Below are 138608 nucleotides of genomic sequence, written 5' to 3' on the forward strand. Positions count from 1 at the left end.
TTATAAATTGTCTGAAGGGTTGGTGCTTCATTGCCAAAGGCCAAATGAAGTCGATCGAAACACTGTTGTTGAGATAATTTACTTCGAAAATCGTAGTAAATCATTTTACGAAAATCTTCACGTGTAAAATTCATTTTTTTGTTGAGTCGCAGTTTACCAGTCACTGTAAACAATACAAATAGCGTTCGTACGACAAAAGGTTCAGGGCACGAATACATACCAAAACATCAAACTTTACGAATATGACAATGGTTTACATCGGGCAACACTATAAGTACCATTTTTAAAAAAATTATGGAGCAACCTACGTATGAGACAGATATAGTAATTTGTCGTTTCGCGCACAGGGATATAAAATCACATTCATAAAGTTGTCTGCTTTTAAAAGTCGACACCAAAATATTCACTCGGGTGTATTCATTTCTCTCGTTCATTTTTCATGATACACTCGAAATGAATCATTCGACATTTCATCGTTCAACATCATCATAATAATCATTGGGCCAATTTTGAATGCAACAGCCGGATATCTCTCCCGCCAGTTCACAACAATTACGTGAAAAAATGTACAAATTCATACGTGATTTTATCTCAATTGGCATCGCTTCATCAAACAATTTATTATTGAAGATTTTTGCGCTACGGCACGGCATGTGAATTGCGCGTGTTGGCATCTACATGAATCACAAAAAATTAGCATAATATTAATGATTCGCAGAAGTTGTAGGGGTGACATTCATTTCTTTAGCATCGGTTTTTGTGCGAGACACGATTATTACGTATCTAAAAATAGGAGAATATTCACGAATAGAATTATGTTGTAGATAAATATGTAACCGAGATTGGAACTAAAAAGAAAGTTCGTGTCAAAAGTTTCACATCTGTTCAAAATCCGAGAGAGTTTGTCCACGTCGTGTTCATTTTAGTTTGTGTTATAGTTAATAAAGGAACTGTTTGCACATGCACTACACACAGTGGTACACAATATCGTACACAATAGATGCTAAAATTGGATAAATATGTTGTCTATCTATTGTTATGCACGCACCATGCAATGAAAGATGGCACAAAACGAACAAATGAAGATAATATTCGAAGGCATTCTATATCCACAATAACAATGCGAAATATGTGGAAAATGCGTTGTATGACTGGATATGTTTTAGATGACATGGTCATCGTAAAAGAAAATGTCGTACGGTGATGTAAGGGATGGGACCATGACAACTGAATGGAAATCATGCTGTGACACAAATGAGCTAATGAATAATGAAAATTGTATGATTGCTGTAGAGGAATAGACAGAACGAATGCTTTCGTTCACTCATCATTTCATACACTGCAATTCCAAATTCAAATCAATTCATTAAAATGGAGCAAAATGACTCTATTTTACAGATGGCCGAATGTTTTGCGGTGATCAAACAAATTATTCCTATTCATTTTAGAATTATTCATGAACGAATTTTCCACCACATTTTGCCTATATGCCACACACTTATCGATTCGAGACATGTCCAATGCAAAATATATGCGAAAACCAAGACGAAATTGACAGGTTAAATCAAGCCACGTTTGAGGCGAGAACAGGAGGAATTGAGAGAAGAAAATGGGCTTCCATGCATGCCGAATATGTGAAAATGCTATTATCAATGAAAATAGCTGCACTTTTTCACATCAACGTTCGTCCAAACCGTTTTATTCTTCGCTTAACAATAGACATTCTTTTCTTACAATTCTAATCGGTACAATCATGAAGAGGAAGCGAAAGAAATTTATAGAAAACTGCTCATTCTCAGCACTTTTGAGACGTTTCATATTTACGATTTTTGATTCACTATATTATTCATGCAAAATGGATTACATTGTGTTCGGCTGCACATGCTTAATTTTCACATGCATCGCACACAATACCACTTGAAGAAAGTCTTGTGTAAAAATTACTCACATTACACATCACAATCGGGCACAACCAGCTTCCCATCTAATAAACTATGCAAATAGTTGTAAAATGCAAAGAGCAAAAGAATGCTTTGTTCGGATGATCCATTTTATGCAAGTTTCAAAAGAAATTGTTCGCATTTTTTTCTTACACCGAATGAAGTGAAAAAAATTTATTTCACCAGAGACCAGATATTCATTTCAATTCTAAAATCGTCTATGAAATGAAATTCTCTATGAAATTTAAATCGAGTCAAGTCATTTCAATCAGTTTCATTCCATACTAGATTCCATATCAAGTGGCGTCTGTGACTTTGTCGTGCAGTCTGACCCTTTGATTCAAATAGATCTATCAATTACTTTGGTTTCAACTCTTCAAATCGAATGTGCAAAGTCTGAACGAAAGACGTTCAACTGAAATTCACGTAAACTAAGCCATAAAAAAAGTTCCGGAGAAAAATTCACCGTGGTAGCCATCGACATTGAACTCAAGGTTACAAATAGCAAAAAGTTCATTAATTAAACTTTGACAAAAGTGTGTTTCTTTTTTTTTTCACGGCATGGACACCAGTGACACTGTTCCATCATATCAAAGTTGATTTAAATGAGTAAATCGAATTAATATTCCAGATGGAAAAATATTGCGCACATAAGAAATCAAAATTTAATTTCAATTTTTAATTAAAACTTAGATATCGTGATTTTAATTGCGAAATGAATATTGCGGGCAATTTGCGGCTAGAGTATAGCTTATTCAACGATGGTGTTTTGTCAATTTGCTGGCGCCGTGTTTTATTTTCTCTCAATCACTTTTTTTTTCACGCGGTATGTAATATTCATCGTTTTGCCGTGGTTTGGCACCAGTTCAAATGTGGTAGCTTCAACACTAGAATCTTCAATTGATCGAAAAACAAAGCTGTTGACAAGTCAATAGAATGAATTGCATATCAAAAACTGGACACAAAAAACACATAAATACTTGAAATCGAAAATAATAATAGAGTTAGGTTTCGAAGTGGGAACGTGCGTTTTACGAACGCTCAAGTGTTCATGTATGGCAACCACTCTTGGTGTGTATAAAGTGTTTAGAAATTGTTCATTTACCGTATATACATGTGTATGTCATTTACAACAATACCAACAACACAACCTGTCAACTGAATTTTACGGCATTTTTCGGTTTGAAATTTTCGAAAACTATGGAAAGTGTGTGACATTAAGTTTGATGATTTGACATATGAACAAGCGAAAGAGTGTACTCTTGTGTGTTAAGAATGTTTGGTGACAAAACAATTTTCATTAAATACACACATCGCTCGTGTATGAATTCATTTTGTGATAATGAGGGTTAAGTGAAAGAAAAGCTCTTGACAAACAACGATGTGCTAAACCACACTATTTAGGGTAATGTTTTTTTTTTTATCTGAACCAAACAAAAAATGGCATGAAATTTCGGAAAAAAACATTGGAAAAATCCACAAAACAAATGGGTACTTCAGGTAAAGTGATTTGTTGACACAAATGAGTATTAAATTCAAAATGCTGTTCCACGTCAGTAGCGAACAATGTGAAGACACACAGAAAAACAACAATATATTGTGTAATATGTTTTGCATCTCTTCAACTTTTTGAAGTACATCGAAGCACACCGAACAAAGTCTTTTGTGTGTGTTTTTCTCGCTCTATATCTCTCTGGCTGTGCTGTTTACACAACCACAACCAATGCAAAAAAAGTCTGCACAAGAACTGAGCGTAAGAGTAAATAACTCGTTTTTTTTCTCCACTCACTTTCTTTACCAAATGAATATGTATTAGAAGCCCTTCAGTTCAGTTAGTTTTGTCTCTATTGGAATATTTAAAGACTGTTTCCACATCATCACATAACATAAATATAAATACGGTAAATGTAAAACCGCACATTTGCAACCACTTTATTTTCCATTCATCAAACGTTGGTAGCAAAACGATTTTTTGAAGCCGACTCGTTTTTGCGCACGCCGTTGGTTTCGTTCATTTTTTTTGTTGTTCCTCTTTCTCCATTCATTTCTATTTCTTCCTTTTCCACGTGTTTCGTTCTCACAAAAATCAATCTATCTTCATTGTCTTTTGAATATTGTACATTTGTTCGTTTCTTTGGACTGTTTCCCCTCCCCCTCGTTCAATGCTTCAATGTTCGTTTCAGTTCGCATGTAAACAAGTTCATTCGTCTTCCTATTTCATTATTGTTTAAATTTAGTTTTCGTGGAAAATAAGTACGGAACGGAGCATGCTACAACGTTTTGCCATTATTATTTTGTAAAATGCCGGTATACGATGGCTTGACTGTTTATATTTGTTAAATGCTCCACCGCAGACGAACACAACTTGAAAATAGTGGCAGTAAAAATGCAACAACATGAAGAGAGCAAAAGTGAAAAAGTCAACGGGTTTTGTTTTTCCAAATGCTCCCCGTTCTCCGTTGACGTCCGTCGCTCTCAGCAGTGGTAGTTTTTGGTTTGTGTGGTGTTGTTCTATTTGGTTGCGGTTCTTGTTAGTTTTCAGTTTTCTGCGCCGTCAATGTCTCAGCATTGTTTTAGCCAACTTATCGTGTGACCACCATCACCAACATTACCACCGTATGCACTAGGCACCACTATTGTTGGCACTTTTGATCCATTCGTTTATGCCCGTTTATGGATTTGCTACCGCGGGCAATGACTATTTTTTTGGTATTTTTCAATCGAGATATTTTCATTTCAGTAAATTTTCACATTTTCAAGTCTATCTAGAGAGCTTCGATAAAAATGTGTTTATTACTGCTAAATGTTCTTGGTCGCCGATTGACAGAAAATGAAACTACATTCAAAGTTGAAAGAGCTACACGCGCAATCATACTTCAATCGTTATCAGCACATCGTTTAGCATTTAGCATGCACGTAATGCATTCTATTTAAATGTAAATGAATAGGTAGGTATATAAAGCGAATGGATTTTTTAAAAAGCTTTGTTCCGTGTACACACACACATGCTTGCATGGTGTGGTCAACGATAATCATATCATCAGCCATAAATATAGTCAAACAAGACGCGATTTTCTGCGGAACATTTGTATTCTGAAGTGCAAAGCAAATTTATCGATATTTTCCACTTTGGCTGAAACATGTGAAGTGATTTTTTTTTTGCACGCGTCTACACTTCAAAACATGAACAATTGTAATTCGAATGCATGCAATTTGTCTGTGGCAAGTTAGAATTTCATTTTGGATCGCGTGCGTTGGCCCTTCGGATTTCAAATTGATGTTTGCCAACGGTGAAATAAATTGTGTTGAATAAATCGTTCAGCAATTGCGGCTAAAGGCTTGTCAACAACATCATTACATTGTCTTTTAATTTTAAAAGCAAAAATGACTTCGATAAATCGATTCTGGCTGTATGAATGGCTCACTTTCATCAAAGTTTGATTTCCGGCAGAAAATGCAACAAACAAAAAAAACCAAACGTTTTGTTTTGAATTCGTTTATTTCGTGCATAAATCCACTTTACCGTTTCCATTTTCGATCAGGTTGTGCCAATTCGCCTGTTGAAAATTTTAATTGAAAATTAAATGTAAACAAACTTAATAAAACAACAATTCAATTCAGATGGGTATTGTTGATGTGTGGTCTCTGTCTCTCTCTTCCTCACACACACACACACACACACTTTCATTCCGTTCCACTCCTCTTGACAACGGCGAAATACGGTTGCAGGGATGCCGCACTGAATACGGCAGAGAGATGAAATGCACTTAATTTATCTGATATTATCGCGGTCGTCGCATATTGCCGCAATGTGTATAGACCTTTTTCCCATCACAGCATTCGAATCGACGGCCACTGTCTGCATCTATTTGCACTACATTGTGGATGTTTCAGTTTTTAACACAGAAAATATGTCTGTGTGCATGTGATGATTCACATTGCGATTTCGGCAAAACTATTTATTAATGTTGCTATGAATCCACTTTATTTCAGAATAATTGACTCGTTTTGCTGGTGTTGTTGCTGCTGTTCAGTTAATTTGTAGTTTCGAATCTACTATATGCCGTCTATCTCTATATCATTCAGTTCATTGTTTTACATTCCATCCTTCGCCCCACAGATTGCACACAATATGCCGGGAGAAAAAGTTTTTTTTTGCCAATTTCAAATTACATTAACATGTGCCGCGCTGTTATATGCACAGCTTACAACATCAATCATCTCGAATATATTCATGCATATGTACATTTCCGGGCTTCACATGCTTACAAAACACAGAATATTAGAGGCAGACCCGATTTATGACAATATCACTTAGCTTATGAATGTAAACAATGTGAAACACACATCATACCAGTTTAAGTTTGACTCTGTGAACAACAGCAGCTAATTTGAGTGAAATTTTTAGAAATCATAATTTACATGTATGTGCTCAACATACGGGCCTTTGTTTTTTAGGCGATGGGTATGATTTTATGTTGACTTATTCGCATTACAAATTTCTATCTCGATTTTTTTTTTGTCAATGAAAGGTTTGAATTTTGTATAACCAAATTTTGTTTGTTATTGTGCGTAAAGCATTCCATAAAAACCTCTCCAAATTATCTGTTTTGGATGCATTTTATGCAGAGATTAGATTGAAGAATCAAATTATTTCCATGGAATGCATGAGTTGTTTTCACAATAGTCAATTTTGTGACAATTGCAATGAATATGCTGGAACATTTTTTACAATACTTTGACTGCAGTTTGCTTACAGGTAACTAAATCCTCTTTGTTGTACTGCATAATCAGAACAGATCGATTTTGCTCAAAATAAATCAACTATTTGCTGCATAGGTCCTAAGAGGCTTACACTAGATAGAATCGATTTTAGCCACAATATCCTCCGGATTTTTGCCACTTAAAATCTTTGGCGTTCCTGCCTATGAGCTGGTATTCAATGATCGTGAACATACTTTTTATTGGGCTTTAAACTAGGGGGTAGACACAAACTAGAAAATTAATTTTTTTTAAAAAAATTAGGGCTTATTAGGTTCGGTCAAATGTACACGTTATATGCATATCGCATGCGATTTACTAAATAAAAATAAAAAAAACTAGCAATATTTGAGCCCAGAGGGTAGACACGAATTATAAAACTTTGAATCATGTGAATCACAGTGAATCAAATGAATCATTCAAATGTCAAATAAGCATCACTTTTGGTTTTACTAACATGATCGTTCAACAAATTGTAAATATTATCGTTGATTTTATTTGGAATTTACTAGAAAAACACGAAATAGATAAAAAAATAATGAGTTAATACATTTAAAAAAAAAACGTCAAGAAATCATTTTTTCGAAGACAAATTTTTTTAATTGTTCAATAAATATTTCTTGTATGACACATAAATGACATTTCAAATGTCATCTAAACAATGTGAATCTTTTGAATCACAGTGAATCAAATGAATCATGTCTACCCCCTAGATTTGAGCTCGTGTCTCCCCCAGGCTTTAAATAAATTGAACATGATCATATTGAACATGCCGAACTTGTTCATCTTTTTTTGTTAATGAATTTTATATAAATAAAATAAATCTTTATTTTGCTTTATTTTCCATATTCTGTGAACAAGTGAAGATATTGCAAGAATTGCAATGCAATCAATTTTTGATGTGCTTCCATCGAAAAAAATATTCGATTCAGTACAACATTCAATTTGAAATACTCAGCATATAATCTTAATTTCAAAGTATGTGCACTAAATTAACTGATTTGATTGACAGAACCGCATTTCTGTAGACACCTGAGATCGCGGACATAAATGGTTGTCACAAACATACTAGTTGATCGGGCCGACTCAAATTTTGCATAAATATATGACGATGATAGTACCAAGGAATTTTCCTTCATATCAAAATAAAACTGTCTAATAAACCATCTAATATCCCGGTTTAAATGAAATTTGCATCAAAATTATGGTCATAAATATATGTTACCTCCAAGCACTTCACAGCCCAAATGTGTTGGGATTGAATAGAAAAATGTGAAATAAAACAATTCCTCGTTAGACTAAAAACAATAAAAACAATCTATTTGCGTGAACTAATGCCAAATCCATGCGATATAAACGGCTATTAAAATGATGAATGTACATTCGTGTCGAGAGCCATCGCCATATCACGTACTACACTTATTGACGGATAGACAGACATTTATATTATTATTATTAAAAACGTAACACCATTCATTTTAATAGCATATGACATATATCTTCAATTTATGCGCGCACCCACTTTTTAGATTTATGTTGCTGCTTCCTCTCTCCCCCTCTCTCTCTCACTCGGTCATCAGCCCATAGATTAATATGATACAATGATGCGGTTTGCCATTTAAATTAACGTTTATTCTAAATAACAGCGGTGCAAAAAAGGTTGGATAACGAGACGATCGAAATATCCATAGCAGACAGACGTGCGTTTGCATATGTGACGAATTCGATAAATAAATTCGACATATGCGTTTTTTTAATGTGACAAGTATAATATGTGTCCGTTTTCACTTCAATTTACCACATTGTGTGATTGCATAATGTTGGTTTTTATTAGTAAATTGATTAAAATTTTAATTGATGCGACATTTTGATTTCTTTTTTTCATCGTTGTTTGTTGAATCTTTCAACTAAAATGTATATTTCAAATCCATCTTCATCAATACGGATTACGATGTTGCTATTTTTCATGTCTAAGTTTTTGCTTAACGAAAACACCTTAAAAAACAGCGTCCGATTCGATTATAAAAATAAATTGTATGAAACTGATGCTCACCGCTGATTTCAAGGTCAGCGGTTAGTTAAATCGATGGAACATTTCATATCGGAAATTCAAACAACCAAAGCGATGGCATTTGCATATTTTATAACATTATCAGTTTTTTTCTGTGGAAAAATCGCGGAAAGACAAAAAAAAAAATTCAAAATTACTAAATGGGTAAAAAAAGATCTGCTATTAAATGCAAATGCATTGGCACAATACACAACAGCATCTGAACATAACAACAGAAACCTCTATTCAAAATTAATACATTTTTAATGAAAAAATCCATGTGCACATTTGAAAAAGTCGAGCGCGCGTTTCACCAGGAAAAAAGGGAAAATTGCATTACGCACCCACACATACACGCCAAGTGGATGACGTTTTACACCCGAACTGCTGAATGGGGGCTGTGAGTACTCATGGCTTATGTAGCATGTTGTATGCTCATTTCATCTCATGAAAATCAAATAAATGTTCATTGTTCATGTGGAGCGGGTAAAAACAAATTGGTACGATGAACACGGCGAATGAAAACAATAAAAAGTGAACAAGTGAAAAACACCGGTAACAACAACAACAACAATAATGCAACATTCAAAGCACGGGAGAGTGCGAAATGGCAGAGAGAGGAGATGAGTGTTAGAGAGAGTGCATATGAGAGTGAAAAAAAGAGTATAAAACAGCAGATAAAATCTCATGTGCATGTTTATGGTTGCAGGAAATTGAAATTGATAAAATTGAAATAGGCGCACACACGACGGGCAATGCTCCATTGATACAAGCACATACATTCACAATCGCAATGGACGAACGAACGAACTGAAGCGATAGCAATTATGTATGAAACCGAACGTACATCGGTTTAATATGCCACCAGTTAAGCTCTGGTAGCTCGTATATTATAGCCCAATGGTAGACAAAAAGAGTGGTAACAGTGGTTGTGTGTGCGTGTGTGTGTGAATTCGTTATTTAATGAAATTATTAAATTTATAAGTTTGTTTGCACAATATGCTGGATGAATTTCATGTTTCGTTATATGTATACACTGTACACATAACGGAAAACGTATGGTTATGCACATTGCACAAGCAGTCTTTCAACAGCACAGCGGCGCATACTGTATGAGCGAATTCAGTGTGAGTGAAAATGGAACTACTCTCTCTCTCTCTCTCTCTCTCTCTCTCTCTCTCTCTCTCTCAATGACAGAGTAGTCGAATCGAGTTGGTTGCTGTACTTGAACTTCAGCAATCCGACTGCAAAAACGCAAAACAAGCAGTTATTTAATGTGAAATGCAAACAATAATCATTTATTTTTCAGTGAGAAAGACAGAAAAATTCAGACACTGACATGCAAAAATCTGCTTATCTTTCGATTGAGAGAACTGTGTATATGTTATGTGCATAAAATCCATAAATACGCAATAAGAGATTGAGAAAATGAGCGGCAAACGATAGTAACTTTATGGCTATTCGCCGCATATAGTGATAGCTACATTCGAGCAAATCGAATACTGAAATGTAATTTCGTGGCGCAATTTTCCGGCCCAAGTATTCACTTTACACAAAATGCAAACCATTTGCAATTTGCATTTTACGGCTTCACTCTTACAAATTATTTAGAAAATTCGGGCACTATTTAGCAATTGATAACAAGGGAAAGAGAAAGGCAGAGAGGTGTCTATGTGTGGATCGTATTTTTGAATGGTTGCCTGAGGGAAAGATTAAGTCAGAGATAAAGTTTCGCCAGTGAATAAACATTCGCTCTCTCTTTCTATCGTTTGTTCATTCGATGAACGAAGCCGCTCTTCTCTTTTTAATTCACTTATTCCTGCCGATGCATCTTTTTTGCTCTTCCTCTCTCTCTCTATCTATTTGCACTTAATCTCTTCTTTTCATTTTGCTCTGTAAATATAACTGTATCATCGGATTTGCCGCTTCATTCTGAACCTTTACATTTATTCAAGTCTGATAAACTTTGATACTTTTACAGTTCATAAATTATGGAATAAGTGGTTGCTTCTGTATTCTGTCACTGTATCTAATGTGTCATTGTGTGTAGAACTTGATGATTTCCGATTTTGTTGTCGACATTCAATTTCTCTGTTTCCAATTCTCGGCCAATAAAGATTTGATTACTAGATTTTAACAGGCATGATGTGGCAACATTTTCCGACGATATGTTTTTCAGTTAAAAATTATAGTAATAGTTGCACTTGAGCTGCAAATTTCTTCTTAAATGCAGTGCTCAATAATTGACCGGCATTATTGTTAATTGACCGGCATCGAAAGTTTTTGTTAAATTCTCTGTAGCATATGCATGATTGATTGAAAAGCTCCAATAACTAAAAGGTCTTGGAAGTCTCCGTGGCAATCTCTCTTCGGCAATTGGTTAAAATCAATTTTCTGTGCGTCTTCCTACCTCCTATACAGCCGCTGTTTCAGTTTCATATTATATTTCATTTTTCATATTACTTTTTCATGCAAAAAGTGTCGTCAATCATAATAAATGCAATTCCATGAATCTTGTATGCATTGAGATCGAAATATTTTAAAAAGTTTACAAATATTCGATTTTTATCGGATTGTATTTCAACAATGCTGAAAACACCGATAATCTGACAAGAAATTCGACAGCTAATGTGCTTTCTCTGTGATTAATATGCTGTAGATACTCTTGAAAAGTTATTTTTTTTCTATTTATTGAACCAAAGTGGAAAACGTCTTTTAAACTGATATTCGAATGTTTATGTGTATTTGAAAGATTAGAGCGATATGAAAAGAGAAAAAAAATTAAATAGAGTGGAAAAATATTTTGCTCATTCTACCGATTGACCAAAAAATACGTAAAATTCCTGATGCGAATGCGATACGAACAGGTTGTGCGTGTTGTTGTTTGTGGCAACTTCGACCAGCGACTAAAGTTCCTCTGTTCAATGCGAATATTTTATTCGTTCCACATCGTGAAACGTGCGGACTAAAAAAGGGGTACAGTTTGGCACATGCGCCGATTGTGTTTCGAAAATGTGAGGAAGTTCGAAGATGTGTTTTAAGGGGGTTTTCACCACTGGCGTGACTTCGCATTATGATTTAGTGATTTTTGATAAATTGATATTGCCACAATAAGAAGTTCTTAAGAACTTAAGGAAGAACTGTTGAGTCACTTGATCACACCATTATCGAAACGTCTGTATGAAATTCGAGGGGATTTGAAGTATTTTCAATATAGGTAATAGCAACAAATTGATCGAAATCAGTGCCAGTGTTACTTAAGATGTATTGTTCGAAGATTTTTATGTAGTATTTTTGCTTATACATTCAAATTTCATGGACTTTGTTTGTTGTTATTTTTTCAAATGCATATTGAGTCGAAAGCTGTCGTCCCTTATGCATGGAATGCACTTTGGTTTGCAATAATCGATGTCAATTTAATCAATTTCCAATGGAATTCGAAAAGGAGTTGAATTAGTTTAAAAGAAATGCTTTTCAATGTATTTAATTTGCCTAGCTTCCTCGTTTTGTCCATTATATGGTATACTCATGAGAAAAAATGAGAGTTGTCAAAGAAATCACCAAAGGCCCATAACAATGATGCAGAAATCAATTGAATGCGTTGAATCGTCCAGCTTACATTCACCATAATTCAATGTTGTTTATCTGCTCGAATCAATTAAACTCATTTGAAGTAAACAGAAAAAGAGTTGTTTTCATCAGATTTCAAATTAATTTGATTGAAATCCTTTTGGATGCTTTAGCTATGAAATCGTTTGCTATTCCAAATGAAACACAATGAAAACCAATAAATGGAAAGTTTCAGATTACAAAAGGAAATGCGCATTGACTAAACAAAACCGTGTTCAACGATGATTGTAGTTTGAAAAGTGTGAATTACGTGAACGATGGATGTCACTATTGATAAAAATGCAAAACAACAAGACTTTCTGTTTTAGTTCATCTGAAAAAAGGTGCAACACTTGGAAACGGTTCAATTAAATTCTCTTTGGTTATTTATCTTTTTTTCTGCAAAAGAGACTAAGTACATAAATCCAATTCACTTCTTCCGCATTTATATCGCATTTTTCTCTGGTTGAAACGAGATCGACGGCAGATTCATATTGAAAAATGTCACTGTACATTCCACCCTTAGTCTGAGTGAAGTGAATGAATAATGATGTCTCGGGGCCCTATTGAAACGAGATAATTGAGTCGAGTGTTGGTTCCATTAATGTTATGCTCATCGTCGTCACATCAATCTTGAATGCATCAATGCCTCGGCATTTGCATAGATTTCCCGTTACCATTCAGTTCTTATCGAACAATTCGACTGGCAAATGGAAAATGGATTAAAACCAATCAAAAACTTATCTCACGTTGGTCGACTTAATTTCAATTTTCAATTTATAATTGTCGCGATACGCTGAAGCTGATATAGATATTGGATGAAGAAACTTTTTTTATTTCGTCACTGCTACTTGGTAGTGTCGGCAGTGGTTTAATTAAGAAAACAAAAGTAACTGAAGAAATGGATGAGATGACACCGATATCAATATTTGACGCTGAAATCAATCAAATGGAAAATTAGTCTAGACGATTTCAATCAAACGAATTTTAATGCATTATTGGTAACAAAGAGAAAAAATTACAATTCTACAATATTGTATTTTGTAAAAAAAACAGACTTTATTTTAATACAAAATCAATTTTTCATTTTTCAATCATTTTCAAGAAATTTCAAGAAAAATGGAAACAACCCGGACCGTGAAATAATATCCCAACAATGGGATGTAAAATATAAATTTAGCCACACTTTTCGATTAAAAGTCATAAACGGTTTTTTTTAAATGATATGAAGTCTAAATTGTGGTGTGTGGTCCACTTGGCTTTCGACATATAAATAATTGCTTCAAGTGTATTCAGTGTCTAACAATAGTAAAAGGCAACACGTCCTTTTTTAACATGATTGTGTTACAATTTATCATTAGTTTTGAGTCATTCGCTAAAAGCAAGTCTCAAGTACAATTAAGGCAAAAGTTTTCTAATTGATCGATTGTTCCGCACCAAATTTCGCAAAGATTCTGAAGAAAACGTTGAGTTATTTTTGAGAAGTGTTATGCTTGTTTCATTTACTTTTGTCATCAAAATATTGATATGGATTTATACACGATTTTGTAGTCAAGTTTTACATTATTAAGTATTATTGTTCAATGTGTATTCAAGTTGGATTATGCGCTCAACATAGCTTCAAGTGTTGTTGTTTGTATATTTGCTGCGAAATCTAATGAAATTAGTAAATGAATGGATATTCGAATAAACGCATCGAATTCTGAAACATATTTATGGGAATTTACATGATATCAACATGGCATTTGAAACTTACTTGCTGATAATTGTCACAATTAAAATTTGTTGATTTTACAACAAATTGCTATTTCGCAGTGCAAATACATCAAAAAACTTTTTCATCGGCCACTTTTTCAAATGTCACTTAAGATGTTCAAATTCTTGTCTATTCAGATGAATTTAATGCAGTTATTTATATACTCCAAAACTTTTGCTATTGAGTTGCTAAAAATAAAATCAAGTACTTACATTTTATTGACTTCTAACAGTTTAAATTGCAAATGTGTGTCAATGCCTAGGGGGTGACACCAAAGAATAAATTCCGAATTCACTATATAAATAATAATAATAATAATACTAATCCAGCTATTCCACTAATCCAAAAACACAAATGTGAAATCGAAACTATATTTGCTATTCCATGCACTGTTTCCATCAAAAATTCTGATTCTACTATTCCGCACTATTCCACTAATCCATCAATAAACGTCAAAAGAAATGTCAAATGGATTTGAAGTGAAACAATTTCAATGCTATTCCATGCACTGTTTCGCTATTCCACGCGAATCCATTCACAGACGTTGCTATTTTATTGCAATTTCCCGAATCTTTACACTAAAAGTCGAATCCTATTCCACGTGTCTGCCCCCTAGGTCAATGCAGAAGTGAATGTGTCGGTACATATATATCTCACTTCACAGACAGAATAACTATGAGATAATTGAGCTGTAATATAAATAGTGTTATTATAAATTGGTATTAAGATTTTATCCACGTCTATACTGAGTATGTATAAAACCATTCGACTGTCAACGACAAAGTGGATAAGACTAACCGAAAATCTTGTTCACTTTTAATTATAAATATATTTATAGATATAGATCGGATCGACACTTCCTAATGAAACTGTCCGTAAATTTTCATTAGTCCGTATGATGCAAATAGCATGGTTGGCACAATTTTCGTTTGCAGCTCAGCTGAAAGTATAAACGTTTTTTTTTAATAATTTGAAAAAGAGCTTCCTCATTTAATTTCATTTAATTGGTACTGATATTCATAGCAATGGTTACGGATAACTATGGTTAACTAAATTATTCGTATTATTGTTAAATTAATGATTTGTTATTTATTTTTCTCATTGATTTTTTATTGAAACACCAAAAACTGGTAATTAAAGAATTACAAATGGTCACTTTGGAAATTACATGGAAATGTGGCGTAGTCCATTAAAACTCTATTGTTTGTTTAAAATGATTAAAACACATAGCGGAAAAACTTTTTAATTGGTTCCGAAATGGCTAACATTTTCCATCGTATATTGTTTCGTACACCTTTCATTGCGCGTAGCATGCGTGCTTTTTTATTCCGATCTTTGCCGCGAGGACCGTATAAATTTTGAATCCCCTTTCGATCATCTTCGTGGAGTCCTTTGAACACAATCTTGTAAGCTGGGTACATTATTGCATCTTCTACGTTGGAGTGATCAAGACCCAGCGCGTGCCCCAGCTGAAAATGTGTAAACACATATTCATTCATTAAGTTTATAAGCAATTTTCTGTTGAGGCACTCACTTCATGTACGGCCGTATACATTAAATCCGCTGTTGAATAATCGTTATCATCTGAAGATGATGCCCAATTTTGATCTGCATCAAATCTAAGAAGAACTTTTATTGGGTTTGGAGGATTGGCATATCCCAATATGCGTTGCGTTGTATTGAACAGGGCTTGCAGGTCTCTGAAAACAATTCCAAACAATCAACAAATTCTCAATAAATAAACGATTAATTTGGTTTACCGTGAAAATCCAATTTCAATATCAACACGTTTCGCATCAACTTCACGAAAATTCAACGGAGTTTCATGTGACCATACTTCTAAGGCTTGCTGCAATATTTCCCTCGCCCAATTTTCATCCAAGTTTGTCATATTTTCATTGATTAATCTGAAAGAAAAAATACCGTAGAAAATCTATGGTGAAAACTTAAAATGAATGAAAATATCTTACCGCCATGTGAGATTTGTTCGGGGCCACTTTAATTCAAAAGATGCAAATCGTCGACTTCGGTGTTTGTAATCGCTTAATGCATTTGGCAAAATCATGCCACCACATTGCGGTCGATTTAACAATTTGCATGAGTTATCATCAATGACACCCGTCACTGGTATTCGATTCGATTGCTGAAATGACTTGATCGCATCTTTTAATTGTTGCTTTGACACCGAATTTTGTTCGTTACTATGCGTTTTCGACAAATACCCCAATTCGACTAAATAATTCGCCTTTTTTAGAAACGAGAGTTAGATTGAGAAGTTGTTGAATGGAATAAGATAAGGAAAATACTTGCAACTTTGTCTGTGTTAAAATCAATGCAATTTGAAATTGATGCCGCTCGAAATTCTTGTATGCACAAAAAATACGCCAATAATGACACTTTTGAAATAAAAAATCCCATTTGGAAACTCATGTTGGAATGAGTTCTTTTTTATGGAAATAAATCAGACAAAAAACGCTGCGTAGGGTGCAGTAGGCGTGCTACAAGCGTACTAAATTCTCAACTGAATGCGTGAGCACATCTTCATATAGATAATCTCTGTGACCACAAACAAAAATAATATCGTCGACTTCCTATACTGAGCCAGTCGATTGTGTAAGAAAATATTCATTCAAAGTTTCGACATATTCAATGTTTTCCGCTTAAAGTCATTATCATCTTTGAGTAAACATCATTTGATTTCATGTGAACAGGAAACATTGATATGCACAGAAAGTGTGCGTTTCAAAACATAATCAGTTTTAATACAATTTCAAGATAGAATCGATTCCGCTCAGTAGAACTTATCTTGTTCGCTTTGTTTTTGATGTTTGATGTCATGTCTCAAACTATATTGCAAGCATGAATACATTCTTTGTGGGATCTTTCAAAGTAATATTCGAATCAGTTTTATTAAAAACATCAAAAGATTACATTTAAATTTAATAAGAAGAATATATTTCGTATAATTCTCTTGCAACTCTTGCTTTTTAGATGCTGTTTAAGTCTCTTTCCAATTAGGCCAGCAGCGAATTCAAAGACGTTCGACCAAAGTGATGTAAGAATAGCCGTTTGGAATGGCTTTTTGCAATTTGTAATACATACGATGAAATTGCTCTTGTATTTGATTTGAATTTTTCATAAGTAGATCCATCGTCATAAATAGATCTTCTCGTATTTGGACGTTGTTTTGCATTTAACAGGTGCTGTCATAGGCGAGCACCAAATTTCCGAGGGTCCCCTTTAATATCCTCCTAAAAATTGAAAATTGATGAAAAAGATTCTTTCGATTTACTAGGGTTTTCGACCCAAATTCGCTCCCCTAACCATTTTTGATTCGAGCAGAGGGTGTATTGAGCCAAAACCCCTGATTTCTAACATAGCGGTTTACATTAGATATGTTCGACTTTTGCCACGACCCCCTCCTTTTACATACTCCCCTCCCTCTAAAATCGTTGGCGTGTCCTATGGATGCTGTATTTGGCCTTGAGTTTCTAAGAAGGTTCGTCGAATGGACCAAATTTATGTCATTTGTCAACAAAATCATTGATATGTAAATTGTTTCTGGTGTGCAGAATTCACATTTCATTTCAACGCGATGTCATGATAACACGATGCATGTTTAATTACATTTACATATTTCTTCAACTCAAAAGACTTGACCCGAAAATGTACCGTGCACAAAACATAAGTTTGTGCCGTAGAATTCGGCGTGTATACAATTTCTTATACTGTTTTCCCATGAATATAAATTTAATTTCAATATGCGAGTTTGTTCGCACACCGCTGTGCCAATCAGTTTGCTGTCGCAACGAAAACATTCAACACAGAATATTGAATGTTAAAAATGTGTTATTAACATTGGACTGTCCTCTTTTGAGGCTTTGAGTTGTATGAAAAATTGCATTTCAAAGGTATCGTTTTTTTTTATTTTACACAATGGTGTGGCTCGGTGACATCGGATCTGATAGCAAATTGAAAAATCATGCAGAAAATGTTACTTTGATTGAAATGTAAATCTACATTGGAAACTAACTCTCTATTTAAATGAGAGCATATTTCAGTTTGTGTCAATGTGCACAAATATTCAGTCGGCTGCATAAAATGAAGTGTAAAAAAAGCCGAAAAATGTTGAGAGCAAAACCCAAACAGCAGAAGCATTCAGTTGTCAAACGAATTTCGTGCTTCGTCGTATTTTTCTTGCTATTTTGGGGGGTTACTTCGAACGACTTATGCCAAAGTGGTGAAAATGAATATATATTACATGGTGCGAATCGTGAAGATGGCAAAAATTTAAGCACAACGTCGAAAGCACATTTTATCTCTTAGTCGTTGTGTTCCGGGGAGTGGGTGAAAAAAGTGTCGAACAAAAAAAGGTGGAGTTTGTCACAATGTGTCGCGTTATAATTTATAGCTAAACGCGATGGTAATGCCACTAACGATTGAACAATAATAACATGGTGTGCTGTTGAGAAGATATAGATAGAAACGGCGACAACATACTGAACAACATCATCGTTTGTAAAATGCTTGGTGTTCACGACAGGCGGAAACCTTCTTCGCACACACACACACACAAATGGCGAAAGGAAAGAGCGTAAAAGAAAGAAATGTGTGTGTGTTCGCTGAACTTTTCGTTCCAGTGCTCAAATTGCAGTGTCAACAAACGGATGAGATAGACACACACACACACAACCGAACGCAAACAGCAGATTATGAAGCGTACAAAAGATTTATGATTTTGATGCACATAAACCGTTGTACGCATAAATCATTAGCACGCTTAACACACACACATACTCACACTGCTGTGTGACAGCGTGTCGAGCCTCAGTCACTTTGGATGAATTGCATGCTATTGAAATGCCATCGAATTTTTTTTTAACGCTGAAATAATGCTTTTACGAACACACATTTTCTATATAAAACTGGGGATACATTTGCTCAAACAACATCATCATTATGCCAAATATTTTGCGCTGGTTTTGCGTCTCATCGCTCATTTTATTTGGTTTTGATAATAAATCGCATGATGTGTTCCAATGAACATGTTTTCCTAATGCGCTAATAGACCATATTACCGCCATCACTTTATCCTGCCGCAAAATTGGTTTAGTTTTTCCACGCGTGCCAAAGATTGTGTGAAATAATTGTTGTACGCTTTTGGAATTACAATATATATTTTCAAGCGACATCAGGAATCGGTGTCTCTCAGCTTCTTTGTTTAAAGCAACCGCAGCAACAACAATGATTGATTGATGAAATGCAGCAAAATGACATAATGCCAACAAATATTTGCCAGTTTTCGATCATAAAATTGCCTAAAATGTTATTTGTCACAGCCGTTTGTTATGCTTTCCTCATGCCTTTTGGCAACTTGGTGTGAAGTAATTAAAAGTTTTATTAAGTCATCGTAACAATTTGCAGTTGGCATTATAAAAAGAAATGAGAAAAGATGATGCACGGTTTCGGGCCAACCATTCCTAAACGATGTCGCACAATTCAAAACTTTTGTGTCAAATATAATTTCTCGATTTTCGCGCTTTCATTAATTAAAATTATTGTTAATATGTTAATGGCATGTATTTTCTTAGATGAAAAAAAAAACAGACTGTGTGTGAATATCTTATTACGAGTGAAGCCTCTTTCGTGTTTTCCAAATGACATAAACCAAATTACAAGTATGGCGAATGAAATGAACACAGTTTATTTTTGGCTTTTGACACGCTCTCTTCCGTTTTGCCACTATGAATGGTAATTTATTATTTTTGTACAAAGAACAACCAAATTTATCAACACAATCAACTCATAATTGAATTATGAATTTCCGCCACAATAAAAAAAACCGAACTGTCATACCAACTAAAGTTTATATTCAAACACCAACATTGGATGGATTTTTCATAAACCTATTGATTGAAATGGAAAACTTTGTTTTCATTGGAAAGGGTCTCTTCTATAGATTTTTTCCTTTCCTCTTTAATTTTTTTCGTCTTTTTTTCTTCAATTTTTTGTGATTATACATTGCTTTTCGCCGTCAATCCTTGGAATTCTTCTATTTATTGCAATCGTGAGTTTATATAATCCTTGCTGTTGTGTGTTATGAATCAGATTCAAATGAGTATACTTTATATACGTCTTTTTTTCTCAAACAAAAAAATCTAAAATATCGAGGAATGCTTCTGTACTAAAATTTATTGTCGTATTTTTTGAAGTTTCGGCCATATTTTTCGAAATTGCCAACAGGATTTATGCTCATGTCAACATTTTCCGCAATTCAGCCACATCGATTCGTTCACTTGCCATTCGGTGTTTGTAAAATGTGGGCTAGACAGCTGGCATAAAACACATTTGATTCGCAAGACGGACTCACAATTCAACAATAAATTTTTTAGAGTTTATGAGGTGAATCGAATGAATTTATACAAGAGATTCAATGAGATATGACGATTTTCAAGGGAAAGTTATAAATTTTGAAATAAGATGCATAGTGAATAATTGGTTGATTTTTGCTGGACAATGTAACTTTTAAACATTTATTTGTTCAAATGGCTTGAGAAAATTGTTCGTTGTGGTTCGTTCATCGGCAGAGAAAGTAAAGTAAATTCAATTAAAATATGAAGAGTAATATCTAATTGACATTCTAAACTTACTATTATACGAGTATAACTTGTTCAATTGATCTGTGAATATTTCATGAGCGTGGTAATAGACTTCCATCAAGTGCAAAAATACGATTCTATTTATTTATGTACAATAATTATTCAAGTTACTAGAATGTTTGATACAAGAAAGAAAAAAAACTATGCACGAAATCTATCGACGAATAATTTTATTCGAAAAGCTTGTCATTGTTTTTTTTTAATGTAAAAAAACTCGGTAATTCCTAGGATTAAAAGTCGTTCCTTTTGTTCATCTGAAGTATTTGCATTTTATTCGAATTTAGTTCTTATATGCTCATAATATGACTCTGAATGCTTAAGTGAATGTTAAATCAAATATATATAATCGTACAAATGCATTTGCAATGTGTATTCGGAACATTTCGTTCGACTCTGTTGATACTTAGTAACTGATTGCATCGATCCGACTTCCATGCAATTTACATTGTACTTTGGTTTCAATTCTGTCATTCCATGGATGTGAAATAATGGAAGCATTTACGTTGCTTAGAGAAAAAGAGAAACGTCAAGCATTTGATCATTGATTTGGCTAATGGTTTTTATTTTATGACATCTGATATACAAACTTGAGTTTATATTTTAAAGTCATTATCCGTTTGCTGCGTTTGTTGCGACTTGGAATTTACAGTTGAGAAACTGCATAGAATCGATATTATATCGTCGAATGTTCCGTTTAATGTTATTTTCGTTCTTCCAACCGCCATTCGACGTTATTTTCACATAATGTAACTTTTCGATTTCAATTGAATGAATGCGAATTTTAGAAAGAGTTTTCTCAACATTTTAATACCTTCATTCAACGTTGAGGGATTTTTCTTTGTAATTTATCAAGGAAATGTACTGAATTCGGATACAATTTACGAGATTAAAAGACCACAATAGTTTTGCAATTTTTATTTCTTCCGCCATCATCGACCAGTGTCAAGGATCAATTCCACTCGAAAAGTTTTAATTGATTTATTACACTTCAGGAAGAGAAAACTTTATCAACTTTTCAATCGCTCAAACATATAGATCATTTCTCATTTATAAATAAAACGAAGCGGACTTTTTTATTTCTAGAACCAAAAACGTATTTTAAAATACAATTTTCTTCTTTTTTATGTTATAATCGATGCTCAATATTGCAATCGCACATTTTTGTTATTTTAATAAAGAAGAATGTGACGATGCAGCAATTTTAAAAATGAAATTCTCATTCAATAGAAAAATGTGCATTGAAATTACAGTTTGGCCGAATTCGAATAACCTGGAAACCTTTATTAAATTATTTTATATTCAATGAAAAAATTAAATGATGTTAAATTTGAGTTGATTTGGTATAAAATGGTGAAAAATTATCATTTATTTTAATTTAATGGAATAGTACTTTCTCACAAACAAATGTTTGAAATATGACGCAAGTACTACGAACTGTTTATTTTTCTATAAAGTTCATATTTTTTAGAAAACACACGTTTTATTAAAGAGGGTAAACACATTCCAAAAAAGGTGTTACGTACGCTAGAACCTACGTGAACTATATCTATTGAAAATATCGAGAGGAGAGTATGTTTTTATTCAGACATTACTCAGCCATAAGCGCTGAATAACATACTCTCTTCTCGATATATTTAATAGATATTTTAATCAAATGAAAACAATTGAAATATGCCACATGCCTACTAAGCTTATTTGAATAAGATAAATGGAAAATAGTATAAATTGCGAACATCAGCTTCACACAAGGCTATTATCATTTTAAACGTTGAACACTTTGAAAGTAATTATTTATTCAAGATAACCATGGAATTATTCAATATTTTGAGTTTAACTGTTTTGTCTTTGGTAAGTCCAAGTACTTTTTTCAACCACAGTCAAAGATATTTTTCTTAATACTTCAATTTTCTGAAAAAAAAGACTATTTTGTATTATTTTGATGAAAATATAGTTCTAATTTTGTTCTATTCTGACCAACAACAAACAGTTATTTGATTGAATTTTCTTTTATTCCAGAGTGGAGTGCTTTCCGTGAACCAATATACAATGTTGGACGATCATTCCGTTAGTAATCGAATTCAATTAATTCAGGCAACAGTCTTTGTACCACATCTTTTTGAAGCAGCCTTTAAAAACAATGGTGCTGACTGGATGGACAAGTAAAATCAGCAATATTCATAGCAATTAAATATAAAAATCATTTGAAAATAATTTTCTTGCAGGTGCTGTGGTGAAATAAATGGCGAGGCTGGAAGTTCATCAAATTCAAAGTAAATAGCGATATAATTACTATAATTTAATTTGGCTAAATAGTTTCTATCTTTTACAGTAGTGATAATACAACATTGCAAAATGTTGTCACAGCATTAAATCAAATATTCACACATTTCAATAGGGCATATGCTGATCAAGTCACATATACGCAAACACATTATAGAATGTAACTATTTAGATTTGATTACCAAAAATACTTCTTCAATGTTGTTTGACAAATTTATGATTTTCAGTGATACCAATGCAATCCTAGCACAAACAGCGAATCTAAAACGTCTGGCTCAAAATCGGTAAGATTTGTTAAGGCATTTATGAAATTGTGTGCCAAAAATTGTTTCAGATCAACTTCGCCAGGAAACAAATTTGCGATCTTTGCCATATGCGCAGATATACGAATTAATATGTGCTGGATGAAAACACAGGTCAAGGAAGCGGTCTGGGAACATAAATGGAATAGTCCAGATGTGTATATTACTAGAAATGGCAATAATGTATACACTCATCAAACAATGTTTCACTGAGATTTTTTGGTTGAATCGATATGAGAAATATTAATTTATATATTTGTTATCTTGTAACACAAACTCATGAAAATTAACAAAATATTAAGTTTTTTTTTTCATTTCTGTTCTGGACAAAAATGTGTCACAAATTATCTTTTTTCCTAGAAAATATAAAGTATTTTACGATGGAACGAAAAACAAGTTAAATACAGCGTTTTAATTTGAAAATGTCTCATGATGTCTGAAACGGTCTTCTTTTGCTAGCTCAGAATTTTCTCTTGTAAAGATACTAAAGTAATATTCAACTATTTATTTTTCTCGCAGTTGACTTTTTGCCGAGAATTTAATTATGCGATTTCTACTTTTCTTATAATGATCGATTCCTTACAAACTAATGCCCTGGCCTCTTGGATGATCTCACTTAAAACTAAATGTGCACTTAAATACCTTGATGGGGCCCGTTACGGATGACCTCAATTTGCGATAACGGTAGAACACGTTGCATCGATTTCGCACCGATGATGGAAGGCTTGGTGGATAATTCATTCACTTTTTGCGTGTGAATAAAAGTAGCGAATATCCTCTTCTTTTGACGAATAAACGCGGCAATCTCCTGTTTTTAAGCATAATGTGCACAGTCAGTGATTTTATGAGTTAATACCATGTTACTTGGCTATTACTCGTTCCAAATGAACTCCAATAATCTGTATCGTGTGACGATTTAACCAAGAAGAACGCTCTGTGCTCAACTCCAACAGCTTGTTGGTTGATAGACTAACTGAACGAAAGAATCGCCCAAAAATAAGAGCATGTTCACTCTTTTACATTTGACATATGTGAAATTACTTAACTGCTAACAATTCAGCAAAATAACAATAGTACTTATAAATTGAACGGAATCAACTATACAAACATTAAATAATAACCAAAATAATATGGCATTTTATATCAATTAATGCATGCATCATTCAATCTACATCATAAATGTATGTATTCCTGAACGGTTGCTTGAAATTTAAAAAAAATTGAAATATAGATTGCCAAATTTTGACTTAAGACCATTTGTCGTAAATGCCGATAGAATAGAAAACTCAATTATCAAAAACTCAACTTTCAGTGTGGTCAATCTGGGAAGTTACGGTCCTCATTAGTTGATGACCAGGAATAGAACCAGAATACACACGCAATTAACATTTTCAATACAATGTATATTCATTCTTACACATTTCAATCTAGGAAAATATTTACAAAGAAATGTGTCAATTTACGTCATTCGTGTAATCTCAAAAACCAAACTTTTTTTTTATCAATATACTCTTTTGTAGTTGTAAGGCACAACAACACGCATTTTGAATTTAATCCTTTACGTAAGACAATATGTTTTGAAATGTGTCAGAACGAATATTTTGAAAAAATAATACACAAATGATTGAATTGGCGTCTTAAAATAATAAGCAAACATCAAATAAATTCATTTTAATTTGTTTTTCAGAATATTTAACATAGTTAAAGAAATTTGATAATAAATAGTTGCCTTGAGTTTCATTGAGTTTCAGTAATATTTAATACTGAGTGCTGATTAGTCAATTTATTTTGGTTTATTAAAAAAATGAAAAGTTTGAAAATATAGCTAATATATAAATCTAACATTAATATTGAGACTTTTCAACACAAATTTAAGTTGAAAATATATTTACAATAGATGGCGTTTGTGTCTGCTCTAAGCTCATCATTGAAATTGATTGTAAATATATCTAGATCTATTGTAAATATATTTTCAACTTAAAGTTGTGTTGAAAAGTCTCAATATTAATGTTAGATTTTTGACATTAGCGGCAGCGTTGAGTAACACATTATTATCGTAACGAAGCATTGCCAGTAAGGTTATAAAAATAGCAAATCTAACATTACAATTGTAATAGCATTACAGCAATGCTTCGTTACAATTGTAATGTGTTACTGCAAAATGTAAATCTGTAGTGTGACGAACGAGGTCTACTTTTTCGATTCTTCGGCCAGTTTCAGATCGAGTGCGGTGAAGTATTTATGCAGAAGTAGACGGGCATTTAAGATTAGAATTTCTGAAAATTGGATAGTGTTACAATTCAATTTTCTTAACCATTTACAACGACACAGTAAACTTCGTCGCATTGAAGGAAATAGAAATCAGCACATGTCATGAACGTGATTTACATGTGATGTTATCACAAATAACATTTGGCAGTATTGAAAACTTCACATTGCACACGTATGTGGAAGAAATACCGGACACATCCCAATGGTCAACGATTTTCAAAAAACATCCAACGATAAAAAACCTTGCGCTTTCATCGTTTCATGATAATATAAGCGGAGTGATCACAACAGCCATTCTAAAAGAGGTGCCCTTGATGAATTGGTGCATTATTGTCAGTATTTTTCAAGCGATGATTTTTCCACATTTCATTAATTATCGTAAGTTAAATTAAGTTAATTTTTTTTTGAGCTCAAATAGTTAGAAATAAATACCAAAAAATTCTTCGTACTTTCGTAAGTCAATATAAGGTCGAATTCAAAATTGCTATAAACATATATTTATATTTTCTACGGTTTTACGTAGGCTGCTCCATATATTTCTAGAAAAGCATATACAACGCAATCGTTTTAGTGATTGATTTCGCTGTATACAGCTCATCAGTGCAGCTTTGTAGGCCAGTACCATCTGCATATCAAATAACAACTCTTGTGACCCAGTCAGATGGATAGGAGGACTGCCGGAAATAACCGGATAAGAAAATTCTCCAAAAAATTGAGAAAATAATTGTTTGCCCTTCAAAACATGTCACTACCAAGTGATATCAAGTGTTTTGAAAAATATGGATTGTACTCCATATTTATTAAGGAAAGAAAACAAAATTAATTTGTTATTATTTACGACAGATCGAATAAGATAAATTATTGGAACATTTTCAAGGAAATGAACAGCCTATACTTTTACTGACGCAATTTTTTAGCATTACCAAATGCCAAATCACAAACATTATGAAAACGCAATTGCATGTTGCAGTCAAATCCACGAAATGATTAATTTTGTTTTCTTTCCTTAATAGAATTAGTTATAATTTCTTAATGAAAAAATACAGAAAAAGAACAGAAAATGCAGATATTTTAATGCAGATTTCTTTTTGCCAGAAAATATACATTTTTTCGTGTTTTGAAAACACACACACATGACGATTCCCGTCGTGTCAATGCCAGTAGATTTGATAAGCTATAAAATGATTATTATCTCTAGTATTTGTAAGCCAATTTGAAATTGTATGTGAACATCAATTTGTTATGGGATTTTAATCCAGTCAAATGAAAACTAATATAATAATCACTCATGCTTGCAAAATGACACTGCGCGAATTGTAAACACAATTGTCTATTAGAATTAAGGTCAGTCTAGATAGCGATAATTGTCAAACATTCCAGTCAACAATCTCACCACGCCACTTGTGACCAACGTCACAACCGTTCCTGACGGGAAAGTATTCTGTTAACGCAGAAAAAAAGAAGGGAGACGTTCTTCTTCGTCGGACGGTCCGACTCGGACCGTCGCCCAAGTATGACCTATTAGAGAGTTGGTGCGCATTTTCGATAACGCAATCGATTTACCGCAAAACTAAGTCATTTAATTAGCGGGAGATTGCTTATGTATTTTCGCTGATCAAAAGAAGCGAAATACATTTATCCGACGAATTTCTTCTATCATCGGCGTGAAGTCGATGCACCATGTGAAACATCGAGACATAACCAAAGATTTGGAGCGAAATCCTCGCGGAAAATGAATTGCATTGCCGCGTGTGTTTTACATTCATTTGTTTTCTGGGCAACAACAACTTTATAAAAATTAGCGAGCTAGCAAAGTAAGTCCGTTTCAAATTATTAAATCTTTATATACATACACAGCGATTGTTTTTCATCACATTTGACAATATGACTCTTTTGATTAGCGGTGGAAGAAAAATGCCGATGGCAAATTGGCAATCGAAAATCAATGATATACATAAAATTCTTGGTCAGAATGAATTCCAACCAACTGAAATTTGACAAAAGTTATCGATGGATTTGAGGACAGTAAATAGCGGATGAGAGACTATACACACTATTTTAATCAAAAAAAATTGTGCCGGAAAATAATTCTATTCGAAAGTAGGAGGAAAACTAAGATACATGTCTCTTTAAATTTTTAAATTTTGTTGCCTAAGTGCCTAAGGTATGGATTCAAAAATAGCCTACTTTCTGAGCATATGAAAGGCACTCATGAATTTATCACTCATGAAGAGATGCGATTTCATACTCTGATGAAAGGTGCGGCAATGATTTATATATCGTTGGAAAGCTGCGAACTTCAGTTTTGGTCTATGTGTCATGTCTGGGAAAAAAATCGATGAAAATCGTAATTTTGTTTAAAAAAATGTGTGAATAACGATTAACGGCATTATCACAATGAAATTTTCATTTTTAATTTTCCAAAAATGAGAGAGGCAACGCAATATAAAAATTGTTTGTGTATTTGATTGCAAGCGTCACTGAAAATTTATATCGGATCATTTTCGGATCTGATGTGCAGCATTGCGTCACAGTGAGAACTTCCAAAGAAGTGTTTTTTACTTATAAATTTGATTTGTGAGATTTGGTTTTATAATCAACGAACAAACCGAGAGCTCCTTTCACAGAGTGTAACAATGAGTATAATTCCTTGTTTTCCGCCATACACCACAGCAAAATATGGAAACGTAATAAAATATTTATTAACAGGCAAAAATGTATAATATTTACATAATTATCATGTTTTTCTATCATTTATCCAATTGAAAAAGGTGCTAATGGAAATTTTCAAAACATTCTCGTTAAATTTCAATAACAAACATATTTTTCCTTTAAAAAATAATGAATTCCATCGTAAAATTGAAAATGTAGACGTTAGAAAAAGTCTGTTTTGTGAAGAATATTTTCATGCATTCAAAAAATATTGATAATAATTACCCTAGCAATTGGGTTTAAAGCATGACCTGTGATGACGTTACGATGTAAATATCGTGAAGAATAATATTATTATTCTGATTAAATATTTATATTTTGGTCGAGTCACCGTGATGGAAAGACTCGTTGTGAGTGGATGTCCTGTCATTCATTGGAGATATAGAGAATATTAAATAAACACGAAAATATTATCCCGTGTTTGTCGTCGTCCTCGTCGTCACCGGATGTCTTTATTCTTATCGCATTGCTGAGGTGGCGTGTGCAATATGGAAAATAATCGTGTCGTTGGAAGGGGAAAAAATTCAGCGCATTATGATAGGAATAAATTCCGATATTCGTTCATGATGATGAGGTCTGCAAGTAATTTTCTTTTATCGCTTGAAAGCGATTTCACCTCGTCTTAAGTTGAAAATATTTATTCAGACAAAATACCGTATCTGTCGCAATTTATTTAATAATTTAGGGAAAAAACATGAAACGAAATATGAATTTGAACATCGGAAGACTTAAAAAAACCAAATGATGAAAAGCGTGTTTGAAGAATGCTATCGTATTTTTTTTGAATTGTTTCTTTTTCATACCTCTGGGCAATAATAAATTCACGTTTTTCTTTCAATAAATTATGAGGTGTAAAACGTAACATATTTTGCGAGAGGGAAAAAACTCCATTGTACCCCAAAGATAATACGAACGGTATGAAATCGTTGAAGCTGTCAAATTAATTTGCACATAAACACATAAAACTGTCCAGAAACGACGGATATTATTTTGATTTATCATTATTCGGCTCGAAAGACAGCGGTTGGGTAAACCACTCCAAAAAAAACATCACGATCTAGTTCACGAAAATATAATGGTATTTTCTTTTCATGTCTGGCTTTTATCCTGCTTTTCATTTGTCGAATAAGTCGTTTTGACACGGGCACAAACAATTCGGTGTAAATTTGACCGAGTTCATGTGAGTGCATAATTGCATTTAGTTAATTTGCTTTGTTTTTCTTATTCTTATGATTTCTTCCTCTTTTGTCCGTGCATCGTGGCTCAAAGGTAGATGAAATACCTACGTTTCACCTCAATGATTTGGCGTTCCACCACTGGTTACATAAAAACAACAAAGGTATCATTTTAGAGCTGATGAATTTTCCAGTATTGACAAAGACATTTTATACTCTATTTCAATAAGATCTAGTATTACTTTACAGTTTGCTTCCACTCACTGTAATTTACAAACACTGCCAAAAATCGTGTACAGAGCTTGGTTTCTCTGAACAGATTAATAGATAAAATGCAATTGAAAGGGAGTATACAACACTTTTGTCTTTTTGTTCTCGTTAGAAAAAGCGTCCACATCACTGACGACGACATATCCTTGGATTGCTTTTTACGTGCGCTATACTTTCTTATTCAGTAAATAAGTACCCATTCCTTTTTGAAGTCCATTATCTAAATTGATTTGGATTGTAGTGCATTTTAAAACCACCACAAAACCAAAACCAAATTCTATAGCGAGGCATTCAAACCGCTTCAACAACAATGTCAATTCTTTGGTTGAAAATAGCAAAAACCAAACAGCCAAATAGTATAATTCCATATGCATTTAGTGACGTTTCATCTTCGTCGAGCCGTACCACCAGAGTTGAGTGATTAAAAGTTTTCTTTTTCGCCTTAAAAATTATTATAAGTCTCAGGAAAATGTATTTATTATTAAGTTTTTTTACGAATTTGACGTAATGTGTAGAAGGATGTTTGAGATTTTGTAAATTGAACGATGACAAATTAAAGCGACGGTTGACAAGATCCACAAAAGCAATTCCAAAAATGGTATAACGATGTCTACGCGAAATTTGTGTCTGGTTACGATTTGGCTATGAAAATACTGGATGAGCATTATCGATCTTTACAACTGATTTTTTTTTTTTGTAATTTAACGTCTGACCCAAAAAATTTCAATCAAATTCCCATTAGCCTGATGTGTCATAAAAATATATTGTTCTATATAAATGTGAGAGAGAAAAATAAATGTCAATGCGAAACAATTTGTTCTAATTTTAATGGATTCCGGTGCTCTCCGCACAATTCAATTGTTAGCAAATACACAATAAAGCATACTCTTTGTTGTGGCTTTGTGGCAAATCACAGCCAAATTACAATTAATGTTTGGGTGCATATTTTTTTGTGTGTCTATACGTTGGCTTATGTCGAAAATAATTAAAGTCAGTGAGGTAAATAGAGTTCAGCTGATGTTATCTCTGTGTTGCTGACAACATACTAATTTGATTATTTTTTACCGTCATTGTCGAGAGAATGGAAAAAAGCAATTTATTACACGAATTCCCATTAAAATTATATTCGGCATTTCGACCTGGAATCGTCGGAATCTCTTCAAGAGTCCTTCAATGAATTGATTTTTCTCTTTTCTGTCGGATGAAGAACAAACAATTTTTTCAGTCACAATCCAAAATCCACAGAAGGAATAAAAGCACCGTAAAGTGAATGTGTACTTGAGAAAAAAATTGAATTTTGCCAAAAGAAAATTCAAAAAATCCCATTTTCATTCGACAAACACAAACTTTAGATCACAACGTTTTTTTTTCTGCTAAAAAAAGAACCAAATTCACTTAAAACTCACATGTTCGAAAAATGCATTTCGTTTATTATTTAAAGAGAAAAAAGAGGAAGAAAAAAAATGAACGAATGAGAAAAAACATTTCTTTGGTGGATTTTTCAACTGCATCGAGAAAACCAATTGATGTACCATTCGCTCAAAGGTATATTGAGTGCAAACGGAACGTGAAAACGGTTGTGTGAATGATCCAATTCCTTTGGGCCATATCCAATTTATTTCATCTAACAGTCGAGATCTAAAGACTTCAACGAAACTACTTGTACTTTTGCTCATTTCCGTCGCTCGTCCTTCTCCACCGCCCGTCGTAAGCGCGTGTTCCACTTTGTCGTTCTTTATTGGTAAAATAATTCTTCTCTCTTTTTTTCTGCTTTAAATTTCGTGAAGCTATAACATCATCGTTTAGTGTCTGCGGTTACAAGGATAACAAACACCTTTAAATACACTCTCTTTTTTTTCATCTTGGAACATTTTCAATTTGTAAACCACATTTCAAGCGCGCGCACACACAACAAAATTAACTGCTGCCTTTGTTCACGCTGTAAAGAAGCATGTATTCGAAAGGAAAATTGAACAGATCACAAAAAGGATGGAACAAATCGCATGTCAGCTATGTACAGTGAAAATTGGGATTTTTTTTGTTTTTTTTTTTTTCAGTTTGAAACTTATTAATTAAATTACTGCAGCTGCAAATTAACTACTCTGAAATTGGTGTGATTTATTGATTTTGAATCGCGTGCTTGCTTTTAATTACACAACGATATGTATTGGTTGTTACACTAATTTTACCAAAAGTATCGGAAGTAATTTAATTACTTCGCTACGTTCTCATTTAACCTTTTTTTCCAGTTCGCAATTCCATTTGGCACACAATCAAAACGGCACAGATTTTCAAGATACACACAGAGAGTAATAGAAGTGGAAACAAGGTATAAATTAGATGGAATTGTTGTATCACGGTAAAAGTCACACCCAACATACATCGTCGAACGAAAACGATAATGGCAAAATTTATTGCTTTTTTCTGCCGATAGAAAGCCAATTAGTATGAGCAATACATGTATGTGTATTTTTGAATGCTTCGAGCATGAAAAGTAAGCCAAAAAAGTAAATCTGTCCTTCTGCTTTCCATTTCATTGTTCAATGAATCAAAGGGACAACCAAATTCTAAATGTATCCAATAAAAAACGAAAAAATTTAAATTAAAGAATATTTTAGTAATTGCATCGACAAACAGCCTGTTCTCTAAATAGATAGAACACGTGCATCGTTCATATTTCACTGTTTTTTCCTTCTTCTCTCATCTCTATTTACAAGGTCAATCGCAATCATCACTTTAAATGCTTACATTGGAGTGCATCGATCGTTGTCATAATATTGACAGCTGTTTTTATCTTTGTTAATTTGTTTACCATATTGAACTCGGCAAAGTCGCTTGGATTACCCATGCAACACAGGATCTTCTTTCCTCTCTCTGGAATAATTTTTCAAAATTGAACGTCATTAAAACAAATTGAGATAACAGTGCAGCAATGAAAATAGACAAAGAGCCGCTTGTCATTCGATGCCGAACGAATTGCCGTTTAATATTTTATTCTCGCTTCATTTGCCACTTGCTTCAATGCGTTCGCATTCATCCCGCTCGCACAACTTTTCAATAATGAATTTTGCCAAATGAATGATGAGCGCGGCGAGCGCGCATCAGCAATTAAACCGACAATCAGATAAATTACCACATCAGTTCAGAGATCAAAAGGAAGCTGATAAATTATTGCTATTACAATTTATGCTTTCAGCGTGTCATCAATGAGGCAAAAAGCTAATTTGTTTTCATTGGAATCATTTTTGATGTTGTTGTTTTTTTTTCTCGAACTATAAAAACGGCTTCCAACTTCATTGCAATCGACTGTGGGATTTAGTTGCATTTGTTAAGTCGTCGATGAAAGTTGCCTTTTTTTTTCTTTCTTAAGTGCGATTTTAATTTGTAGAGCAATGAAACCGGGACCAATTAAAAGAAACACAAACTCCGAATATGCTGTTCAAACGCCAGTGATTCGACATCAGGCCAATGCGCGGGAAAGACATCGCACACATAGGTTTGTTTGGACTTTTTTTCTGCCTCAACACTTTTCAAACTATGTTTTTTTTTAGTGTAAATTCCGCATTTTTAACATTGAGAGAATTAATTCCAACCGAACCAAAAACACGAAAACTATCGAAAATTGAAACACTTCGATTGGCCAAAAGTTACATCGAACATTTATTTGCAACGCTGATAACAGGTATAATCATGCAAAATTGTCTGTAATTTTACCGAATAAACAACTGTTCCTTCAAATTCACAGGCCAATCCACCAAACCATGTTTATATGCAGCACAAATGAATATGAACAATTCATATAATCATATACCACGAACGAGGAACATTTGCACATTTTGTGTTGCCACAAAACATCAACTCGAAAATCCTTGAATGTGAAGCAATAATTTATAAATCAGTGCCTCATTATCCAAAAATAGTATTAATTAGAAGAAAAAAAATACAAATCACATTATTCTCGTTAAACAAGTGCACTTCAACTATTTTGGTATACAAAGTGTGAAAATAATGAGAAAATACTCGATTTATCCGATCCAATTGAGTGGTGAAAATGTGCTCTTTAATGAAACGATTAGACTCAAAGTAGCTTGGGCTGTACATGCTCTCTGAATAATTCTATGAATTATTGCAAAAACTGTTGGTATTTGAAGTTTTAAAATAGTACAGTAGATCAAATGTGTACTATGTACCCAAATGTGTAGCGAATGCAAAAGTGGACATGAAAGAGGTTAAAGCCGAAATTAGATTTACATTACACTGAAAGAGAACTATAAACACTTGAAAATTGCCACTTTAACGAATAGAATGTCAGATCAAACACGAGCAAGTAAATTAATTTAAATCGTTCTGGTTCCGATTTTAAAATAAATATCGTCGATTAAAAACTAACAGATCAAAATGGTTAAATTTTATTTTTAAAATAAATTTATGGTGAGCAAAATTTAATAAAAAAAAATTGAATGCCACTTTTAATCGTTTTCAACCGAAAACAGCTTCGATTGGGAAAAATAGATACATAAACACTTGCTGACTTCGTATTTGCAATCAAAAATGTTTATTATATGAAAAGTCTATATTAGTATTTCGTGTACAATAAACTGTGCCATTTCACTTTGTATATATTCATAAAATGAGAAAATAAAAAGTCAACACCATTAAAAAATCAACTTTCATCAATTTAAATTGACATAACAACGATATTGCTGAAATATTAATTAGATGATATTAAGAATGTTTTATACTACGATATATTGTGGTAATAAATGAGGTTTCTTTCATTACTGCTATCGCATATGTGATCGTTTTTTTTACTACGCGTACAATTTTCCAGAGACCTCCCTCCGCTCAAATTTGTGTGTTATAAATAGAAAGCATGAATCACATTTTAGAATGAATTCGGCCAAAAACGTAAAATTGCCTTATATTTTAACACGTCTGTATGATGCACAAATGAGAAAAAGAAAAAAAACGTAAGAATTTGTAGTTCAATGTGACGATTCATGTATTTCATAAACATCCGCTGTGGAACGGTAAACATATTGAGTCTCATTTGTGCACATGTATGCAACAGCGACAAGGGATAGATGTCAATGAACACCGATTTATTCAAAACTGAGGATCGTTCAGAACTTATCTAAAAATAAATAATCAAGAGACGGACGAAAACATCTTGACTTACTCAGCTCGTTTTGGAGCGCTCTGTATAAGGTTATGGTTTTGTGATGCGATGACGTTTACCGCTATTCAATATCTTACAGAGACCATCGCGTGTATGCACACAGCAGCCAATGCATTGGTATTTGCGTGTGCGTTATTTGAATCAGTTCATTGCGTTTTAGTCACGGGCGTCTCACTCACAAGCCGGTATTGTGCGTGCATCAACAAAACATATTTTTGTGTGACTAAATTGTGTGTTTTTGTTCTTTGTTGTGGTCAGATTCGATTTTAGTCGAAAAAATCATAGTGAAATAAGTTTAAAAAAAAAAAATCAAGAAAGAAATTGACGACCGTCTGTACTTCGAGGCAATTTCATTGTGCAACAAAACCGATTTCATCATTCACAAAAATCAAACAAAAATAGTGAAAATCACAGCGATAAAATGCCAACAATAATTGGAATGCCAACACAACGATCGGCAAGAATTGCACGACAAAACATCATGGAAGATGGTGGTGGTGGAATCAAAATTTGCTGTTGTCGCTTGTTCACTTGTGTCAATTTGAACTTTTTGTCAACGAATCATGGCCTGATGAAAATTAGCGAAGTGATTTTGGGATCGTGTTGTCAAACATTGTTGGTTCGATTTGGATTGGAATCGGCTGCGGATATTGGACAAGGTAACTTCCAAATTTCATTTCAGACCCATTTTAAATTATTTTTCTGGTTTTGGTCGCTGTAAAGAAAACAGAAGTGTACATACACAGAGTGTCTAATTTAAAATTTGTTCTTTTCATTTGTAAAGCGTTCAACACATTCCTGACCACGGTTTCATCGTGCCTGCTGACCTCATCACTTTTGCTATTCTGCTACCTTATTTCCACTCGCACATTCAATCTGGTTCGACAGTCACTGTTTGTAAGTATTTTTTTTCGTAATTTGACTACAGAGCTGTTATTGGCACCGGAGAATGTTGTTGTGGGCATTCACTAGTATCCACATTTATTCCATACAATTTTTCAAGTACAGCATCTGATTACAAGAAATTGCATGCAAGAAAAGTACCCACACTTCAGCGGTACCTATAACAGCTCCATTTCGATGTAAAAGTGCCAATTAATTGATTTTTTGCTGTGTCATTTATAGGAAATCTTCTACAATCTCTGTGCCTGCTTCATGTACTTCAGGTTTGTTTATTAATTTGGTTTAATTATTATTTATTATTTAATAAATTTTATCTATTTTATTATTTTTAGTGCTTCGTTTTACATGGGATTCACCACTTCGTTTTGGCTATACCCCAAATTCGAGTTGCAACGTGCCTACATGGCATATCCGGCGATGACAGCAGTATATGTGAGTTAAAGACGACATTTAAAATTGAGTGTAAGCAAAACTAACCCATTCGTTTTCATCCATTTTCAGTACATTGGTTTCATGCTGGGTATAATCCATGGCATCGACTGCTATTTGGCGTATAAATTTTACAAAGGCTGTTTGTAAATCAATCGCTCTGCTCACTTACCAGACAGATGACAAAACGTCCGCAGACGCTCAAAGCAAAAACTTTATTTAGATTTATGTCGAAAAGAAAAATCTTTCATTTTAATCGGTTTCATTTTCGTATAATTTATTTACGATTGTTTTTAAGTTTTATCAATTTTTATGTATTTTTTTTTTAAATAGTTAAGTATGATTTCAAAAATAAATAGCAAAAAGTCCAATTTTCCAAACGGGATACTTTGAAACAAAAAAAAAATTCTATGTTTAATTGAATCATCAAAATTCAACTGAATTTAACTTCTGATACATTTTGATTTTGTTTTGCTCTTAATCTTAACCTTAGAAATTCATTGTCTGTGACATTATTAAAACTTAAACATTTTGCATCGATTCTTTTTTTCTCGATATTTTCAGATTTAAATATAAATTATTCAGTTTCAGTCGATTATTGTTGTCTTTCCAGTTCTAATTACGTTTAGAAATAAATTGAGTGTAATACGATGAGTCAACTTAAACTATATCAATGTTTTCGCCGTTGGCGTTGTTTTTCTTCCCATTTCTTACGCAATTCGGGAACATCATCTTTTAGTATAGGATTCAAATGTGACAATGGTTCCCACGAATCGTAATCCGACGAATAACCGGTCCAATGAACCAATACCTCCTCTTTGCCCCATCTCTTTCTATATTCAAGCAGATCCTCGACTTCGTATTCTTCCGAAGAATCACTTGACGTTGTACTTTGTGATGAATTGTTTTTCGATGCTTCTTTTTTCACATGTGTCTTGTCAACCTCCTTCGAATTGTCTTTTATCGGCTTTTCGATTGTCTCCGATGTTTGTACTTTGACATTCGATTCCAAATCATTGCGAGGTTGCTTTGCCATATTGCCTGAATCCGAACCTTTTCGCTTAAGCGGGTTCTGCCAATAAATAAGAATTTATTCACCAAAAATATATAAAATTTATTTTTACGCAAAAAAAAAAGCTCACCTCTTTTGGTTCTTCTGTTTTCATGGTATTTTTATCGGTGACATTGGCGAAATGTAGATTATTGTTGTTGACAGTGGTATTGCTATCGTTGGTTGGCCAATAATTATAATCGATATCGTGGATGGTTTCACTTTCCTTCAAATACTCTAATAATTCGGTGAGATTCAAGCATGGAATTTTAAAACTGGACATTGGTATCTCGTGCTCCAAAACGTCCAACAAAAATCGCAAATACATAGCATCCATGTTTTTGAGGATGGTTACGGGCAATTTTTTTGGTAGGATATTTTTGTCAAACAATACATGCGACGGAACATACCGATTGTTTTCCGTTGTTACATACGGCAATACATAACTTTTTGTTATGAGCAGTTCAGATTCGGACGACAGTATTTCGATTTTGGCCATGTTACCTTTCATTTGATATTGCGTGCCCAACTTTGATTTCTCTGTGCAATCGCGTACATATTGGAAAATGTTGAGAACGTCTTGAATGTTTATCAAATTATTTGGTTGTTTCTTCGTTTTGAATTGGTACGGGTATTTTCGATCATTGTGGATCAAGTTTATTTCTTCCATCAAATTTTCTTCTTCAGTGTTCATTTTGTAGCCTTTTAAAAAGCCAAAATCATGAAGATACGGACGCAATTCTATGTATGTGCCTTTCATAAACTGTACAAAATGCCATATATGGATTGACGTTGGACTCCATTTGTCGTTATTTCGATAGATATACGGAATGTATACTTTTGCCGGTTCATCAATTACCTCGTAACCAAAGTGGCCGCGAAGTGTTCGTTCATTGGTCGATTGGTCCATTTTTTCAACTACAAATTCATTTAGATGAATATGCGTACCAATAACGTAACAAAATTTTAAAAGAACGCCATCTTACCTTTTAATTATATGTGTATCCTGCGATTTAACCGGAATACTGTCTTCTGATGTGATGCACAACTCACTCTCAATGCGAATGTCATTCTTTTTAGTTATTTTGACAGATCATCGAACATTTCGCGCGTAAAACAAGAACCGAACACACAATGGACACAATACGGGTCTCTCTTTCTGTATGCTACAATCATACGCAGCACACAATACTGATAAACGACATGTATTTCGTACAGTAAGAAAGAGAGAACAAATGCAATAGCTTTATAGTTCGAAAGATAAGCAAATAGTTTTTCAAGCATGTTGATATTTTTCATGTTTCAACTGTTTGCTTTGATGTTATGTCCTCGTCAACGTAAAATATTTTAAAATTTTAAAATGACAAAGAACACTAATTTGAAATATGTATTCGATTTATACATGAAAATATGTTCTTTAAATGAAGATTTCTTCGAACAGAATTGATGCAAAATTTTGATTCTCAATTATTCATATCTTCTTTTGTTGTTTTCCATTCGATTCATTTGTTTAAAAAAAATCGTTTCTAAAAGGTTTCTCTTAAAAATGCTGTTTATTTATCATGAGTCAAGTACTGTATGTATCAAAGTTCACCATGAAAACGTGTCTATACATCTTTGTCTTGGGCTATTCAATGTGAAAAAAAATTAAACTTTCTTATTCAAACAATGTTTGACAAACATGAATATGCTCGTCGCTTTATTAGAAATTATCTAAAATCGTACAAAGTTACAAAAAAATTGCACTTGAACCAATTAATTGACTGCATTAGCTACTAATTGATTGTAATTGTGTCATTAGTTTCTTCTCATTCGATCCCATTTGCAAAGCGGCGAGTTGATTGGAACACATGTTCCACCAAATATTCGAGTTTCAGCGTGACCCGGTGAGCATAAACATCCGCGATAACATTCCGGCTCACATAAATAATTCCATGTACTGCACGTTGTGTTACACAAATTTCCACAATACGTATACTGACGATTATATCCACATCGATCACCTTCCGCATAGTGTATAGTTATGTCTTTGGTTTTATGCACCTCTGAAAAAAATGGCACCAAACCATGTATATTTTTGCAATCGACAAAATAATAATAATCATACCGTACCCATTGACCGTGACTAAAAATAAAACGATTGAAATGCACAACGTTCGAAACATTTTGCAATTTATGGCTCGATCAACTGTATGCGATCAACTAACCTGAGCGGAACAGATTAAACTGCGATAAGATGACGGTGATAGAAATAAATGGACTGGTGGGCAGTGAATCTATTATACAAATACACTTGTTATCTCATTGAAGTAATTGACGCAACAATAAATAGCTGTTTGTATTGTCCAAAATGAATTGCACTCCATCAAATCGAATGAAGCAGCAATGAGCTCATTGTATTCAAATATAAATGTGTGTAGATTGCAAACATCCTGAAAATACAAAGCGCCTAATAAATATTTCTTATTAAATGGATTAGTGTAAAGTCGTGGACGGACATGGTATGACGTTGACTCGAACGGATCTAATTATGGAACTTTTTTGTTGTACAAACTCAAACATATACAAATCTTCATCATCAAATTTTGACAGTTGAAACTGAATAGTAATTCCGTCTTCTGAATGATTCTATCAAAAATAATTATTCACAGATTCAGTGGTATATAGTGCATTACACAAAAAAATAATGTGTTTTTTTTATTTTTCTACAAATCAAAAAAATAATTCAAAAATATTCACTTAACATTAATAATATACATAAACTTAATACTTATATGAAACATGTATCTTAATGTTAGTAAATCTTCAAAACGATATTAACATTTATCCACTTAATAAATTAATTCAATCGGTTGAAACGGTGGTGGTGCGAAACGTTTGCATGAGCTTATAGCAATCGTTTAGTTTTTTTCGATTGCCGATTTTCTTCAGTGTTTTCGCCGCTTCGGCTAACATGCCCACCCGTTCGCCAGGTAAACAAAGTAAAGGGGTCGGCAAGTATTTGCATGCAACGTACGTGGCCAAGGCCCTTTCACGTTCACCATCTACTGCGACCGCCGAATTTTGACCACATCGTCTTCTATTCAAATTTTCATTGGAGTTATTGTTCTGGGTGTCTTTGTTGCCACTGCCACAATGGAAAGTGGATCGGTTATTACGACGATATTGCTCGTGAAAACTTCGATCTAGCAATTCTTGCGTGTATCCGGGTGCGGCACCGGCCATCAATCGTGACACAGCCTCATAGAGGTAGACTCGGGATTTTGCCGTCTGCAATTTATTATTGAAAATTTAATTGAAAATTATTATTATTATTATTTTTAGGTTCATAAAATGTGAAATATGAAATGAACTACTAACCGGTATATAATCAATGATGCAATTCAAATTATTCAAATCGGCCTGAAATTGCTCCAATAGTTTGCCTTGGAGAGATGGATTGCAAAATACTAGATTGTTATTTTCGTCATCGGAACAGGTCTTTGAATTTTGCTCCATTTCCCAACATGTTGTACGAGTCTCTAGCAGCCAATCGCAGATCAGCAACTGAACGAACTGTAATGAATTTAAAAAGATACATTTTCATTTTTTTTTTGAACAAAAATGAGAAAAGAGAGGTTTTTTTTCTATTTTGAAAATATCACCTACCAGAATTTTGTCATTTTTAGTAGCTTTGTTATAAACCAATGATTCGGTAAACATTTTGCTCGTACAATTACACAAACTCCAAATTTTTGGTACGCTCGCCTTTTGCTTCATTCTGTCAATTATAAAGAGATATATTGGAAATCATGAATAAATAACATTTCATTTCGATACAAGATTTGAATTGGTTTTCTAGTGTGAAATACATGCCACTTACGCCAATAATTTCTTTGCACAAAAAATGGTAACAGCTGCACGAGCCAATGGATCCTTTGATTCACGCAGGGCCTTTGGAATTCTGACCACATCTTCAAACATTTTATCAGCCAATGCATCGTCACCCAGAAGCCAGCATGCATCAATACTAAACAGATTTGACCACCAGAGAGTCAACGGATCTTTACAATCTAATGAAAAGATAAAAAAAACGTTGATCGAATAAATGCAAAAAAATCGTATTTATAGAAAAATCGTGAAAACTTACTTTCTTTGAGCAGCTCAGAATAATTCAAGACATCTCTGACTATAGTTTCATCATTGCATTCCATTGCAATACACGATTTTATGTCATTGTTTGATGTATAACTGACTCCAACCAAGCATTGCAGAGCACATTTCAGTAAATGTTCATTGTAGCACTTTAAAGGCAAACAGATTTTTTTTTTTTAAATTATTGATAAAAACATCTCTTTAAAATTGGAATAATACATCTTTAAAAAGATTTCCTTTTATGAAAAAAAAAAAATGATTTTAATACTTACTGCAAATACCGCCGAGAGTGTGTCAAGTGAATTAATTTCGCTGCTAAAAATTGACGGTGACCCGATGTTCTCCAAAATTGTGTCAAATGAGAATTTGCAAATAAATTTGTAGCCGTAGGCATTGTTAAAAATCCAATTATATTTTGGTGGTAATTTTTGTCCGCACAATAACATAGCTTCGTTACGTGCTTTGTACAAATAGTATCGGCTACAAATCCAACTGAAGAAGTATACATAATTCTTTCTGCATCTCAGTGCTGCCGTCAAATAAACGTCGATCAATGTAAGTGGTGCGATATTTCTGGTCACTTCGGCCATATTAACCGCATACATAGACAAGATCAATCCGCACCCATCCTTCATATTTTGACTCAAATGAATTTGATTGCATCGATTCAAAATGATGGCCAATTCTTGTGCTGAATTCAGTGCGTCTTTTTGTGTTTCATCTGATTGTATGATGCGTCCAAATTTACGTGAAAGCCATGGGCCAAATCGTAAACGATGCGCACAACACCGTAAAAATTGCCAAATTGTCATTGGAATCAGTTCGAACCATGATTGTGGCAAAGCAACTCCCAGCATTTGTAAGCACTTCTCATACGCATCCAGTGCCGCTTTGGCATTCCCTTGGTCAAATTCCGTATCGGCAATTAATTTTTGTTTGAAATATTTATCAGCGGCCGGTGAACGGAAGTTCATTACAGGATCACTGTGATAGCATAATTTCACCAAACAAACGGTCAAGAGAATGATATTCAAAACGAATGCCAAAAATGAGCTGCTGATTTGTTGCCACATGCCTTGGAAAAAGTTAACATTATCCGAATCAACCGTCAAAATGCCACGACGCACTGGGCTGTATTTTCCATCAAACATACTGGCACCGTTTGATGATGCTGAATCCGATAGTAAGCTGGCCAATGGATTAATCGTGATGATGGCAAACATAAAAGCGCACAATGTTAATTTGGAAATAGAGCTCATGCCATGGTTAATATTTTCCATATCCGATTTCTTATTACGTTTGGGTGGACAATCGATTTCGGTTGAAATTTCATCGCTGCCAAGTGGCGAGAGTGGCATCGAACCGGTATCTGAATGGGCTGGTGACAAAGATGGATTCGATTCGTCACTGGTTGGTGGCGATGTGTTACCGTACTCTGAACCAGAACCAGTCGATGAATTTGTATAACGACGCTTGTGTGGATTAACTGTTCTTTGTAGAAGTAGTGTTTTGAGTGAACTTTCATCGGCGGCAATTGGTCCTTGGGCCAATAGCAATTCACGTAAACGTGCATTTTGCAAACGAAGTTCATAATTTTCGCCCTCCAAATCGGTGATTTTTTCAATTGATTTCTTTAAAATTGCCGATTTATTCAGTTTTCCCTCCTCTCCCACCAGCATATTTTTCAATTCGACAATTTTATCATTAATCGATGTTCGATAGCGACGTTCAATTGCATTATGCGTCGTTCGTTTTTCTTTTACTTTCGGTGGTTTTTCTTGTTCTTGTTCAACCATTATCGTTGACACAGGGACTTGTGTTAAAATTGTGCCATTTGTTGTGTTAATCAATTGTACACTTTGCACTGAATTACTTGATACTGGTGTTGCATTTGCATAGACAACCGTTGGTTGCAAAATAATCGGTTTACCATTATTTTCCAACACTTTATTTGTATTTAATAGCGCACCACTTTGCACCACTAGCGGTTGTGTTGTTGTCTCGCTCACTTCGCAATATTTTTGTGTTTGTTGAAAATTTGCCGTGTCCACATTATTAAAAACCATTTGTATTGGTGTTAAACCATTCAATACTTGTTGCGATTGCATCGATGCAGTAGTTGTTGCCACAAATGAATTTGCGCTTATTGGAGTGTTTGCAATTTGATAGACAACCGTTTCCAGTTGATTTGGATTTTCGGCCGTTGTAATGTGTGTCGGTGATGATGAAATTAGTTGCGGTATTGATGTTGTATTGGTGGCGGTGATGTGTGTAATTTGTTGTGGAATCGTCGTCTGTGGTTGTTGTTGTTGTATAGCTGCCGGCTTAAGTATTGGTTGCGCAGTAAAATCACTGTAATTAATGCTTGCATTCGATGACGAAAGCAGTGGATCGTCAATATTTCGTGGAATATATGGCGTATTATTGTCGGCGGCAGCATTCAAATCATTCAAAAACGAATTTATATTCACATCGTTTTCATCAAAATCAAACTTATTTATGATTTCGTTGAAAATATCTAAAATAAAAAAATCGACGAAAATAAAGCATCTTCTTTCAAAGAAAACCTGAAAAACTATCAATTAAAATACCTTGGGGTAAAATATCGTCTTGTGTATCTAATCCGGAAACAATATCGTCGTCTTTAACAAACTGAAGCAGATTGTCTGAAACCATAACGTCGTCTGTTTCCATAGCTGTCGGGTGCAACCATTTAACTGAGTCCATTGTGTCGAACGACCTATTTTTTTAAATCGCGCGTCAAAACGCGTGATTACCTTCGTACAAAAGTCAACCTTTACGATTACACCAATGATTCAATATTGTGTGTCTCCTTGAGTATGAAAATCACGAAAAGTTTCAGATTTCTTTTTATTCTCTTTTGGACTTAAATTCTCGTTTGCACACTGTTTTTATTACTATTTTTAATATAACAATTTAAACTTAAAAAAAGTCCTGCACACTATTGTGTATTGTGATACCGTCTGTTCGCATCGAATGTTTGTATCTGAATAATAATAACAACTCTACATACACATTCACTCATCGTCCAATCAAAATAAATCGCATGTTGTATCGTACGATTGTGACGTCATAACGTCTGATTCATGAAATGTCAAAATCCATTCGCATCAAAACAAATCCACGCGAATTTTTTACTCATCACCATCAACTCTTTTACTGAACAACTCAAAAGATTTTTCTATTTGCCGATAAAATTTCACACTTTTGAAACAAAACGATCGTTTGGAATATCTAAAATAACGATTATCGATTGAATTAAGCGATTTTTAATGGCTTATACCGACAATTGATGATATATTTTGAACTCAATGTGATGAAATCTAATTGATACGAGCCGTTGCTGTCAATGTCAAACAAATTTCACGTTCAGTTTTCGTGATACTCACGACGGCCATTCTAGTACGCTAAATGCGACTTCTATTCCGAAAATTTCAAAGCAGTAAAAAATATGACAAAAAATGTACAGTTTTCTTCATTTTTTTCTATTTTTCTTGTTTTTCTTCTTTGTTTATCACTCAAAAGTGATATTGAATTATTTGACAAGATAATTTCTGTTTTTATTTTCTTTTGATGTACTTGGCTCGCGGCTGAAAACTCTTCAAGCTCATTTTCAATGCAACGAATATTTTCAGGTCATGATTTTCTTTTGTCTTAACATAATACAAGCTTAGCAACAATAAACGACAAATATGCGATTCGCTAACGAAAATGTTGCAATGTTGCTTTGTGTGTCATCATTTTCCTTTTGGCAATCACTTCATTTCTTTCTTCAGCTGTATTGCAAACGGAAGAAATGCCAACATTTGTAGGGAAAAAGCGAGAGAGATGGGCTGGAGATTTGTTCGTCTTTCATTGTCATGAATGAATGAGGGTCGATTGGATTGGATGGCAAAATATGAATACATGCACAGATGCTTGAATAGAGAGCGATTTGAAAGAAACGAAATGAAAAAAAAAACACAAATATTGCGTACGCATAGAAGATTGTAGCGAAATTGGTTTCTTGCGCTTCAACACTTCATCGCATCAAAAGCATCGATGAAATATGGATAAATAGTCCAAAATATTCAGTCGTCGTTGATAGTTGCAATTTTTCGGTGTTTGCATCATCTCACGGACATTTCGCACATATATTGTTTTGTTGATTTCCATCTAAGTCGCAGTGAACACATTAAATTCGTTGCGTGGACCATCGCGTTGATTGATTTTTTTTATCTGGAAAATTTTCAGAAGAAGTGGTCAGAAGCCACGTGATTACGTGATTTTGGTGGAAAACTCAATTTTGAAAAGAAAAACGCACAAGAGAAAAAATCAAAAAAATATGGATCCACAAACATCAACAACTGTACAGTCATCATTTCAATCGTGCAGCGACGAATCATTCGGCAACGATATGGCCGACATTGAACGCAAAAAACTCTACTTTTTAGAGCGAATGGTCAAAGAGCAAGAAAAAACCAATTCCCGTTTACATTCAATTATTGAAAATCAAAAGCAGCAATTCCGCAATCATGATAGAATGATAGACCTTCTTTACCGTATCGCGTTCAACAAGTAAACGATTGAAAGCAGCAAACAGCAAACAAAAAAATTCACATCAAAAGAGAGATAGAGAGAATTATTATTTTGTTTGGAAATCGAATCGTCTATTGAATTCATATTTCGATCGTGAATGCAGAATTAAAAACGTGATTTAACGCAAACAATCACCACGATATGAATTGATTCATTGTTCATTTGGCAGCCGCAGCAGCAGTAGCAGTAGAAAAAAAAGTCTCTCAGAAAGTACTTTTAGCCTATCACTTATCATCGCTCCAACCAACAACAATAAACAATTACTGCTGCAGCATTGTGCTCTGTTTTCTATTATTAAATCCATGTACTGCTTGTTGTGCTTTGTGTATTTGATGTTTGCTGTATTTACCCGCACAACAGCACAAGGATAAAAGAAAATCGCAAATTAAAAAAAACTTTCCATTCTCATCGCAAGTACATGTTATATACCGTGTCTCTACCGTCACTCTTTTTCTCTGTGTGTCTGTTATTCTCGCCACGCACAAATTCATATCGACTATACAAAATAGAATAGAAATGAATCGAAAATGGTCTTAATTGCGAGAAAATGCTTCAAAACCATTGAGTACATGTTGCTGAGGTAATCGAACAGTGTAAGCAACGATGAATTAACATCGAATAAAATGCGAAAAAAACAGACGGGGAACACTAATGGAGGGTAAAAACCACAAAGCACACACATTTGACGCGCATTATATGTCGAATATCAATAGTAGATTCGTGCACATTTTGTATTGACCCGAAAATAAAACATTGTTCGAAATAGATGAGACAGTGGAGTGTATGTAAACATTTTGCAACGGATTTCAGATATATATATCAAGAATGGAAAAGCTCAACCGTTTTTTTCATCTTCTTTTTCGCTTACAGTGTCTCGTCGACAATGACAACAACAATGGCATACTCAATATCGGAAAATTTGATTAGGGTCTCTCATATCAGCAGTCATCAAATTCAGTGTTGTTTTGCGGTTGAATGTGAAAAATTAAATGAAAATAATAATATGGAAATGTGTTTGTTTGTCACACGCGTACGCAACAAAATCCATTTTATCATTGCTAGAAAATATGTGTGTGTGTTTGCTATATTGACTAACCGATTTTAATATGTGACATCAACTTAACTGGATAATATCAAGTTCAAAAACAATATGATGTGATGACATACACATTCAATCAAAAACAAGTCCCATATTTATGTGTATCTTTATATCGACGCCAAATAAATCTCATGTATTTTCTATATGTATTTACAACAACAACAATTGATATTAGATTTATATATACTTTAACTGTTATGAAACTGTATTACATCTTGTATGTCGAATGATTGAATGAACGGAGATAAATCGATATTTATCTGTGTCTCATTGGAATCGAAATGAATCGAACACAAACTAACTAATTTTGAAAGTCTGATTTATAATAAATTTCGGTTGAACGAATTGATCTATTTCTCACATTTACCAACAATAAAAACATGATCTAATTGCATTTTAAATTATTAAATCGGAAATATATTGAATTAATTATTGATTGTATGAAAATACATGTATTATAGTTGAAAAATTAATTGTATAGTTTAGAATTTATTTAACAAAATTTTTGTCGTAGGCATGGAAATAGCATCATTTGTCAATGCAGTCAAATTTTGAACGAAGTTTTAATGTTCAAATAACAAGAATTCTATAAAAATAGACGTATAATTTACTTTCTGATCAGGAGTCGCACTTCGAGGTCTCAAAGGTCTCAATTTTAAAAATTATTTTAGAAAATGTAGTATCAAAAAATTGAAGACCAAAAAAGATCTCTACTCACAAAAATAAAATAAAAATTCCAACTTGTAGATGGGGTGATAGCGAAATTGCGTAGGGGATCACTGGAAAAATCCATAGGACCCTTAAAAAGGGTCAATTTTATTTAGTGTAAAAGGGATTCAGATCACGATTGCTGCTTTTTTTCGTTTTATTTGGAGATCTCTTTTTGAGTCGAAAAACCCTAGCAAATCGAAAGAATTCCAAGAATGTGTTGAGGGTTCCGATAAATATTTTGGGGGGAGTGATGCGAACCCTAGGAACCCTCGTCTATCTTCAAATATGTACCATTCTACACATTTTTTAGTCATTTTTTTTAAATAGTAAAGATCTTTTTGAGTATTAAATATTCTGAGACCAGACAATATATTTGGATTTTGTCATCTGGATATTTCAGCTCATCTGGATAACGTTAGGCGATGATATGGAGTGAAAACAATAGAAGTAATTGTTGTATTTTATAGGTATAAAAATACTACCATAACTATAACAATCACTTCTATTGTTTTCATTTCGTATCATCGCCTAACGTTAGCCAGATGAGCCGAAATATTCAGATGACCAAATCCAAATATATTGTCTGTCTGAGACACTTTTTAAATTTGCGACCCCATGAATTTTTGGGAAAATTTTGAAATCACATTTTCAATTGCAAAAGGATATTCATCCGTGACTTCAAATCGACTGCATATATTTTCGTTTTCATCGAATTTGGCCTGAAATAAACGCTCCTTGGTACGAGCTGTAAAGCTTTTTACAACTATTTTTTATAGCTTTTTACAACTCTTTTAATGTGCTCACCAGATTTTTGATTGAATTTATTCCCTTTTTCCTATTTCGCCTAAAGTTTTGTTTAGTGAAAAAAAAACGGTAAAAATTACACACAGGTAGTGTTTGTCTATAGGAAAAAGTAGAAATAAAAATCTACGAATTGAATTGATGTGTTTGCACTTTATGTGATAGTCTATTCAAATATTTATCTATCGTTGTACAATGATAAAGGTGAAAAGAAATTAAAATTATACAGAAACACAGATGAACAAAAACACTAACTTCTAGTTTAAATGGCAGACAAATTTAAAATGATAACAGACTTTCCAAATGCAAAATTCTAAAAATATTCACGCACAAACCCACAAAAATAATTAAATCAAATACATAAATATTACATAGTCATGGGGCTCCAGCTTTGGTGAATTAAATTCAGAATGGTCCTCAGGACTGAATAAAAAAAATTATTACAAACTGGATCGAAACAATATATTTTCTACCTAACACAAACTATACATCTATTTTTCGAGAAAATTGAAACAATTGCCTCAATGCATGATTTTATTCAAATAGAAAGAGAAAAACAAAAGATAATATCAAATTTTAAACTACAATTTTTCACAATGAATTTTCACCAGATATACATACCTTCACATAAATTCATTACCATATTATTCCTGTATTTTGTCTGTGGAATAAAATAAAAATAAAAATGAGAATTTCAAACTCTAACGCACATATTGCTTGTTTCATTTTCATGCGAAAGGTTGTGGTTCAGGTTCTACATGGAAATTATCCATAACATGTTAAAATATATCGAAAATAAGGAGAATATGCAATAGCATATTGTGCAAAGCAGATTTAACGCTTCAACTTGTATATGCATTTCATAAAGCTGGTTGAATTATGCAATGAATGGAAAGTAGCAGGAGGAATGGATCTCATCATTGTTGCATATTTTGCTTACAGCAAAATTACTGAATTAATTTTTAGGTTAATCGATAGTGGATCTCTCTGGTGCACTCTCTATTATCACTTTCATTATGTGGTCACAAGGATTGTGATTACTGAAAGTAATATAATCCAATAACTCTTGCCTTTGTTTTGATTTCAATGAAAATCGTATTTTATTCAATTTCACAATTTGTTGTATTATCATTTACATACGTAAACTATGTGCATAAATAATAACAGAGACATCGGTAAAGATTTACATTTAATAATCTGGATAATTCATCATCATTTTGTAAAAAAAATTCTTTTTCAAAATAAATGGAATACATTTTATTTCTTTGATTCATTTCACAACACCGAAATATAAACTAAACAAAATATTAATTAATATTGATAAAATTAGAATAATAAACAAAATATGTTTAAACACAAATACAAAATTAAAATTGACAGCCAAAGATTGAAATCAAATTGGTTTGAATACCCGTATTCAATTAGTTTCTTTAATCTCAATCGACAAAAATTGGGATGGGGTTAGAGATAAATTTCGGATTCTTCTTAAATACAGTATATTTAACGTGTATTGAATGAAAGCTCGTCGTCAAAACTTGAAAAGTCGTCTAAAAGTGCGCTTCTGTGTAAATATCTGGTATAAGCGTGTTGCTGTCGAAGTTTTCTAACTTTCGTAATCACAATAACTGAAACAACCAGCAATATGAATATCACACCCCATGTGACTAGTTCTCCATTATTATCATCTGAAAAGAATGGAAGTGATTTGAGTGAGCTTAAACAATAATGACATACACAATGTACAATGGTGTAAGTTGAAAAACGTACACAATCGCTTTTGAATAATTAATGCCGGTACTTGATAATAAGGTTAATTATTCAACAGTTTTGAAGTACACTGTGAAACAATGGCGAACAATTTAAAAGCAAGAGATACAAATCTTAAGATCGGTAAATAGAAACATGCAATCATTGTAAAAAAGAATGAATCTTTTAATTATTAAAAAGCATTGAACATTAAGCAAAGATCTTTTTATTATTCTAGCGTCTGAACAACTGTATTGTTAGTGAAGAAGCGTCTATTTAAATTCATGCAAATCTTATCTGTCCATGCTTCTTATCTTATTTAATAGAATTCATCACGAATGACGTAGCTTACCTTTTTGAGTGCTTCGAACGGGTTTCACAGCAAATAAATCATCATATGCGTCGAGTTTTTTGGTTCCATTATTTTGACCACATTCAATATTCAATATAAAACAGAATAAATTGTATAAATCAATCATATTGACAGCTTTTAGCATTTTTCCTTTGGCAAATAATGGCCCTTTAGCCATAAAAATTGCGTGCATATCAGGATCTTGGTTGTCATATCCATGGACGCCGTATTTTGTCTCATTCGTTACTAGAATTCAGATTCATTTTACTCAACGAAGCGAAAATAAAAAAGTTTGATTTAACTCACTTGTGATATTGAACTTTTTCTCGTAAATTTTTGCTGTTTCCATAAGGTCTTGAAATCCGTAGCCGTGGCTGGCCACAGCTAGAATTGGGCCCATTCGACGCGTATTATTTGCATGCCATCGCAACGGAATATTCTTTGGAGTATACACTTTGAAGTGGCCATTTATTTCAGCTGCTTTGGTTAATTTGTCATAGATTTCACCTTCTTTGGCTAAAAAATTTGGCATTTATTTCTTTTATCAAAACGATTTAAATTGAATAAAAGTTAGAGAAATTTGCATAAAAAATACAATCAGGCGATAAAAAATGAAAAAAAAATGGACTCACATGGATCTTTGGGAACGATTTGTAATATTGGTGATGTTCCATACATTTTAAAACTGTCATTTGCTAGAATTTTGTCCAAATAAATGAAATTTGGCGGTGCTACACCTGTCATACCATGATCCGATAGGTGAATTACATTCACTCGTTTATCTAAACCAGTTGCAACTAATTTATCTTGAATATATTGCGTTAAATTATCTAGTTTTGAAATCATATTTGTTATCTGTTTGTAAAAAATAAAATTATAACTCCATTAATGAAATCGATGAAAATTATGTTTGGGTTGAACGATTTTGCGTCCAAGAAGCGAAATTAGAAGAACTATTCTATAAAAGAACATACCACAGGTGAATCGACACCGTACATATGGGCGTGAGAGTCCGGTTCCTCAATGTAAAACATAACCAAGTTTGCTGGAGTTTTCTTGTCGGTGAACCATGATAGAGCGAGATCGACTCGATCTTCCCACTTCTTTTTAGGATCAAATTTAGCCGTAAAAGTGCAAGAAATACCATTGTATTCAAAATCACCGCCCGGCCACATGCACCCTGAATGTTTTCCAGCTTTCTGATTTGCCGTCTAAAAAAGTGTTTTTCACATGATTTAAAATGTTTGTACATTTTTTTTTTTTTTTTTTTTTGAAAATTACCCAAATTGGTATCGTGGTATTGCTGTAGTGAAATAGTGGATAACCATAATTCAAAAGCCCTTGTTCAGAATCATATACTTCGTTTGCCAACACTCCATGATTTTCTGCATACAAGCCCTATTTCAAATTCATTTCCATTAATTAAATAAAAATATTTCTGATAATTGAGCTAATTAAATTAGCAATGCTCACCGTTGCAATAGTAAAATGATTCACGAATGTTTTTGTGGGAAAAACGTTAATCATATAAGGTGCTGATGTGCCTTCTTTTCGGAATTTATTTAGGTTTGGTGTGACTTTCCGGTTTAAATATTCCGGACGAAATGCATCATAGGAAATAACCAAAAGTGCGGGTTCCACTTTCGATGGCACCGTTCCACATATGACAAGTGAAATATTCACAAATAACCACAAAATTGAAATCGTTGACCGAAACATGCTTCTTCTCGATGCTTCGTTTGCTGGCAACAAAGCGTCTCTGACTTAGACTGGGAAGACACACGCTAATATCACAAAAAATGTACGTGCCGACGATTCATAAAATGTTCCGTTTGTATTACTGTGAGACTAAGCAAAAATTTTAATTAATAAATTGCACGCAAATTATTTCGGAGCTCACTAGATACATCAACAAACAAGCAATGATCACTTGCGAAATAATTCGACAGTGATCACTATCAACACAATTGTTTACGTAAACATTTTATTTCGCGATTTTGCACTTGCAAATGATGCACATACTATTTGTTTTAAATGCCGTAAATCACATACATATATATTGCTTATTTACACCATTTTTTTCATTTGATTCTTATTATAGTTTATCAAACGATGTCACTTTTTTTCACCGCTTCTTCGAAATGTAATTGAATCCAATGAATGATTAATCAAAAGCAAAGGCAATCACTTTTGAACGAATTTATTTTTTCGTCTTTTTTTGTATATACAAAAGCAAGAGATTCTGTTGACGTTTCATATCACACAGAAATTTCAATAATGACATTCATTGATGAAAGAGACAAATAGATGGCGATACCTTGTGTAGAGTTCTATCTGTGCGCTCAACCGATTCGAACCGATTCATTATACACACGTTTGAATAAACGAACAACAGTTTACTCAGTTGGAAAATAGAAAAATATGATTTGGTCTGTCATTATTACTTTATTTTTGTTTGTTTTTTTTTTCTTCTTTGATATTTGATAAGTACAATTATTGGTCATTCCCCTCAATACAATATAATAAATCACAATATTTGATACACAGTTTTGATGAGCGAGTGTTATTATGGGTTCATTCGTAAATTAGGCTCATTAAATATTCAATTAGATTGATTACTTAATGAATTATTACTATGCTAACGTTGTTGGTGGTTTCGCTATCAGTATTTCGAAACTATCACCATTTTCTTTTACAAAAAAAAAAATAGTTAATTCCAATTATTTCGATCATTATTCACAGAAGTTTCCTTTTGGCAATTAAAGGATGGCATGAAAAGGCTCTTTGTAGATTGTATGTAAAATCAATTAAAAAATATAATACACTGGTAATTTACCTGGAATATCAATGAATATTTCTCACCCCATTGGTCCGCGGACAAATTTAATCAATATCGTGAACTTATCAGCTACTTATCACGAGGAAGAAAAGAAAAGCGAAAGAAAATAATTGGTATTTTTTTAATTTCATCTCCAGCGTCCAGAAAAAAAAGAAACATTTTTTTATATTTGTATCATTCTCAATTAAGATCATCTGTTTCTCAATTAAATTTAATAAAAAGAGTTTTACATAAATGTGCGTATTTATATTTGATAATTGAACAACAAGCTTTAGACAATAGGGCAATGATAAGATTTTACATTTAAAAAAAACATTGAATATGAGTACATACTAAAAATATCAACATTGTTCTTGATACTAATTCAGATTTACTAACGAAAAAAAAAAACTTCCAATCATATTATTTGTTAAAAACTTAGAAAATGAATAATATTCGCACATTTAAGGTGTTTCTTTTTGTCCTTGTTCGCTACGAATATTCATATAGTCTGTATTTGGATCGATTATTCAGAGCACGTATAACACTTCAGATTTTCTTCTGTAACCAATAAAATTAATGTCCAATTAGTTAAAGAACATCAAATTCAAAGTAAACATCACTTAGATTTACTTGAATTACCTCGTTAGATGGAGAAAATTCCATGTCACAGCAAGGGCACGGTTTATCTTGATTTTGTGCCCTGTTTCGGTGATAATATTTGGATACATCACACTGGCTGTTCGCACAAACATACTCCACTTTCCAACAAGGAATATGAGCTGATGAGAGTGAATCTTTCGGCATTTGTCAAAGTAATATTGATAAGATAATGGTTCAGACACAGTCACTATCGATGATGCAAACTCTAAATTTCAAAACTATTTGCCAAAGAAATATGTTTGAATTCGGCTTTTATTTAATTTCATATGAATAAATGCACAGAAAATATATGGATTCTTAAAAATGAGTCACTGTGTAAATATGTATACTGTATATTTCAATTTGCAGTTGGATCAAACAAACAGCTTAATTTAAACCTTATTTTAAATTAAACAAATAAATATATGTAAACGTGCGATTGTTTGAAAGTCCATTTGAATTCCTTCATGAATAATATACAATAAAATTTGTGGTTTTGCTGATTTCAAATGTTTGATATTTATATCATTTTATTCAAAACGTTTTTTTGCTAATTTTGTTATCGAGACATGCTTTCCGATCAACTGAATATCAGAATAATGAAATCAATTCTTGATCAATTGTCTTTATTTATTTCTTTGCATTGTCCACTTTAAACAAAGAAATCGATGAAGTGACAACGAACACAAAATAAGTTTCCATTACATATATCATATTTTGCAGTTTTAAAAATGTAAATTAATCAGGAATATGGCCAGTAACTAAAGAAAGTGTTGTGACTTTCCAAATCTAAATAGAAGAAATTTAGCAAAGGTATAACAAAAAAAAATTCATACGGGACGTCAATTTTTTATTTATGTAGTTGTGTTATTTCACAAGTTCATAAATACAATACAAACAATTTTGGCAAAGGAGTTGCGTAGCCATACACAGGCATTATTTTGGAATTGAAAATTTGCACTAAATATCAATACATTTTACATTTTCCAAGATAATGCCGTCCGTAGACAACTCCTTTTTATTATGGTACAAAGAGTGCATTCCAAATACTTGAATTATTTGAACCATCATTGCTATAGCATTCGATTTTTAAAATTAAACAGAACAAGTTATATAAATCAATCATGTCAATGGTTTCAATTTGTTCGTCCTTGCCAAAAATGGGACCTTTTGCCATAAAAAATGCATTCATCAATGGCTCCTCATTGTCATAACCATGGACACCATATATACTTTGATTCGTGACTACAATTATAATTAGAAAATGTTGTTGAATTAACCAGTAAGATGTTGAAAAAACTACGTCGCTTTACATACTAGGAACATTCAAATTTTTCTCGTATATTTTAAAATCGATCAGCAAATCTTGGAATGCATAGCCAACTTCAGCTACAGCAAGAATTGGACCCATACGTCTCGCATTGTTTGCATTCCATCGAGCGGGAAGATCATATTGATTATAAACGTTAAAATGTCCATTCTGTTCGGCAGCTCTAGTTAAATTTGTGAAAATTTCACTTTCATCGCCTGTGTGGAAATGATAACAATGGCTTAAGATATATAAGGATTAATTGAGGACCAAATAGTTATGCACTCACTTGGATCGTTTGGAACGATTTGTAATACTGGCGATGTGCCATACATTTTACATATATCGGTGGCTAAAAATAGTGTTAAATCAATGATATTTGAAATAGGAACACCCACCATACCATGATCTGATAAGAAAATCACGTTGACACGATTTTGTAAATTGTTTGCCATCAATGTTTCCTCGATGTATTGTGTGACTCGATCAACGCTAGCCACTGCATTTGTTACCTGATCTTATCAAAAATAGAAAGTGATATGATAAATGCACTTCAGATAGCACCAATTCCGTTGATTGAACACTTCAATTCGAAATTTATTTTGATAAAGACCATTCTTGAAAAGTATCAAGGCAACGCTTCAAGGCTAAAAATATTATATCACAATAAGCGTACTTGAATCGAGTCCGGTCCATACGGATGACTGGTTTGATCTGGTTCTTCAAAGTACATCATGACCAGATTTGCTGGCGTCTTTTCATGCGTAACCCATTTAATAACTGTATCGACGCGTTCTTCAAATGGAACACTTCCATTGAAACTTCTAGTGAACATACACGACACCCCATTATATTCGTAATCACTTCCAGGCCACCAACATCCTGACGTTTTTCCAGCCATTTCGTTGGCCGTCTAAATTGGAATAATATTGATTTTTATTCAATATTCAAAGTTGCTTGTGCAAAGGAGCCGAAATACTATATTGGCGTTCAACGATGTTAATTAACGTGAAATATTTACCCAAATCGGTATTGTGCTTTCATTGTAATGGAACAAATCGTAACTGTATTTCAATAAACCCATTTCGGTATCATACACGGCGTTTGCAAGAACTCCATGATTTCCAGGATAAAGGCCCTATTTTGATGCAAAAATTTATGTTGATAAAAAAATTGTTGTTATTCTGTGATTTGTAAAATGTTGGACTTATCAAATCGAAATCACACTCACTGTGGCTATGCTGAAGTGATTGACAAAGGTTTTCGTTGGAAAAACAGGACGCATAAATTGTGCTGAGACGCCTTCTTTGCCAATCAAATTCAAGTTTGGCGTTACATTTCGATGCAAGTAATCTGGTCGAAGTCCATCGAATGAAACAATAAGAAGTGCTGGTTCTTCTGTAGATACAATTGGTATACTTTTACACGAATCAAGCAAAACATATAGACAAAATAAGATAAATTTAGTTGACACTTGCATCATCACAATGAGTTTTAATTTAAAAGAATTAAATTACTGATTTGAAACAAAGGTGACACAATGAACAACCGGTTTGGCACAAGCAATGATATCAATTGTAACTTATTTTCTAATAGAAATAATTCAATTGTCACAATTGTATTCAGTTGCTAAAAATAGATTTAAATTCATGAAAAAAGTGTCCTTGGTATAACTCATTTCATTGCTAGATCGTTCGCACTTTACAGACACCAATTCGGCGGAAACAAAATGAGTGCACAACTGAACAACACTTTTCCTACTTATTTGTTATAAATGTACGTTCATTTGATGCAGTTAAAGGCGAAGCAATTCTCTTTATTTTTTATTGAATTTTCAATTCTTTGGAAAAAATATGGAAATTCTTTTGAAAGTGGGATCTCTTGATCAAACGAAAAATATTTGCCTGCTAACAGGCAAACTCTCACCATAAATGTCTTGAATAATATAATTGTAAAACAAAGATACCTATTGTCGCCGTCGCATTAACCAGTTAATAAGTGCCATTGACTTTTTATCATTGTCATTATAGTTTGCAAAAAAAAAAGGTTTCAGACGACTAATCTTGTTGAAAGTTGAGTTGAAATCTCACTTGAAATAACTCCATTACATACATATAAATCGTTACGGTGAATGATTACATATTATTTTGTTCTGAATAATACTACACACAGTACATTTGCACCGGTATTTTTTACTGGATCATATATAAATTTGGTTGTATATTCGCAGTTGGCTTCATTTGTAAGCTACATGCTCAATCAGACATTATATTGAGATATTTTCAGCCAGCTGAATCGACTCAGGTAACTGAAGTCAGGCGCTGAAATGTAGCGACAACAATAGAACACAGCTACACTTCCACTCTTACAAATACCATAACAATCACTCCTATTCTTTTCACTCCATTTCAGCTCCTGACGATAGCAGCCAGAGCTGATTCAGCGGGCTGAAAATATCTCAATATAATGTCTATGCTCAATGCCTGGATGTGTGGCTTCAATATCTTTATAGAGTAAAATGTAGACACCGCCTAGTTTGTTTTTGGTGGAGTTGGAAACAAATAAAAACTTACTATCTTAACTAGTTAAAGCTCAAAGTCCGTTTCGAAAAAAGAAACAACAAATCGATCGTTACACTCAAAAAGATGCAAAACGTGTATATTTTTTTTCATCTGTGTATAAGAAAACTCCCGCTGTGGGTTGTCTCTACTGGTTACGCTCATACATAAACAGTTTATAAAACACATTGAAAATGTAAATATTCAAGAATTGGCTCAGAATGAGCTATAATTAATATTTTGAATGGCTGGATGTCATATAAAAAACCTTCCATTTGAGTTTTTTTTTCAGGTGTTAAAAAGCTGATGCAACTTTTGCTGACTGTATCATCATGATGACGATTCCGATTGTGACTTCTTCATTTTTATGCATATGAGAGAAGAAAAACTAATGACAACAAAAACAACAACAAAATAATGTGATAGAAATGCAAATAAGTTATTGGAAACGATATTTATTGACAAGTTTTCTTTCAATATCGAATTGCCGCATAAAAATTTGAATTTTTTTCCTCTGCGTAAGTTTCATGACGCAAAATTTGTACAGAAATTGTATGTGCGTACATCATTAAATATGCCGTTACTGAAATCTGCAAAGTTCTATGAATACTAACAGTTGCACGATGAAATCACGTGTATTCCGCTTTGCAAACGGATATAAAAATCATAGTCAAGTGACCGGGCGGTCCAAAGTGCGTAACGCAAACCCGTTTTTTCATTGGCCAACCAAAGTTTGAAATAAAACAACCAAATTCTATGATCATTTTGAAATGATGAATTCTCTTTAATTGAAATGTTAGTTATATCGAAATATAATGAAATTTGTTTTTTTTTGTAGATTTAATGTTTCAGCAAAAATGCATATTCACGAAGTCGTTTCGGTCTTTGAATGGGCCCCAATTTGAATTTTTGCTCCTATCCGAATTAAGGTTGTTCTTGAAAGAAGAAGAAGACGACGATGATGCTTTTGTGGCAGCGACATGCTTCTGCGGTGCCTGAAAAGCCATTCGCTTTGATGATGAGTCTGCTCCATGGTTGGCATTTGATGCATCAAATTGGCTACATTTTTCACGTTGAACCATTTTTGCTGATTTTTTTTTGTCGTTAATTTAGTAAATATCCCGAAACACCAAAAAATACTAATGAAATGAATAATATGCACTAGGTTTGGTTAGAATCGCTGCAGAACGTCTGATTCAAGGTACGTGTTGGATTTGTGTTAGCACTTGTAGCTCTAGATGATTGCCAGTATTTCCTCTTCGTGACCCTTTGCTTGATCCAAGATGTTTTCGCAACCTATATTCAAATGTGAAAAAAATCCATTGAATAATTGATTTTCGAAGTATCTTTTTCAATATTTATCAAACATTTATTCAATGTTGTTCAAAAAAGCCGCCTTATTTATGGATTTTTATTTCAAAAGATGAAAAAAATATTGGACAAAACCGAATCACTTGTTTATTTCTTTGATTTCAGTATTTTTCCGTCTTTTTTCTTCTCTGAATTAGAAAGCGTTCACAATAAAAACAATCACGAAAGACTTTTGCTTTTATATAGATTTTGAATATTTTATAGAATTAGAAGGTCACTCGTTGATAATAAGAAAAAAACGAAAATAAAAAAAAATTACCTTAAATTGGGTAGTACTTTATACTTGTCAATACTATTGCCGAATATCATTGACACCAAAATTTACTGCTCATTAGATGTGGAGAAAGAAATTTCAAAATTTTATTTCGACTTTGAAAAAATAAAAATTTTAAATAATTTTAAACTGAAATGTTTGAGAGGATTTGCCCTAGCGTGCAATATCCACGGAATTTCGAAAACGACTGAATGAAATCACAGCAGCCGATCGTCTTTTTATAGATGGGAGTTCCTTACGTTATACACGGTTGCATGTTGTTTACTCAATCAAATCACAGTAAAACGAAAGGTGTGCGACGTGACCCACACCACGGGATTTTTTTTGTTTTTTTTTTTTTAAATATTCATATTCATGCTGGTATCAATAATCTATAAAAATTTATTAGATCCAGTGTCTGTATACGTCATATGTTAACCGGCTCGTCAAATACGGAAAAAATACAAAGAATTGAAAACAAAATTTGGTAATAAACAAATATATAGTAAAATCGGCTTTTTCAACAATAAAATTGGGCTATGGATTTAGAAATGAGTCATGATGATCGAACCCACCTAATGAACTCAAATCAATTCCAAATGGTATCAAAGAACCCATTCAAAATAGAGAGAAAAAAAGTATAAAAAAGTGTGTATTTTTTCCATATGTTTTATTTGAGAAGAGCGATATACTTTTACCACAAATAAAGTAGTTACTCTAATAAAAATCGCCAAGTCAATCTTGTATTGTTTTAATTTACAAATTAAAATGTTAAAAATAGGATTAAGTGCTTGTGTGTGAAAGAAAAAAAAACTTATTCAATTTTCCATCTTGATCACATGGAACTAATATCGCCTATTTATACAGCGCACCTTTGCTCACACAATTTTGCATATTTTCTAATTATTCATTTATTATATCGGTTTAATGACATTCCGTTGGGTGATTATGATGAGTTGTTTTATTGTTTGCAATTTCTGATTCAGTGGAAAAAAACTCGAACACTCGAGTTCATTCCATGTTGCTTTTTACAAGCGGAATTTTTTTTTTTTGATTGCAAACACATATCGCTTCACTTTGAATGTCAAACAGTCTAAATATGCAAATTACAGATGATTCTATTTAGTCAGAATGTTTATGAATATGTAATATGTATCAAAAAATCTTTGATTTGGACAATAATATTGGCTAAAAAAATGTAGCAAGCGAGGAAAACAATGCATCGATATCAAAATCCATCGCATTCAAAACTGGTGCAGTTAATTTGCAAAAAAATGCCCAAAAATCTCTTCACCGCATTTTCTTTTTCAATTTCAACCTTGGGTAATTCCAATTGTGTTTTATTCACTTGTGTCCTTGTATCATCTTTCGAAATCATAAATTAGATAAAAATTAAGTCAGGGAATTTGTGTTATATTAAAATGAGATTGTTATCATTATGATTAATTAGATGCGGTGCTTAGGATTTTTTCCAGGCATAGTACATTTCCATCGGTTTATTGATCTATTTTAAATGAAAAACAAAATTTTAAACGTTAAAAATGAACATTTGGTGCACGTTTTCGGATATTTGTCTATCGGGTCATGATGAAGACTTTATATCGTCTATAGTAATCAAAAAAAATTACCTTCCAAAACTTCTCGTTAACTTGCTGAAGTGTTTGATTTCCATTTAGAATGAGAAATTGGCCCGGTTGCGGTGCAATATAAATACAGAAATTCTGTAAACGCTCCGTGGCTGGCAATTCAGAATCGAGGTCAAGTGATAGTCGCATCGCTAAATATTGGCTAAGATGTTCAACTGAAAATGCGAAACAAATTATTAATAATTTAAATATAATAAATATGTATGCTGTAAATGCATAATGAAATCAGACATGCTAATTGCCACTCTTCAAAATCACTCAAAACATTCATGCACTGTCATCTCACCTGAAGCATTTGCCGTTGTTTTGAGATATCGTACGGAATTCTCTTTGAGTGCCTTAATTAAATGATTATCGCCGGTCATTTCGGTTGGATGTGGTTTGAAAATTAGTTCAATTTCATCACTAACACCCAGCTCCGACGTGCCTTCACCTTCTGTATCCAAATTTGAGTCATTGCCATGGCTATAATCGATTTCACTGTTACTTTCGGATTCTTCTGACCGTTCGGATGCCGTTAAAATCGAACGGGCTCGTTTAATTTTGCTGCCAGTGCCACAGCTGCTAATATTCGATGGTACCGGCGATGGTGTTGAACGAACCGACGGTGGATTTGATGCGAATCGTTGATTTGTCGAACCAGCCGCTGTCGATGAACTTTCATCGGCATTTTGATTTGTCGGGGCAGCGTTTGAATTTTCAGCGTTGCGTGCCTCTTGTTCCAATTGTTTTTTTGTACGTTGTTGTCGATTCTGTGATTGTAATTTAATGCCTTCGGTTATCGAATTCACTAGAGCGGCACGTGATTGGCTCTGATTGAATTTGGCCAGTACACGTTCTTGATGTGCTTCATACTCGTCGCGACTCGGATAGATTTTCGAAATGAGCAAATCAAAATTTGGATCTGGCCGCAGTGAACGTTTTGAAACCAGTTTTTTACGACATGTTGGACACTCTTTGTTGCCTGAACGCAATGCCGTTATAATGCAATCCGAACAAAAACGATGTAAACACTCTTTGGTCGTCATTGTCTTTTTTAACATGTCCAAACAAATCGGACACATTAGTTCACTGTGTAAACTGCGCGGTGATACGGCAATTTCTGTATTATCGGTAATTGCCACTTGTGGCTGCCGATTTAATTCGTACAACGATAAATCCCATGTTTTATTTTGTAATGATTCAATCGAAGCCATTTTCACACAATTTTTTTCACTTCTCTTGATGACATTGAATGTTTACGTATCGAATGAACAATTGCCATGCACAAAGCAATTGCAAATATAATTTCTCGATTATTTTACACAAAACTTTCCGGCAACTGATATGATTTTTCACTTGAAATTCCAATCGAAAGTATATTTAATGTGGAAATTCAATGATTCCGGTGATTGAAAAATGCGAATAAAGCAGGTCAAGTAAAGATGTTTTCTTTTTGGACCGAACGATAAATTAATATACAATGTATGCTGTGTGCGTGGTTTGTCTCAATGTTTTTCGGTAGCTGTCATTTAGCGGTGCATTGTCGCTTCGGTTCAATCTCTCCACATCGAACACACGCACAGCGGTTTGTGTACCAACTAAAAACTGTCAAATGTGCTAGCGCTAGATTCAAACCAATTTTCGCAGAATCGGCATTTTGCAGTCCAGTTGCATGCAGATTCTGAATGAGTCAACAACAACATTGAATTGAAATAATTTCATTCTTTTAAAAGAATTTCTTTATCTTATTAGAATAATTTTATTTGTGATTTTAGAACTGTTTTTTTATAGTATTTTTTTATTAATTTGAGATTTTTATCGTATTTTGTGCACATAAATATATATAATATGGAATTGAATAAAAAAGTTCTAATCAAAGTGCTGAACGTGGTAAGCCCGGAAAGGTTTTGGTTTCAAACAATGGCCGACATGAAACAAATCCAGGCTAATCTAAAAGAATATATAAGCACATATCATGACGAATACATAGAAAATAAAAATTATTTGCCAAACTTGGATGATGTGGTCATTGTTGAAACAAACAAGCATTATTCGATTCAACGCGTTAAAGAAGTGTGTGATGAAAACAAAATAATTGTGACTAAAATTGAGAATGGACACACGTCGTGGTGTTCAAGCGATAGGATTCTTCAACTTAGGGATGAATCACTCGCTAACAAATTTGTCAAGTCGATTTTAATGGGCTCCATATACGGCATTTGTCCAGCGGTAAGTAAATTTTCGGCTTGTCACGGCGATTACAAATTTCAAAAATGACTTCTTTTCGTATAGAATAAGCATCGCTTCCACCATTGAATATGTATGGCTTTTTTTTGTCTAATTCTGAGAATAAACAATGCAATGAATATAAACAAAGTGGTATACGACGACAGCAGTCTACTACTTAATACGATATTCAAACGAATATGATGCAAAAAGAAAGAGAAAAAAATGAAAAGGACGACGAAGCATATTCTTTTCGTTGTCGTTATAATGGAACACATTTTTATATTCATTTGACAAGATTTGCTCACAAATGGTTTTTTAGTCACTAAAAATGCTAGGCATCATGAAAAATTTTCATAATTCCATTCGCTCTGACTTATGAATATGACCATTTGTAACTATATGAATGAAAATTTCTTGGACCTGAAGAACCAGACTATTTTTTTAAAATGAATTTCCAAAAACAATCAATTTTCTGCCTATATCACTAGTAACTTTCATGCCATTCTCTTTCGACATCTCTTTAGGAATTTGATGCAGAAACTTCAAGTTTTAAACCGAATCGAAGCATGGAATGGTCGCCAAAATCTATCGAAATTATTAAAAATTGCATCAAAGCGAGTAAATACGTATACTTCAACGCGAAATTTAAACGGAACGCATGCTATCAAGGAACATTAACGTATGAAATGGATATGCTCAATACTCTGATTAACCTCAAATACGGAATATGTAAATTGAATATTTTTATTGTGATTTTTTTTACGATTTTTGTAATCGAATTTTTTACTGTAAAATTACGACATTTTTTGTAGATTCACTTTATGATGATGACGATATTGAGTACGATACCAATGAATTGGATGAAGGTGATGAAATTTAATTTTTACAACATGCACTTTTTTCAATAATTCAAATTGCTTCCACAAACAATAGCTATACCAGATGATAGTAGTGATATCCAACCTATCATTGCCACACATTTGAAACTGGAGCATCTTGACATTAATCACAATCTGAATACGACGAATCAGATGAATGGTAGTTTGTCATCTGATTCGCTGGAAAAATCCCCGTCGCAATCGTTTTGTTCTAGCGACAAAGAAAGCAGTCCTGAAGCTTCAACCAAATCGAATGAACAATTGGACGATGAACGCAATTTACTTGTCGACTCCATTCAAACCGATTCCACCTTTAATATCAATCATAAATTGTCACCTATTCTGGAACGTAGCATCGAGGATGGTAAATATTTTCAAAAATAAAATAAAAATTCTATCTTACAGATTGATGATTTTATATTTTACAGCCGGTGCGTCGGGTGCGTCTGGTCCTTCGAATGAATTTAAAAGGGATAATCAATCGGTCTTGTCGGACACATCAGTTATCAGTGCCATACCTTCGTATTTATATGCAGATAGTGCAACTGAATCCGAACCCGAACAATATGAATTCCAATTCTCTGCAAATATCGATAAGCAGCGATCGATCGATGCAGCGAATGAGTTACGTTTTAAATTCATGAATTTTTTATTGGAAAATGCAACGTTGGCACCAGTACAGCATTATGTAGACAGCTATGAGTTTTTAAATTCACACGATCGTTCGACGGTGTGCAAGGAATACAGAGATATATTGGAACAATTGAACAAAGTAACGGTTCAAAGAAGCATCTGGCCATACATTTTACAAGATCGAACCACTATTTTGATTGGTAATACAGACTATTATCCACATTTACTGTATCTACCAGCACTTATTACATTGATCAAGGTAATTGGTTGTTCACTTTGTGGATACTTTTCAATAAAATATTTGTATGTGTCTCTCTAGCGGGACGAGCATATCAGGACCGATGGACCGAAAAGTGTGATTTTCGCTACGAACTGTAAAGAGGCGAAACAAATCGCCCAGATTTGTTCGCATTTTCTTGAAGTAAATTCAGTTTACACCGATGCCACCGACCTCTTTCTCGAATTCAACGTAAGCAAATTCTTGTTCAAATTCAAACTCGAAAATTGATTTATGTTTTGAAATTCTTTTGAATTTTCAGACAGAAAAATATAAAAGATGCAAAGTATACGTGTCACTAATGTATCGAATCAATCAAGCATTCGACAAGTCCGACCAAAACAGCTATGATGTGATTCCAAAAACAGCTCAACGCATTGTTTTGAACAACATTGAATTGATACCTTCAGAAAATCGTCAAAAAATGGTCGAAGCACTACTTTCACGCAAGATAAAGGTAAACATTTTTGAATGAGACTTAATTGCCCATATGATTTTTTTTTTCATAAACGAATACTTTCTTTTACGCATAATTTTAGATGATTGTCACGTCTCGGTACTATATTGAAGAGTTGAAGAAATTATTCGACAAAATACCAAGTGCTGTTGTCTCAATAGAGTCAAATTTCGATCTTTACTGCTTTTCTCCGAAAAATAAACGATCACGTACAACGGAAATTAAATTCTTTCCCAACCAACAAATAAGATCCGCAAAGCTCAAAAGTAATGATATTTTGATTCAACATATTTCTGAGACGAAGCGAAATCACAATTTTTTCACATCATGTCCATTATATTTTATTCTAGCCAAACTCGTCGATTTGGACAACAAGAAAGTGGTTGTGTTTTGCTCGAAAAAATGGGACGCAATAAATCTGGCAAATGTACACGGATCTGAAAGAAATAGATCTACAAAATTCTTTTGGTCGGATGAATATTTGGAGAAATATCCAAATGGGAAGTCAGTAAAAGATGCCAATTTCATAATTCACTATGACTTACCGGACGATTTTGAAACATTTTCAAAACGCTATGCGGTAATGAGAGCAAATCTCCACTTTCAGGCAAGCTCATTCATACTCTCTTCTTATTTGCATACGTTTTCCAGTACACATTGAAACAAAAAAGAATGTCACATTTTTCAGGCCCAGTCGACAGTGGAACTACAGTCAATCATCTTCACCATGGGAACGCCATCGGAAAACCAGATGCTGATGTATTTGATTGCACGCAAATATGATTTGATACTGGCACCACGATGTGCTGAAATAGTTGTAGTGAGTTTTTCTTTGATTGGAATTATGATATAATGAAATTTTGTGGTTCTAGGAAAGTGTTCGAAAAGTAAATGCCATGGATCCGTTGTGTATGGAAATTGCAAACTCATTCAAAAACCATGGCCATTTGCTGGTATGTCAAAATCGACACTGCTTTGAAACCGTGTACAGACCAACTGAAACTGACTACTACAATTTCAAAACCGTTCAAATTGAAATACTTCGAATTTTGACGCCCGGCTGGTTTTCGGTACGCTTACTCAAATCCAGAGATCTAAAATCGAACGACTGGCAAGAACACTTTGACACTAAACTATTTGACGGGTTCAATCGAGCTTTCAATGAATTTCAAACAAACAATTTCACACCGATTGAACATGTTTTCGAGATTAACATCAATGATTTATACGTTTTTCGAGATGATAACGACACATTTTATCGCTGTCGCATTGTGACCGAAAAGTAAGTTCCAAACTGTACCTGAACACATTTTTTTCAGGATCGATACTCAATCATAAATTCATTTCTCGTTTCAGCATTGACAAGAATCCAGAATCGCGATTGCGTGTTCGGCTTGTCGATTTTGGAAAATTTCGCACCGTAAATTTCTCACAAATTGGCCATTTACTGAATGAGAACCATGCAACATTTCCATCATACACAATGAATTTGTGTCTGTTGAATTTGATGCCATGGAATGAGCTATGTTGGGATGAAGAGGAAACGGCGTATGTATCGCATATACTTTTGGGCACAAAAGAAACGGACATTTTCGGTCGAGGACGAATCTATGAAGCTATCATTCTGCTGGAATTACAACCGGACTTGATGTTTTCATTGGATCTATTCATTCCAACCGGTGGTAATATCACACAGCATGGTAGTTTCGTAAGTTTTCTCGCTCAAAAGGGTATTGCATCGAAAAATACGGCCAATTTGAAAGAATTCTTCCAACATGCAAGCAAACAAAATGTCATCAGTACTGGCCAATTTCGAGAAATTGAAAAGTTTTTGAGCGATAAGTAGGATAAATTTACAATGAAAACTATATTTGTCTAATGGCATCCAAACACGGAATGTTAGTTTTTTTTTTAAATCATATATGTGTATTTGTAATCGTACCACAAAATCTCATCTATTAGACGAATGGAGACGAAAAAAAAATCATTGATTACAATTCAAGCATTCTTAGTAGTTACTAAAGAAAGAAACCTTATAATAACAAAGCATGCAATGTAACGAAAGAAAAAAGAACCGAAACAATCGAAACTATTCAATGCAAAACATCATGAATAAGATGGTGGAAATTGTGGAAAATGCACTAAAAACCAAATAAAGTATATATTTCTTATAGTTTTCTTATATAATAACATTATCGTTCCATTCATTGTCTTACATAAGATTTTTCCCGCATCATGATAAGCTAGTAACTCCAGTGCCAAAAAAATGTACGCATAACAAACACACACAAGTTAAAGTTTAAAAATAGAGTTTGCAAAATGTTGAACGAACATCGATTGAAGCAGCCGCATCAGCAGCAGTAATAAGACGCTTTGTTTTAACGTTTAAAAGTCAGTACTCAGAATGAATTCGAAAAGGTCAAACGAAACGAGTCGGATGTAAAAAGACATCAATGAATACAATGAACACTCGGCAAGCATTTGCCTGCTGCAACTGTTTTAACATGCACATTTTGATCTTTTTAAGTATTTGCGCCTGTGGACAATGAACGTGGACAAAGATGAAAACAATGTCGACAAAATTGAGTTGGATGGCAATGGCTGAGAAAAGCATCCAGCACGATAAAGAGAATAACAAATGGCCAAAAGATAACTTGTAACGAATGTAATGTAAGTAACAACAGTCCTCTATTGCATCCAGTTTCCATAAAAAGAGAGCAAAAGAGCTTCAAAACAAGAAATAGACAAAAGCAACAACGGCAACAAAGATGACTATGTGGCGCCAAAATTATATATCACATATCTCTGAACATTGAATGTCTGTGTGGTGTGAGTGTGTGTGTATGTTTACATGTCTTGTTGTTCTTATTTTCGTTCGCGAAGCAGCAAAAATGATGGGCGAATTATGTGTCGATGCAATAAATAAAACCACAGCCTGGTTTGAGTGATGGGCACGACACACATAAAATTCAAATATTTCTTACTCATTTTAATTAAATGGTGTGATAATAAAGAAAATGATCGAAAATCAAACAAAAAGCGGTCGTTGAGTATATCGCTGCAAACCAAACACATAAATTGCGAAAGAGAAATAGAAAAATCCAAACCAATTCGCGGTATAAACAAAAGCGAAATCATTTGATGTATATACTTATATGGATTCATTATGTGTTCATGCTCTTCTCATTCTTTGCAAAGCGTGAAATTGCAATCAGTGCATTGTAAATTGATTACGTAATGAAATCCATATGTGATGCACACATTAGCTGCATAACAATCTTCTTAGCTCTTCTTCAATGAGCACAAATCAAATGTTACACGATTGAGCATCCCATCATTTGAATGGTGATACTGGAGATGCTGTGGCACTTATCATGCGATACCCGCAGGTATGAGCATCGAGTGAGGAAAATGAGAGAGAAAGACAGAGAGAGACAATGAAGAATGGGGAGAATAAGAGAATGAGAAAATGAGCACAAACACCATATGAAGACATTATCAATTGAGCTGTATGCATAATCCACTGTGAAAATGTTGGGTGTAGCCATGGTATGTGCACTCTCTTTTTCTCATTCCCTCTCTCTATATATATGTATCTCCGTGTCATTGTGCCTCTCTCGGAAAATCGCTGTTGTTGTTGTTGTGTTTGTCTCTGGTGCTCTGCTCGATGCTCGGTTTTCTTTGTGTCTTTTTCCCACTGGCAACAACATTAGAAACGACGCATTGGCATAGGCCAATATGCATGTTCATCTAACACCATTTCAAATGCACACATGCGCATCATACATGCTAAACAACAAAAAGGAAGAAAATCATTCATTTTGAAATATCAAACAGCAGCCGCCCAAGCAAATCGTGAGATTTCAGCAAAAGAAACAATTACATGTACATGCGAATGCTAAATTGCTCATGATTTTAACCGAAAGATGGTAATTGTTTTTTGTCGTTCGGTGGCAAAGAAGCCCGCACAACGAGCGTGAATATGTTCACTGACTCACTTTAAAATGAAGCTAAATTTCATTTTATCATTTTATAATCCCACGCCGAACAAATTTGCGCCCAAGAGAGCGAGAGAGAGAGATATAAAGATGAAGTCGGTTGTTCATATATTTAGTGCATGGGGAAGTGTGCATGTTGGTTCTTACTTTAGAACATATTTTAGAAACGAAAACGCGCGACTGATACACAAATACAAGAGCGAAAGAGCGCACGCACATACAACCAGAACCGAAGAGATGCGCTCTCTCTTTCTCTATGTATGTATTTCCGAGGCCTTAAAATGACTCGCACAAATACATGCACGCAAAGCATACATACATGCACGAAGCAGTGATAGAATCTCCATGGAGTTCGAAACGTATGCGACGCAACTATCATTTTCGTTATGTTGTCACACATACACATAGTATAGAACACATACAAGCGCGTCACTTGCATCAATGTTCTACTTCAATATTGTTCGTTCTAAAAAAAAGACCCGAATATTCACAGGCACTTAGCATTCGGTTGTAAGCGCGTCCGCATGTTTTAACGCATTTCACTTAATATTCTCCGCATTTTTGGCTTCCTTCTTCGTTTTTCCTATATTTTCGTTCGATTCATTGAATGCGTTCGCAGAAAAGTGTTCAAAGAGCACTCTCAACTGTATTTAAATGTGTGCGTGAATTGTGAGCAAAAATCTCATTGAATTTTGTATGTTGTTTTACGAAAACGAGCGACGGATAAAGAGTGCAAAACGAACAGATTGCGAGAGAAGAGCATATTATTCTGTGAAATTAGCACGAGCCAACGCTGTTTTGTGATAACTTTTTGAACGGAAAGAGAGCAAAAGATTATATAGCATTTGCAATCAATATAGGAGAATATCAGCAACGAGAGAGAGCGCACCACATCAATGGGATTTTTACGAGTGTGTTTGTGATAGCTTCACACAAATATATAGAGAGAGAGAGTGAAAGGAGGAAAGCAATATAAAAAAAGGAACAATTGTGTATAGCATATGCAGTGAGTGTGCGAGAAGAAAAAAAAGAAGTTGAAAAAAACAACAACATAACTCATCATATAGAATCATCTAACGGAGTACAGTGTGTGTACTACAGTTGCTGTTTTTTCGCCAAAACGTTCGTAGGTCAAAGAGGCACGGAGTCCATGGTCCTTGTAGCAAAACGCAAATTATCATCCTAGATATTTTGCAGGAGAAAAGACAGTGTGAAACAGTTTTTTTTTCGTTTTTGAATTGGTGTGTATTTAAAAATCAAGAAAAATGTTCAATTCATTTCTTTTTTGTTGTTGAAATTGTATGATTATTGTTAAGAGAAATTTTTTCTAGTGTCCAATTGTTTGGTTTTCTTTTATGGAAATTATGTGCTAAATTTTTGTGCGTTCCAAAAAAAAAGAAACAACGAAACGAAGGAAAAAAAAGAAAAAATAACAGAAGTAGGAACCCAAATTCTCAAGCATCTCACATTGTGTACACAGAAAACGAAGCGTTCATTTTTCATTCTAATCGCATCACAGCAACAACAGCAACAACAAACTATAATAATTATCATTCAAAAAGTGATCACGGCAAAGTACTTAGTGAAATATACGTTAATAAATTTGAATTGTATGACCGTCCATAAAAAATGGGGAAAAAACTGACGAACGGAGTAGTGAAAAAAGCAACAACAAAACCAAAAGAAAAACGAAAAAAAATATAACACGCACATAAAACTAAATTCACTTCTCTTCCCTCGAAGTGAATGAATTTTATTTATTATTCTGTGAGTGTGTGGTTTTTGTTGCGCGTTGCGTTTTTTTTTTTGTCTCTTCTTCTACTGCTTCGTACATATTCAGGCACTCGCTAGTTATTCAATTTGAATATTATCATCAACTCCTATGCTTTATTCTCATTTGCTGATATTATTATTATTGTTGTTGTCGCTATTGCTGCTGCCGCTGCTGGCTGGTGCTGGTGTAGTTTGGTTTTGCATTTGCCTGACATTATTCGGTGGTCGGTTCTCAAAGTGTAGTACTACAGTTGAACGGCAAAAGAAAAAAGCGGTGGTCGTGTACACAATATACATTAGTGCGATTGATCGTTCCTCATTCATTTTGCATCGGTGCTTTAAAAGCCATTTCAATTGACGGTCTTGTGTGTGTCTTTTTTCCTGTTAGTACAGTTCTTTTTTTCATTCGTTCCTCTGTTTCTCTCTCAGTTGAAACAAAACCATTGTGTAGTGTGCAAGAGGCATATATAGTGCGATTGCAAATTGTGTGCGCGCGACTCACTCAGTGGAATACACCTAATTGCCAGCGATTTAGTGAGCAATGATTTAGTAGTTCTGCTTCTCTGTTTTTTTTTTTACAAATTCAATGCTTTCAATTGTGAGGTAGAGTGAAAATAGCTAATCCAGAATAGCGCGGTCGCGCGCGTGAGGCACACATTACCAACCGTCATATATAATATACCGACCAAAGTGAAATAACAAATAAAAATTAATAAAAACAAATAAATTGTCAAATTAGAGCACGTCACATTTGGTCGTTGGCGACCGATACAGAGATACATGTGTGTGTATGTGTGTTGTTCGTAACTGAATTTATTGTGGTTGGCCGTTAGTTGAAATGTGTTTTTAGTTGAGATTCAAATGCAACACACAAAGTAAATACAGAGAGAAAAAATAAAAAAACGAGCAGAAAAAGAAGAAAATTTTTGGAAAAATAGACAGATACAAATCCGAAGTGGATTAGACTATTTTTTTTTATTCTGTTATTTGTTTTGCTGTTTTGTGTGTGAGTGTCGAGTGAGTGTCGATTACAATACGTCGATAAAAGTGCATTTTGTGCGGCGGCTACCACGCGATTTAAATCCACATAAAGAAATAATATACAAATCACATCGAACACGCATCGTTTCCATTTTGATTAACCTCAGTGTTCTTTCTTTCTCTCTCTCTCTCTCTCCCTCTCCATATTTAAATTTTTTTAGCCATACATTTTTCGACCAGAAATTATCGAACAATATAACGTAAAAGAAGACGGAATACAACAGAAAAGATGGGTTTGTCCGGATGCTGTTGCTTGGTCAAATATCTTTTGATATTGATAAATTTCGTATTTTGGGTAAGTAATTTTTTTTTTCTTATTTCAACATTTCGTCTTAATGTCCAAATTTAGAGTAATGTAAATGTGTGCTGCACAGTTTTCGGTTCGAATGAAAGAAGAAAATTGTTTAAATTGATGGGTTCAGCATGAAATTTGGGGGAAAATGAGTTTATATGCGTGCATCTAACATTTGTTAATTTCCATGTAAATGCATGATTTCTGTTAATTTCGAATGTAAAATGCCCGCTTTTAACAAATGTCGTACATGTGTTTTGAGATACAGACAGTGTGTTTTGTGTTATACACAGCAAACGATGATGATGATGTTGCCGACGAAAGGCATACCAGCAGCATAAGATGAGAGTGAGAAAATTAAATGTGTGAAAAAAATGATGTGTGCTATATATGTACAGTTAAAAAAATTTACATTCAGGAATAAAACGATGGGTGCCCAGTTCACGTTTTGATATTTGTGCTTTGATGCATCTCGAGTTTTCGATGTGCTTGTGAATCGGTGTGCGCACGATGACGAAAATAATCATTTCCTCACCATCGCTAACCAAACGTACGAATCACATTTTCACATCTCAACAAACAAAAAATTTCATAATTTTATTCTAGACTCGAGACTTTTCCGTTTTAGCAATGCGCCACCGATCGACTGAGCGATTGAAGTGAAAGAAAGCGAAAAATGCATGGTTTGAATTCCGTTTTGCCGTGTTGTTGTTGCTGTTGTTTTTTTATTTAATTTTCTCTCTCAAGAGAGTAAACGGCGTTTTGTTTTGAATTGAGACGTGACGTTGTATGGATGCATGTTTAAAAATAATCAAATTCAGTCAAACAGAACGAATGAGAAAAAAAAAACCGAAGCTAAACAAAACGGTAGAATATCATATGTATAAACATATTTTGTATGGAAGATCACATACTCTCTGTCTCACACATGAATGCATTAAAAATAAAATAAAATTAATTCGATTGAATAAGCAAAACTCCGGCTCTGAATCAGTCGGTTTGATTATCAGCCTGAAAGATCGTGTGTATGTAGCTCCTTTCTTCTTCTTGTCTCTTTCGGAATTTATTCGGTTGAATTGAATAAAGTGATGATGTAGGAAAAAACATTTTTTTTATCGAGAACGACACACAATCAATCCCGTAAATGGAATGAAGAATAAATACGCAACAAAACATAAATGAGTAAACAAATTTAAGTAACAATAACAACGACTTCAACAGCGACAACCACGACCAATCGTCAGCCGAAGTCACATAAGGAATATGAATAATACAAGCGGCCTGAAATGTTGACGAAGAATGAAAGAAATTAAGAAAAAAAGAACGAATTTCAAAAGGAAGTCAAACAGAAGAACGATATATGTGGCATACAAACTCAGCTCGATTCGGTGTAACTGTATGAATAAATAAATGAAGTAACCACATACTTGCATGCACTGGTGGTGCCGCGCAAAGCACTGTTCTATAATGACGTCGATTGATTTTGTGCGTTTTCCGAATGCGTTTTTGTGTGTTAATGTTCCGATTTCGTTTACATTTTTGGGTGTGTTCTGTCGATTGAATTACATTATTTAAGGGTGAGAATGTCATTCAGTCATTGCCGCCGACATCGCCGCTACTGACGACGGTTTCATCGCTGCCATCATAATCAACCAAATCGAATTTTTCCGTGCACACGCATAAAATGAGTTTGATATTCGATAAACAAAGTCGAAATTCCCACCGAAAAAAAAAAAAAAAACCAAGTATATCGACAATTTTGGCTTGTACACACGTATCATATCCGTTTCACTATCTTCCCTGACATTTACTTAACGCAAATCATAAACGCTCGCTTTTTATTGCAAGGGGCTATTCACGCTAGAAAAACTAGTAAAAAATTAGAAAATGAATGACATCACAAACGAAGTCAATGGCTGTGCAATTTGTACTACAACTTCACTAGAAATTACTAGCAAAAGCTAGTATTAACCGAATCGAGTTTATTTAAAATAAAAGATATAATCAACTACCAAGAATACGACCTTCATGGATTTAATCCATGAAAACCAATTCCGCTCTTGATATGATATTCGCTATCTCGGCCAGCGGCTTGTGATTATTAACAAAATTACAAATTTATATATTGATTTATTTAATGCCACGCGTAACACTAGATGTATTAAAATTTCATGGATGGCCCCATGATTTATTGAAAGTTCAAAATCAAAGCACTCAAAATAATTCGCAGCGATAATATCGACCAAATTCTCTTCCCTTTCTTTCTCTTTCTCTGTCTCTGTCTCTCTGCCGTTTTATATTTCCGATTTTGTTGTAAAAGCAGCAATAATAAACGATCAATAGAGTTCAATATCACACGATGAAAACGCGTTTTGACTGCGCTTCGTTGTTGTCAAGCTATAAACGATGACGATTCTAATGCAATCTAAGTACACAAAGGATACGGCACCCACACGCACGATAGAGATAGTAAAAGCCCAAAACATACAAGCAAATGGAGTTATAATTTGAAATTCGTTAAGTGAGTAAATCATCGTATCGCATTGCCGTTTTATGTGAGTGAGTCTACGACGAGCACCAAATTACATTCGTTACGATTAATAAGCTTATCTAAATGTAACGTTTGCGTGGTTACAAATTTTCTATTCGGATGATTTTCTCTCACACTTTCACGTTTTCTTGTTCTGTATCCAGTTTACCGTTAGTTCTTTTTAGTATTGCCATTAAATACGCTGCATTATTATTTGCTCCAAGCAACGTACAGATTTTCCGTCGCATATACCATACTGTGCAGAGACAGAGAGAGGCGGAAAGAGGGTGAGATGTGTTGACTGGTGCTTTTTTGCGTCAGCGTCACTCAACGTTTTCTCCAATTTCTTTCAAAATGTTGTACGTGATGTTTTCATCCTTGTTTAAAGCGCGTCTCTCGGCCACATTTTGTCGTTGGTCTTCATACACAAACACACACAGAGAGAGAGAAAGGCCAACTTCTATCTGCGTGTATTTGCACACGATAGAATGGGAATTTTTTTTTTTTTATATTCATAGCAATATTAAGAAAAGTGATCAGCTTTCCAAACCTGAGACATGCTCATAGTTTAATGTACCGAACATGCTCGTTTATGTTTTTTTGTCGATGTTTCAAGGCTTTTTAGAAACTCATTGAATGTTTGAATTTAAGTGCAGCTGGTACGACTTTATGACAGACTTCTTTATCCAAATGGTAGAAAAGTAATGATAAGCACACACACACCATGCTGTATTTACATCAAATGTATCCATGACTTTTACCTTTCTTTTATCGACAATGAACCATCAGCTCAGGCAATGGCATTTTCTTTTTGTTTTAATTAAATATGCGCATGAATAGGTTTCGTTGTCAATTCAAACACATCCAATATATGTTTGAATGTTTGATTTACCATCGACGCCACACTCTTTTCTCTCCCATTCTCAATCAAGTGGACAAGCGTGTGGTTTTCCATATTTATGTGACAATCGAGTCCAAGTCTCGTGCTATTCGTGTTTAGTCGCTATCAGATCGCGTATCTATGATTTTCTTTCCCTTGTGCGCATTACATCGATATAAAAATTCCATTCTATCTCTGTAATATTGAGGAAGTAATGTATTTGATTGTTCAATTCGGTACTGGATTGCATGGCAGTCCCTCGATGTTCTTTTGAAAACAAATGTGAAAAAAAGCACAAACGTGAAAGCATGTGAAAGGGGCGTCGTGCCCATATAGACTGAATCAAAAATCACCATACCACAGGCTGCTGTAGATTCGCGCTTCGTATTTTGCGCACACACACATATTTATTCTGACTGCAATCTCACAATTTTATCGCTTGCTATATCATTTGGGTCATGTCGTGTTCGCTTGTTCGAGACATTGCTTACGAAGCCAGTGTATCATTGTGCCATTCCATACCCATTCATATCATCATCGTCATGATTGTTTTTTATTATACCGTTGCACTTTCGAGTGTCTATGCGTTGATATATTGTATTCATTGGTTGGTTTACTTGCTCGCGTCCATTATATCTCTCTTAATAGGCTAGTGTCAACCATTAAATTGATACACGTTCGCCACTTCTTCTCATTTGTTGGCTTAGAAGTCAAAGTGAACGGCGCACATTTGCCATTTGATTTTATAATGAAAGTAAATTGAAGGGCAAAATGTAGGTCAGACCGTGTTAGTTAGCGCACACACACACATATATATATTTATATATTTGGACCCATAGACACCGTCAAAGATCACGGTGAACAAAATTCAATTGAGAGCAGGATATTTTGAAATTAAATTATGTACAGTGCACACTCGCACATATGGTGGCAATTTCAATTGACTCTAATTCATTTTGATTTTTTCTCTATTCTTCTTTGTTGTTTATTTTCATTACAGGCGGCTGGAATTGCAGCGTTCGCTCTATTTGGATGGATGCTCACTGATACAACGCTGCTGTATTCTCTTGCCAATGGCAAAAATGATTTGTACATCGGTTTACTGGTATTTGTCGGTGTGGCCACGCTTGTTATCGTTATTGCCTTCTTGGGATGTTGTGGCGCACTGAAAGAATCGCAATGCATGTTGGTCTCGGTATGTATAGCTCTAACACTTGATGTACCCTTGAAAATGTGCCGATCCATAATATGTGCCATAATTAATTTTATTCAATTTCTCTTTCATTTCAGTTCTTCTGTTTTTTGCTGGTTGTGCTGGTGGCTGAAATTGCTACCGGTGTCTATGCCTATCTCAATCAAGATCAACTGCTGAAGATTGTACGTTCCAGTGTTAAACAATCCATTCAAAGTGAATACGGCACCCATGATCTTCAAACACACGCTTTCGATACATTCCAAAAACATGTAAGTTATCTTTCGATCCAATTCAACGATTTTGTTGTTTTTTTTTTGGAAAACAATCAATTTAATGGAAAATGTAGAAAGTCGGAGGACATGTGACGCAAATGACATTTCTCCAAATCAATTTTGTGTGGAAATAAAACGTTTTTCTTACTTTATAGCTTGAATGTTGCGGTGCTGAAGGTCCAAAAGATTGGCAAACTAGCAAATATAATAACAACACCAACAAGGCATTGAATTTGGATGTGTCAAGCCCGCCTGAAACGTTCATAGTACCACCAACTTGCTGCAAAGCAAACATTACGGATAAGGTGTGCAAAGAGGCGAGAGTAATCAATATTGGTGTATCAAAAATAGATTCGCCGTCGATCTATCTCGAGGTAATTTATTTAACACGAAATTGTTGTAGTTTTGTACTAATTTCGATGATATTCATTTTGGTGATATGTAGGGTTGTTCTGGAAAATTGGTACAAGAAGCGCAAAATCATTTGCTTATCATATTGGCGATAATAGCTGGCATTATAATGTTTGAAATATTTGCGTTGATGATATCATTATGCCTGTGCTGCGCTGTAGGCGACAGAGAAGATGACTACAAATCTTAAAGTAGATTGAGACCAACACCAGTTACCAACAACCGAGCAAAATCAATTGGAAATCGTAACGTTGGAACTGTGTTACGATTTCATTCGTCGTCAAGGCATCGATCCACATATTTAAATTCAAACCATTATTAAATTGAGCAAAATAATGTGACCACTAACACACATACACACAACATACACATTCAATATTTCGGTCTCCTTTCGTTCGTTTAATTAAAAAAAAAAAAGCAAAATCCTGTTTGTTTTTTTTTTTGTATGATTATTTCATTTGTTCAAGAAAAAAGAAGAAAAATGAGCATAAGTAGTCATTTGATGTAAGAAGATTTAATTTCATTTAAAAAAAAAGAATAATAGAAAAGCAAAAAAAAAACACGAGACGAAACAAAAACTTTAAGACTTGCAACCGTCGCATTTATCGAAACCGAGAAAATCCAATTTCGACTTAAACATGAGAAATGAAAGAAATCAGGATATTTTAATTCAAAAATATGCATGCAAAATTGACGGTTCGATTTTTAAATGTTTTGTGCCAAAGATATTTACATTTTAAATTTAAAGAAAAAAATTAATATTGTGTATAAAGAAGAATTATTTGTTGTTAAAGAAATTCGAAAATGAGAGAAAAAACCCATTCATTTTATCATTCATTAGTAAAAACGCGCACAGAACACTGATTTTGATATCGTAAAATGCAGCGTAAAATCGATCCAATTTGCCACCGATGTTGATGCAATGTGTTCAATTCCATAATTATTTGTGCAGTATTCAGCGAAATCGTGGTTATTATAAAAAATAGAATTCAAACAAATTTTGTCATTAAAAATGTGTAGATTTTAATGTTTGTTGTGGATAAGCTTTTCGTTTTTTTTTTTCAAGAAAAAAATTTACTAACCTGCCATTCCATACAAAAACAAATCGGATTCGCGAAACGAAATTTTTGTAACTATCATTTTTCTTAAATAAGAGAAAAGACTTTTTCCAAACCAATTAACCTATTCTCTTCCGAAGATCAATTTTTGAAGACTTTAATTCTTCTTTTTTTTCGAACCGGAATTTACAACACTTTTTCTGCTGTAGCAATTAAGCTATCATCAGTCTATTAAAATATATATTCATAATTTCAAACAAGTCGATAAAATCCAAATTTGTTTTTTGTATCGTTTTTAACCCCATTTACATGCACATAACAACCACCCTACACACCCTACATTGATGTTCATTTGTAACGACGTCTAAAATGCACCATAAGTAGAGAAATGAAAATGCATGGAGCATTTATGCATTTCAGTTTTATACCTAAATTATAAATGAGACCCGATTCTCTTCGATTTGTTATTTATAGCCTTTAGTCGCATCTGTTTTTGCTGTAGGTCATTTTACTTTCTCATTCTCTATCACCTTTTTTTATTGTTTTCATTGAGCAAAATAATCAATAATCCATTTCTCTTTCAATTATCCTTTATCATTTGCTGAATTTTTTTAGTTTTTTTTTTTTGCAAAACGTTGTTATTTCTTTTTTTAAATGCTAACGTCCGCTAATAAGAGGTTGTCCAGTATTTGGGTCGAGTCGATGTTTCGTTTTGGCTGAATATTTACCGCAGACAAGAAATACAAATTCCAAATTTGTGCTTAAAATAAGACAAACAGACAGCATAAATGAAACATTTATTCGATTCGTTAAAGAGTTGACAAATGTGTGCCATCGATCGATTTTGTCGCCATCAGCCCAAATCCAATTAATTTTTGAAACAATTTTTTTTTAAACACAATTAAATGATATATATATATAATTTTAACACTATTTATGAAACGAAAATAAGAGAAAAAGAAATGAATAGATTCATGTTGTTACTTGCTATTCTAATTATATTATTACATTTATTATTATGTAAAATGGTGGGGAAAAAAGAAATAAATCTAAAATAGAGATGAATATTTACAATAGTGTGTATAAAACAGAGATGGAACCAACAACACAACGTAAAAAAAATCTCTGTGTTTTGAGTGGAAGAGCATGATTGACACAAAGAATAAATTCACAGTATTTATAACATTTAAATGAAAATTATATTTTACAAACACATTTCTATCAGTACATTCATAGATGGGAAAAAACACTCACACATTTGCACATGATTCAAATTGAAGAATCCAAAACGATATGAAGTAATTCAAATTGAAGAGCATTTAAATTCGACTTTTTCTTAAGTTATTGCAAAAGTACTACATTTTCAGTTGAAATACACACAAAAACGATCTGATTCAAAGACTAAACAATATCGAAATAAATATGACTTATAAAAAAATTTGAACCACCTTTTAAAATTTTTTTAGAAATTTTGCTTTTTTTAAAAAAGACTTCGTAAATAACAAAAAATACGAATATATAACACATGAAGTAAAAATTTTACTCTAACGACAAACATAAATCGAGCATCACTTTTAAAATGGCTTATTTTTTTCAATTCGTATACAGACAAAAAATAAGAAAACATCGACATTTTTTTATCATTCATTTGTTATAAGGCAAAAAAAAGCAACCAAATTTTACCCGTAGTAATCCCATTCGATGCTTACTCATCTCTTTAATGTCCAATTTTATGTCCCAGTAGTTTTAACGTGGAAACAAAGAAAAGTGGAGGAACATTTTCCAGATTTAAACAAAAAAAACTAATCAAATTTTTTTAGTATGTAATTTGTGTGTTTTAAAAAAGTACAATATCGTAAAATCATTGCATAAAAATTGAGTAAAACTATTTAAGAACAACAATATGATGGACAGAAGCAAAAACAACAACAAAAAACCATATTAATAGTGTTTAAATGTCATACAATTTAGCAAGTATTTAATCGATACAGTTTTAGGATACTTCACACGGAAATTATTATTATATATATACAATGATAAAGTAAAAAAAGCAAAAGGATGCAATAGATAAATGATTCAAGTATACAGTAGCCAAACGCTCAAAAATCTTCACCAATCCAATTAAATCAGTATTCTGAATTTGAGGAAATCAATTTATTCAAATAGTCGAATTTATTACATCAAAGTTACCAAAAACTTAAAACTCACTCACATTAGAGCGGTAAATTTCTTAAGCCATTTTACATTTCGATTAGCGTTGCTACTGTACTTTGGTTTGCCATACGTATTTATTTACAAAAAGTATTCAATTTTAGCTGAAAATTCAACATTCGTTCAGTAGAATCATACGTGCGGACATTTAAAGAAAATAAAATCAGTTAATCCATTGGTGCAACACATGAAATGACATTTGAAAAACACATTTTATTACCAAAATAAAAGCATAAAGAACATATATATCTGTTAAAATATGTCGAGCAAATTGAACAATTCAAGTTCCAAAAAAACAACAACCTTTAACTGTAAAACTACAAACTAAATTTAAAAAAAAATAATAAAAAAACTTTAAAACCCGCAATATTTTTTTTGTCTTTTTTTGAATTGATTTTATTTATGTTAAGGTGGAAATTTTTGTTGCAATGTCATTTGATTGCGTATTTTCTCTTTTTAGTTGGAATATTTTCTGTACCTATATTCAAAATACATAATCTTTGATCAGTATTAAAAACGAAACATTTTGTTTAATTGAAGTGATCATAATAATAGCTTGCGATACCAAAAAATCACGAGAAATCTTACAAAAAACGAAGAAAAAAAGCATCATAAGGACAGACTTTGCATATTTATTTCAAATTTGGATAAAATTCACTCCTTTGCTTATGTCGAAGATTGTAAAAGAATTCCTGGAATACACACACAAAAAGAATAAGCATTGGAAGAGTTGGAAAAAAATGCAAACATCGTTCATCATTGAAAGAGAATAACGGGAATTGAAAAGAAGCATCAAAAGGCAAGTTTGTAAAGTGTTGATTGTGCAGCGTATTGTAAGTTCAAACTAATATAACGGTATTCAAAATGTCAACTCTGCATGTTTTACTAAATTCGATTGGAAACGAGAATGTCAATCAGCGAACATCGAATTCATTTTCGTTCAAAAACATTCGCAGAATCACAATACAAACACACAACAAATACATTGAAAGATACAGTTTTCACACAAATGCAAAACCATTCAGACACTGTGTGAAAACAAACGAACTCATTTCGAACGACGAACAGAAGTTTGAAGAAAAAAATCTGCTCATTATCAAAACCCAAATTGGATTCATTGAAAGTATAAATTTTACAAAACGACAATTTATTTCTAAAATTTTTTTGTTTATTTTTGCAAAAAAAAACGTATTTCAACTGTTTTAAGATCAATTTCAGTATCCAAAGATTGTAAATGTGAGCTAATCAAACTATTTGTTTGATCAATTTGCTCATGTATGCAAATTGGTAGATAGCGCCACCACGAGCGAATCTGTTCACCGGAACGAGCCGAAATCGAACGACGAAAATCCGTGAACACAGATCGGCACAGTTGTTAGAACACAACCCTTCTCCTCTCATTTAGAGCTCAGACGTCGACAAGAACGCACTTGTTTCGCTATATAAGCTAAAGACCAAGAATACTTAGAATTAACAACACTGAATTTCACAAATTATTTTATTTTTTCCAACCGAAAGTTAAAAATCGTAAGTGTAATTTCAATGTTTTGCATTTTTACTCGTTTTTCCGTGTTTTTGTTATCAATTTTCGTTTCATTTTGAAATCAAAGAATTTTTGTTCATTATTATTTGTTTTGCCAAAACGGTGTTCACGCGCAACAAACAGTAGACTTAAATCATTCGCACAGCACAAAAACACCAACTTGGTGTTGTGCACAGTTGAAACAACCAAACAGTGACTTTGTTGTATAACGGTAGCATTTCTACGAATTGTATTTTGTGATTTTTGCTTATCTGTCATCGGAGTGAATATTTTTTGACCATTTTTGTTGCTCTCGCTAAAATAATTTTTTTGTTTGTGTTAGAACTACTGTCGCGTCGGAGTTTTTTTTATTGTGAAATTGAATGCACATTTTCTGAAATCGAATTTTTGTTTTATTTCTTTCGTTTAGCAAAGAAACAAAAAATGCCACGATTGTCAGCACGTAAGTCCGTTGGTAAAGCCATGGTGAACATGCGCGAAAACAGCGAAGACGAAGAAATGGAGGAGCCAGAAGAATTCGCTGATTCTGGCGAAGATTGGCAACCGGAAAAGGTAAATTGTACTTTGTAGTAAAATTGCGTTGTTTTCCATGTGTTTTTCTCTTAAATTTAATTTCGTGCATATTTTAAACAGCAAAAAGATTCAGAATTTTCGTCTGGTAAAGGAAAGCGCAAGTCCGCACCAGTGACACCAAAACGCGCACCTAAAAAATCACGGAAAAACGTCCAGTCGGAAGAAGAAGAAGAGGAAGTAGACGATGAAGACGAATGTAAGTATTTATCATGCATATATTTCCCGTTTGCAAATTTGGATTCGATGTGACTTTTATTATCTCGCGTATTTCAGTTTCTGATGAAGATGGCAAGAAAGTTAGAGGTACTCCGGGCAAAAATCAGCCGGATAAAGATGGAAATTTTGAGCTCAACCTTTTCAAAAATGACTTGACGGATGACTTTCGTAACGACGACAAGATGTGTATGTGGCGTCGTGATGGCAGCAGTTTGCTGCAAAAATACATGATGTTGGTGGAAGAGTCCGAAGGACCTGAAATTATTTTCAAAGCTTCCTCGGTTTACTCCTGCTGGGAGGAGAAACGTAAAAACGATTTTGTCCAGGTCCGCGTCACAACGGTCGGTGACAAAAAGGACGGAAAAGTAAAAGTTATCGACATCGCCGAGTTCGAAAAAATGGCGGCGGGCAATCTCGAAAAGGTATGTATCTTATGAACAAACAGCATTTTTTTGGTGCAAAAAAAATAACGGAGATTTTAATATTTTGTACCATTTTTCGGTAATTTCAGGTCGATACCACTCCGAAAGGTGCAGAAGGTGGTGAAAACTACGAAGAGGGTTCAGAAGTAAGTAAAAAAACTAACAATTTTAATCAACATTATTTTGAGGCACCATTAATTAATTGTCATTTTTGTTGTTCACGCTTGCAGTGCGAAGAAGACGAAGAAGACGAAGAAGACGAGGACGACGAAGAAAATTATGAAGAATAAGTTCTCTTTAAGCCAACTTCTCCTTAAGATCCAATGTATTCAAACTGACATACTTACAAATACTTGATTTGAGTAAAATAAAAAAAACATTGCAAATTTGCAGTGCAAATAATGTATTGGTCGATTCTTTTATTTAATTGAATTTATTTCAGGATGTTGCAATTGGACCCATTAAATGGTAAATTGAAAAGACTTAAGCTGTCGAATAATAAATAGATTTTATCTAAATACACCACATCGTAATAGACTTGACTTTTATCGTACACAAAACTAAATCGAAATGAACATGCCCACGACAATAAGAAATTTAATACTACCGCTTATGTGGCGATTTGTTTACAATTGGCAGAAGAAAAGTAAACAAATTATGAACACCCAACTCGATTCTCATGCGAAATGATTTTACTCAGACACATTTGTTATCGAATTCACATCAAATGCCAAATGAACATTTCAGAACGAGAAGCATGTCAATTCCCTGAAATCATTTCGATCGATCGTCTCCGAAAAAAAATAATATTTATGCATTCGATTAACAACGAAAATGAATATTGGGATTTTTGTTTGTTTTTGATTTCAAACCACCAAATAACAGTAAAAAATTTAATGGACATAAAATACCGCATTTTCATGAGAAAGGTTTGTTTGGTATCGTTACAATTCAACTAGTGTGCCAACCACATTCATGTATGCCAAAAAATTTGAGACACCAAATCTTCATAAAACCAGTACCGTTAGATTTACAAAGAAGTTTGCTGCACGCTTGGTGACCATTTCAATTACAATTAAATGTAAGCAAAAATGTCGACACAAGTTTCTTGGAAAAAAGTCATCAATGGAGTTAGATACAATGTCGATTGGAAGCATTCATAAATAGAGTATACTGTCTTGATTTTCTTTTTTTATGTTTCTATTGAACTTTATTTTGGCAAAATCACGACATTCCTAACAATATCAATTATAGAATTCAAACAATTGACTACATTGACTATAGTTTCGTGACAGCACGGGAAAGAAGAATTTCTCGAAGCTATTTAGACAAGGAGACAAGGTTTGTTAAAAATGCCGTCAATCATGCTCAACATGGAAGCTAAGTGAAAGAGAAAATGGCAATTTTCATCTTCATTTGCATTCCATCTGTCATTCATTTCGGAGATAATGTGTTGGAATGTTTTTGTCTGGAATGTTTTTGACTGTTTTCCTTTTTGATTTTCAACAACATTCATTATTTAGGAAGAAGTATTTACAATGTGCGGTAAAAGTCTCAGTTGTCGTCAGAGACTTAATTCATTCCAGCCAAGAAAAAAAGTTCGCATTTAGTATTTTATGTTCTATCAATCGATGTACAAAAAATCGGACCAAATAAAATTCATCTTGTTTCTGAGAACAAATATTTATAATGAAGCAATGACAGTGTTTGTCCATTCCAAGTAATGGGCATTAGTTCTGTTGATGTAAAGATTTACGTGGTATTTTTGTTGAAGCTTGTTTCATGATATGCTGTAAGAAAATCAAAAAAATAATAAATAAATCTCGTCTTTCGAATTGCGAGTTTTGCTGCATAAAACATCGTTCTGTACATAGACCGTTAAAATGCCCTGTATATTTGAGCCAAAAAAAGTGATTAAAATAAATGGTATTCGACCAACTTCAGGGCATTCTTCCAAACAGCATTTGCGCGTTTTTTCAATTCGAATATACCGGTCGTTATTCGTTCAAAAGACGATGGAATTATTATAAAAAAACAAACAAACAAATGTTTTGAATGAATGTGTCAAAAGAACCACGGTAAAAAATACATAAAATGAGTACGCTTCTTTTGATTTTATGAATAAATAAACAAAAAAGTTATGAAACTGAAAAGCATATCGCAATACAGCATGTTTGACATATACAAATTGCATTAGTGTTTGTAAAGTCTCCACACGTTTGGTCGTCTTTGTATGGAATGCTATGATTGTGAATTGTATGTAATGAAGGCAAATAAACGAAAATCAGCTGTAACCATTTGGTTTTGTGTGATTGAGAACGTCATAATCTAAATGGTTGGTTGTGTGACTTGGAAAATAGCGAGCGAAAAACGACCGACAATGGATGTTGTGTGTCGTTCGTAGAAAAAAAAAAGTGTTTTCCTTTTTTTATTTACGCATCACAATGACTGTGAGTTAAGTGGAATTTTGTCAAATTAAAAGCAAATAGAAGTCACACTGAATTGGTGTTGAAAGCATGTGTGTGTGTTTTCAGACAGAAATCATAAAGTGCTTAATTTACCTCAAATTGTTTAACTGTGCAAGAAGAAGGAAGCAATACAAACGCAAAGAAGTCTCATCATTATTTTAATGAAATTTGTGCCATAATCGAAATTAAAATATAAAACGTAACATAAATACAGAGACTGTTATTGATTTAACAAAAATGTTTTGAAGCAAATACTCCACAGCGAAAACACTATTAAATTCGTATCACACGCAGTAAATATAAATCGATAGGTTCAAGGTAAGATCTTTCCCTCGGCAAAAATAAACTAGTTTGAACAAGACTCCTTGTCTATGTGCTTGTATTCTATCTTTCGAGAATGGCGTGTTGCTATGTTTCTTTTATTATTTTCGTTTTATCAAAATAAAACACAGAGTTCAATTTCGGTTTTATTATGCAAAAGATAAGAAATGGACTTGATGGTATGTCATCAAATTGACCATTGACCGGGCTGTTTCACATTGCTTTCAAATTAATAACCGACTCTGTTGAGTCCGACTATTTCTTAATGGCTAAATGTCACGAATAATCAAATTCAAGCAAATATAAACATTCAAATGTTCAACAAAAAAAATATAGATTCTTTGTTTATTTACATAAAACCAGTCGGTATAGCTTCAATCGTATTTTCATTCGTTTCTTTATTTCAAATTGTATTGCACGCGCAACAAAGACTATGTAAACGAGATCGTGTGTGCGAACATGCAAATCGGTTTTCATTGTTTGACAATTTGTGGGACTTTTTTTTTGTTAAAAATAAAATCATCTGATTTCGTTTTCGGTGAAATACAGAAAAAGAAGACGAAGCCAATGGCAAGTATATGCATTTACGAGAGCTCATTGTTGGTGCTCATGCGATGCGCAATGGCAATTGTACTACGAGGCGCTAGTACATCTATTTTTGCAAATAAATTGTCTTTTTGGCCGCGGTAATTCAATGTTACACTGTATTCGGTTCCGTCATTCGTTGTATTAAATAAGAAGGAAGAAGAAGTGATCGGTTGTTAACAAAAGAATTTCATTTTTTTTTACAGCGACACCAAATTCAAATTGAGAGCTTATTTTTTAATTTTATTTGATTTGTAGATGGCTGCTTCAAATCGTTGGTCTGCAATGAAAAGTCATCATAATTCAAGTGTTTTTCATAATTTAAACAGTCGACCTTTATTCGGTTCGGATGAAGTGCAACCGTATCTCGTCAAGAGCTCCAAAGGTAAGTTGATCATAAAACGCTGATTCACCGCCCCATAAACGTGTATTCCATATAAAAATTGACATGTTCAAGTGAACGCGTGCCAAGACATAAATTTGATAACATTTATCAGCATGAACTTGTCCCATTCTCCCCGCACACACTTCACGTGATTTTACACATATCTAAAAATATCGTAAAACGTGTAATATTTACTTTTTCTTCGAAAATAAAAGAAGACATATCTACGTAAATTACTTCACACTTGACTCGAATGTGACTGTGTAAATCGCAATGACATTGATATGATTATATTTGTTGCTTCCGTTGATTGAGTACCTGAAATTAGAATTTAAATTCATTAAAATTGATAATTTAATTAGAGAGCATTTTCGTTCAAATCGAATGTAAATTCGGGCTCATTTTTACAATTCAGCTAAACAGATTAAGCGGTCTGTATGTTTCTATTACCAAGGTGCTGCCAATCCAAGTATTGGATTGTGTCCAACGAGTGCGTCCATCACGCCAACCACACAAATCGGACTCATTCACGTACACAAACACAGCGATGCTCCGACATTTTTGAAACATAAGTCTCATTGTTTGTAAATTGTTCATTTCAACTGTGTTTCCTTTTTCACGATCACGTCTATTGATTTCCTCATCATATATGATGAAAAAATCGTACCGAAAATTTTGCGTAAAAATCTCTCTGTCAATTGTGCCAAAAATAAGTTTATGATCTAAGAATTTCTTTTACTGTCTGCTACAATAACTACTCAAGGTGGCGATCAGCTATGTAGACCACAAAAATTAATTTGATGATCATGATTAAAATGCGTATTCTTTTTTAAATGAAAAACTGTACATTTTATTTAGGTCATGCAGCTGATATTTGTTGTCAATGTAATCGCATTTGTTGTGTTTATTTTACAACATTTGAGAAAATAAAAACAAAATCACATGAATTTTTACAAAAACTTTCTATTTTTATTTAATTTCATTGATTAAAATAGACAGCTTGAGCTATTTACAAAGTCTTAGTCTTTACAAACGGCTGAAAGTGCACAAGGGTTGCGTAAATACGGTATCATGGAATGACAAAGGTCAATATTCACAGATATTTACTCAATATCAATATTTACTCAATGTTTACTAAATATCAGGTCAATACTTACTTTCTGGTTCTGATGATCAATCAATTGTCGTCACAAATCCATTCAATGGACAAGTTCTTGTGCAATACAGTACCGCTCATCGTGCGAATATTTTTAGTGCAAAATTTTTACCGCAAAGCGGCGATCGTGGCATTGTTAGCTGTTCCGGTGATGGGGTTGTATTGTACACCGAATTAACGACGGCTGCATCAATGAAATACGCTAAATCGTCGGGATCAAAGTCACCACACCGACATGGCAGCGATGCAAACGATGCAAATTTGAATTATTTCAACTGTCATAGTAGCGGGACAACTTAGTTAGTATAATTTTATTATTGTTGAGAGAACAAAAAACTTGAATTTACCAAATTCTTTTTATTTTCAGTGAAGTATTAACCGTACCGACTGAACCAAATTCTTTTATGAGGTAATGATCTCCACATTGTTGCCACAAAAGTGTGACATTTCTGTTTTTAATCTTGCATCCATTTCGATCAACATTTTTCAATTACAGTTGCGGCGAAGATGGAACCGTGCGCTTATTTGATCTCCGACAAATCTCACGTTGTCACAAAACCTGTTGTAAAGACAACATTTTGATTTTAAGCCCATCGGCGGTAACATCAATGTGTTTATCGCCGTTATCAAACAATTATATTGCAATTGGAAGGTATAATAAATTTTTATCACATTTCTATTCGAATTGATAACGGAATCATAAAATTAACGAAAAAATCTTTATTGAAATTGTAGCTCCGACTCAATCATTCGTATATACGATCGACGATTTTTGCAATTGGTTGATTTTTCGATGCCAGGATCAGCATCTGACCGACACACCATACCTGTCAAAGCTTTCACCATACCATCTTATGAGAAACGACCATTTCGCGTTACATCTGTTAATTTCAGCCAAGATGAATGTGAACTACTCGTCAGCTACTCAAGTGATCATTTGTATCTATTCAACATTCAGAAAGAGGTATATATCGCATTTTTAATTTCGAATTTGTTCTTAACGAAAATAATATTTTCTCTTCGCAGGGTATTGACATTCGCCATTCAATGGTTGAAAAATGTAAGCGATCAAAAACGTCGAATGTGGATTCACCGCCTCCGGTGCGTCGATTGCGTTTGCGGGGTGATTGGAGTGATACAGGGCCAGATGCTCGACCCGAACGAGAAATGTCACGTTTGAATAATTTGGGCCAAGCAAGACCCCAGTTACAAGCAACAATTATGCATCGAATGACAGAGGTGTTATCGCGAATGTTAGCTGACCCGCGCACCCGAATCGGTTTGAATTCACACAGCACTGAGATAACCAATGATGGTGACATCACAAATACCATGCAATTGGAAAATTTATTTGGAGCACAATCGCAATCGAATCCAATAAGCAATGCACCGGCCACCGCTCCGGCCACAACAAATTCAAGTCCGAAAAGTCGACGAAATTCATCGCATTCAACTGTGGCTGGTCCATCGGGATTGTCGACGCACGGCAAACAGCCTCGCACCATGTCATTTGAACGAAAATCAAAAGTGCGCGATGATTCCGATGATGAGAGTGATGATGACAGTGGTGACAGTCGCAAGAGCAATATTACAACGGCAACCATTGAGCAAGAGATTGAAAATGCGGTCAACGAAAGTGAAGAATTAAAAGAAATTGTTTTTGATTATGTACAAATGAAGTATACTGGTCATCGTAATGCTCGAACTATGATTAAAGAGGCAACATTTTGGGGGAACGATTATGTAATGTCGGGTTCTGATTGTGGCCACATATTCACATGGAATCGAAAAACTGGCGAACTGGTTATGCTTCTCGAAGGTAATCACTTTTTTTAAATTATATAAACAATGTTCACACTTTTTAACCACCATTTTTATACGTTCAAGGTGACAACCATGTTGTGAATTGTGTCAGGCCCCACCCCACTCTTCCATACTTGGCGACTTCGGGCATTGACTATGACATCAAACTATTCTCACCTATTGGTCAAGGTGACGACGAAAGTCCTTCTCGTTTTGATAAAGAAAAATCAATTGCTGTAAGCTTTTCATTTTATCCATTCGAACATATTTACCACATCTAAACTAATTTTGTGCTCTCAATTATGTTTTTATAGCTCATAAATCGCAACGCACTTATGTTAGAAGAAACAAAGGACACAATAAGTAAGTGTTGTGAAAGGGGCTTTTGTGAGAAAAATCGATTTTTCAATCCATTGAATCCGAATATTCTTATGGCTTGGGAAGCCCTTGATCCAAACCTATCTATTTTATGACTGAACATCAATTTTTCTCACAAAAACTGAGATGGTCAACGAACAGCATATATTTAACCGTAAAATGTATTTTCCAGCTGTTCCAGCTGCATTTATGATTCGAATGCTGGCATGTATACACTCGTTGCGAAATCGTTCAGGCACCACCCGTGCTGGCAGTGCAAGTGGAAATAATAGCAGCGGTAGTGTATCAACATCGAATAGCAATGCAAATGTGAACAATACTGAAAGCAATAACAATAGTAATAATGCAAATCAAATTTACAACGATGCTCCCGTGTCACGTTCATCTAGTCAAAACGTGGCATTGGACAGTAACTCAATAGACAACGACGATAACGATGGCGAAACCGACGATTGAGCAATTGAAACCAAAGCGTTCTTCTCTGCCTTTTCAACACTCTCAACTCATGCACTTTTTTTTATCGTTAGTCTCCTTCTAATTATTAGTTGTTGTAATTTGTATTATTCGTGGACTCATTCAATTGAACGGAAGAAGAAGAAAAAAGAGAAACGGGACTGACCGACTTACTCAACAATTTATAGTTGGTGCTCAATACTATATGATAAATAATTCGGATTGATTCAAAGAACTTCCTATGAAAATTCTTTGTATATTTTATTACATTTTATTGAATGAAGTGATTGTATTTATTTTAATACCTAAAAAAAATCAAACTATATTCACAAAACAACAAGCACGAATGTGGCATTGTATTTAAAACACTCACAATTAGCGCTGAAATTACATCAAAATCTATTTTTGTATACTCAAATTTCAGTTCTTCCTTTTATTTTTTTGGTATAGCAACCTATGTAGGCTTTCAACGTAAAACTAGCACAATATGTTCAAATATCAAACCGTATCAACTTTAAAGACCAATTATTTTACCATCTCCAAGTAGAGCAGCTAAATGAAATTAATTGTATTGTACTATTTTGTTTGGAATTTATTCAACAAATTGAAAAATAATAAAAACAAATCAATGAAATTTCTTAAATGAATTCAAACAATGTAACGTTGGTGGTTTTTATTTTATTGTGTATGTCAGGTTTCCATTTATTGTTCAAAGTTTTTCTTTTTATTTTAAAATAATACATTCTCTAAATATATGAGTATCATAATTATATACTGTGACAGCCAACATCTATTTGCAGTACATACATAATACTCGCTTTTTTATTATTATTATTTTTGTTGTTTGTTTTTATCTCATTCGAAATGTTACAAACTTGCCTTTTCACACAGATGTGGGAATGTCATATTGTACTACGGACCAACAAAGAGTAAATTTACTTTAAAATTTGGATGTCTTTGTGTGTATCTAAATATATATATGTATATGTATTAAATGGGGTAAATTCACTAGAATATTGCTTTTACGTGGGATATTTCATTCTTCTTTCTGTGTGTGTATGTGCTACACTATGTCTGCACTAGGGACACATCTAAATGCTTTTTATAAATGTGGAATGTTTGCTTACCATTGCTTAAAATACAATCGTGATAATAAACCTTCGGTCACATTGTCATAAGTAAGTTCAGGCTTTCGTTTAAATTGAAATCGAACGCCACCGTCAAGCATCACCTCATCATTCATTTCTGTGCGCAATGTCAACTCCTCACCCTCTTCCAATTCCCAATTACTCTCAATTTCATATAATTGAAATGGTTGAACGATAATCGGTTTTGACAACTGAATTTTAGTCGACGATGTACTTGATATGGTTACACTTTGTTGTAAAATAACATCCGGTTCAATGCTGCTGCCTTCCTCTTGACTGCCCCGTTGTACTGATGTTGCATTCTGCGGATTCTCACCGGAGCTCTCATTCATTTTTCGTATGCATAATTCACCCGTTCGGATGACGGCATCGGTATCATCGTGTAAAGCTTTGAAACAGCTAATTGCAATTTCACCCACTAAAATTCGTTCATTTACCGAAAACATTACAACATCCTGTCGCAAATCAGCCACTGTGCGACACAAATTTGGCAATGTTCGTCGATCACATATTTGAATATCGTCTTTTGTCCATGCAGGAATTCCTTTGCGTGCAGTTTGTTCAAATCGTGTTGCTACCAATAACGGACGGTGCATTGTCAAGTGTGACAAAATGTCCATTATTTCATTTGATGTCAATAAATTCTCTTTGTCAGCGATGCAAGTGTAAAAGTCTTCAGCCGACATTGCTGGGAAGCGAATCAAATCAAAGCAATTGCCAAGTTGTTGTTTTAAATTGTCGGCATTATTCTCATCGATTCCAGCTCTTTTGCATGCCTCCATGGCCCACATCATTGATGCCTGCAAACACATTACATAATACTCAAATTTTGAATCTCGAAAATACATAAGAAAATAGCTAAAATACCTGAAATACGTGGATTTCATCGCAACTCAAACCATCCATTAGCAAAATTCGACCTAAAATATGACGGCTGCAGCTTAAAAATGAGCTGGACTCGAGCACCTTTTGCGTTTCCAAGCATATTTTCTCCTCGCACACGCTAATTAAATGACCCAAATCGAATAGCAATGCCAACTCATAACATCCGCACACATTTTGTGTTGACAGAGTCAGTGTCAAGTATCGAGTACACAATTCCATGCATCCAGCCACATCGTATTTATCAGCTAACTTCATGACTTCGCCAATGACAGTGTTGTTATATGTCACAATATCCAAATAGAAATACTGCAGAAAAGCGGCAAAACCATCGATTGAAACATCAACCATTGGCACCTCGGTGCCTTCTTTTAAATCACCGTAAAACATTCGCTTAAACACTGGGCTGCCAGCAGCCAATAAACATTTATGTGCAACCACTCGTTCAACATTATCTTCACCATTTTCGAAAATAAATGCAACATCAGCTGTTTCTTCGTCTAAATTTAATTTTCCCACATTTGTAGTCAGCTTATAATTTCGTTCCGAACGTTCACTTTCAGACATTTTCGTTTGAAATAAAATAAATAAAAGAAAAATCGATTTGGTTTGAGTTTGTTTGGCTTGGTTTTTGATCTACATCAAAACACCCATTTAATACGCAATAAACAAAAATAGCACTGGAGTCGTGTGTTTGTAAATATAGATTTATTTTGCTTCTGCTTGAGAAAATTTGATTGACTTGTCATATGATTTTATAATATAGTAAACATAGCGCAGACGCACATGACACACAACGATTCGTGTGTGTGAATGACACTTTATGACGTATACTTTTTTTTTGAATTGAATACGATTACAGATAACGAACGTTATTCAATGATTGACGAAACGGAAAATAACACACCGCGTGCACAACTGAACTTTTATTTGTTTTACTTTTCAATTGCACTTTTAATTTATAATCTTTTTTTTTTTTGCTTTTGATTGCACATACTTTAAAAGGGGCTGATGAACAACTTCATTCATACATCAAATCACAAGTAATTAAACAAATATTGGAAACACTTGGAAATATTCATTGGCGCCAGATTCACATGTATAATGTGTTTTTGTTTAGAATACAACAATTTATGCACAATTCATACAGTGTGTCTGATTGATTTTTACATTCCCATAGTTTTCTTCTTCTTCTTCTCCGTATTCACACTGAATGATAATTCTCAAGGGCATATTCAATCTATTTACGACATCTACATCGTCTGGCATGATCCTTCCTGGAAAGTCTTTTCGTTTAACAGTGTCTATAAAATGGAAATGACTACTCCTCAATCAATCATTTTTTTTTCGTTTTCTTTCTCTTTTCCTCAGTCTCTTCCTTTGTCAACCTCTCTCTCTATCCATATGTTATCTATCTACCTATCTATTCATCTCTAGCTCGGCACGAGACGTGGCGTGAATATTTATCTATTGATTATTGAATTAAATTATAAAGTTTTAAAGTTTTAAGGTTTTAAACCTCTGAATTTAGCTTCAGGGAATAGAACTTTCTTTCTTCGAAGACAGCAATTAAACCATGAACCACATTGAATTTAAAGCAATTTACAACCTGTCACAAATGTTCATTGAAAATAACCATAATTTTTGAAATAAAATTTCCTACTTTACGGAAAATGGTCTTCCTCCTGAAATGAACCAAATGCTGGTACGTATAAAGTTACTTGCAGTAATTTTATACGTATGTGCACATGATTGCATATCTGCTGCGCAGCAAAAAGGTTCTATAGTTCCTTGGGCAATGATAGAAATCATTATGTGATTTAAAGTGTCCAGTGGTTTGAAAATAGACACGTTTGCACAATTCTAATTATTGAAAGAGAAAAAAAAAACTACGCTCTCGCCAGAGGAAATATAGTAAAATGTAAAATGTTTTCTATGAAACCGAGATTTTTCTCTGTCCTTTTCCATCATTTTCGTTATTATTTCAAACGAAAGTTGCACACAACAAATAAACGGATATATCTGATGTATATATGAGTACACAAAAAAAAAAAAAAGAATTTGCAGACAAAGTGCAGGTATCAAGCAGTCAGCAAAACAAAAGCATACATGTATACAATTTCAAAGAGATAATAAAAGTATAAAGTGATTGTTGAATAAATAGAAACACACAAGAGCTGAATGATTTTTTACCTGAATGAAAATGATAATTATCTTCATGGTTTCATACGACTCTCTCATATTACTTGCCTTGTTGCTGTTCGTACTTCAAGTCTGTTTGTTATTCGAAAAATGTTTGACGTCTGATCGATTTCTTTGTTGCACAAGATCTTATCGATATGGAATTTATTTGGATAGGTTGACCAATTTTTGGTTTTTCAAGATTGTCGTTTATCATTTCGTTCTAAACAAATGTGATTTTTTTGGTTTTTTTTTTTTTCGGAAAAAACGGAAATCGGGTCGTTTCGATAAAGATAAAATTATTTTCACTGATAATAGAAAGTCATCGATTTTTTTTGAAATAGCTAAAATTCCGGACAAGATGAATTTCTGCCACAAGAAATTAAGCCAAACAATTGCTTCAGATTTGCCATGTTCAGCTTAAAATCAGCACCAGTTTATGATAACAATTTCAATTTGATACGATACCGCCGATACACGATTTTGATAGAAAATATCTTATAAAATTTATTTATGGTAGGAATTTTATTTAAAAAGAATTCCTATTATTCCAAAGTCACACTTTGCACCGTATTCAACTACAAGTCATTGAAAAATCCAAGCACATTTAGCGAAGTGTTAAAAAATTGAATCATTTTATTGAAAATTAGATAGTCATAATAAAAAAAAAACTGTGATAGTTTCGAAAAATATTATTTGTGACATTAGTATAGAATATACCTATATTATGTTATGGGGATTAGATATCTTTATATTAGTGATATTTTTTAAGAAAAATAAAAAATATTCTTTGATTAAGATAAAAAATGATTTTGATTCCAATCAGGATGGAACTGTTATATAGTATGATAAATATAAAAATATATGAGCAAATTTGGTGTAATTTCATAAAATACATAACTTATGCATAAGAATCACATTCAAAGATGAACATTTTTGGCGAATAAGTCGTCGAGCTGACCTTTTTGTAATTTTATGGTCTTATTGCCGTAAGATTGAGATGCAGATATTCCGGTGTGAGCAGCGCATTATTTATCATCAGTGGAATTTCTTCTGGCATAGTTTCAGCCAATGAAAATTCGAAATTCTTCAACAAATAGATTAAGCCGATTTTGGCTTGCATCATGGCGAACCGCTTTCCGATGCTATTGGAATGGATGAAAAATATGTCATTCTATTAAATATAATTTGTTTAAAGTTATTTATATATTGCATATGTACCAATCACGTCGACCTTTGCTAAAGGCAAGGAAATTATTCATCGCTTCTGCAGAATTAAAGCGATCTGGGTCGAACGTGTCTGGATTGGGATAGATTTCCGGGTCATGGTGGATGGCGTAAACCGGAATGATTACTTTTGTTCCTTTCTCAATGACGGTATTAGTTCCAGGAACGAGAAAATCATTTTGACAAACACGGGGCATGTTCGATGCCGGTGGATTTTTTCGCAGTGTTTCTATTCATAATTTGAAATAACATCGAAATAATAAAATTCTTGTTCTTGATCACATAATTGCGGTAATTACCTTTTAATACCATATCAATATATGGCATTTTTTCCATCATTTCATATGTCAATTCCTCGTTATGCATATGTTCGTTAATCGACTCCCTTGCTTTAGTTTGTATGTTTTTGTTTTTCGCCAGCTCAAATAAGCAAAATGCTAATGTTGAAGCTGAACTATCGAAGCCGGCTTAATGTTAAATGGAATGCAAATAAAAGTCATATTAAATTGGTATTGAAATTGTATGAGAGAAATCAAAAAGTGAATATTGTACCTTGAAAAAATACGAATGCAAGAGAAGCTAATTCGTTAAACGCTTTTTCTTCCCCAATTTCCTGTTTCCTTTCATTTTTCCTACTGATTAGGAGGTCCATAATATCATTTTCTTGAACTCCATTCCTTTCCCGATATTCAATGGTTTCGCGAATAACTCTTATAAAAAATGCCGAAATATCGTCGGGAATTTTTTTGATATGAAGCATTCTAGCAATACGGGGATATTCGTCCAGAATTCTACGAATAAAAACACCATGTCTTGGAGATTCAAACAGTTTTCGACCATAATTTCGAAACTCCGCATTTGGGTTGTTTAAACTATTGCAATTGATGCCAAACACACAGATTCCAATAATATCTGTAGTTAGGCATGCCAGAAATTCTCGAATTGAAAGTGATTCATTATTGTCCAACTCTCTATCAAGACACACACATAATTCTCTTGCAATAGGTACAATTGCAGAAAATATCGATCTCATTCTGAGCGGTGTGAATGCTGGCGTACTTGAACTGCGCAAAGGATCCCAATGATGAAAATCCAATGTAAACAAATTGGCGGTCAATGGATCATCAACGTCATTATAGTAAAGTCCTATTACATTTAAATATTTTAATGTTAATTTTTATAATTATACTGTAGAATTGCATTTGTTATACCTCGATCACTGAAATTAGAGAAATATGTAGTCAAAATCTTTTTCGCCAATTCGAGGTCTGTGATTATGGCCCAAGGACTGCACCCGAAATAAGCGCCAATAAAAGGAATATCAGCGTCAGTCCGTTTGTATTTATTGTACAGTTCTGTGGTAAAATGTGCCAAATTTTTCGTGTCACCAATTTCTTTGGCATTTCCAAACGGGATAATGGGGTCTTCGTGCGGAATGCCGCGCGATTTCCAATATCGAAATTGGTATTTGAAGAAACAATAATATCCAATTTTGTATAGAAATGCCAATACACAGCAAGGCATAAGCAAATAAAAAATAGAAATGTAATCCATGTTTTACCTATATAATGTGAAGAAAATTAATTAACTTAATCACACTATGAACTCAATTTTTTGTCATATCATATTTTATAGCTTCAAAAAATTATAAATACAGTTTACTTTTTTCCAAATTGACTACAATAAATTTTCATTCAATCATTTTTTGGCTGTGTGCCTACAATTTCATTTTAAAAATGATCAATGATAAATCTATAAAATGAGTCATATGCATTGCTCTATTATGATGCGCCTCTTCTAGAAAGCACTATTTTGCAAGTACATAGAAAGTGAAAGTAAAAATTCTATTGCGAGCGAAAGAGAAAAAATGTTTCGTCTGTCAAAAGAATTCAAATCCCGATCTGATTGTTTGCTACCACAAATCGATAAATCTGTTTCAATCGCGCACGATTTATCTAATAAACTTTCATATAAATTTAGTTATTCATGAATCTCGATATATGGTATGTTTTGCTTATTTCATAAGTTTGAAAACAATTCAAACAAATTCTAATATCGAATTAAAAATAACGTAAAATAAGACATTGTTTACAATGTGCACGTATCTTAGTGTATTAGATTGCAATCATAAACAAGTGTATGTGGCAGTGGAATATGAAGATGAAAATACTTTGAAAATAGCGCGTATATGTATAATTAGAAGTGTAACTCGCTGTGTTATACTATCTCAATATAAATAGTATACTATTCGCAATCACTTAAGTATATTGAACATGCGGCTTTGTGTCTGTACACCCACCTAACAGAGCAAACCTGACGTGTGCTTGCAATAAGGTGCACTCTTGTGAAATACGAATAGTACTTAATGCTGTCCGTTATCCGTTATCCGTTATAGACCGCGAATTTTCGATAATGGCACTTTATGTTTTTATTTTTATCAAAAATAAAGAAGATAAGCGTTAATCTTTTTACCGATAAACAATACAAAATGTTCTGTCTGGATATTTAGCCTACACAATTTTGCTTTTTACGGTTGAAATAAAATTATTAATGATAATAAATTACTCGAACAATCGATATGGTGATATTCTATTCACTTTTTTATTTTCACTTCTATATAAAAATTAATTACTTTAGTTACTTAGGTCTTTAGTAGATTTTCGATTCTTTTTTCTTTTTTATTTATACCACAAAAGTTAAAAAAAAATTAATCTGTATTGATAAAAAATAAAAAATACAAAAAATCAAATTACCGTTAAAATTCAGTTTGAAAAAACTCAAAATGTGTGAAAAAAAAAAATTTATTTAAAAAAATGCACAAAACTGAACCGGCCAATGGAATATTCGCGAATGATTTTATCAAATGTCGTTAGAAAATAAGATTATTTCAAGTGGTGAGAGCACTTCTTAGTGTTTAGAGTGATGAAACTGTAATGATGATTCCAATACAAATTCAGTTCATAATTCGCGGCGAGCTAAGAATATTCCTACTAGCGCAGAGCTTCGTCGAAGCAATACGAATGCAAAAATGGTTAATACTTCAACACAATACAAAAGCTGTTTGAATGGTATTGATACTGCAACGGAAAAGTCATTTTTTCATTTGCCACGTGAATTTGTTTATTTTATTTAGCTGACGATGTAAATAAATCTTCTGATTTGAACGGCTTAAACGAAGAATTTTTATGTTATTATGAATAAATAAGTTATTGTTCCAGAATTTTTTTTTAATGCTCTTCGAAATTAATACTTAAATGTTTACAGAACATTCTGTGATTTTAACGCTGAAATGTAATTACAATAATTTTTCATTGAATGTATACATCCGTTGAATATCAATGCTGCATGTATGAGTCATTATACCAATTGAATTTTATAACAATAGAAACCATGACCGAAACTGATCTCATTCCAAATCAGTGCTAAAATAACAGAAATACTGAAATTGGCTAAATTACATAAGTGAATCGATTGAAAAAAAGATTTGTACATCCATGAAATATTCCATATTCGGATTAATATAGTTTTAGTCCAAATGCAAGTCTTTCAGTTCAATTTACCTATATGAAGCATTCACGCAACGTTTCTTTAATTAGAGATTCAAGTCTCTACTAAGTTACAATATAAATCATCTTCACAGAACAACCACTGACACGTACAGATTCAAAAGAATACCAACCAAGAAAAAAGTACTATTTTTTAAAACGTAGTATTGATTCTAATGGTAAGATAAAAAGAAAATGTATACCATCATCGAGTTTCATCAGATCCTGACCCTTTTCCGATCCGAATGTCAATTTAAAGACAACATAAAAGAGATACTAGGAAAATACAAGACCTTGCCACACCTGCAGAATGAATAAAAAGTCGCTTGTTTTTTGGTTATAGATTTTTAAATAATGTGATGTTTCCCATTTTTTTTTATTAAAACTTTGATTATGCTTTTTATAAAATAAATTGATTTCTTTTATAAAATTACACGAATATATTCACGTAATATATTCACAATTACAAAATAAAATAATAATATATACAGAGGTTAACTTGTTGTTATAAGACTAATGGATTCAGATACAGAGTCGCTATTTTGTGTGTCTTACATATAAATATTGTTATTGCCACATCGCGGTATCGAATGTATTAATAAAAAAAAAAACATTTTTTTTCTCAAAAACAAACTTGCATCGCTTTTTTAAAATCGAAAATATCCGTAATGTTTTTTTTCAGTCTCTTGGGTTTTTGTTGTTGTTGTTTTTTTTCTTTACGAAAAAAAGTAACATGTATGACCACTTGATTCGCAGTGTCTTTTTTGAGGCGAATGAGAGAAAAATTGACTATGCTTTGAAGAAAATTCGCCGATGTTTGTTCGAGGGCCCGTGAATAGAATCGATAGTAGTTTAAATGTCATTTTAAATGTAAATTTTTCTTATAAGCTAAGCTAAAATATCTAACTGGTTGCCAGTTATATTTGAATTCATTTTTTATACGAGTTTCAAAATCGATTATAGGGCTCCAATGATCCAATAGACACAATTTTAAATATTTCTCAGTTATATATCGAATATCATACACAAATATAGCCTATATAAATTATTTTGATCATTTTTCGAGTGGTTTAAAATGTTTTGAGTAGATTTATTATTGTATTGGCGGTATTTGTTTTTCGTTTAAATAATGAATGTATTCCTTCAGGCGTTTTAAATTGGCATGCAATTGCTTGTACGACAAGCACTTGAATATCATTAAATTTACTTGAATTTCTTTATCGTTTTGAATACTTTTTCCGAATGGGTTGAGTAATTATTGGATATTCAATTGGTAAAGTTTAAAATGTCTTTCCCACAATCGCTTTGAATATAAAAGCACTTATCATTCCTACTTATGAGTATATATGACTGTTTTTCTTTGTTCCAACACGAAATAACACAACATTTACGATCAACATCAACAAAACGAGAAATGAACACATCTTCTTCTTCTTCTTCTTTTTTCATCGGTTTAAACATATCGCGTCAATTGATTGTGAAACTCCTGTAGACACACTTTAAGTTGACCAAACGATGGCCGCTCATGTGGTAACAACGCCCAACAATATGCCATGATTGTAAATCTGAAAATTAAACGAAATTTGTTAGAATCTTGAATCATGGCACTTTCTTTTCTCTGTTTTGAACAATCAATTTCATTCAAACGAATGTTTAAAATTGAAAATAAATCACGAAATGTTTTCAATACTTACAATTCATCGGGACAATTCACCGGTTGTGCTAATCGAAAACCTTCCGATAAGAATTGTTCCATGTCGTCATTGTTGATTTCTTGGTATGGTTGTCGAGCCAATGTGCACAATTCCCACATGAGAACACCGAAAGCCCCTGAGAGTAATAGAAATAAAAATATGTTCATTTTTCATGTTTTCATTGAAAATCGTTTAAATTGTAACAAAACCGAAATTTCTACATACATGTATCGGATGCTTCGGAAAACTCATTCTTCTGCAATGTTTCTAGCGCCATCCACTTGATTGGCCGATTCTCACTATCGCCCAAACAACTATAGTCTTCGGGGAATAGATCTCGGGCCAGCGAACTGTCTGTCAATTTCACTTGAAGTTGTTCATTAATACTGAAAGAAAAATACAAAGAAAATTAACTCAACTACTTCTCATTTTTGTCATTGTTTTCATTTTACTTTGAACTATTTCAAAAGAGGTTAAAATTGATTCGATAAATTTCTCTTTGATTTGAAAACTACTTACACACAATTGCGAGCGGCAACATCACAATGCAAAACCTGATGACTATGTAGGTGTCCTAATGCAACCGCCAATTGGTATGACATCATAACAATTTGAATGGTGGTTAATGTACGTGACGATGGTTCTTGGTTCAAAAATAGCTTCAGATTCACTGTATCGGCTGATGCAGCATATAAAAGGAATGGCGTCGAGATGTCATCAATAGAAACACCGAGCAACGGTAAAATTGCCGGATGTGATGCAGCATACAAACGAGTGCCTTCTTTGAGCAATAATGAGACTTGATTTTTACTTGCATGTTGTGCAACCGTTTTAACTAAAACCTCTTGTTCATCATTATAAGTGCCACGGAAAACTCGTCCAAATGTTCCTTCTTGCAAAACCTTTGATAAGCGTACACGATATCTATGGATTGTAAGCAATTCCTTTGCATCGATTGTATTTGTGCCGGTACGTTCGTTGATCCGTTCGCTCCGTGGTAGTGTCGATGTTGGTGGGGCTGGGGGAAAAACGATTGATGGCGGTGCCGATGGTGCATGAGTTTGTAAGCGTTGAAACGATGATGTACGAAGTGGTTGACTATGGCCACCACGTTTTGTTGGGCTTCGGGCACAGTATGCGATGGAAATTAAAATGAGCACCAACATTAATGCCAAAACGCCACCAATAATCAGTGTCAATAAGCCCGTTGGTGCGATGACTGACATCGTTTCCAGTAGCAATGGATCATCGATTGTGTTGCTTATTTTTTCGGTAGGCTCACTGCATACATATGCACCGGCAAGGGAAAGAAGGTAAGAAAAAATAATAATAATAATAATGAAATAAGTCAAAAAGGTAAATTGATATCGGAATTGAATTGGAAAAAAAGGTAAAATGCCTTGGGATAAAAGCAAGCAGACAGGCAAGACATGTAATACTTACACTTCCAAGCAGATTTTTTTGCGTCGAAATACTAATTCGGTAACATTGTTGGTTGCTCGATTAAGCGTAACTTCAATCGTTATCGTAACATCTACTTCAGCCGATCGCAAGCCCGAACATTGCATATCAATCGAAAAGGTTTCAATGTCGGTTGGGATACTTCCAAGTCGTGAAATGTTCATCGTTGGACGTGGCAGAACCGTCAAATCCGATGACTCAATGTTTATTTTGTATGGTAACTGAAAATAAAAAATTCAATCAATTATAAAAAAAAATTGACATTTTACTCTCTTCAAAAGCGGACAAAATTATGTTAATCCTTAATCGAAACCTCAATCAAGATGTTGTCAAAAGCAATCAAACGAACAAAATATAAAAAATTGGTCAAAAGAGACTGAGATTGTCTGTGAGGAAGAGAGAGAGGTAGACGGAGAGTGGAAATCAAAGAAAATGAAAAATTCTCACAATCAATAATAATCATGTGGCCCAGGAGAGCAGAAATGTTGAAAATGTTCTACAAAAGGCAATTTATCTTCATCATTCGGATATATTTTAAATTAACTGTTTGATAAATGCATTCGATTTGCCCCATGAGAGAGTGTATTCGAGTGCGAGAGTTCACTTCTCGGTTATCGTTGCACTGATTTATGTGGAAAAGTGGTCGGTTGTATTCGATTAAGTGAAACACTTAAAAGATTTGTCTTCGATTTAATGCCAATGCTATACGCACATATGTCTGTCTCTGTGAGTGTGTCTTGTCTGTTCATGTACAAAATTATGTATGAGATATGGGGCGAAGACATTGTACGCGAGCAATAAGAGTCTCCGGTGTACGGTTTCATTGCGCCGCATAAAGTGAGTGAGTATTTTATAGCGACACATACAAAAAGTGAACAAGCCACTCTCACGAGGAGTCAGTATAAATGTGGTGCGATACACGGTGCCATCGATAATGGTAGTACATATTGTCGATGAAGTGTATTGATTTATTATTGCTGAAATAAAGATGAAACGAAAGAAAAAGAAGAAGAAGAAAAATGCAATTATTACCGGTCTTCCTGCTAAACTTTGCCATGTAAAAGTGATGTCGTGTATATTCCCCGGCACCGGAACCGTAAAATGTAAGGCATATTCATTCACAAGGCCATCTCTAACATAATAGAGCTCGGCGGATAGACCTGTAAATAAATAAAATGCATTGTTAGATTTTGATGTTGGCTAATGTTCAATAAAATACATCGTCAACGACAACGAAAACGAGGCAAATGCTCTATAATTTGTATTTTATATGATTATCAACTAGCTTTGATGATGGGTTGGATGAATACATGCACAAAATGTATGTACACCTCATAAAAATCGGTGTGAGTCACACATACACCAGTAACTACGTACAAGCAACAAAGTCATTTGCCAACTTGAATAATATGAATGCGCAAAAACTCCGGCAACCCCTCAATTTTACCATCAATTCATTCGTCTTCAAATTGAATGGCTATACGAATTGTCGCCTCATGAATAATAGAACATGTGCATTTAGTAGCGATATATTTGTGTGTAAAGTCAACCGAATAACTATCTTGAATCTGCTCCAATTTTTGATAGGGATTTTACTGTTCAGTGGCGGCGGCAGCGGCGGCACGGGACGTTGCATAAAAGTGACTTTAATGCCTAATAACAACATCTAGAGGAAAATTATCGCAGTTTAAAATCTGAATACTAATTCCCCGTCATTTGCGCTTGAACTGCTGAACAGTAAAAATGTGAATTATGGCATTATTATACTCTACACTTGATTATATTTCAGCCACATAACCATTTTATATCATGGGATTTTTTCGCTCTCTCTCTCTCTCTCTCTCTCTCTCTATTCGTTCGTACCGAATGGAAAATTGTTTCAAGTGCTTTCCTTAATTAACTTTTATGAGATTCTCGAACCAATTAAATTTATTTCTCGCTTTGTAACGGCAATTTTTCGTTATCGTGCACACAACAGCGCACAGCAATGCAATGCAGTTTGCTTAACACGCATAAACCGCACAAATTGGTTGTTGTGTTCTTCCGAACATTTTTGGGCTGGTTTAAACGATGCCTTCAACAAAACTTCGGATTCGAAAGAGAGATCGAGTTTTGTGTATATTGTTTGATCAAAAATGTCAATGTTTTCATTTTGTTGAGCCCGTTTTTTTCTATTATCTATGCAGTGCTGGCATTCTTTTTCTGTGGCTTCCCGCAGCGAGCGCCTGAGCACAGCCGGAGAGCAACATTTGGGCCTATTTCTCTCTCTTTCTCTCCCGCTCTCTCGCTCGACTGCTCTGGCTGTTTGCGCGCTCGTTGACTTGAAAAATCTAAAAGTTTTGCCACTTTTACCTGCGGGTTAATGTTACGATGTCACAGCGCGCGTTTATAAATGCATGTTTTGGAATTATCACTAAGCCCCATACACACATAAACGCATTTGTACAGATCTGCTGGAATTAGTCAGGGCAGGGAAAAAACGATTCAATCTAAATGATTTGTTTTTTTTTTTTCGTTGTTCGTTGGGAAAATATAAAGTGGAAACATTAATTTTCAGCATTGAAGCTTGCGTTTTAAATCAGCGACTCTGAAGAGTACGAGTGAAAGAGATAGACAATAAGCAACGAACAGAGACGTTGATGGTGGAATAAATTAAACCCAATTTGTGTGTTGTATATTGAGTGTGTGCGTGGAAAAGTTTTACTTGCTGTTCAACTTTAATGAAAGCAATTTTCAGTTAATTGAAAAATACTCGTGAGCCTGGCTTAAAAACATACAAATGCCAATTTTGAGGCAAACGTGATGAGCGTGAAAGAAAAGAGAGAGAGAGAGCGAGTAAGACAGCAGCAATAATGACAACCAGCAACAAGAAGAATAAGTTTTTCCGTGCTCTTTCTCTCTCGCTGTGTGTGTGTTGCTCGTTTTTCGTTGTTTGTTTTGATTGTTAGGCTTCCAGCATTAAACATGTTTGTTTAAAAAAAAGCGTATATATCATAAGATCGAACATTAAAACGCTCTTTTCGGAATAAATTAATTGTTGGCAACGTTTCATCAGCATCTTGTGGCTTAATTTTTGCCCTTTGGATGCTTGCATTTCAATTCGTCTTTATCGTTTGCCTATCTATCTTTTCGTCGACATAGACGGTCGTTTTCGTTATTTTATTGGTTTTTTTTTGCTTGCTTGCAGCCTTAATCGTCGTCATTGTTAATGTATTCCATGTCAAAATATTTGCTCAAACATGACGAGCGAGCGATAGCGAGAGAAATCGAAAGAAAATGAGAAATGACGAGCGAAAAATGGGGAATAAAAACTGACAATATATCGAAAAACGTGCGCCAGATAGAGCTGAAAAATCAATAAACATTTGCTCATCATCATAATCGATTGCAAATGCTCGATTTGGTCTGCATATTTCATCATTATTTAAAGAGGGACGAGTCGAAGGCAGAAAAAAATGCGTAATAACACTCACTCCTCATTGATTTTCAAGATGGAATTCAAAGGAAACATTTTGTATTGGTGTTGTTTGATTTTCTCTTGTTTTTGTTGTTGAAAGGCGAAGTTTAAGAAAACAACAGAATAAGCAAGAAAAAAAAAATTGAAAATAAAAGAAGTTGCATTTCATGCTTAACACTTGAATTGATTGGCAGTTAAGAGTCTCAACACTGTTGAGTGTGCACGAAAATATACATGTACATAAATATCGTTAAAATCATTATCATATATCGTGAATCGAACTACATGTATGCTGCATCGAGATTGCCTCGTTAGCCCAAAAGGGAAGTGGAAACATATTGTGCATTGTGTATTAACACAGCACACGGAGATTGAGAGAGAGGAAAAAAAGAAACAATTAATTGTCTGAAACGAGGAGAAAGAGTTCTCTTTTTCTTCTTCAATCGGCCAACGACCAAAACGATCGAATCTTGTTACAAAAGCATTTTGTCCATTTTAGATTTGAAATGCACATATTTATACGCGAAGCGATCATTTCGTGGATGCGTTAAATTAAATAAATTTGTATCGGGCTTAAGACGTAGAAGAAGAGTTTCAAAAAAACACACGGTGCAACAACAAGGCGATATAATAATAAGAAGAAGCAGAAAAAAAAATTAAACAACCAAAACAGAACACGATTGAAATAATAAAAAAAAAGAAAACACGGACTTTTAACTAGACCTGTTTTCAAAATTTGGTTTTTTTTCTCCTCTTTCGATCGGTTTTAAGTACATGTACCATGCAAGAATGACTGTGCATACAAACGAGCACATCGAGACCAATCGAGCACGTTGTTGTTTACATAACGATTTTGTCAGAACGAATATATCGTGTACACAAACAATACATTGTAAATGAGATTTAAAGTAGAGAAAATCGACCAAGACGAATGCAACAAACACTTCGGTTTTTTTGTGCCTCGTCTTGTTCCACCTCAACCCGTTCACATGAGAGTGAGACGTGAAATGAAAACGTCTCGAAGAGATGACGACTACGACCACGGTGTATGATGCATTTTTCTCTCTATATCTGGATTTATAAACACATCTATCTCTAAACGAGGTAAAAAACAAATAACTTATGTTCGAACACCGTACAAATCGGCTGTCACAATCGTAAACGTATGCCAGATAGATACTCATCAAATGTATATCTCTATGTGTGTTCAGGTTGCTAACCGAAAATAAAACAATTTATCTAAACTGAAGGTGAATGATGATGAGATAGATCGACACAGCAGCGAGAAAGCGAGAGCGAGCGATCGAGAGATGGAGAGAGAGAGAAAGAGGAAGAGACGATAAATGAGACAGAAAAAAAAAACGCAGCGTGCAGCGTTCAGTCAAAGTCAAGACGAGACTGTTTGGTTTGATTCTAAAGTGGCTGATGGGCGCGAATGAGGAGGTAAAGTGGAAGAATAAGCAAATAAAAACCAACAATAATATTTATTATCGTCGTAATTTTTCAAATCGATTCTGTAATGAAAATAAATTTTATTCAAATTTCAACAAGAAGATTTATGAAGAAATAATCAAAAAACGAAAGAAATGAAAATTACGACAGAAACAACAGAGAGTGTAGAGAGAGGAAAAAAATGCCACAGAAAGTTAAGAAAACACCGGGCCGTCAATTGATTGCATCGTCGAAATGTGGGAGAGGTGGAGAGAAAGGAGACGAGACGTGAGAGTGAAAAAAAAAGAAACCAAATAAAACACGTACGTTATGTTATATGTACCTACGTCCTACATATTGAATGCATACTAAAAATTTGTGGAAATAAAAATAACTCACACAACTTGTGTACATTCAATATTGCAGCTCTCCCGATTTTTTTTTTTTTTTTTTTTGATGTGGTGTAGTTTTGGAGCGCGATGATGAAGAGCAGTAGACGACAAATAAATTGAGAAGGATGGATATGTGCAAAGGAACAAGCAACAAGAAAACAAAATAATAAAAACAACAACCAAGAATGAATAACAGTAAGAACATCTAAACTTTGTGTTGTGTTCTCTGTGTCTTTTTTTTCAGTTCTTCTTCTTCTTCATCATCATCGTTGTCGTTGTCGTGTTTTTTTTTACTCTTAAATGAGAGAAAAGAGCAGAAATGTACACAGTCGAATGCTTGGTGAACGCAGTGTGCGCTCGCGCGCTTACACTCACGGAAAATATGCGTGCTGCTCATTTGCACCAAAGATTGGATAGATAGCATTGGCATTTTGTGCATACATGAATGTGAATATATGGTAAAAAGAAATTCTAAAATGTGGAATATGCATTGTGCCCGGCTGCTGGTGCTGCTTCTGCAGCACACATCTCCTTTATTTTCTCTCTCACACACACACACTCTCTGCACCTCTCGCCGACTACATGTACCCACATGGTCTGTTGTGTTGATTCGAAAATGTGCATGCAGCTTGTTATTTTATTTTTCGTTTGTTTCTGTTCATTTTTCTGTTTGGTCATGTATTCTATATACATATTGAGGCTGTAAGTCGCGCTATATCGTTAACTTGTTCGAATCATTTCCCGCTGATTGAGTATTTCTTCAGTTTTTTGTTCATTCTTCACCTCCTCCTCTTTTTCAATCTTTCTTCATTCTACATCTCTTTAACTATATTCTTTGGGCCCATTTGCTTGTTGTGCAAAAGACATATCACACAGCGTTTTTCGCCTTCTTTGTCCTGCTCTCGGGTTCTTTTCTTCGTTTCTCTCTTGGATATTGCCTTTGGACGTGCTCGTTTTTCGTTCGTTCGTTTGGACTTTTTTTTCTTCTCTTCTCAATATTTTTCTCATTTTTCAGTTCGATCATGTCTTGTTGTGTTGTTTCTTATGCACACTGTGTGTACACAGAATGAAAGAAAAAAAATTGTTTTATTTTTCTTTCTTTTTCGTTTCGTTGTAAACTGCTCTCGTTAGATGATTTATGATACGGTTCACAAGCCATAAAAATACAAATAAAAAAAAAAAACGAACGAACGAAGTAAACTATACACATCGTATGTACATTTTGGTGAGTGTGTACACATTGGGAGCATTGCTTGCATTGGCAAACGGAATCGTCTGCATTGCCTTGTTTTGTATATTACCAGCTCATTTCGTTGTGCTTAACTTGGAAATTATCGAATATGCAAGCGCTCGCGCGCACACCAACAAGAACTGTGATATGCATTCGCGACAAGCCAACTACCGTACGGTTGTTTATTTCATACGAAATAGGAAGAAAGAAGAAGAAAAAAATCACGGCCTGTATGCAATTCTTAGAGCGGAGAAGAAAAAAAAAGATATAAAACAATTTAGCCCTCGGAAAAATGAGCGCGCTCAATTTTTAAATTGCCTGCAAAACATGAAGCAACACTAACAATCTCACCAGATGAGAAAAAAAAAATTATGAACCAGAAAAAAACACACACCAATAATTCGAACTGTTGACAAACAGATAACGATTCTTGTGTATGATTTTCGTGTGTAGTTTTTTTTTCTTCTCCTTCTCGTCATATATTCATAATACAACTCTCATAATTTCGTTTGAGTGCAAGATATGTAAACAAACGATGGAAGCGAAGTAAAAAAAAACGCTGATTTCATAAGTGTTCGAAAACAAGACTTGTATCGGCCAATTGGATGGAGAGGCAAAAAGGAGCAAACAAGCCGAGCTTGACGAGAAAAAAATAAACCAGCACACGTTTTGAGAAAAATTTATCACGACAAGAGTTAATATTTTTCGTATTCTTTTCTCTTTCTCTCGAAGCGTTTTTTTGCGTTATCTGATGATTTGAATTGTTGTGTAGTTCTTGTGGTTTTCTCTCCCCGTTGTTGTCGCTATCGATAATCGTCAGATTGGTTTGGGCGATTGAATTCTACCACGATTTATTTTTTTCTCATTTCGTTTTTTGCTTCTTTCTTGGTCTTCGTTTTTCTGGTGAATTAAAGCAAACACAGAAAAAAAAACACAAGAAATTTGGGTAAATAAAACACAGAACCGTAAATTGAATGGTTAGTTAGATACGCGCGACGAACAACCAATCGAACCGAAAAAAACCCAAAACGAACAAAATAACCCCCGATGAGCAGACAAAAAATACTATAAACTCAAGAGGACTGATCGTAATGATTACAGTTTTATCGTCGTTAAGATATTAGATTTCATAGTAATTCATCGTCGTCCTCCCAAGCAGAGTTATAGACAGACAGATACACAATGAACTAACAAATGACAAAACGAATTTCGAATCGATAGAAAATGAGAGATAGAGAAAAGAAAGAAAAAAAAAGAGCCGAAAATGAAAAATGAATATAAAAATTTGTGTGTTTTGTCTTGTTTAAATGAATTCGATTCCGTAACTGCAGCTTGTTAAATGGTTATTGTCATTTTTCTTCATAATAATAATTTCTGGTGGTGTCTAACCAGAGATAATGTTATGGTTTTTTAAGCAAAGTCGTTGACTGTTTAGTAGTCTCTCATTTTAGTAATAAGCAATAACAATAAAGATCATTTTTCCTCATTTTGTGAACGACCATCGGCGAACGAAGCGAGAGAGAAAATAAAGTAACAAATTTTTATAAATTGTCAATTTTATGAATTTGTATGTAAACAGAAATTGAAGCGCGATGATGGTGTCTATAAAAACTGCTTGCACACATCGACGTCAACTTTTTAATAGACTCAAATAAAAGTATCGTATTTTGGACATTTCAACGGAAAAACGATTTTATTTTTCCAACTTCTACAAAGAGCTAAAATTTCGTTTTTTTTTCCTCTCGCTCTGTCTCCATTTTTATGCGCGCATATAAAATGCTATTTTCTAGCTTCTCGCTTTACATGCAACATAGCAAAGGATATCGTTTCAATTGCTCGAAACTTAATACTTTTTTTTATTCTTTTCTCTGTCATCTAGTTTTGAGCTCATGACGATGGAACAAAAGCTAGCGCACATGCACATATCTACAGCGCACACATCTATCGTTTATATGAAGAAAAAAAAAACCTCTAACCAGCAATTTCGGAACGAGGATTGTGTTTTTAATGTGCTATTGTTGGTTTTGCAAAACAAAAGCGAAGACACATTTTCACGGATTTGGCCAACCAGAATTACAAACCACAAAAGAAGAAAGTTCTTTTATGAAGACTTTTATAAAAGCCAACGATTGAGATAGAGAGAGGAAAATAGAGTAATAAAAGGAACGAACTTACTAAAATATTAAAACTAAAGTAAAACTAATACTTTGTGAAGTGCATTTTGGAATTGAGAACAATTCATGAAGTTTCTTCGTATTTTTTTTTTCAGTTCTTATTCTGAAGAGAGTATAATGCGCTTATGATGGAGGTTTTCTAACGCTAACCATTTTTGCTGCCGGATGCATTGTTCAATAGCAATTTCTACTTTTTTCTTATAAATTCTTTCTCTCGTCTTGTGCCGATTGCAATCGTAAGCAATTACAGTTCTTTCAACATTTCCTCTTTGTTTCACATCGTTAAATATATATATATATAAAAAAAGCGAACTAAAGTGCCACCTTTCGTCGTTGCGATTGCTTAATCGGTTTAAACAAAGTTGAGATTATTGGTGTTCGCCTGAATTATATTATTATTATTTCAAAAGTGTTGACCAGAAGCGAAAAAGTTACAGCAAAAGGGAAACCATGAAATAAAGTGTCACCATTATAAATAAATAATAGTGTCGATAAGAAGTGTTCAAGTGTCATCTGTGTCAATTTTGTTTCTCAATCATTACTCTTTAACATTGTTCGTTATTGTGTGTTGCAGTTCCAATGATTGAATTTCCTTCGTTCTTCTCCATGAGTTCTCTTTCTCTCTATTTATCGCCTACTTGAGATTGTCTTATCTCGGCTAATCGGTTGGTAGTGTCGACGAATGAATGAACGAACAACACTAAAAAAAATGTATACTCAGCAATTTGAATCAGTTTAAAGTTTAAAATAGCAGAACGAAGACGATGGAGAAAAAAATGCGATGGTTAACGCGCCAAACTATGACTTTTTGTGTCGATTATTTCGACGGGTTTATAGTTTAAACGCACAAATATTCACATTCTATTAACCAAAATGATCCCATAAACAAGCCAAAATCGTATCATTTTATGGCAATCGTTGAAATTTATTTTATTGACGACGAGGTTTTGCGTTTTTGTTTTAAGAAGAATTTGGTGTCATTCGGAACAATTTATTCAATGACAACGGCAACGTGTGGATGCTTAACTCAATAAAATCAAATGAGGAAAGTGTTATGAAATGCTAAAATGGTCTCTTATTCTATTCGTCTTGTCAACACGCTACATCCATAATTATTTCCCTTTACTTGAGCAAATTTTCAGTTCCTTTCAATTTATTTGACAACGATTTAGTTGGTTTGTGTTTTTATGTTTTCGTCATTCAAAAATGACGCGTTAAAGAAATAATGTACTACATAAAACAACAAAAAATGCGATGATTGCTATTGTCAATACTCACCCAATAAACGCATCACTTCATGTTGATTTAAAAATAGATTCAAATGCCCGGCTACATTTGGTGTTGCGATCATCGTGATCCCGACGAAAGCCAACAATTTGTGTAAATTCTTCATTTTGTGTTTTACTGGTTTTGTGGCTTCACAATAACAAATTCACGTCTTTTTTTCGTATTTATTTGTAATGATTATTTTTTACGCTCCAAAAACAGCGAAAAAACAACGTTTCTTTATCAAAATCCAAAATCGTCTGTCTGAAATTTAATGCGATGTTGGGTGCGCTCCGTGGTTGCAAAACGATTTGCCGCACAGATTTTTTTCTCTCGCCTCTTCTGGCGTTTGTGTTTCTCTATCACTTCTGGTCGGAACGACGGAATGTGTGCATTAAATTCATATTGTACACCTATGCATATTGTTTTTGCGACACTTTATCCTGCATCGGTTTGCTTAATTGCTTTTTATCCAATTTTTTCCGATTCTGTCTTTCCATTCAAGAGCAATTTACCAACTTCACTTTTGCGCGATAGCACCACATTCACAGTAGCCAACAATAGTTATTTTTTCCGTTTTTTAGTCAATAATTTTTCAAACAATATTTCACACTGTCACCAAAACAATTCATGGTAAAAACTCGATAAAAATCGTAAATTTGACATTCGAATTTATTCTGCACAATAAAACTAACAACTGTGTGTAGAAATTTTTCTCGTTCAATTTACAACACAAAATAAATGGAAATATTTTACGGAAAATAAAGTTATAGATTGTGCATTAAAAAAAAGGATAAAAACAATATTGTGTGTAGATGAAATGATGTGAGTGCCGTAAGAGAAAAAAAGGTAGCGACCGATGCGTAGGAGATCCAAATCAAAACTGAACCAGCACTGTGACTGAGTCAGTGTTGTATGGTGTCGGCTGCCGTCAAACTTTTGCTTTGTTTTGTATACAAATGGCGTTCGACTTGCGTACGAGACGTCAACCGACGAATAGGCACTGAACGATCGCCGCGCCATCGCAGTATTGTCGAACGTTCATTGTCAGTACTAAAATTCAATTGAATATAAATGGAGAGGATAGAGCGATAAAGAGCAAACGAACAAACGAACTAAACGGAAGAAATGCATTCAACTGAGCAATGAAAATGCCGTATTTATTGCCAAACTCCCAATTGAAAATGCAATAAAATATGATAATTTCAAGCAAATTGAATGACTCCCAACTTTTTTTTATAACTTTAACAAATGTCTATCCGTTTGTGATATTTTTTTGTTGTTGCTATTCAATTTTTTTTTTTCGCTCCACACTTCAATTTGGGAATTATTGTCATAGAAACGTTGAGAATTTTTTTTTTGCACATTTGCCAATAGGACTTTTTGGGGCGTATCTCACAGTAACTGTATATAAAAAAAACATTGTTGAAATTTGCTATACGAGTTTTTTTTTATGGATAGACATTAAAAAACAATCAAGCGTCAAAAGGAAACGATATTTGTTCGCAAACATTTCGAAAAGTCGTCGAATGTAAATAAATAGATTAAAATGTGTCATTGTATGGAATCAAACCCTATCTCATCCTCAACAATTTAAATAAGTGCAACTGTCGATGATGGCAAAGTGATGGTGGCGACAACGTCAACGACAAATTTTCCCTTTGAATGCGAGAGTACGTGCTTTACAAAAGTAAATATGTAAACAATGACACTTTAATTAAAATTAAAATCTTATTTAACTTCTCAAAACGGGGCGCGCGCGATTACATTCATGAAAAGACGCTTGCTGACGAAATCTAATAAGCTCGTACACTTATCGGTGCACAACAGTTGAAAAGATGAATACGAGCAAAAGATGAATCGACAGGAGGATTTTAAATGGAAATGCGTCACCTCATATTACACCATCTTTTTGTTGAAACGTGTGTAATTTGATTCGAAATATTCTTTTTTTTCTCCTTCTTAATCATCTCCGCACTCTCTTTGCATGATTTGTGTGTGGAAAAAGCTGATTTTGTCTCGGTAATCAGTTTAACTCTCGTTTCAGATACTTTTTCATACATTTTCTGTACACTTACAGAGTCTTTTGCTCTCCGGTAATCTGGTGGATAATTGAGCGTGCATTCATATTTTGTGTAAACTGAAATTCGACACACCAAAAACTACAAACACCTACTCGACACATCGTCCGACGTGCAGATTGCTACGCTTGAATACGTTCAGGAACAAACAACGATCAGAAAAAGGAAGAGAAAACAAGAAAGACAACGAAAGAGTCAGAGAGAGAGTGAGTGGTATTTGATGTTCAAGTGTGAAAAGTGCCTATAATACAATATAATGTGTAATTGCATGGATAGTTGATATAGTCTCATTCAGTAGACATACTCGTTTGCTACTTAATACGGTTTCGTTTCGATTCAGTGCGAAAATAATGTGACGGCGAATGGTTGAGTGGAATCTCGTGCGCAGATTTGCAACCATCCGTATTTGAAAAACTCGTCAACATTATAAATTCCAAATAAATGGTGAAATTCCAAGGGATTTAGTCCCGTAATCATATTGACAGCCGTTGTGTCCTGTTTCATATTGATATAGAGACATACGCATCATTGATGAGCTCTTTCTCCCTCTCTCCTCTCTCCTTCTTTCTCTCTTTCTCTCAACTCGTGATCCGATCCAATCCATTCGAAATCGCCTCTAATGTGCATGATGTGAATATGTATCGTCGACATAGAAAAGCGGCTATAAGTGAAAAATCCCCATGAATAAAATTTTTATTCATCGCAACAACAGTAACGACATCAGGCTATGCGTTTATTATCGGTTTGTGCGCTTAACTACCGAACTACGCCTGTGAACAACCTATTTATTGATGATATCGCCTGTGTACACACACAAATGAATATGTAACGAAATAAAATATGATGATGCTATTGTAAACGCTGTTCGCCCACATTCGGTGAATAAATTGTTGAACAAACTGGTTGATTCACACAAACATACATTCTGAGTGCATCCTTGTCGAGCCTACCGCATACTGTATGGCACCACACACTGTAAAAATACACAGCGAAAATCATCCGCATCGAAATCATTTTGCAACTGAATTGCAACAGATAATAAAAAAAACGAGATGTCGAGGGTGAGAGTGTACAAAGTACACACACACAACGGGGAATGATGAACAGAGTGAAAGAGAACAGATGAGCAAATGGGAATCTCATTCGAACGACTGAATGAAAATAAAATAACATAATTTGAAGCGAATTTCTCTATTCATAAATTGAAGAGGAACTGTATTATTCGGTTGCGATGAAACAGGCCGACGACGACTCCGAATATTAGCCGTTGATGTTATAAATTGCACGACGAACTGTGTTTGCATTGTGAGTTTTAAATGAGAGGCGACGATATTGTCAAGTGATTTCAAACGATCACACAAGCATTTGGGGAAAAACAAGCTCTTGGCGAAGTGACAAACAAACGATGGAATGATTGGTGTGGGTTGAATTAAAGAGAACTTATACACATGAATTTACGTGGGTTTGGGTGTCTATAAATTTTATGGAATGGTGTGGATTTGAATCAATAACGAAGGGATGAATTCACACACACCCAAAACTCGCACACTTAACTCTCACTCTCCATACAATTGACTCGTTCTCTCTCTCTCTTTCTCTCTCTCATCAACAACAATGTTTTATTATGCTTGTATGTTTCGAGTGCTGTATATCTGCGTTGCGGCTACGCTGTGCCAAATGAAAGACACTTGAATTTAAAAAGCCTTTTTATATCATTGCGATGTTTAATTTCGATTGTGAAACGTAATGTTTGTATATTTGATTGCATTTGGAAAATACGAATGGCGCAGTATAAATGCATTTAATGTGCATTCATTATACACCCGCATCAATGTACTCACACTGTGTCCGGACTAACTGAGTTATCGAACATGACGCAGCGCATTCGAAATTCACCAAATGCAATTTGACATTGCATAATAATAGATAAGTAATGGGTCTCGAGTTTCTTGTGATAAATGTGTGTGAGTTTCGACAAAACATACTTTCTCTCCCCCGCTGCATTGTATACGCGTGCACCACCACTTAATAGACACAAGAAAAAATATGGACTTTCTCTATCTCGAATATCGCCCTGTGCAACTGCAAAATTGTTTTTGTGCACATTGAGAGAGAGAGAGCACTCTGGCGAACGAGCGCGCGCGCGTCAAGAGACTTTCAAGCCATTGGATGCTAAATGAAACGTGAACGAGAAAATGCTTTTCAATATGTTTATTTAGTAGAAAGCAGATTTTTCGATTCACATCGATCGGCAATAACGCCGGCTTCACAGCTATTTTTGTAATCATTTTTGAGAACGAATGAGAAAAAAAAGAACTTAACTTTTTTTCCCATCGTATTCCCGTTCGTTTCTCTCCTTTCGCTCAGTTCACTTCCTCATTTCGCTTAAATAAATATCGTCTCATCAAAATCGATAAACATTGAACGGGAATTGTAATCAGCCAAGTTGAAAACACAATTTAAATGAGAAAATTGAGGGAATTTCCAATATCAAGCCGGAGACATTTAAATTGCTATGGCTACATAGATAACATACATCAGTACTTTGATGTACTACCACGATACGATGATGAGATTTACTAACGATCGAATTTCGTTTCCATGTACTTTCTTGATAAATGACAAACTGTACTTTTCATTTTCTCGACGAGCACATCATAATGCTTGACAGGGCGCCCGCGTTTCTATTTTCACATTTCTTAATATACACGTAAGATGGCTAACATTGACTATATGGCACGCGTGCGATCTTTACCATCTGGAGTGAATCCAAATATTTGTTTAATAAATAGGTTTGCATTTACTTTAATCATAAATATATGAAACCATTTTTCGTAAAGAAGATTATAATCGAGAGTGAAATAAATGTAATATGCCATCGAGTGTGGTAAGTTAAATTACAACATTATTCGCTTTTTCACCCTTAATGAACGCTGATGACAATGGATGATTTGATGGAACAATGGATTGTACGTACAGAAGCTTGAAATTTCTCGCCAAAATTTCGTATTCGACCCCAGTAGTTTGTTACTATTCATAATCATAATTTTCGATAAAAACCAGTTCGGTTATGTTATGCGGCAATGCACACTAATCACATACACACTCATTCGCTTATTATTCGACGATTGCAAGAGTGTTTGCAAAGGGAAAGGCATAAATCTCGGTCGATACGTTTTACAGATATTCTGATACATATCATACGCAGTTTTTTTTTATTTTGATGTGAATATACAGCAGCTTTTGCCAGTAATGACAGGCTAAATTTTCCAAATGAAATCGTTGATTTAGGACCCCACCAAACCATCAATTGCGTACAGTGATTTTGTTTTGATTTGGTGTGTTGCTGTTGGGAAAACAAAAACATTGAAACAACACAAACACACACACACGTACACATCACACTCGGAGGGAATGGGTAAAACGCACATCAGATAGAAAAGGAAATGTGACACAAAGCTGCAATAAAAACTGATGTCATTCACAAGGCGAAAAAAAAGAAAATAAATAAATAAAGCAATCGTGTGAGTTCTTGTTGTGTCGTTTAAAATAAAATGCTGCGTGTTTTTCTCTCTCATCAATTCTGGAATTGGATTTCAATGCATCGACAATGCTGAAAGTGAAAAATGTCATTCATTGAACAGCAAGAAATATATCATTGCATTCTTTTTCTTCTTCGTCAAACTTTTTTCTTCTTCTTTAAATTCTCTAAGTCGATCAAATCCGGTGTTGAATGGAAATTTTAGTCGATTTTCGACACAATATCACCCAAATACACCAGATGAAGAAAAAAATCTATATATTTATTTTCAAATTGGCATCTTACACAATGAATTTGGGAGTTTTGTATTTGATGACGACAACAACAAAAAAAAACTGTACCTGAACATGTTCTGCAAAATAAATTGTATTGACACATTTCAAACGGAGAAGGAAATTAACAAGAAAAGACGACAACAACAAACATAATATAATGAAAGCAGAATGAAATGTTTGGTTCTGTTGTTGAAGTTTTATAAATGGCATGAAATTGTCGAAAGAACCGAAACCAATGTTCTGGCGTCAATAGCCATTCGCCTAAGAAACACACCAATAGAGCAGCAATAGTACATATATGGTCTATTCAATGGCAATGGATGTGATTTAAGAAGGCTCATTTCGAAGGATGACCCTGGTCTCTATTGTTAATGTTATTTATGCACAAATCCATTTATCAGCATTTTAAATTTTAGTTGTTTATCTCTATTTCTCGCCTTTCACAATAAAGTTTGTTTTTTTTTTTTCGTCACTAAATTATATCCATAAAAAGAGCAGATTTTCAATGAATTTGCATTTGAATTTGAAAAAGTAAATAACGCGTGCACCCAGCATGAACAAACCGTTGTTCACTCATTCGATCTGCCATTACGGTTTAATCTTTGCATATGGATTTTTGTTTATTTTTGCTGAATTGCTGTTCATTGTCATTTTTATTTATGTTGTTTATTGTTGCAACAATTCCGTTTAAATTTTTTTTCTGTCACTCATATTTTCTAGTACTCGCGTACGCTCGCTTCATATTCCATTCGCAATTATTATTATCAAATGGAAGAGAGTGTGAGAGAGCGACGAAAAAAAATGCAGAGGGGTGTTTTTATTGTTTGTCATATAAAAGTGACAATAAAAATACTATTCCCAATTCACTCACCAGTCACCACCACACACAGATCGAGTAAGTGCTACGAAAGAACAAGAGAATGAATTTGCTTCTAACCAGCCAAAAACTATTTGGAATATGAGCATTTCAAAACAGATAGAAATATATATATTTTTTATCTTTCGCTCAAAAAGAATTAATCCCAAATGTCAACTTAGGAAATTTGAAAATAAAAGAGTAAATGGGAAAAATGTGTGTGGAGATAAACACACAGCATGATGTCGCAATGCTTTTTTCCTTCTCGACGCCTTTATTGTTTGCAATACATCACACAGAGCGTGTATGTTGTGTGTATATTTTGCCTCTTTGAGTTCAAGGGAAGTTGATTTCAATCAACGCTGAATGGAAAAACCAAAAATCAACCAGCGAACGAGAAAAGGCAAGGGATCGAATGGGACGGGAGACCGTACTCCGGAATTGGTGATGACGACGTACAAACGACCAACTTTTTAATGAGAAAAAATCCAACTATCTCCGAAACAACGAACAGAGCAAGCACGAATTAAATGTCTAAATTTAATTTTTTTTGCCTGTGTGCACAGTGTGTGTATGTTGGCGAACGAGCACAGTGCCATTCAGTTTGCCCTATCTGGTTTTCTCGATGTTGATAAACCAGACATTCACATCCAGATAACTAAAACACATTAAAAAAGGAAACACGAAAACAATGTTTGGCTTTTGGTTTGCAAATGGTTTTTATGACTCTGTTCCATGTCCTTTTTGGTCTTGTGTTAAATGGCTCGCCGTTCATGTTTTCTCTCTCTCGCTCCCTCTCTTACTATCGGCGTGTGTAAATCACTTTTTTGGGACCGTTGATGAGTTAGGTTGTAACCGAGGCGTACCTGAAAATCCATACCATTACACAGATGGCTTAATTTAATTGAAATATTCGATTTCAATGTTTGTGATTGCATTTGAAGTCATGAAATCCAAATGACAATTTAAATGTGCCGCACACATTCTTTCTTCTTAATCCAAAGAAAAAAACTAAAAAAATATCTATACATTTAGTCTTAATTCTCGTGAAATTGTTTAAGCTCAGCTAAACTGCTTATTACTATTATTGCAACACCTATTATTTTGCGTAACAGTACGAGTCCGCTTTTGTGTACCAATTCGGCACTGGGTGGAAATATAATGGCATTCGACATTCGTCATTCGTACTTGTGAAGATTAACACATCACACGCTGCAGACAAATACACACACTTTTTTGTGTTGCTTCGTTGCTTTTGTTGATCGGTGCGATGCAATTGTCCATACATAACATTCATTTCTCGTCTCTATTCATAACAATACCTTTGATTTCTCTATTATGCTAAGCAGAATCGAATTTCAAACTGTTCCATTATGCCAAACGGAAATTGTTCGAACATTTGCTTCAATCGTTTGAGTTCCTTAATGACGACCACATTTTCCCTATTCTCTTTTGCCTCCATAAAACACAACCGAACATAAATTGTGTCGACAAAAACAAAAAATATCATTTTACCAACCGAAATTCCAAAATTATTTTTATTTTTTTGTTTTGAATGAAATTTGAAGTGAAATATGTTGAAGAAAAAAACAATGCGATCAAATGGTGAACAAAATTATTTTAACAAAAGTATAATGGTCATATGTGGCAAGTCACGCGTGAAATAATGTTGGTTCTTTATATGCAATGCGCGCGATGGGGGCACGCGATCCTTATTCATTATCTATCGCCATGACAAAACTTACATTTTATGTGCAAACCAACGGAAATGCTCACCGTGTAAGCATAATTGAGGCAAGTGTTTCGCCATCTCTCTCTCTCTCTCGAGCGCGCTCTACTTTAAAATGAATAGAACATTAAAATAATCATATTGAAATGCTCTGACCTTTTCGTAAAACTCATACCCACACGAATACCGTTTTGTGTGGTTACATGCTGATTCTCTGAATTTGGTCGAGTGTACCCTTTTTAATTTGCCGGTCGTTTGACTTTTGAATGTGATACTATATGGGAAAACTTATCTTGACCAAATCGATTTAATTTTGATTTTATATGCATTCTGTACGTGTGCATGGTGAGATGAAAGCATATTGTTTGAAATTAAAATCGATTCGGACTTCATTTTGGAAAACCATTTCACGCAAGCAATAAACTTTTTTGCAACGTTTCAACAATTTTTAGTGCTGGTGAGTTTTTTTTTCGTTGCTGTTACTTTTCAAATTGCAATTTGTTCGAATTCGATCGCATGTACTAGTGCCATCTGTCGAAAGTCAAATCACATAAAACAGTGACTCTACGTGTGTGTTGGTATCTCAACTTCCCCTGTTTTTAACTATTCCTTTACAAACAATCCGCCAATTCATATTATACTCACATTAGGTGATTCAACTGGTTTCACAGACGGAATTCACATAAAAACAAATAGTAAAAATCGTACAGGGGAATGCGGTGTTCGGAATACAAGCGTTTGTTTTTAATAGAAGCAGATGTACGTGGTACCAATTACCAATTTTTTTTGGTAGCGTATTGTTGTTCGACATCATAAGAAAATTCGAAAAAAATGCAAATAGTTCAAATAAATTGAGTTCAACGAGCCGAAAAATGGTTTGTTTTCTCAAAAAATGTTGACTTTATTATGACTTTTCTATCAAAATTTATAGATAAATCTCTCTTGTTACGTATTTTCATTGCAGTATAAATGACTTCTCATTAATTTGTTGAATGGTGTATGCATGTTGAACACGGAATAATTTAGAAATTTAGGTATTTACTCCGTCTTTTCTAAATTTTTCTACCAATTTTTTTCGGTCGGTTTCTAACAAGGTCGGTCAATTCCTTTGATATCATTTGTTTCTCCCAAGCTGGAACTTTCTGAAAAGGACAATTCACGCATAATTGAAATCGCATTGAAATTAAAAATGAGTTAAACCAACGACCATCGATTTAATCAGATATGAATGACACGTACTTGTAGTCATTAAGCAAGACTTCGTACTTCTGTTTATAGGCGTATTTGAGCGTTATATTCTACCTTTGACTGACTTGTTGTCATTTTTTCCTTGCTGGCTTCATTGCAGAAGAAAAGAACGAATGTAATGACCGACCGTTCTGGTTTTCCATTTTCAGTTGCACGATTTTTCAGACCGACAAATTTTCGTGGGCAAATTCACCGAGGATCATACCAATTCCGATTCATATGGTTAAGTTTGTTTTGGTTCGCACAACATTTGTATAACTCAAATATCTAAATCGAAACCAAAAATAAACACATATCAATGGGATCGTAATATCAGGAAAGTTGTAGTAGTAATGTACCTTGGTAATGATGAAATTTGTTTTGTATATTCGACAGGAAGCACTAAATTTCGATTTAATAATTTAACCATGATGAAAACTTTGTGTCGCAAAGATAAACATCGATGTAAATATTTTGACAGATGTTCAAAGCGCACATAAGAAAGACGACAGATATGGTAGAGTAGCGTCAAAACCATAAAGCATCGTTCACGCACGAACTGATTTTCTTATTTCATATTTTAAATATATTCAAACTGATGAAAATAAATGTGAAATTTTTTGTCTTGTATATTGGAATAAATGTCGTTTTTGGTACTTTACAAGCGAAGTGTAAACAGTTTTCTTTTTCGTAAATTTTTTCTTCATCAACTTCAGTGATATTTCAAATAATAATTTGGGCGGAAATGGAATTTTTTTGAAATGTTATCTGATTTGAGCTCATGAATTATTACTTCAAGTTGTTGAACTTCTCAGAATTGTCTGATTATAGAGTTTGCGTGTACTACACACTGCGATTTTATAAAGTCAGTTTTCATTATCGCATTTTTTCGCAAAATTGTTTTGCGTAAAAATATCGATTACATCAATTTCAATACACAGAACAATTAATCAATATTATTATTGAAAATTATCTGACCATTACAATGAAACCCAGTACATTGCGAATAATGAAATTGCCTTTTTTAATTGAATAGAGAAAATTAGTCAGATTCATTGAAAAACTCGTTTTGAACGACAGATAAGTAAACACATTTAGTGCATGGTCATCATTCGAAAAAAAAGCTATTTCCTTTTAATAAAAAAAAATCAAATAAAAACTTTTAATATAATATTTCTTACACTAATTACAATCTAGTTCTAGTTCATATAAAAATGTTGTTCATAATCTAATATGCATGTATGCGATTCCGTCCAGAAATCATTTTATATAATAATAATTCTATGAAATTCTTATGACAAAATTTCGGAGAGCCAATTAAAATAATAAATTTGTTTTATAAAAATGTATAAATCTAAATTTATGGCTGAGTTATATCATTGTCTGCTATTTATTCTGCTTAAAATCGAAATGCTTTGAATAATTATGCCGTACAGTCAACAGCCGCCTCAAAGTTTGCTTAATGTTTGTGTGTATGAAAATTCAACTATCATTCTACGAACGAAGCCTCTATTAAGCTCCATTCTACCAAGACAGCTCTTCTGGCACCCCACCTGGGTACTCGCCCGTCAAGCACGCCGTGCAATGACCGCTCGTCGCACGATTCTTCGTTTTCATATTGTATTGTACCTAAGGGGAGAATCACAAATGAAAAGAATAAAATTTAAAATAATCGATAAGTAATCGGAAAATAATCGAAAATAATCGGAAACATATAATGAAAAAATTGTATTGTACCGCTCGTTTCAGTCCTGCAACACTCAAGTATTCTAAACTGTCGGCGCCTGTTATGAAAACGATAAGAAAGATTTCATTTTTTAAATCAATAATCAGTTTGGTTGAGAAAAAACCAGTTTTATGTGTGTAAAAATTGAAGTGCAACTCACCAACATATTTGGCCAATTCGTCTGGTTTCAATTTGTTGGCGATGAGTTCGTCGCGAGTTGGAATGTTGATACCCATATAGCATGGATGCAAAAGCGGCGGGCTGGCAATACGAATGTGAACTTCCAATGCGCCAGCATCACGTAACAGTTTAATAATTGGACCAATAGTATTGCCTCGCACAATTGAATCATCAATTAAAATCAATCGTTTTCCGGCCACATTTTCGGACAATGCACCGAATTTCTTGGCCACACCAAGTTTACGCAAACGATTTGATGGTTGAATAAATGTACGGCCCACATAACGATTTTTGCACAATACCTCAGCAAAATGAAGACCCGATTCACGAGCATATCCATGAGCGGCAGCTGTACCGGATTCTGGCACTGAACTGACCACATCAGCTGAAACCAGTGCCTCACGTGCTAATTGACGGCCACATTGCATTCGGACTGAATAGACCATTTGACCTTCGAAAATTGAATCCGAACGTGCAAAGTACACATATTCAAAAATGCAGAAAGAAAGTTTGCGATCTTCTGGACGTTCAACAATATCAATGTGTTTGACACCATGCTTTGTGATTTCAACAATTTCTCCCGGTTCAACCTATTCGACAAAATAAATCAGAAACATGAATGACATGCGTCAGCTAATAAAACCAGTGAGACTCTGAACCCTTACCTCTCTCACATATCGTGCACCAATTGATAAGAAACCACAGCTTTCTGATGACATAACCCAACCTTCAGCATCAACCTCTTCAACTGTGCCTGCATAATACGAAACGTGTACATTTGTTAATCAAAAGAAACGAGACTTTTGAAGAGTTTTCGAACTTACGATTTCCCGAATCAACCGGAACAATTTTGCCAATACACAGGGGTCGATTGCCATATGCATCACGAACACCGTAGATTTTATCTTTCATCATAATAACCAATGAATATGACAATGGAGCCAATGTCATTAAATGCTTAATACGTGCTGGCCAATCTGGCCCATCATCCTCGCCTTCCGGTGGATTCAAACACAATGCCTGAGTGATCAATTCCGAATCACTGTGTGTAGACAAACCAACTCCTCGCTCTAATACGTTCCGGCGCAAACTTTCACAATTCACCAGTTCACCATTGTGAGCGACTGCCATCGCTCCATGCGCTGTATGTACAACGAATGGCTGACAATTTACTTCCTCTGAGCTGGCCGACGTTGAATAGCGTGTATGACCGATTCCCAAGTTTCCTTTTAGCTTTCGAATTGCATCATCGTTGAAAATGGTGTTTATCATTCCCATTCCTTTGTAGACATTGAAATTCTTTGAACATATTCCTTCGCTGGTTACAATTCCAGCCGATTCTTGTCCACGATGTTGTAAAGCGACTAATCCTAAGCAAATCGTTTGCGCAATTTCGATCTGAAAATGTGCATTTTCGTGATTAGTTCAAGGTGATGGCGATCTATTTTATTTTGATTTTTATTCGTTCCATTACATATTCATCACATAAATACGAACAAGTGGATCCATAGAGTCTTTTGATTTAATTTTTTGTTTGAATTTTCTTCAGAAAAATCACTTAAATTATCCGCGAAAAGAAACAAGAATTATCTACTTACACGTTGTGTTGGCCATTCTCCGCAGGCCATTGCTGCAAAAACGCCGCATTCGCATGTCAGTCCTGAGTTAACAGCGCCTCGTCCCAATCGTTTATTTTTGCGCACAGTCACTGAGCTCTCAACGCGTTCAATTTCTTTGGCCATAACTGGTGGTGACACTGTGCTGTTCATCGTTCGATCGTATGAGATGAAACATGTGGGTGATTTGGGCTGTGCCTTCATCACATCCAAACACTCTCTCTTCACCATTTTAATTTATTTTTTCAATCTGAATCGAGGAGAAAATTTAAATAAATGTAGCGAAATCAAAATTTCATTTAGCACTAATCGAAGTTTAAATTTGAATTGACGAGCAAAGCGAATGATTTGATTTTATATGCGACGATAAGAACGCAAGCTGATTTGTTTATGAGTCAATGAAACGGAATACGTGATATGGTGTGTTTTTATTCTCTGTGTTCAACTTTTTTTCCACCCGATTGATTTGTTTTTTGTTTTTGTAACGTGTGTATACGATCTTCGTGGCGGTCGCAAGGCAAATAACAACACACAAGTTTCCGACTTTCTATAGTTTTTTAGAGTGATGTGTGATAGTCATACGGTATGCTCATGTTTATATTTTTCCGATTCGAAATTATCAATTACTGGAAATTTCCGTTAGTGTATGCAGTTTGCTGTTTCCAATTTTTAGTTTAACCCCCACCACTATCAATCACGAATGTTTATACTTTGGAAAAAATTCCGTTGCGTCCATTATTGCAATTAGTTTCGTCCTATTGACAAAGAATGTGTTTACTATTTTATATAGTAAAGCTGGCGGGCATCGTATGTCGAATGGTAAATTCAGGCTTGTTATTATGGTGCAAGATATCTTGCTCAGCACATTTTATCATCAACAATATTTATGTTTAGGAAATTCTATTCCAGAGATATTTGGAATTGAAACTATGAATGTTTACTTCATATAAAGAGAGAAATCCATGTACATTACGAATGATCGCTAATCAGTTTTGACAATCAATTTTTATTTGTGTTCTTCAGTCAACATTTCTAGAAACTGCGTTTTAAAAAACGTCGGGTTGAAATTGAATTAAAAATGGCGTCATCAACGAAAATAAAAAGTCATGAGATGAGTACGCGGTTTTTGATGACAAAGTTTTCATATACATCAGAAAATCTCCCCATTTCTGTCGCACTACTGATATCAATACATCGATATCATAATTGTTTACCGTTGATTTGTTTATTGGGGATACCTCGCCATTTGGAATACGTGCAAGATCACGTTTGCAAGCAGATAAAAGAAAGTAGAAACCATCAAAAATGCCTCTCGGATGTTATTCAAAAATGAACGTTCGATGATTATTTTCTGATTACGTATCTATATATAACTGTTTATTTCCATTGCCAATATATTATTATCGATAAACATTCGGATGTTTGTCCCAATTCCATATAAACAAATAAGGGCTCGCTCAAAATATTATTGACGGATTACCGCCCAAAGTGCGTCATTTGAATATCACATGCTACTTCCATTCTAATCAATTTTTTGATGCTGATAAAATTTATTCAAAACTTGAGCATCAGCTGATGTGTTTATATGTACTTAGATGACAAAATTCATGGCATTTAGATCTTTTCCTATCAGCATGTATTACGCCATTCACGTGAAACAAAAAAAAATCGAATTTTTTATTCGAATATTGTAACAATTATCAAAACTGGAATTAAATGCGTACCGGTGCTTTATCACCAAGTAAACGCAAGTATTTGAGCTATGTATGGTATTATGCAAATATATATGTTATGGGTTATCAGTAAATACAAGAACATAATTAAATGGACCTCTTTACAAAAAACTTTCAACTTAATTTGCTTCGTTCGCCTTTTTTTCGGTAGCTTATTCGATTTGAATAATTAAAATTTTGTGTTGATGCGAGCGATAGTTGGCCCAAAGTTCAGATGATATGAATTTTTAAATTAAAAAACGATTATATGACGCAAGGCGATTGATTAAGAAGCGATCAAAAATTTTGTTGCCAATTCTTATCATTGGTTCATCACCTCAGGCTTAATTTTTGGACTAGAGTTATTTATTAACGAAATCGTCTCGACGCACTCTATCAATTTTTGGCATCGAATTTTGCCGCGTTTTTCTATAAAATCGAATGGAATATGATCTCATAAGAAAAAGGTTATCAGAACCGTTTCTGACTTCAATAAATTAAATAGTCGATATATTTATATTTTAGTTTTGGTTGAACACGTGTCCTTATGCTTATTTCATTCATTTATCGTGCAATCACATTTGAATGAAGGAAAGAAAAAAACTGAAATATTAGCAGCATCAACTGACAATCAATGTCAACGCTGAGCATACACAACTTTTACGATCATAATAATCTTTTTAATGAGAATATATGGCAACAATATCGTGCAAATTGGGAGGTTATCAAATATGAAGTGCTCCAATTACACTAAACAAATGCTCTTTCGAATGCAGATACATTGACGCGACGATAATGCAAAGAAAATGTCACATGAAATGAAAAAATTGCTGGCAAAAGCCACCCATCTTCAATTGTAGGACGCCAAATCAAAAACTAACAAACTTAATGACTTCATTAATATTGAACTCAATTTTACATCGAAAAACGATAAGCGACGCACTTAAAATATGTCATAGTTCAGCAATAAAATGCCAAAGAATCCCAGGGACTCTTTTCTAGTTTGCTTTAGTGATTTTTTTTTCGCAAATTGTTTTTCACACCACAACTTAAATTCTTCTTAGATTCATACTGCTGGTTGGATTAGATGAATTGAATCAATTTAGACTGAAGTACTTAAAAACTCAACCCAAAAACGATGCTATTTGCGTAAATAATTCTCACAACTTATCGCCAAACAACATTAATTTTAAACGTGTAAATTAAAATGACATATGATTTACCTTTGACAAAAATATGCTGTAACACTTGACGTTTACTGCCGTAGAGTTCTTTTACTGGCTAAAATTCAATTTTCAATAAAAAAAAATTATCTATGTTGCTCAACTTTCACTGTATTTTAAATATATTTAAATTGATCAAGTGTTGAATAAAAAAACAGGTTCGGCTCGCGATCACTGAACACTTCATTCAATTCGGATGAATTGAATGGGTACACAAACGTTGAATCTAATTTATGTCCTGTACACTCTTGCGAATAATGCGTGTGTATGTATTACAAATAACTTTTTTCGTGTGTCGATAGAAGCAAATGATTGTTTCAATTTATAACATATTCAATTTCGACGTAATCAGATCAAAGAAAAAAAATCGTACAGCACTAATACAGATCAAAATTATATGCGACACAGCCGGAGCAAAAGCGATTATCACACTAAAATTGTTCATACTATGATATACGACTATATGCTGAACATAAAAAAGAAACGAAGACCGCATGAGACGGAGAAACAGAGAGAAAGACAACAAGACGTTAGCAAATGACGAGCCTCACACAGCATTGATTTACTGGATTCCAACAAAACAGCACAAAACTAAATAGACAACAAAAAAAACGACAGAATAAACAAAAAAATATACCTACGTCGATGGTTCGCATTTATTTTTTTGGTTATTGAATGATTGCGATTGTGTCTTTTTTCGTCTTCATGTGCGTTGTTACCTTCAGAATTTTTGTCAAATTTTCGAATGAAACTTGTTTGGTTTGTGTAATCAGCATATTTTACATAAAGTCTACCACGTGATACCGTTTATTACTCCATATACACACTTTTATTTGCGTCGTTAAGCACTATGCGAAGGGATCAAATGGGTTTGCTGTGTGCATACAAAAAATATATGCTGAAATATTTCAATCGAATGCGGAACAATTAGCAAAGTTTCAAAAAAAAATGTCAGTAATTTTCATCGAATGTGAATAAAAAAACCACATGTTAATTCATCATGAAAAATCCTCGCGTGGCTCTGATAAACAAGCAACGTTTTACTCCTTTTACCGATCACACTCCTTTCGTCTCTTTCGCGTGCATGTGCTGAATTTCGATTTTGTTGTTGTTGTTATCGTTTTCTTACATCGTTGCGCACACCATACTCAGACTAACACAAATACGCATGCGGCATCGCATAATCAACAACAACAATACATCGCATATGTGTCGTCACATTTGTTCTTCGTCCAGCATTCGTTAGTGATAATTGATAATTTATTATGTGTATGCACGTGCTGCCATCTTCAATGCTGCTAAACAGCGAAATGAGGTGCAAACGACAAAGAAAAGTGAAGAAATAACTTGTGCAAAAAAATATTGAGTGTCATCAATATGAACCTTCATCACATTTCAGCACAGATTCGCCTCTTAAAATTCATCTTAGTATTTTTGACGCATCTATTGTATACGGTGGTTGAGCAGAAAAAGAAACAAAGCTTCATTGAAACACAAACAAGAACAACAACATTGATCAATGCACACAGACACAGTACAGTATCTTTACGACAGTACGCACATCCATGGAGCATGTATATAAATGATTCGGCTTATACGGATTTTGACAGTAAATATATTCGTTTTGTTGCCTACGATATTTCGTTCGTATCATATACATTAGTTTCCTTTGTAAAGTGATTCGTTTAACACGCGACTTTTATTATTCACTCTCAGTGCGTAACTTACGGTGTCTTCAGACATTTTTATTTGATTTTTGGGAAAAAAAAGGTAAGACATTTTTTCCATTATCGTTTTTATTAGATTATTGATGCAATCCCATTGAAAATTTACAAAATCCAATTTTAAAATTACAATGACAATCATTGTAATCGCGTATATGTCCTGATTTCAATTTTTGATCGATTTTGTCTCGCCTCGAAAATACATATATGCCATTCCAATGCACACAGAATTGGAACGTTGATGCCGTCGTCTTATCATTTCATTGGAATTTGATGACAGCATTCGAAAGCGGCTCAATCATTCCGTTTCTCTTCTAAATGGTCACCTTCATATTACTGCTGTGATAACCTTTTGAACCATTTCGCGAAGAAGGTATTCGATCAACAAGTAAATAGACTAGCGCTATCACAGTTGCCACACTCTATCTCGGCGTTACTCGAACAGAAGTGACGTTATAAACGAACGTCAAAATTGCTACGGAACACACACACAAACATACAAATCATGCAAACAGGAATCAATTAATCTGTTGAAAAACATTTTCGGTGCTGATTTTTTCCGCAAACTTCAGCAATGTCATTGCAAATGAACGGATTAATTAAAATATTGTCGATTGATTAGATGAAATTTGAACTTGGTTCCCATTAAAAATGAACGATTTATCATTTAATCAACGAGGACATGCATTTTTCAAAGAGCGTTCAATTCTCTTCGAATACAAAACTCAAGACATAGCTTCTTTTCAACGTATCTTAATCTATGTACGGAAATATACATTTTAAAACATCATTTACAATCTTTGAAATTTGAAAATAAAATCGACACTCGTAAAATTATAATAAGTTATTGAGTACACTGGTGATAAACAACTTTTTTCGGTAAGATTTGCAATTTCTCGAGTCGTTAAATTCCATTGAAAATTTGATGAATATCTTCTGTTTATATTCAAAATGCGATAATCAAAGTTTACTGTTTTCGAATCCTGTCCAATATCACTCACCCATCGGTATTTTATATTTTTGTCACAAGCAAAGCGATAGCCCAAATACGTGCGATTACGTACTCACCAAGCTCATAAATATTTTTGTTATTTGATTTTTTTACGTAAATGAAAAACAATAACTATATGTGTGTTTTTTTCCTACTTTTCGCATCTTTTTTTCTTTTATCATGTTTTTCTTCTTGGTTGGTCTGTTTGCAATCAATATTTTGCAAGACCCCACATGATACCCGGATTGATTAAATGATGACCTCTTTACTGCGCTTCATATTTGCTATATTTTATTTAAATTTCCAGCAGAAAAAAAATTCCGAGTGCTTTTCCATATCAATAACGATGGCTGTTGTTATTGTTTTTTTCCAAAACTTTTGTAGCAATAAATAAATAAATAGGCAACAACGATGGGGTCCCATTATCAGTCCATGTTATTGTTTATATAATATTTCACCTCCGATTCCCTGCAAACTAGAGAAGCATTCGACACTTATAATCTCGTATTTTATTTTCAATTACAGTATCAATAACTACAACGCATCAACATGTCAGCTCCAACTGAAAGTAAGTCGATTTTGAAATCAATCTATTTTTGAATTGAATATTATTTATGATTTCATTTATTGTCATTATTATCTGATTTGAATTTTGTTTTATTTCTGTCTGAACTGATTAAATTTCTGCGTTTTCGAATTTATTTACAGTTAACGGATATAAATTGGGCAAAGTGATTATCGAAGGAAAGACAAAGGCTGTCTACGATTTGCCAAACAATACTGGTCTTTGTTTGCTTTTGAATAAGGATCGTATCACAGCCGGTGATGGTGTTAAGAAACACGATTTGGCGGGAAAAGCGGCTATTTCGAATGCAACCAATGGCAAAGTTTTCTCCATTTTGAATGAAGCCGGAATGAAAACTGCCTACGTAAGCCAGGTGTCACCAACCGCTTTTGTTGCACGCAAATGTGAAATGATCCCAATTGAATGGGTTTGTCGTCGCCTAGCAACTGGATCATTCTGTAAACGTTATCCATCGGTTAAAGAAGGTTATCGGTAGGTTAAATCACTTGTTGTTTTCAATAACGACTCTGTTTTTTTCAAAGCATGATAATTTTGAACAATAACGGGATTTTGATTATTTTATTTATAAATAAATAAACAATTTATTGGAATTAAGTTAAAAATGTATTTACATTTTTTTACTTTTTGTGCCCGAAAGTTTTGCACCACCAAAACAAGAGACCTTCTTCAAGGATGATGCAAATCACGATCCACAATGGACTGAAGAGGAAATCATTACGGCTGGTTTCGAGTTCAATGGCCGTAAAATCGGTAAGATCACATTAAAAATGAGAAACAATTTTTCTCCATGATCCCCTTTTCTGTCTTCAATTAATTCTAATGCCGTAATTTTTCATTCGATACTTAGGTCGCAGCGAGGTTGACACTATGCGCGAGACCACAATCGTTGTGTTCGAAATTCTCGAAAAAGCATGGGCCTACCGTAAATGTGCATTGATTGACATGAAAATCGAATTCGGTGTCGATGAACAAGGACAAATTCTCTTGGCTGATGTGATCGATTCAGATTCATGGCGTCTCTGGCCAGCAGGCGACAAACGTTTGATGGTTGACAAACAAGTGTATCGTAATTTGACCACAGTCACTCAAGATGATTTGGAAACGGTCAAACGGAACTTCGAATGGATCTCCGAACAATTGGACAACATCGTTCCACCAAATGATCACCTTGTTGTCATTCTGATGGGTAGCCCATCTGATACTGAACACTGCGAGAAAATCGCCAAATGTTGCAAAAGTCTTGGCTTAAATGTTGAATTGCGTGTCACATCGGCACATAAAAGTACACAAGATACAATTCAAATTCTTCGTGAATACGAAAGTCTTTTCAATAATTTGGTATTCATTGCTGTGGCCGGCCGATCAAATGGTTTAGGACCAGTTCTGTCCGGAAATACAGACTATCCCGTTATCAATTGTCCACCAGTCAAAAGCGACAATGTTAACATTGACATTTGGTCATCATTGAATGTTCCATCCGGTTTGGGATGCGGAACTGTCATTTATCCAGAAGCAGCTGCTCTCAATGCCGCACAAATCTTAGGCATCACCAACTACTCGATTTGGGCCAAACTTCGTGTCAAACGATTGAGCAACATTGTCAACTTGAAACAATCCGATGAACTTATCCGTGGTCTTCACACTGTAACCGTTCACAAATAAAATGTACTCCTTTTACTTTTCAAATTAATCGAATGCATCAATGTATTCAATCACAAAATTGAAACTCATTAAAAAAAATAAATACTTTTATATGCCAAATTCAATAAATCTTCTTTGGAATGCTTAAAAAGAAGATTGTTTACCTTTAGAAGATTTACTGCCATTATTTCAAAGGAAGAAGTTAAAAAAATACAATATTTCTCGAAATATATAGTACGTTTAATTTTTTTTTTCATGACAAATATAAAAACCACAATCACTGAGATTTTCCACGATTTTTAGTGTTTTTTTTGTTGTTATTTGTTTTATGTTCATTTAGTTCATTTTAGTGCTTGAGCTAAATTTTCGGCGCTGAATGAAAAAATTTTTTTTTACTGAAAAAAGAGTAAATATGAAATCTTACAAAAGCTATACTCAAATACAGTAGAGAGAAAGGTTCACTGTGAAATTTGTAGATTTACAAAAATATGGCAAATATTCATATTTTACAAAAGATTCACAAGAAATTTTATAATGATATTCTGTCAATATTTGTCGTACTTAAAAAACTTGATGAAATATTCTTTGTTCATTTTCATCGAAAATAATCTGAAGTTGAATTGCAACCAATTTTCGGTCAAATACCGACTTTGTGTGAAGATGTAAATGTTAAAACAGTTGTTATTTGTTCAAATTTAATTGAAAGACTACAATTTCCGATTAAATTTTAGTCACTTAATTTTTGTTTTGTTTCGACGCAAATATGTATGCGCTTCGTTTTCTCGGCTTAATATATACAGAATATCTTTCTCTCTAGTTTAATACATCAAACGGAATAAATTATGTTTTCAATAAACTACTTAAAGTTGAGGGAACCATTCAAGTTCACTTGAGATACACAAAGAAAATTAGCCTTTTGTTATCGAACAATTATTTAGAATTGCAAAAGAGTCCCGATGCTGATGAATGAAATTGGTGCCAATTTTATCATTTTTCGTTCGTCATAAGAAATATACTCGATTTGAGTGTTGTGATAAAAGAGGCCCCGAATTAAAGAATGAAATGAAAGTTAAATCTATGTTATAGTTCGACTAAAAATGCCAATGAATATATGATAATATGATGTAGAAAATGTAGCCACTTCGAAGACTTCTAACTGAATGTGGTGGTGTTTTGTTGCAATTGCAATTGATGTGGTGTCAATCCCTGATTTTGAAGTTGCTGCGCTGCAAGTAGATTCGGTGATTGATTTGACTGGCTTAGTTCAGCTTTCACGCGTCTAGCTATATGTGACTATGGTCGGGGGGAGAGAGAAACAAAATTAGCTATGAATATAAGAATCAACAAATGTTCGCTTACTTTGGTGTGCTTACGAAGATGGTCCTTTCGATAGAAGCCTGTGAATGAAATTTCATTAAATTTTTGATACTTCAAAGTTTCAATCAATATTCAAATTAACCTTTTCCGCATTCCTGACACACGTGTTTCTTTTCACCGGAATGAATGACGAAATGTAATGTAAGTTGTTCTTTGCGCTTAAATGCCTTCATGCACACCGTACAAACAAACGGCCGCTCTTCGTTGTGACTTTGTTTGTGTCGAGTTAAGTGGTCTTTTCGTTTTAGTGCTGCATTGCAAATGTCGCAAATGAACCTAAATGGCGAAATAGATTTGTCGTTAGAATAGGCTGAGCCTAATCACAGTGGAAATAAAAAAATCTACCTTCGTTCCAAATTATGTCCAACCAAATGCTCTTCAAGAAGACCGCGTTCGGGGTAAACCATGTGGCACTCTGGACACCCGTACAAAGTTGAGCCGTCAAGTGCGGTTGTTAGTCGAATTTCTCCGGGTTTTGGTCGTGGTTTTTTCTCTTTCGGTGGTTTCTTCTTCTTCTTTTTCTTCGTGGGTGCCGTGGTTGTTGCCGCCTTCGACGATGTATTATTGTTGGCATTCAGTTCATTGCTGTTATTCATACCATTGGACCCATTTGTATTGTTCGTAAGACTATGCGTTTGGTTCACATTTGCTGAAGATGTTTGAATCAAATTATTATTTCCTGAGCTTGCGCCGTTGGGGTGCGAATGTTGCTGTTGTGACGTTGGAATTTGAGGTGGAATGGAGTGGTGTTGTTGTTGTTGTGACGGTATCATGTGATTTTGTTGATTTTGATTAAGAATGGCTGCATTTGACAGAAGACTTGAGCTTAATGAATTCAAACCCAATCCTTGTGCATGGGCCATGTCGATGTTCTACAATGTAAAAAAGCAGAACGATTCTTATGAACATTTTTCACACCGATTTTTTTTGTTCGACATATGGATGTTGAATCTTACCGATAGCTGGTTTTGCGATTCCTTTTTAATACTTTCGGCCGAATATTTCAGAAAGTGATGCAACGACAGGGGTAGTGTGCTGGCCGGTAAATGTGATAGATAATCAGCAACAACAGCTGAACTTGGTGTCAAAGATTGCCAACCAGAATTCACATTTTGCAACACTAATGAATACAGAAACACTCCGATGATAATTTTATCAAATAAAATTAAAAATCAGTATCGAACACTTACCTCTCTTGGCGTCGGTCTGCTGATTTAAAAGTGCACTACAAATATCTGGTGTTATTTCTGACGACTGATGTACTTGCGCATTCGATGCATTGGACGGTTGATATGAATTGGGCAATCGTTGCTTATCATCATTGTTCGCATGTAAATGCGCCGTTTGCGTGAATGTGGGCACATTCGATTGATAAGGATTATTGCTTATATTCGAATTATTGTGTCCATTATATTTATGCATGGCATTTGCACTCAAATTATCATCACCGCGAAATTTTGACAATATGGGCACATTGGATTGAGTGCAATGATTCATATTCGAGACATTCGATGCGGCCGAGCCATTGTGATAACGATTCGATGAATCCTAGAGCAAAAGAAAAAAACATTTTGCAATTAAAAAGTTGATAATTAAAAAAAATTGATAAAACAATTATAACAATTGTTCTTACTTGAGCACCAGCTGCAAACTGATGAATTCCAGATATCGAAGCCGAAAATGGATTACCAAAGGGCGAAAAATTCATTTTGATAACGTTAAAATTCACGATTCCATAAAAAACGCCTTAATTTTATTTTGATTCCACCAATCTATCTGTAATGTTGAAAAAAGGTCACGGATTATAAGTTTTGAAGCAAAAAAAATCAATTTGACATTCATCAAATTTAACTTGACATTTTTTGAGGTAGAAAACAACCGTTAATCGAAAGACAACCACAAACGCATACACGCTATGACTCACTATAACCTTAGAATTTTTTGGTAAATAAACTGAAATTTTCAACGCACGAATCTTATTGCAATGTGATTAAATCGATAAATGACACCGTTGCATGACTTCTTCTTTATTGCTCGTTCTTTATCGCCTTCAATAAATCTTTAGTGTATTAAAACACGCAATTTACATCAATAAAATGCTTCATTTGAAATTCACATGCGAATGCACAGTCACCGTCGATTTAAACAAAATTGACACATCGAATCGGTACACCGAAAAACTTGAAAAATCCGATTTTCTCAAATTTAAATTATAAATATGGATAAAA

General features: G+C 34.0%; 20 protein-coding genes and 2 long non-coding RNA genes across 33 annotated transcripts in view; 8 read left to right on the forward strand and 14 right to left on the reverse strand.

Annotated features, from left to right (window-relative positions):
* Positions 1 to 15272: 15272 nt before the first annotated feature.
* On the reverse strand, positions 15273 to 19200 carry LOC116342198 (matrix metalloproteinase-2-like). Its single transcript, XM_031769716.1, has 5 exons — positions 19195 to 19200; positions 16087 to 16361; positions 15877 to 16023; positions 15651 to 15816; positions 15273 to 15585 (listed from the first exon to the last, which is right to left on the reverse strand). Exons 1-5 carry the CDS (start codon positions 19198 to 19200, stop codon positions 15334 to 15336), a joined length of 846 nt encoding a protein of 281 aa, XP_031625576.1. The 3' UTR covers positions 15273 to 15333.
* A 3316-nt stretch (positions 19201 to 22516) lies between these two features.
* On the forward strand, positions 22517 to 23759 carry LOC116342122. The gene is made up of 6 exons (XM_031769623.1): positions 22517 to 22623; positions 22792 to 22934; positions 22998 to 23045; positions 23105 to 23215; positions 23283 to 23339; positions 23390 to 23759. Exons 1-6 carry the CDS (start codon positions 22582 to 22584, stop codon positions 23568 to 23570), a joined length of 582 nt encoding a protein of 193 aa, XP_031625483.1. The 5' UTR covers positions 22517 to 22581; the 3' UTR covers positions 23571 to 23759.
* A 1714-nt stretch (positions 23760 to 25473) lies between these two features.
* On the forward strand, positions 25474 to 34434 carry LOC116342115 (transcription factor 15-like). 3 transcript variants are annotated; one of them, XM_031769616.1, is made up of 4 exons: positions 25474 to 26006; positions 33174 to 33281; positions 33337 to 33467; positions 33531 to 34434. In XM_031769616.1, exons 2-4 carry the CDS (start codon positions 33178 to 33180, stop codon positions 33656 to 33658), a joined length of 363 nt encoding a protein of 120 aa, XP_031625476.1. In that variant the 5' UTR covers positions 25474 to 26006; positions 33174 to 33177; the 3' UTR covers positions 33659 to 34434. The 3 variants fall into 3 exon arrangements, with proteins under 3 accessions (XP_031625476.1, XP_031625475.1, XP_031625474.1); XM_031769615.1 differs by lacking the exon at positions 25474 to 26006 and adding an exon at positions 26720 to 27442; XM_031769614.1 differs by lacking the exon at positions 25474 to 26006 and having other exon boundaries at positions 33104 to 33281.
* An 85-nt stretch (positions 34435 to 34519) lies between these two features.
* Positions 34520 to 36691, forward strand: LOC116342114 (protein singles bar). The gene is made up of 5 exons (XM_031769613.1): positions 34520 to 35623; positions 35749 to 35861; positions 36090 to 36130; positions 36200 to 36299; positions 36369 to 36691. The coding sequence occupies exons 1-5, from the start codon at positions 35386 to 35388 to the stop codon at positions 36444 to 36446; spliced, it is 570 nt and encodes a 189-aa protein (XP_031625473.1). The 5' UTR covers positions 34520 to 35385; the 3' UTR covers positions 36447 to 36691.
* Positions 36682 to 38446, reverse strand: LOC116342113. The gene is made up of 3 exons (XM_031769612.1): positions 38334 to 38446; positions 37439 to 38265; positions 36682 to 37368 (listed from the first exon to the last, which is right to left on the reverse strand). The coding sequence occupies exons 2-3, from the start codon at positions 38255 to 38257 to the stop codon at positions 36967 to 36969; spliced, it is 1221 nt and encodes a 406-aa protein (XP_031625472.1). The 5' UTR covers positions 38258 to 38265; positions 38334 to 38446; the 3' UTR covers positions 36682 to 36966.
* A 554-nt stretch (positions 38447 to 39000) lies between these two features.
* Positions 39001 to 39806, reverse strand: LOC116342132. Its single transcript, XR_004201224.1, has 2 exons — positions 39455 to 39806; positions 39001 to 39392 (listed from the first exon to the last, which is right to left on the reverse strand). It is a non-coding gene; the product is annotated as an uncharacterized LOC116342132 (long non-coding RNA).
* A 203-nt stretch (positions 39807 to 40009) lies between these two features.
* LOC116342031 (sterol regulatory element-binding protein 2) lies at positions 40010 to 44796 on the reverse strand. The gene is made up of 7 exons (XM_031769501.1): positions 44073 to 44796; positions 41754 to 43999; positions 41477 to 41630; positions 41210 to 41399; positions 40996 to 41107; positions 40708 to 40902; positions 40010 to 40617 (listed from the first exon to the last, which is right to left on the reverse strand). The coding sequence occupies exons 1-7, from the start codon at positions 44206 to 44208 to the stop codon at positions 40192 to 40194; spliced, it is 3459 nt and encodes a 1152-aa protein (XP_031625361.1). The 5' UTR covers positions 44209 to 44796; the 3' UTR covers positions 40010 to 40191.
* A 5268-nt stretch (positions 44797 to 50064) lies between these two features.
* LOC116341955 (ectonucleotide pyrophosphatase/phosphodiesterase family member 5-like) lies at positions 50065 to 53039 on the reverse strand. 2 transcript variants are annotated; one of them, XM_031769392.1, is made up of 8 exons: positions 52842 to 53039; positions 52263 to 52637; positions 52071 to 52187; positions 51764 to 52000; positions 51422 to 51644; positions 51096 to 51305; positions 50790 to 51035; positions 50065 to 50376 (listed from the first exon to the last, which is right to left on the reverse strand). In XM_031769392.1, the coding sequence occupies exons 2-8, from the start codon at positions 52506 to 52508 to the stop codon at positions 50192 to 50194; spliced, it is 1464 nt and encodes a 487-aa protein (XP_031625252.1). In that variant the 5' UTR covers positions 52509 to 52637; positions 52842 to 53039; the 3' UTR covers positions 50065 to 50191. The 2 variants fall into 2 exon arrangements, with proteins under 2 accessions (XP_031625252.1, XP_031625251.1); XM_031769391.1 differs by having other exon boundaries at positions 52263 to 53039.
* Positions 53040 to 55090: 2051 nt separating this feature from the next.
* On the reverse strand, positions 55091 to 58148 carry LOC116342105 (ectonucleotide pyrophosphatase/phosphodiesterase family member 5-like). Of its 3 annotated transcripts, none has more exons than XM_031769604.1 (7): positions 58132 to 58148; positions 56790 to 56976; positions 56580 to 56696; positions 56235 to 56471; positions 55848 to 56070; positions 55567 to 55776; positions 55091 to 55494 (listed from the first exon to the last, which is right to left on the reverse strand). In XM_031769604.1, the coding sequence occupies exons 2-7, from the start codon at positions 56841 to 56843 to the stop codon at positions 55271 to 55273; spliced, it is 1065 nt and encodes a 354-aa protein (XP_031625464.1). In that variant the 5' UTR covers positions 56844 to 56976; positions 58132 to 58148; the 3' UTR covers positions 55091 to 55270. The 3 variants fall into 3 exon arrangements, with proteins under 3 accessions (XP_031625464.1, XP_031625465.1, XP_031625463.1); XM_031769605.1 differs by lacking the exon at positions 58132 to 58148 and adding an exon at positions 57525 to 57568 and having other exon boundaries at positions 56790 to 56956; XM_031769603.1 differs by lacking the exon at positions 58132 to 58148 and having other exon boundaries at positions 56790 to 57465.
* Positions 58149 to 58868: 720 nt separating this feature from the next.
* On the reverse strand, positions 58869 to 59796 carry LOC116342199. Its single transcript, XM_031769717.1, has 2 exons — positions 59747 to 59796; positions 58869 to 59412 (listed from the first exon to the last, which is right to left on the reverse strand). Exons 1-2 carry the CDS (start codon positions 59794 to 59796, stop codon positions 59313 to 59315), a joined length of 150 nt encoding a protein of 49 aa, XP_031625577.1. The 3' UTR covers positions 58869 to 59312.
* Positions 59797 to 60323: 527 nt separating this feature from the next.
* Positions 60324 to 67978, forward strand: LOC116341975. Of its 2 annotated transcripts, XM_031769426.1 has the most exons (13): positions 60324 to 60388; positions 63236 to 63597; positions 64122 to 64326; positions 64410 to 64463; positions 64531 to 64839; positions 64904 to 65367; positions 65428 to 65577; positions 65648 to 65842; positions 65925 to 66108; positions 66193 to 66449; positions 66531 to 66662; positions 66715 to 67124; positions 67199 to 67978. In XM_031769426.1, the coding sequence occupies exons 2-13, from the start codon at positions 63289 to 63291 to the stop codon at positions 67686 to 67688; spliced, it is 3159 nt and encodes a 1052-aa protein (XP_031625286.1). In that variant the 5' UTR covers positions 60324 to 60388; positions 63236 to 63288; the 3' UTR covers positions 67689 to 67978. The 2 variants fall into 2 exon arrangements, with proteins under 2 accessions (XP_031625286.1, XP_031625285.1); XM_031769425.1 differs by lacking the exon at positions 60324 to 60388 and having other exon boundaries at positions 63218 to 63597.
* On the reverse strand, positions 60390 to 62860 carry LOC116341976 (E3 ubiquitin-protein ligase RING1). Its single transcript, XM_031769427.1, has 3 exons — positions 61673 to 62860; positions 61369 to 61541; positions 60390 to 61244 (listed from the first exon to the last, which is right to left on the reverse strand). Exons 1-3 carry the CDS (start codon positions 62580 to 62582, stop codon positions 61200 to 61202), a joined length of 1128 nt encoding a protein of 375 aa, XP_031625287.1. The 5' UTR covers positions 62583 to 62860; the 3' UTR covers positions 60390 to 61199.
* Positions 67979 to 70353: 2375 nt separating the features above from the next.
* Positions 70354 to 78974, forward strand: LOC116341950 (CD9 antigen-like). Of its 2 annotated transcripts, none has more exons than XM_031769384.1 (6): positions 70354 to 71081; positions 72816 to 72949; positions 77357 to 77551; positions 77647 to 77820; positions 77979 to 78197; positions 78269 to 78974. In XM_031769384.1, the coding sequence occupies exons 2-6, from the start codon at positions 72884 to 72886 to the stop codon at positions 78422 to 78424; spliced, it is 810 nt and encodes a 269-aa protein (XP_031625244.1). In that variant the 5' UTR covers positions 70354 to 71081; positions 72816 to 72883; the 3' UTR covers positions 78425 to 78974. The 2 variants fall into 2 exon arrangements, with proteins under 2 accessions (XP_031625244.1, XP_031625246.1); XM_031769386.1 differs by lacking the exon at positions 70354 to 71081 and adding an exon at positions 71854 to 72401.
* Positions 78975 to 82876: 3902 nt separating this feature from the next.
* LOC116342028 (cilia- and flagella-associated protein 251-like) lies at positions 82877 to 84663 on the forward strand. 2 transcript variants are annotated; one of them, XM_031769497.1, is made up of 6 exons: positions 82877 to 83030; positions 83461 to 83598; positions 83680 to 83815; positions 83893 to 84257; positions 84347 to 84403; positions 84488 to 84663. In XM_031769497.1, the coding sequence occupies exons 2-6, from the start codon at positions 83470 to 83472 to the stop codon at positions 84545 to 84547; spliced, it is 747 nt and encodes a 248-aa protein (XP_031625357.1). In that variant the 5' UTR covers positions 82877 to 83030; positions 83461 to 83469; the 3' UTR covers positions 84548 to 84663. The 2 variants fall into 2 exon arrangements, with proteins under 2 accessions (XP_031625357.1, XP_031625356.1); XM_031769496.1 differs by having other exon boundaries at positions 82878 to 83030; positions 83456 to 83598.
* Positions 84664 to 86570: 1907 nt separating this feature from the next.
* LOC116342066 (DDB1- and CUL4-associated factor 6-like) lies at positions 86571 to 92374 on the forward strand. Of its 2 annotated transcripts, none has more exons than XM_031769554.1 (11): positions 86571 to 87043; positions 87890 to 88016; positions 89012 to 89101; positions 89162 to 89471; positions 89540 to 89581; positions 89669 to 89824; positions 89908 to 90136; positions 90199 to 90991; positions 91060 to 91211; positions 91290 to 91338; positions 91526 to 92374. In XM_031769554.1, the coding sequence occupies exons 2-11, from the start codon at positions 87890 to 87892 to the stop codon at positions 91807 to 91809; spliced, it is 2232 nt and encodes a 743-aa protein (XP_031625414.1). In that variant the 5' UTR covers positions 86571 to 87043; the 3' UTR covers positions 91810 to 92374. The 2 variants fall into 2 exon arrangements, with proteins under 2 accessions (XP_031625414.1, XP_031625415.1); XM_031769555.1 differs by lacking the exon at positions 86571 to 87043 and adding an exon at positions 87785 to 87803.
* Positions 92375 to 92474: 100 nt separating this feature from the next.
* LOC116341977 (BTB/POZ domain-containing protein 6-B-like) lies at positions 92475 to 94564 on the reverse strand. Its single transcript, XM_031769428.1, has 2 exons — positions 93822 to 94564; positions 92475 to 93754 (listed from the first exon to the last, which is right to left on the reverse strand). The coding sequence occupies exons 1-2, from the start codon at positions 94401 to 94403 to the stop codon at positions 92930 to 92932; spliced, it is 1407 nt and encodes a 468-aa protein (XP_031625288.1). The 5' UTR covers positions 94404 to 94564; the 3' UTR covers positions 92475 to 92929.
* A 2339-nt stretch (positions 94565 to 96903) lies between these two features.
* LOC116342061 (cytochrome P450 6A1-like) lies at positions 96904 to 100021 on the reverse strand. Its single transcript, XM_031769546.1, has 6 exons — positions 99998 to 100021; positions 98456 to 98805; positions 97797 to 98390; positions 97544 to 97711; positions 97239 to 97473; positions 96904 to 97162 (listed from the first exon to the last, which is right to left on the reverse strand). Exons 2-6 carry the CDS (start codon positions 98796 to 98798, stop codon positions 96991 to 96993), a joined length of 1512 nt encoding a protein of 503 aa, XP_031625406.1. The 5' UTR covers positions 98799 to 98805; positions 99998 to 100021; the 3' UTR covers positions 96904 to 96990.
* A 1844-nt stretch (positions 100022 to 101865) lies between these two features.
* Positions 101866 to 114752, reverse strand: LOC116342069 (tyrosine-protein kinase Dnt). The gene is made up of 7 exons (XM_031769558.1): positions 113908 to 114752; positions 104977 to 105104; positions 103927 to 104165; positions 103003 to 103764; positions 102709 to 102869; positions 102484 to 102619; positions 101866 to 102354 (listed from the first exon to the last, which is right to left on the reverse strand). Exons 1-7 carry the CDS (start codon positions 114020 to 114022, stop codon positions 102243 to 102245), a joined length of 1653 nt encoding a protein of 550 aa, XP_031625418.1. The 5' UTR covers positions 114023 to 114752; the 3' UTR covers positions 101866 to 102242.
* Positions 114753 to 123320: 8568 nt separating this feature from the next.
* LOC116342173 lies at positions 123321 to 124125 on the reverse strand. The gene is made up of 3 exons (XR_004201229.1): positions 123964 to 124125; positions 123617 to 123892; positions 123321 to 123519 (listed from the first exon to the last, which is right to left on the reverse strand). It is a non-coding gene; the product is annotated as an uncharacterized LOC116342173 (long non-coding RNA).
* A 611-nt stretch (positions 124126 to 124736) lies between these two features.
* LOC116341978 (amidophosphoribosyltransferase) lies at positions 124737 to 130446 on the reverse strand. The gene is made up of 7 exons (XM_031769429.1): positions 130062 to 130446; positions 127109 to 127376; positions 126335 to 126908; positions 126176 to 126264; positions 125491 to 126100; positions 125342 to 125388; positions 124737 to 125233 (listed from the first exon to the last, which is right to left on the reverse strand). Exons 2-7 carry the CDS (start codon positions 127355 to 127357, stop codon positions 125129 to 125131), a joined length of 1674 nt encoding a protein of 557 aa, XP_031625289.1. The 5' UTR covers positions 127358 to 127376; positions 130062 to 130446; the 3' UTR covers positions 124737 to 125128.
* A 1212-nt stretch (positions 130447 to 131658) lies between these two features.
* Positions 131659 to 135231, forward strand: LOC116341883 (multifunctional protein ADE2). The gene is made up of 5 exons (XM_031769218.1): positions 131659 to 131831; positions 133302 to 133344; positions 133485 to 133833; positions 134000 to 134112; positions 134210 to 135231. The coding sequence occupies exons 2-5, from the start codon at positions 133326 to 133328 to the stop codon at positions 135022 to 135024; spliced, it is 1296 nt and encodes a 431-aa protein (XP_031625078.1). The 5' UTR covers positions 131659 to 131831; positions 133302 to 133325; the 3' UTR covers positions 135025 to 135231.
* The window catches only part of LOC116341882 (transcription factor che-1-like), a 5200-nt gene continuing 1813 nt past the window's right edge, over positions 135222 to 138608 (reverse strand). For 2 of the 3 annotated variants that reach the window (XM_031769215.1, XM_031769216.1), the window contains exons 2-8: positions 138014 to 138156; positions 137571 to 137928; positions 137337 to 137500; positions 136726 to 137252; positions 136463 to 136656; positions 136363 to 136400; positions 135222 to 136296 (exon numbers count right to left, since the gene is read on the reverse strand). In XM_031769215.1, coding sequence (XP_031625075.1) covers positions 136156 to 136296; positions 136363 to 136400; positions 136463 to 136656; positions 136726 to 137252; positions 137337 to 137500; positions 137571 to 137928; positions 138014 to 138088 — 1497 coding nt within the window. In that variant the 5' untranslated portion in view covers positions 138089 to 138156 and the 3' untranslated portion in view covers positions 135222 to 136155. Of the gene's footprint in view, positions 136297 to 136362; positions 136401 to 136462; positions 136657 to 136725; positions 137253 to 137336; positions 137501 to 137570; positions 137929 to 138013; positions 138157 to 138351 lie in introns of all 3 variants that reach the window. The other variant, XM_031769217.1, reaches the window with a different exon arrangement.

The sequence above is a fragment of the Contarinia nasturtii genome, unplaced genomic scaffold (assembly GCF_009176525.2).
Source record: "Contarinia nasturtii isolate CC-2019 unplaced genomic scaffold, AAFC_CNas_1.1 Cnas_scaffold_810, whole genome shotgun sequence".
NCBI classification, from domain to species: Eukaryota; Metazoa; Arthropoda; class Insecta; order Diptera; family Cecidomyiidae; genus Contarinia; species Contarinia nasturtii.

Coding starts and splice junctions, on each gene's coding strand:
- LOC116342198 (XM_031769716.1), bottom strand. Junction 16,024..16,086: donor CGAACAAATCTCACATGGCG/GTAAGATATTTT, acceptor TTTTTCTTTCAG/ATTAATCAATGAAAATATGA. Junction 15,817..15,876: donor ATTGAAATTGGATTTTCACG/GTAAACCAAATT, acceptor AATTGTTTTCAG/AGACCTGCAAGCCCTGTTCA.
- LOC116342113 (XM_031769612.1), bottom strand. CDS start 38,257: ATGGACCAATCGACCAATGAACGAACACTTCGCGGCCACTTTGGTTAC. Junction 37,369..37,438: donor AAACAGAAGAACCAAAAGAG/GTGAGCTTTTTT, acceptor ATTTATTGGCAG/AACCCGCTTAAGCGAAAAGG.
- LOC116341977 (XM_031769428.1), bottom strand. CDS start 94,403: ATGTCTGAAAGTGAACGTTCGGAACGAAATTATAAGCTGACTACAAAT. Junction 93,755..93,821: donor ATGAAATCCACGTATTTCAG/GTATTTTAGCTA, acceptor ATGTGTTTGCAG/GCATCAATGATGTGGGCCAT.
- LOC116342061 (XM_031769546.1), bottom strand. CDS start 98,798: ATGGATTACATTTCTATTTTTTATTTGCTTATGCCTTGCTGTGTATTG. Junction 98,391..98,455: donor CTCTAATTTCAGTGATCGAG/GTATAACAAATG, acceptor TAAATGTAATAG/GACTTTACTATAATGACGTT. Junction 97,163..97,238: donor AGCAAAGGTCGACGTGATTG/GTACATATGCAA, acceptor CCATTCCAATAG/CATCGGAAAGCGGTTCGCCA.
- LOC116341955 (XM_031769392.1), bottom strand. CDS start 52,508: ATGTTTCGGTCAACGATTTCAATTTTGTGGTTATTTGTGAATATTTCA. Junction 52,188..52,262: donor ATCATTTTACTATTGCAACG/GTGAGCATTGCT, acceptor AATTTGAAATAG/GGCTTGTATGCAGAAAATCA. Junction 52,001..52,070: donor ATACCACGATACCAATTTGG/GTAATTTTCAAA, acceptor ACACTTTTTTAG/ACGGCAAATCAGAAAGCTGG.
- LOC116342114 (XM_031769613.1), top strand. CDS start 35,386: ATGCCAACAATAATTGGAATGCCAACACAACGATCGGCAAGAATTGCA. Junction 35,862..36,089: donor TGGTTCGACAGTCACTGTTT/GTAAGTATTTTT, acceptor TGTCATTTATAG/GAAATCTTCTACAATCTCTG. Junction 36,131..36,199: donor GCCTGCTTCATGTACTTCAG/GTTTGTTTATTA, acceptor TATTATTTTTAG/TGCTTCGTTTTACATGGGAT.
- LOC116341975 (XM_031769426.1), top strand. CDS start 63,289: ATGGCCGACATGAAACAAATCCAGGCTAATCTAAAAGAATATATAAGC. Junction 64,327..64,409: donor TAACCTCAAATACGGAATAT/GTAAATTGAATA, acceptor CATTTTTTGTAG/ATTCACTTTATGATGATGAC. Junction 65,843..65,924: donor TACTTTCACGCAAGATAAAG/GTAAACATTTTT, acceptor GCATAATTTTAG/ATGATTGTCACGTCTCGGTA.
- LOC116341978 (XM_031769429.1), bottom strand. CDS start 127,357: ATGGTGAAGAGAGAGTGTTTGGATGTGATGAAGGCACAGCCCAAATCA. Junction 126,265..126,334: donor TCCGGTTGATTCGGGAAATC/GTAAGTTCGAAA, acceptor CGTATTATGCAG/GCACAGTTGAAGAGGTTGAT. Junction 125,389..125,490: donor CGAATTGGCCAAATATGTTG/GTGAGTTGCACT, acceptor TTTTCATAACAG/GCGCCGACAGTTTAGAATAC.
- LOC116342105 (XM_031769603.1), bottom strand. CDS start 57,041: ATGATGCAAGTGTCAACTAAATTTATCTTATTTTGTCTATATGTTTTG. Junction 56,071..56,234: donor ATGGACCGGACTCGATTCAA/GTACGCTTATTG, acceptor TGATAAGATCAG/GTAACAAATGCAGTGGCTAG. Junction 55,495..55,566: donor GAAAAATTTGAATGTTCCTA/GTATGTAAAGCG, acceptor TTATAATTGTAG/TCACGAATCAAAGTATATAT.
- LOC116342031 (XM_031769501.1), bottom strand. CDS start 44,208: ATGGACTCAGTTAAATGGTTGCACCCGACAGCTATGGAAACAGACGAC. Junction 41,108..41,209: donor TGTGCAAAGAAATTATTGGC/GTAAGTGGCATG, acceptor TATAATTGACAG/AATGAAGCAAAAGGCGAGCG. Junction 40,618..40,707: donor GCATCATTGATTATATACCG/GTTAGTAGTTCA, acceptor AATAAATTGCAG/ACGGCAAAATCCCGAGTCTA.
- LOC116341883 (XM_031769218.1), top strand. Junction 133,834..133,999: donor TCGGTTAAAGAAGGTTATCG/GTAGGTTAAATC, acceptor TGTGCCCGAAAG/TTTTGCACCACCAAAACAAG. Junction 134,113..134,209: donor GTTCAATGGCCGTAAAATCG/GTAAGATCACAT, acceptor TTCGATACTTAG/GTCGCAGCGAGGTTGACACT.
- LOC116341976 (XM_031769427.1), bottom strand. CDS start 62,582: ATGGCTTCGATTGAATCATTACAAAATAAAACATGGGATTTATCGTTG. Junction 61,542..61,672: donor AACAACGGCAAATGCTTCAG/GTGAGATGACAG, acceptor TCGCATTTTCAG/TTGAACATCTTAGCCAATAT. Junction 61,245..61,368: donor TTAACGAGAAGTTTTGGAAG/GTAATTTTTTTT, acceptor CATTTAAAATAG/ATCAATAAACCGATGGAAAT.
- LOC116342115 (XM_031769616.1), top strand. CDS start 33,178: ATGAAACCGGGACCAATTAAAAGAAACACAAACTCCGAATATGCTGTT. Junction 33,282..33,336: donor GAAAGACATCGCACACATAG/GTTTGTTTGGAC, acceptor GTTTTTTTTTAG/TGTAAATTCCGCATTTTTAA. Junction 33,468..33,530: donor ATTTGCAACGCTGATAACAG/GTATAATCATGC, acceptor TCAAATTCACAG/GCCAATCCACCAAACCATGT.
- LOC116342199 (XM_031769717.1), bottom strand. CDS start 59,796: ATGATATTCGGCAATAGTATTGACAAGTATAAAGTACTACCCAATTTA. Junction 59,413..59,746: donor AAAGTACTACCCAATTTAAG/GTAATTTTTTTT, acceptor ATTTGAATATAG/GTTGCGAAAACATCTTGGAT.
- LOC116341950 (XM_031769384.1), top strand. CDS start 72,884: ATGGGTTTGTCCGGATGCTGTTGCTTGGTCAAATATCTTTTGATATTG. Junction 72,950..77,356: donor TGATAAATTTCGTATTTTGG/GTAAGTAATTTT, acceptor TTTTCATTACAG/GCGGCTGGAATTGCAGCGTT. Junction 78,198..78,268: donor CGCCGTCGATCTATCTCGAG/GTAATTTATTTA, acceptor GGTGATATGTAG/GGTTGTTCTGGAAAATTGGT.
- LOC116342066 (XM_031769554.1), top strand. CDS start 87,890: ATGGCTGCTTCAAATCGTTGGTCTGCAATGAAAAGTCATCATAATTCA. Junction 90,992..91,059: donor ACTGGTTATGCTTCTCGAAG/GTAATCACTTTT, acceptor TATACGTTCAAG/GTGACAACCATGTTGTGAAT. Junction 91,212..91,289: donor ATAAAGAAAAATCAATTGCT/GTAAGCTTTTCA, acceptor ATGTTTTTATAG/CTCATAAATCGCAACGCACT.
- LOC116342122 (XM_031769623.1), top strand. CDS start 22,582: ATGGAATTATTCAATATTTTGAGTTTAACTGTTTTGTCTTTG. Junction 23,046..23,104: donor GGAAGTTCATCAAATTCAAA/GTAAATAGCGAT, acceptor TATCTTTTACAG/TAGTGATAATACAACATTGC. Junction 23,216..23,282: donor ACGCAAACACATTATAGAAT/GTAACTATTTAG, acceptor TATGATTTTCAG/TGATACCAATGCAATCCTAG.
- LOC116342028 (XM_031769497.1), top strand. CDS start 83,470: ATGCCACGATTGTCAGCACGTAAGTCCGTTGGTAAAGCCATGGTGAAC. Junction 84,258..84,346: donor CGGCGGGCAATCTCGAAAAG/GTATGTATCTTA, acceptor CGGTAATTTCAG/GTCGATACCACTCCGAAAGG. Junction 84,404..84,487: donor ACTACGAAGAGGGTTCAGAA/GTAAGTAAAAAA, acceptor TCACGCTTGCAG/TGCGAAGAAGACGAAGAAGA.
- LOC116342069 (XM_031769558.1), bottom strand. CDS start 114,022: ATGAAGAATTTACACAAATTGTTGGCTTTCGTCGGGATCACGATGATC. Junction 104,166..104,976: donor AAAGTTTAGCAGGAAGACCG/GTAATAATTGCA, acceptor TTTTATTTTCAG/TTACCATACAAAATAAACAT. Junction 102,870..103,002: donor GTTGCCGCTCGCAATTGTGT/GTAAGTAGTTTT, acceptor TTTTTCTTTCAG/TATTAATGAACAACTTCAAG.